The sequence below is a fragment of the Chlamydotis macqueenii genome, chromosome 1 (genome assembly GCF_036417535.1).
Source record: "Chlamydotis macqueenii isolate bChlMac1 chromosome 1, bChlMac1.mat, whole genome shotgun sequence".
NCBI classification, from domain to species: Eukaryota; Metazoa; Chordata; class Aves; order Otidiformes; family Otididae; genus Chlamydotis; species Chlamydotis macqueenii.
The window spans coordinates 158850710-158983755 of record NC_141556.1 but is presented as its reverse complement, the minus strand read 5'-3'; the positions used below and the strand labels follow the sequence as shown (position 1 = coordinate 158983755).

Sequence of the window (133046 nt, the reverse complement as noted above, 5' to 3'; positions counted from 1 at the left end):
CATAAAACAGAATGCTGAAATTATCATGACTAGTACAGAACAAAAGGGAAAAAAGTCAAAGATCTTTCCAAGAAATAAAGGTAAATACTTCATATCAATCCTAGACAATAGGACAGACTTGGAAATTTATAACCTCATGCAATATTACCTAAAAGCAACATCTCCTAATCAAAATAATAACTCAGATAAGTATTTGAGTTATTATTGAGTTATTTCAAATGTGACAAATGGCCAGTATGACTTAGGATAAAACTCAGTTTTCTTAGAAGGGCAATAGGAATGTGCTTAGCTACTAAGCACAACAGTCTTGGAGGAGGAGCCCTGTGCATGAATCAATACAGACCGGCTCAAGATGCCTACTGTCTCCTATTTTCCTATGAAACATGATGAATGGAAGCTCATGAGCATTTGTCAGCTTTCCTTTGCAAGGACAAAGGAAAATGGTCATTTTAGACTTTATTTCCTAGGTTTTTGTGATGTGCTATTTAGTATGTATTTATGTTGTTTAAAAAAAAAAATTACACAAAAAGAAATTTACATTCAGGACTGGTCTTGCTTGCTACAGAGGATTTACATCGCTTAAATTTTACTCTTCTGTCTTCCAAAAACTACCAAACAGTCCTTACACTTAATTTTAATTGCATATGTGAACAAAATAAGTCGTCAATAAAATGATGGGGTGGTTATCTATTTGCAAGCTACAGCTACCTTGTTCTGTGTAGTATTATCTGTAGCAACCGTAACATCTAAAAGACTTCCAGAAGTCTTATTAAGCAATGTGACTAACATGTTTTTTTTTCTCATGGAAAAAAGCATGTCTCCTGGAATGTTTTGAATGTTTGTTAATAATACATATTCCATCCATTCATCCATCCACATATTATTATCTTTTTTTTTCTGTTAGACAAGAAGAAATCACAGAAAGAAGCCTTCAAAGCCTGTGGTGTACAGTGTGGAAGTAATTGCAGGACATCCCTGGGAGGCTCTGTCTCCTCCATTGGAAGTCTTTTCTCTGTAGAAGAGTCTCACGTGTCAGAAGATGAAGTAGCCAAACACAGATTTATTTTGGAGTCATGTTGTCCTTAGGTTCTCTCCTAAACACCCCACAGCTGTCCTCTAAATTGCTAAATCCTTCAGAAGCCTACATGGCTTATAGGCCAAATGTAAAAGCAGCTGTAAGGAGATGCGGTGCTACAGGTTTACTGGCACATTCCAGTGGCTGCAGCAGTGACAAATTGTCTGTAAACCTCACATTTGCTGTACAAACAGCCATATAAACATATATATTATTTTTTATATTTATATTTTACATATATAGTAAGTTTCTTCTGATGCAAATTTTCTTTCAATTTCTCAGCATCATTGCTCATTCCTATGATAACAGTGGATAAAATCCAACTAGATACAAATGCTACTGCTTTCACAAGCTTTGCATTTATTTTGCAAAGAAATCCATAATATGTTGGTCAGTTAAAAATAGGTCTTCATTGCTTATCGTCTTTCAGATCTGTGTTCAAATAACAGACAGATAGAATCAAACAAACTGTCCTCCGTCCCTTTGGCTCGATCAGCCAGCATTCCAGCCTTGTCCTTCCTCACTTTGTCACTTTCTCAGGGTCATCTCCTTGCATCTTAATTTCAAGAAAAGGGGTCATCTGAGTTTGCAGAGCCAGAATCTGTTTGGGATACCATTTGTCTTGCAGTATCATGCCTAGGTTAGTTCTTTGCTGAGCCTTATTAAATCATGTTTCCATTTCTTTCTTCAGGTTTTATATTATCCTCTAGTTAGCTTCACTTATTGTTTCTCACTGTCTAAATTATTTTTTTTAAGGAAAAGTCCCCATGTCTGTCTTCAAACTGAATCCACCCATTACCTTCTTTCCTTTTCTTCCATTCATTTATGAAGTCTGTTTCAGTTTTGTTCCTCAGAGCAAACACTGTTTTTATTGTTCTTATCACAGACTTTCCTGCTTACATTTTTCTTTGGCTTGCTAACCATGTAATTAGGAAGCCTGGAAAGGAGTACAAAAAATATCTTTAACCTGTTTTAAAGATTGGGCATATGCCTAGTAAATTTAAAGGGGTGAGTCCTGTAACTTGGAAAGGTTGTTAGAAAATGCTGCTCTAGGTAGATATTCCAGTATAAGGTAAAAGAACCAGACCAAAGAACAAATAATTAGAGATTAGGATAAAAAAGGGAAAATCACAGAAATACCAAAACAATGTAACAGAAAAAGAAAAGAAACAAAGTATTTCAGCCAGCTCATTAAGTGATGCCCAGTTAGGACTAAGCATAAGGGGAATGGTGTAAAGGAAATTCTGACTTCCAGTTAACAATTCTGCTGCTGCAGTTTGGACTTCTTGTAATTGTAACCTAAGAGTTTCCTGGAAACTCCTAGCACGGAAACACATTCAGCCTACTGAAAGGCATGTTTTGCAAGCCAAACATTTTACTTGCTGCTAAAAAGAACTTGAAATCTGAATTTAGTCCATTTTTTAAAGTATATTATGCTGGGTTTTATAAAGCTGAAGTGAACCAAGGTAAATAGTTATAGTGCCTATAACTATAAGCTTAAAAAAGATCAAATTCATCAAACAGGAAAAAAAGAATATAATTTTGTTTGAGATCAGGCCGGCAAAAAACTACTGTCCTATGTCACCTTTTCCTTCAAAAATTAAATATTCCTTTATCCACAAACCTATATCAGTTTAGACTGAAAAGAGCAAATAACTCTGATTTAATGAGCAGAGTAAGCGAGTGACCTAGAAAGCTGAGACTCTGCCTTTCCACTCAGAAGAGTATTTTGTTCCAGCACCAGAGGACCTAACGAAACCTAGCAGTCAGCTCCCTGACCACAAGTGTGAGAAGTGATACAGAGCTGCCCTGCAACAACATTGCCACCAGCTGTCCTTGGCCACCAGCTGCCATCACAGCATGTCATTTCCAGCCAGATCTCCAGCACCTGTAGCCTTTCTGTAGACCAAGCTTCTCTTAAGCCGTATTCGTATCAGCTCCAGGTGTGCCAACAGTGGTGTAAGCTCTAGCGTGGAAAAGTTGATGAGGTCTGCAGCACCCCATGGAAGAGGCAGTGGGCTGTGCCAGATGTGGTATATTGGTGTAATACGTTAAGGAGAAGCCTACTGTAATGACTGGATGCTGCAAAATCGGAACTCCAGATACTGGCTTCTACCACAGCCGATGTGAGCTGCCTTCATACAAATGAGCAACAAAGCCCCTTATACCTGCGATTTTTATTATCACAAGAATATCTTTGGGTGGCATAGAGTTAGCGGAATGGCCTCATCGTGCCCCTTCAGAATACTCTAAGACAGCAGCAGAGACCACTTTGGCTGCAGCAGCAGCCGGGAGGTACACGCCAGAGCGGGTGTCAGGTTTTGGGGCTTTACAATGAGTCCTGGAGAGATACCACCGGGGTCTTGGAGAAGCTGCAAATCTCCAGTAATCTTGGGATGCCATCAAAGGCTTTGCATGTGACTCCCACATGGTGAAGGTCTAAATGGCTTAAATGGCTCAGTTCTGTTTTCAAAACAACATAGACATTGAATTTGGGGTGCATCTCACTGCCTAAATAGTTGCCTAAAGCCTGATATATAGATAAAGGACAGCAAAAGTATCTCCAGAGGGCAATTCGTTTGATCTACTTCAGCCATTTACCTTAGTGAGATGAATTGCTCTCTGGAGGTGTCTCTTTCCGACCATCAGCGCTAAAGGAAGCATAATGCAACCAGTATAGATACGGATATCCATCTTTTAGATACCCAACTTTCCTCCTTACAGCGATCTTGCCTGAGATTCTCTCCCAAGCTGCAGCCTGAAGGAGGACGAAAGTGTAAAAGTGGAACTTTCACAAGGATACTGATGGGATATGTTTGCACCGTACAATCAAAATTAATTGTAAAATCACAGGATAGCTCCTCTACTCGATATGGTTGTGTCAATGAGGTTAGGACAGTGCACATATCCTGTGCCCCTTACAAGACAAACACGGGATTTGATCTGAACTTTTCCCGAGTATTAATTTCCTTTGGCACTTCAAAATGTATTTGATTGGACTTTTCATTTGGAGATGCAGAATGGAATAAACCTTCTTCTGTTTTATGCTCAGAAATACACATGAGCAAAAGTCCCTCACCATGTAGACTTTGTTTGGGCTTCCTTAGATCAGGTGTCTATAATTCATTTACTTTTAAAAAGAATGTAAAAAAAAAAAGGAAGATAAATTACCCATGGTAGTGTTTGCATTAATAGAATTCTGTGGATTGCTAACAGATTTTGCACAATTTAGTAACATTAGACTCTGAAGTACATTACACATACTTCAATTATTTGACTGGTAAAATGCAGCTTGAGGGTCTATGTAATACAGTTTCTTGCAGATAAGCTTTCAGTGGAAGTGTCAAAGAATGACTTATCCCAATTCATAATTAGTCTGGCTCTAATAAATACATCAAAGACTTAGCAGAATTTAAACTTACAGTTTTGAACATAACATGTAAAAATAACTCCTGTAAGTTATTGCATATATAGATCAAACATCATATAACATTCAGAAAAATCTAGCAAATTCAGTGATTTGTTAACCATTAAAGTCTACCTTAAAAGCATTGCCAGTTCTACTCACACTAAGAAGCATCTTGCTGCCAGAAAAGTCCCCTTGAAATGAAAATATTTGTTGGAAAATACAGAAATAATCCTAAAGAGATGTAAAGTTAGGGTATTAGAATTGCTAGCAGAATCAGACTTGACTTAACGATAGTATATCTGCAAATATAAAATTAATTAACCGTTCAGGCAGTATTTTACCTACAGATGATGTGCTATGGGTATCAGTCACATATAAATACACAACAACAGACAAAAACGTGTTTTATTTAATCGTTCTGGATATCAAAAGCCCTATGATTTTATAAAAGGAACTGTTTTTCCGTAGACAGGTTGATTTACCTGCAATGGATGCTGACACAAAATTTCAGAGAACATCTGCTGCGGTAAGAACAGCTACTGCTTGTACTGGGAAACTGTTTAAGGTAAGCTAAGTTGTATAAGAAGTCCAGTTAAGTATGTGCTTAACTGTGTGAAGATAATTTCTTTTAGGCTGACTGCGTCTTTGCTTATTCCTTTAAATCTAGTTTTAATCATGATTTTCTAACCTTGCCCTTCTCAATAACATTCTTCCTTTCAGAAGTCTACATCACCCATAATGTACTTTTCACTTCTCATTGATTCAACCGCTGTTAGGGTTGCCATAACTGTGGCAGTTCAATTACTTTACTTCTGCCTACCATTTCCTTTTCTCATTAAAGCTGAACGTGCAGCTTTGAAAAGGAGATTTTGCAGCACACTCTAGGTACGATGCTACTCAGAGGTATGAATGAAATAGCTGACAATGGTGATAGTCCTTGTGAAAGCTTTGCATTGATGCTTGAAAGGCTGCAGTGGTTTCCTATTTGTCACTATTTGTATATCGGTGTGTTACAACTGGATCTGTAAAGTGCTATGTGGTCTGGATTCTATCTATTTACAATGCCACTTCCGTCCCAGTGACAGCTGATATAATCACATCTGCTTTGGTTTGCAGCTCAGATACTATTAGGTGACCAAAATAGTAAAAAGAGAAAAAAAAAAAAAAAAGAAAAAAAAAGCCAGAAAGCCCACCTCCAGGCTGGTGTCAGGTCCTTGACTCTGTCAGCAGTTGATCCAACAGAGTTCAAGGGCATGTCACAGAAATGAAAATAACTGTGGTTTAAAATGTTTGTTATCATACTTGTGATAGCACGAGTTTAGACTGGGCTTTGTGGGACAAATAGTTTTGTTTCAGGCAACACTAGGACAACCCAGGGCTGACCACATCCACATTCACATCCAGAAGTGGTCAGGGAAAAAAAAAGTTATTTTGTTTTTCTTGTGATAACTGTGGGTCTTAGAAAAGCTCTCCCCACAGATTCTGGTGCATGTGAACTCACCAGGGGTGTCAGCAGGGGCTTGCGCTCCCACTCTGAACAATATGAGTACACAGAGAAGACTGAATCATCATTTGGCTTCCCCTACATTAAAGGATCCCATAGCTGCAGGAATGTGTGTCACTCGGAAAGAAACGGGGGTTTTCAACTTCGTGTGAGTGTCACTTCTCAAAACGTTACCACTACTTTTTTCTCCATTAAGAAGAAATGTTAACAGAAATGTTCTGTTCCTGGAGGTAACACACAGTTGTCTAATGGCTTGTCGCCTGCGTAAAGACTGCAAGATGTTCCCAAAGCAGCACTGGCTTCTGACACGAGAGGCTTTGCTAAGGAGTAATGTCTGATAAGCGGATGTCAAAAGTCGTCCTACCTGCTTGGCAAACGCAGGCTGGTGGCAGAGCTTGGACACAGAGTTCTACCTGCGCTCCAGGAAGATGAGCTGAGGCTCAGGAATGAAATGCCTCAGCTGAGCATCAGGTTATCACAGATAACCTCTTAAAGCTTCCCCTTCTCTCCTCCTGGGAATAGTACTGGCATAGCCTTGAGTGATTTATCTTCTGTCTCAACTGAAGACCCTTATAACGTGTATTTGAAGTCTTACTTTTCTGGAGTGAGGCAAAGTTTAGGAAAGTAAGTCAAGATGTGGAAGGGAGTGATTTTCATGGAGCTTCAAGACAGCTGGGAATGGTGATGAGCAGGATTGACTGTGAAATACTGCATACTTAAACCCTGTCATGAGACCCTGTGTCTTCTCTATCTTCCAAGGCGATATAATGGTTACCAGCAAGGCAGCCTTCATTGAAATTAAGAGCTGACTCTTCTAGTAGCATACTTTAGGCCCAAAAAGAAAAGTCCAGAACTAGTGAAAGGAGACATGATGTGGGCTGAGTGGCATTTGTTGTGTTTTCACAGCCCCTCACAGTACTACACTTCCCAATGGGCAAGCCTTGGCTTTCCTTCACTGGAAAGTGAAAGTTCCAGAACTGGATGAAAACCTCTTATTTTTTCACCACCATGACCACGGTGTGAGCTGAGCTTTGTACTCAAGGGTTTCGTCAAGATTTTGTCAGCATAGTGAAGGCCTCTACTCTGACTTCTAGCGTATGTGGATTGCCTACACAGCATGGGTGAAGATTAAGTCTGGTCAACCGAGTGCCGTGGGATGGAGAGCCATTCTGTGTGGCCATAGTGCAGCTCCTGCATGGGTCAGATACACAGTGCACACACACAAGGTCGGCTGAATGCAGTATTGGAGATATGGCGTGTGTACAGTTTATCCATTGAAGAGCAGAGGCTGCTTACTGATGGTCCCTGAGAGTGGCCAACTGCTATGAAAATACAGGAAAAGCCACATCTTGTGTAGAGCAATGCCTGAGGTCCTGTAAAGTCCGCAGCAATCCTAGCCTGGGCTGATAAGTCTCACACTGAGGGCCTAGGCCCGCCACTCTTTCTGTGGCCTCACCAACCTTGACAAAAGCACTTTTCTCATGGCAAGTTTTTCTGTATTCCCCTCTTGCAAGAGGTAATCCTGTAGTTTTACCCTTTTTTAAATTCAGTCCCTGGATGCCAGCTGTCTTGCTCACCCTCGGCTTTGCAGATGCTTGCAAGGGCACCTGCAGCCGGTAGTGGTAAATACTTCTCCCTAGGGACCTGTGACCAGAGTCTCACTAAGGTGATTCTGAACATTTCCCTTCAACTAGCTTGGCTCCCAGTTCACCTAGAGATAGAGCGAACAGCAAAAATCAAGACATTCCAGTAGGCTCCTGCCTGAAGCATTTCAGTGTTTGCGGTCCTTGTTGCTCAGATAGGGACTTCAGAGTCCCTGCAGCCGTTCCATAGTCCTGCCTCAGTCTCTGCCAGGTCAATCTCCTTAAGGTAGTGCACCTCTGTTACTGACTATCAGCTAGCCAGAGTGAGAACAGATTTTTGTCTCCTGCTGGCCTTTTACTGGTGTAGATTTTCCCCTGTACCAGGGTCACGGCCTTTGGCATCACGTTGGCTTGCACACCTGAGCGCAAATATCCCATTTGTTCTCCGAACAATGCTTCCTTCTTTCCTCCCTTGCTCCGCTCGCTCGTTCGTTCCCCTGGCGCGCTGTACAGCCGATGCCTGCACAAAGCATTCCTCTGAGCTGGTGGGGCTGCTGTCATCCCGCAGAGCTTGCAGTGCACAACCTGCTACCGCTGGCAAGCTCTTGCAGAGTGATGTAATCCTGTGCGGATCTTATACCACTATCCCCATGCCAGACATTGTGTTGGCTCATGTTGTTTGTGACAATGTGTATAGCTCCTTAATTTATTCTTCTTTTTTTTTTTTTTTTTCCAAAGGATTTGAAATTTGATCCATGCTTGTCTTTCTGCTTCTGGGCTTTTCTGTTGGAGAACTCTGAAATCTCTGTGTTGGCATCTGTGCGAGGCTATTGTCCTTCCTCTTGTACGTTCCAGCTGGGCTAGGTAACGTCCTCTGTTTCAGAAATTCTAGCTGTTGTGTTAACAGTTAACCAAAGTCTTCCAGCTTTCTAGCTCTGAATCTTATGTTCCAGATCCAAATAGTGTTGTCTCATCCGAGTCAACTATTCAAAAGAGTCAGCCCTAGGTCAATCAACCTTCTCCAATGCTTTACCTCTTTACCTGCCTTCTAATGAAAACAGCTTTCTTACATACTTCAATTCACTTTTACATTTTCACATTCCATAATACTCTTTCATAATTCATCTGCCTGGTTTCATGAAACACGATCAAAGGTATTAAGTGCTTCATCTTCTTGCCAGAAACAAAACCATGACCTGGGTGGTTTCTATTTTGCTGCGGTTGTAGTATTGTTATAGTTATTATCTTCCAAGCACCCAGGCAAAATATCTTTTGTAACAAAAAGGCAAAACACCTTTCATTAGCCTGACTTTTTACTGGCACCTCTCTGATTTCTCCTCCCAGATGACGGTCAAAACCGTCCCCACTTATCTTCTACGTTTCCTGACGTTTTCAGCACTAGTGGACCAACGTGCAGCTCCACTGTCCCGCTCGGACCTTTTCTTAGCTTCTTTTCTTCACAATAGTGTTTGTTTGCTCAGCGATGACTCAGAACAGAAAAGTATGAAAGAGGTCAATCTATTTGTTTCTCAGCCTTATAAGGGTGCAGTTATCCACCTCAACAGGAAATTCAAGATTTCTTTGTGAATGGGTGTTACAGAGGTATAGAAGCAAGAAAAACCACGGTGCCATGGTCTAGCATGTATGTGAGGTGACTTGGCCTAAATTAATTAAAGTAATTGAGTGAAGGTAAGAATCTTTCTCAAATTAAATACACTGAAAAGAGAAAGGATTTACAGACTATGCTAGGAGGAACCTGAAAAGGGTTTCCTCCTCTTCCTGTGCCCTAAAAGCCCACGCACTGGTGGCAATAGCCTGGGAGGAACTCACGCAGGAATCCTCTTACCAGACCCACGGCTAAACCCTAACAAGTTAGTAAGGTGATTTGCTCAGAGTCAAGATGGGTAAATAACTTCAAATGTACAGCTTATATGTTACTAAATGAGACAATATAAACAAGCTAGTATTACAGTTTGGCAGTCGCTGTATAACATGGGAAAACACAAATGTTCCATCTGTCCTTGTAAGACACCTCACACACAGGAGGGCCTGAATATTGAGGAACAGCATGGAGATGACTGGAATCTCCCTCATCTCTCTAAATGCATCTGGATCTGAATCAGCAAACCTCACTGGAGCAGATGTGTGTATTTCAGGATTTTACATCTGCCCCCTGATTGCAAGGTTACAGTGTTGACTCAACCTCCAGTTTACTTCCTCTCGGATTTCCCCATCTTCAGATTTCTTTTCCTCTGTCTATTGTAGGAGTGAGATGTTACAAAATAGGAACTGAGATCCTTTAATAAACATTGCTTTTGAGTAAATTTCTGGATTAACGTGGAGTTATAACATCAAATTTATCGGTTATTAATTGACAATAACTGAGAATTTTTTTTGTTTGTTTGTTTAGGATTGACACTGATTTCTTGTTCCTGACTGAAGGAGACACAAAATCTTGATTCTGTGCTGCCCTTTGGCAGCACTCTCTTCAGGATCATGCACCTTACTGTGATAATTCCCTTCTAGCAATCTGCTTTCTAATCCATTAGTTTAAAGTAAATAAAATCAGATTTGGTTAACTTTCAAGGAGCAACCACTGAGAAGTGATGAGTCTCTGTTTCCTCACTTCTGAACGGGATACGGAGAATGGTGCAAGAAAATTCTAATTTGGGACAATATCTGTTCCATGTAATATTCACAAGTACGTAAATCACACTTTAGGTGTTTCAGGTGCTTTGTCTATTCTATTAATGAATCCTTACGTGACTCTCATTGAGTGACTACCTTTTGGGGAAAGAGAAACAAGGCAACTTTGCTACAGCAGCATGAGTGGAATGAGGATTATGACACAGGATTTCCTGCCTCCCAGGTCTCTTCTGGTTCTTCCAGATCAGGCTGCCTCCCAAGCAGGTAATTATATACATATCAGTCACACCTCTTATAATTTTCTTATCTTTATTTATGAGCTGTGATTCTCCTACTTAACTCAGTTGTACTTCACTGTATTAATTAGCTGTGCTTTACAAAACAACTCAGAGAAGTTTTTCATTTGTGTGTTCATTAAGTTAGCTCCAAGAAAGGTGTTAATTTAGCTTTTAACAAGGCTAGACAAAAAAAAAAACCCAAAGCCCAATTGCTATGTAAAAGTGCTTACCTCTCTGCCAACCAAATATGGCAAAGCCATTTAATCGCCCACAGCTATGAGGGCAAATTAGTCACAAAAAAAAAAAATTATAGCTGCATATGTTGTGTTCAGGCAAGAGAACTGCATGCTTAAACAAGATGAACTTTAACACAGCTGAAAGAAACTCATACATTTTGTAAGTGAGATCCTTCTGTATAAAATGGCAAGAGGAAGCTGTACCTGTACTCATTTGTGGAGGAGGAAGCAGACAGATCCTCAACTGCAACAAACTGCTTTTTGTTCAAGGGAATGAATGGATGGACTTAATCTATCTAAAAAACTGCATCAAATTTTCTTATAACCACAAAACTTGTGAGATTTTCAACTCTGATATTCATCTTGACAGAGGGAGAGAGAATGGCTGTGTGGAAAGCAATCTTGCTTACACTTTAAGGAAACTGTTGGCCAGTTTTGTTATATTTGTTGTATTGTTTCATTCTCCGTGTCATTGAACAATTCTGCTGTCCATTCCAGTCATGCAATATTTTATCATCTGGGGTTGGTAGGTTTGTTTAAAAAGACCTCATCCTTTTGACATTTTATCCAACTCTAATTGCTTCATTGTTTACGAAGAGCTCTTGCCTCTCTATCTCCGTCAAAGAATGGGCAAATAGCAATAGGGATGTCAGCTGTGCACACCAAGAGAATGGCTAGATGATACTCCCCAGAATAGCTAGAGATGTGAACATAAAGTCTAAGCAGAGAGTTTCTGTATGCTTTCAACTATTTTCAGTGTATACAGGCACAATCCATTTCTTAAAATCAGTTACTTTCTGTCCTGCTGCCTCTGACCCCTTCGGATCTCCCCAAAGAAGAGCCATGCTGGCTAGCTGAGTTTTAAGATGACTGGTAGGTTTGCCCAAGAAGTTCAAGAAAACACAACAGTGCCGTTGCTCTATCCTTTGCATAGCTGGTCTGGACCAGAGAGCAGAGCATATCACAAAATAAAGAGTCATAATGCTTTATAATTGGGGTTTTTTGGTACACAATACTGCAAACTGCATTTCCCAATACACATGAGTCACCGCCCCTGAATAATAAAGTGTCCTTCATTATTTTTGTTGCTTTCCCTCTGAATCTCTGTGGCAAACTTGCATCAAAGTTTTTAGATCTTTCTTTGCAATGTCAACACCTCAAAGCTTTTCCTTTGGAAAAATCAAAGCAGAGATTCTCAGGAAATCTCTGGATTTCAGTCTCTAGGGTTAAAAGAAGACCACAAAATATAGTCAGTCTCATAATAAAATTATAAGATGCTGTAATATATCTGGACTACTTTTTCATCTTGCAGCCTCTCCAGTGCTGAGGCCGAATGGTAAAGGCAGGTACTGAAACACACACTGCTGCCAGCCTGTTCGTACATGTACTCCTGAGAAATAATTCTGTGCTCCAGGGCTGTCAGTCATGATGAGCAAAATACATACATGTGTGTGTATATATATATATTTATATTAAAAAACTGAATCTGAATTCACCTGAATGTGAAAGGAGAATGAAACTTCTGCATTTACCTAATTTTTGAGTACTTATCTAAGCAAGGAAGGGTCAAAACAGAAAAGGAAATAAGTAGCGTCAGCACGTAACCTAGTCACGGGGTTTACAGACAAGGAGAAATTCCCATATAGCCATCTGAGCTGTTGACCCAGTATGCAGAAATAGCCCTTTCTGAGCACTGCATTCACAGGGCAGGGGGGTGTTCAGAGCTGCATGTGAGAGAGATGAACTAGCTGAGCAGTACAGCACCAGTGTCTCTCTCTGGGGTAAGGCCAGGCTTCTCATGGAGGTAGTATTGGTGAAGGTAACGATGGAGTAGGTGAGTGAGCGCTGTAGCCCCCTGAATCACCTGGACAAATCCCTACCTAAAGGAAAAGACATTTGATTCCCACTTGTAAACCTGCACTGGGGAGCAGCCTTTTTACCATCATTGCCTTGTTCCCATCATGTTCTTGTGACTAAAGCAGAGATGCCCCTCAGTTTCTTTTTATCACCTGTGGCTGCAAGATGGTACTGGCCATCACCCAGGTCTTCACACACCTCAGCTTTCCTTTTCTCCACAATTCTTGCAAATACCAACAGCACTATCTAGGAGCCAATGTGTCAGATAGCATAGTGCCCAGCTTATATCCATGTTAGCTTCCATTCCCCCTTCATACGGTGCATTTTTTCCTGGTGCTTGAGCTTTCAGAATTAAAAACCCCACTGTCTGGGGCTTGTCCACTCTTTCTCTTCTAAGGAAGAGTCTTTTAAAACAGTGAGCATTCTGGATCCCTTTTTCTTTGGTGAATACCAAATTCTTGGTTAATGTAAAACTTCAAAATGCTTCCTAAAATGGACATCTCAATCTTGATTCAGTCACTTTTGAGTTTATTGTTTCTTACTCACCATTTAAGTCCTCCTCTGTTTATGAGTGGTCTAGTGAGAGTATAAATCATTTGTTTGAGACTGCTCATCCACCGCTCCAGCATACATTCTAGTTAGGATTGATGACAAGTGTCTGAGAGAAATATATATTGCTGGCTGGTGAGCACAAGTTATGAAAAATTCCACCAAATGTGTTTACATGAAAGAAAAGCCTGAAACAAGTGCTAGACAGATGCTGTGAACCAAGTGATAGCATCAAGTTTCTTGCTGGTGTTTTGTGCGCAAAAGTTATCCTGTGTTGGATTACTCTAAACCTCAGGACAGCTTTTCTTGCAGAACAGGGAAGTCCATGCAAAGGGCACATATTAAATAGTTATTAAGCTCTAATTGTGTCTCATACCTATTGCACAAGACTTTCCACGTGGAGACAAGCCTTAAGAAAAGGTCACTTGACATAGGAAGAAGGTGGATGAGGCATTTGGCCCCTGGCACTTTTGTCACACAGCATATGAGGCCACACCTCCATTTACAGTCTTTTAAGACCGGTAATTGAATTAAATTCCTCTCTCACCATAAAGCAGCATGGCTGATTTAAAGAGTAGGTGTCTGTGCAAAGAAATTGTGAGAGCGCCATAATAGCAGCCAGGTCCCTCATGCTTGGGCAATGGGAATGTGCAGAGTCAATCCATCAAGTTCTCAATCCATGAGTACTCTCACAGCAAGGCAGAGACAAAATAATCCCTGCTGGGTCAGGAAACAGTTTGGTTATGAAAGCAGTACATCTGTCAGCAAATATCCCCAGGCATAGAAGTGATTTAGCAGATTGACTACCTGTATTTTTCTCATGTCGTGAATAAAAGACCAAACACCCATTTGTACACACTGTGATTTAAGGAGGTAGGGTTATTAAACCTTTGTAGGAGACAAGAACAGCTGTTTTTTAATAATCTCCTCAAATAGACAGGCCAAAATACAGAGTTCCTTACATTTTTTTTTGCTTGACTAAATTGTTATTTGTAAATACATTTGAATATCCTCCATTCCTCGGATCTGTGGGAAAGTCAGACGGGGTGCTGACAGAGGGATCACAATTGCTGCGGTCTAGCCATGTCAGTATTAGTACTTGGGTTTTGATGATACTGTCTGTTGGTTCCTCATGAATAGTGGCTTTCCTGCTGGATGTGACAGCCCAGGAAAAGAGAGAATACTGCACGCCTACTTTTACCTCTGTCTACTCTGGAAGACCACCAGATTTTTTTTTCCCCACTCTAATTAAATCCTTGAAGGTCTTCAACAGTGAGTAACATACTACCCATGTGGATCTCAGTTCTGTTCTTAAGGGTCTAAAACACTCTTATCTTGAATCCAGGCTGATGCCTTATTAATTATGGCTACGTCTGAGAAGATCATTTTGGTTGTTACTATATCAGCAAGACAAAATGAAGAGGCACAATAGGTGATGAAAGACACACACCCTTTATAATTTTCCATCTCGATAAAGTGTTTCTCAGGCCTCACCCTAAATTCTTACCGCAGGTGGTTACACAATGCCATTGGAATGAAGTGATCCACTTAATTGATTTTCTTCCTTGAGCTTCTTTCAGAGAAGGGAGAAGGTAGGTTGCATCCTCCCTGGCTTTAGAAAGTATTAGCCTTTTACTTGCAAAAAGAGGTTCAAAACTTCCTTAAGAGTGCTTGTAGTAATCACCAAAACACTGGTGAGTCATCAAATTTCAGTTCAAAGTCTTTATAATCGAGTGTTAAATTATATTAGGCTTTGTTCCATCATAGCACAATTAGATGTCTTCTCATTTGCTGCTCAGATCGGGTAAGGGTTCATTCTCTTAGGCTGAAACTGCTGATGGGGCTTTTTCTCATGTGTCATTGCTTTTGATTACTATGAAAGCAGCAATATTAGACAAAATGACTTTTTAAACTGCTAGAGCAGTACCCTGGCCCCTTTAGCTGGCCTCCCAGCACCTCCTTAGTTTAGCTCACAGATTATGGTTGCGTGTATTGTGGTTGCGTACGTGCAGGTACACGGAGTATTTATTGACAAGCAGTCCCCAAGAAAAGTTCCTTACCTGTACATTATTTGGAGGGTTGTGCTGTGTGTTGCCTACACACACACACTCAGAAGGTCCTGTAATGTTTAGATTTTGCAGAGGAAAGACACTTTTTGTGCCTCTGTTGTGCCCTGTACCTTAGGACATAGTTTAGTAGGCACAGTGGTGTTAGGCTGACAGTTGGACTTGATGATCTTGGAGGTCTCTTCCAACCTTAAGATTCTATGATTCTATGATTGTGTGGAACACGAGGGTGCTCAGGATACAGGACACCCTAGCGAGACAGTGCAGCTCAGAAACGCCTTTAGTTGCGTGAACTTACAGAAAAAAGAGACTCTACGGTTACAACATGCAAGGCAACCAGAATTCTTCAGGATAATTCAGCAACTCTTCTTTTACTATTTTTTCTTTATCTCATTTTCTCGTTCATATTTTCTCTCTTTTTTAAAGTGATCATTCCACCATGCACAGACCACCTGGCCTCCATCCCATTGGTGTTACCTTTCTTGTTAATTCCCATTGCCACATCTCCTCCTCAGAGCTTTTTATGGATTCCTCCTCTGCCAGTAGCAAGTTTAAGACCAGCCAAGTTGCATAACCCCAACTGTGCCTCTGTTTTTTTCCCCCGTCTCTTGCTCCACCCCGTGCTAATTCCGCACATTCCACCCAGCCTTCTCCTCGGACCGCTCCCTTCCTCCCTCTTTTTGTTCTCGCCTTAATACCTTCTTTCATGCCATCGCCATCCATGTGGAGCAAAGGCCGATGTTAGCTACGCATCCTCCCGCTCCCCTCTCAAAACAAAGCGGGAGCGCGGCAGAGCCCATCTGTTCCCTGAATCATCCCGGCTGTGACAGGCACTTTCCATCTGCCCCGGCTCGCTGCTGTACTGACTGCGGTTTGGGAGTTTAAAGTGCACCCATCTAAGCCAAACCCTGCTGAAAACACAACAGGACTCTTGCTGTTGAACTCAGGGCACTGTGAATCAGGCCATAAAATGTCTGGGGCAGACGTGTTCTTTTTTGTTGCTATTTTTTTCTTTCCTATTTGACAGTGTAACGTACTGACCCATCGCAAGTGCTACATCGAACGCGGGTATTTAAGTTCAAAATCGGTGATTTTTCTGGAAATTGTGTCTATCTTTTTACACCATAAAAACCTTCAGATGAAAACAGCTTACCTACAAGTAAGCAGAATTTCTGGGGTTTGTATGACATCAAAATGCAGCCTAGGATACAAAGGCTTAATTTTTGCTTCCAAATGTACGTGTTGCCAGCAAGATCACTGATGTTGAATTCAGCCTGCAACCTGCTTCTCCTGTATATACAAACTTATCAGTTCTCACTCACATCGACTGGATAATACGTTCAAATCACTTATTATTGAGACTCCAACCATGCTGTTGTGGAAGGACTAACCGCACTGAAATCTGGAATCAAAGCTGTAGGAAAATGGCTGAAAATACTTTATTCTCAATATCCATTCACATATAAAATTAATCAACAGTAATGTTCTGTCCGGTGTTCATGGATTAAGCCAATGTTTGCACTAATGCTCTTTTGTCGCCTGTGTGACGTGACTTGTGCTGTAAATACATACTTACCAGTACATAAACTCAGAGACCAAATATGTACTTAAGGAACAAATGTTGCAGCAAATGCATGTTTTATGTGTACAAATGAGCTTATTGACTTTGGTGGTTTATTTTTCTCCCACTTGAAAACTCCCGCTTGCTAACTTAGGTTACAGTAGGGACAAAACAATCAACTTGAGTTTTAGTATGAGCTGATTTAGTATTCGATTGTTATTTCTTGACATGATTAACACGCCAAAAATGGTCTTAAAGCAACCTTTACTGCAACTGCCAGATGAGCAGGTAAGACACCACCGAAGTCTAGCCACCCAGCCTGGCTGGTTGCCTGTGTCCTCACAGGAGTCTGTGGCAAGAGCTGCAGCACATGCCTGTAGTAATAGAAAAGATTAATGTTGTGTTTTACACCCCTTCAAATAAGGCCTTCCAGGTCCTCCTATTCCAATAAATTCCTACTTGCTGTCTCATTTCCCCCGGGCGCAGGCGCATTTGCTGGAGAGGAGCCACCGAGCCACCCGAGAGCATGAGGGCATGGAGTTCAGGCTGGTCGGGTAGGTTGAAAGCAGCATGCAAAGATTTCCTGGAAGCTTCAGCTTCAGTTTTGGGGTTTACTTCAAAAATTACGATGGTAGAAAATGTCGATGCTCATTTCTCTGGTTTAACACTCCGGTCAAGCCTGTGCTGGGAGCTCAGTGGAAAAACACCCTCGCCGTTGTGCCAGCTGAACAGAAAATGGCACCATCCCACCTCCTAGGTGGTGAGAGGAAGAGCCCAAAATGGCAGCTGAGTGCAAGTCCAGAACATCATCTTCGTGCCAGGAAAGATTTCTTTGCTGTGGGTGCTGCTTTCTGCTATGACCGGCCCCACGTACATGGATTTTTATAGTGGCCCTGACCCCAATTTATAAGGTACTCTAGATATTTTAAAAAATATTGAAGTATAGTAAATTGCATTCAGGAAGAAAAACAAGAAATACTTCCTACGTGCAGAGAAGGGAACTAAAGGAACAGTAAGAACGCTGGCTTTTGCATTTAATTAGTTTTATATTTCAGTTTTAGACTAGATCTAATCCTCAGTTTTAGAAACTTCCCTAGTGTAACAGTGCTTGTAGCAGCAAACACAAAATGGCCCATGCTGGAAGAAGTATTGTGTAGGATCAAGGACAATTGTAATAAACTATCTGTTTTGTTTTTCTAATAGCTGTGCTGTATTTAAATGTGATTCATTGATACAGTGACTTTTTTTTTACAACAGTTTATCCTTCTGGTAATGAAGAGCAGATTAGTTTTCTGATTGCAATTTAAAGGCCACAGCTGGGCAAAATTTTACACTTTCGATGATAAAGATTTTTGGTGCCTAACTTTGCCATTACCAACTTTTTAAGAGGAAAAAAGAAACCCTGGGAATGCTTATTTCCTGGAAGCCTACATACTTCTATTGCAAATACCATGCAAGTACTTTTCCGGGGTGAACATCCTTTAACTTTGTACAAGTTCTTTTGAGGGATCGTCGCATTTCAATAAAATGGTAAGAACACAAACATCCTTTGGTAAGGCTAGAGCTAGGGGAAAAAAAGACAAGACGATTCCCTCATGCTCAAACATAAATAAATCAAACACAAATAAGGTAACGACATCTGGGGAGAAGAACTGCTTGAAGCTTTATAATTTTTTTACTCTTTTAGCAGTGTTACGCTACAGGCCCGATAACATCATGATGTAGGTGGCCACGTATTCCCTTAAACACAGATTTGCCTCAAGAGTGTAAACACGGGCGTTTAATAACCTTTGCACTGTATGGAGACACACAGATAGGACTACAATACGGATATGAGGCAAGAGGAGGAGGATATCTGAGAAATATGGAGAGGTATCAGGGAGAAAAAATCCTTTGTATACCCCTATAAATATCTTCTAAAATCTAATTTTCAGAACAGGCAGTTTCAGCACAGCCATATCTATATGGAACAGTGCAGCTCATTTTCTGCATTTTAAAGGCTTACAATTTTTGCTACTGCTGATAGTTATCATGGGTAATTTAGCATATACTCCAGATCACAAAGGTACTCTTTGACATAAATTCAGTCTGAAATAGATGGCGACTGCTTGATCTCTAGTATGCATAAAAGAGTACAGATATGCAAAGTATGTTGCGTTATGCAGCGCTATACATAATATTTTGCCGTCCTAATGGTTTCCTTAATTGGGTCTTCTGTGCACTATGCTTAAATCTCATCGCTTTATTGATGCTTACTGATGTTTTGCAATTTACCTTGTAGTAAATTAATGCCCTTCAGATGAGCGATCTAAAATCTAGTGACAGCTGCTCAGCCAAAGGTAGCTGAACCAGTATATTTTTAGGACTCAGAAGAATGAGGTCTCACCTAAGTCAAATGGAATATGAACATAGAACATTAAACATAAAAAGTGAGATCAAAATTCAGAAATACCAGAATTAATTTGTCTGTCTTAAACTTGTTTTCCTAATATGTTTGCATTAGGATCTAGTTCCTGGTTATGCTACCATATGGTCTTGTTTTTCACAGGATCCCAGCCTTCATTGAAATACATAGCCTGGCTTTTGTGACAGAGAATTTAAGGAGGACGACTTTGAGGGAGTGTTTTACTGATGTGTTAGAGACAAAGCTGCTGATCAAGTGCTTGGTGCTGCCCCTGAGCACAGAGATGCCAACATCTAGGTGTACGTGGTGTCAGTGCTTAGGATCACGTGGTTGACTGTTAAAAGGGAAGCGATGGTTAAGATTTTCAGTGTAAAACTGTGGGTGTGCAAGTTCAGTCCACAAATATACAATGCGAAGACGAAAGCAAGGATGCCTCCAGAGGTCCAGGCAAGCATTTTTTTTTCTCGTGCTTCCTTCATGCATCTCCGCAGGATGCACTGCACCGTTGTTATCCTTTCACCCCCATTTGAGGGACACGGCATGAATCCAGAAGGTGGCAGATGCAGCACGTTTCTGGTGACTTGCTGGGACAAAATAGAGACTGTTGTTGGACGGTGGTTAAGGCTGAGAGTGATCCGGCAATGAAACAGGCATCAAAAGGCCCTGGCTGGGGACAGAGGTGAGCAATGCAAAGAGAGGGAGCTTGTAGCTGCTGGTGGCCACCAGCTGGTGACTTAGCTCAAATCCAGATAAGCCACACCCTTAAACACTCTGTACTGTGATTGCCTCCCATTCTGGGGTTCTAGCTGAAAAACAAGACAGTGCTGTTTGAATTACATTTGAGTTACTGAAGCAATAGTTACTCACATATTTGTATTACTAGACACTGATAAGGAGCTCAGGTTTAATATGGTGTTCAAAGTTTTGAAAAAAAACTCATTGAAATGGCTAGAAAGGAAAACTTTTGAGTAGTCTTTACATTTTTTATAATAGTATGATGTAAAATCAATTGCAAAAAAATCCAGATAAAAATAAATATTCTTGCCATTTTTTTCCACTGGATGCCTGCCTTTGCATAATTCTTTAGAACTTAAGAAACATTGAAAAGTTCCTTCTTTAGCCACTCTGAGGCTCCTCAGATTATCTGTAGGCTTACCAGCTCTACATGGAAAGAACTAATTTGGAAAATGTTCTGTATCTTCCAGCTATAGTAAAAAAACCAAAAATCCCTGTAAGAAAATGAACGCACTACAGTTTAAGAGGACGGCAGGTCTGCTGCGGTGCAAAGCTTTATTCACTTCTGAGGGAATGAGAGAAATTCTCGCATTTTGGAAAGGCACAGGACCAATCAGTCTGATTTACACCCAGTGAATCTCTACCTTCTGCCCTTCCTCCTGTTTCCACGCAAGATGTTAGCAGCAGGCGGTGCTTCCACGGAAGTCTCCTCTGTAGGGTATGTATGGTGCACAGCTTACTTCTTTACAGTCTTCTGTAACAGAAGACAAGGGTTGAAACAGTAGGGAGAAGTTATTGAAATCATTAAATTTAACATTAACCTCTTTTCAGGTATCTGCTAATATTTCAGGTAATTGTAGTAACTGCAGGTGCTACTATGAATGCCACGGAAACCCCAGACATCAAGGAGACGTAGACTACCTGCCACTAACCTACAGAATCAGTAACCTGCACTGAGTTAAGACAGAAAATTCCTGAGCGAGGTGTTACATTTCCACCCTGTTTTACTCTGCTGCTATCCTTCACTCTATAAGATAGGGGAGCATCTGACTGTTAGAGATTAATTAGTAATTAAGAATTGGTTTAAAAACATCACAAATTCAGAGAAGAAAGCAACCTAATCATGTTAGAAAATAGTTAGAAATATAAATTTCAGTCTCCTGGGATTTTCTCTTGAGCAGGAAATGTAACATACCAAATGACCCCACTAACTAGAACATACCAAATTGACCCCACTAACTAGATGTAATAAACAAATGGAGATATTTAAGCTGACATTTGAGCAGTGTCAAAGCCTTCTAAGCTTGTTCTGAGTAGATTAGTAGATAAGTGCTCGCCTTCCTATTCTGGGATATGTTCCAAGGCAAGCGTGAGGACTGATGATTTCATTTAACTCCAAAGTGGACAGCACTGTATATTTAAATAATACAAATCATTTGTGTAATCCTTATGACAAGCTACCAGCTGACACTGACTGTGTTGGGATAAAAAACCTCTCTGCTTGGCACTGTATCTGAGGGCAAAAGCTACATCTCCTCTACCGTTCAATCAGTACGCAAAACTACTATTATTAGCACAGGGTATGTAGTTTTTTCAGAAAGTCGTACTGGATCTCATCTGATCTAATCCCAGAAAAAAATGACTTAATAAATCTTTTTTGAAACCAGGGATATCACTAGATTTTTCAGAGACTCCGTAGTATATTTGTAGGCTTAACTAAGATAGTGACAAATAAATTTAGGGCCAGCTCCCTGTATCTCAGCAGTATTGACAAATCTGTGAATATTTTAATATGTTCTTGGGAGAGGTTTGCCAACTATCACTACTCATTCAGTTTTGCTCTATCTGTCAGTGATAACAAGTCCACAGAACTGCTTTCAAACTAATTCTTAAATATTTGCCCCAGTGCATCCTTCTTCAGCAAAACACACGCGTAAGTCTCTAGTACGTTCAATGATTCCGTCTTCAATCCAATTCCAGCACTCAATGTGGCAGAGAAGAATCCCTCTAATATGATTACCTCGTAGGTCATCAATCTAGCGAAATCTTAAAAACTGAGCTTCTAAAACAGAAGAACCCTAGCTCTTGGCTATTGGGACTGTAAACCTTTGAAGTAATGATTGTTCTGTCACTCTATTCTGTGTGACTGTGCAAAGAAATAAAAGCAAGCTTTATCTTCAGCACTACAACCGCAATCCTAAGCCTATTACACAGGCAATGCTGTAAAAGTTTTCAGGTTTTATCCTCACCTATATGAAAGCCAGATCCACAAAAAGGCTTAATTACTTTAAGTGGAGGTTAGTAAAAAATGGTGATTAATTAATCCACGAGTACCTCATTAGATGCCTAAAGCTTCCCAAGCTTTTCCCAGGGAGGTTTCACACTGGAACTATCACAAGCTTTGCTGGCTTTGCACCCCATTATTTACCTTCGCTTTCCTTAGAAATGAGGGCTGCCAGTGATTTATGTACAATTATGCGCATTCAGCATCATACTGGCATGAAAGAGTTTGCGTATGTAACATACAGCAGCCAGAGCCATTTGCATTTGAAAGAAAGAAGGAGAATCTCTGTAGCAAATCACATCTTCCAGCTGTGCTTTAACAGCAAAAAGTAAGCCAGTTGTCTGTAGCCAAAGACGCAATGTACCTGATGGGTTTCGTGCTGTGAATCCAGTTCAGATTCTTTACTGAGGAAAGACCTCAGCCTGGGAGAGAGTCAGGATTTTTGATGCACCATCGTTTTGGTTCGTCCTTCTGACTAGTTTAGACATAGCTCCTGCCCTGTGAGCTGAGTGGGAATCCCATTCCTGACTGCAGGCCCTGTACAGAGAGGACAAGTGAAACAGAGAAATCTGAAACTAGTGCTGGGAGCTGGACATTTTAAAATTACATACTGATATGCTGAACTTTGCTTAAGTCTGTGGATCCAAGAATAAGGTCTTTTTTTATGTCCCCTTGGCAGTGTTAAGAGATTTTGTTTACAAAGATTCAGGATCTTCACATTTACAAGTGATATTTAATAGTTGCATTTGAATGTAATTATTAAAAGGCATATTCATGTTTGGTGGTATGTAAGAAAAGTTTATGGAATCCAAAAAGTTTTTGACCTAAAAAGCTTCTACTACTTATTACCTGTTTAAAAGTTGTTACCTAGCTGACAAGTCACATTTTCCAGTTCCTGAGTGACATATGTTCTCAGTCTTGTACTGCGGGATGCTAAATGTGACTTCAAGGCCCTCAGTTCTGCCGAGTCCACAAACACACAGTACACAAACCTTGTTCTGTTTTTTCCTGACATTCATATCTGTGATGCAGAGCAGAGCATCACCACCTTTTAAATGCCTAGCACGACTGACTTCAGTAACCTCTGATTTCCACGTGGACTTAAAAATGTCACTGAAATTTGGTGCCTGAGTAATTTCAGCCTTATTATACCACATCTGTATGGAATTAGGAATTTGGCTTACTTTATATTAGGTGTCTGCCATGCTGGTGGGCACATTCTGGAGTCCCCAACATAAGAAGGACATGGACCAGTTGGAGAAGGTCCAGAGGAGGGCCACAGAGATGATAAAAGGGCTGGAGCACCTCTCCTGTGACGACAGGCTGAGAGAGCTGGGGCTGTTCAGCCTGGAGAAGAGAAGGCTCCAGGGAGACCTTATAGCGGTCTTCCAGTACCTCAATGGGGCCTACAGGAAAGATGGGGAGAAACTCTTCAGTAGGGCCTGTTGTGACAGGGCAAGAGGTAATGGTTTTAAAATAGAGGGAGGTAGATTTAGATTAGATATTAGGAAAAATTATTTACACTGAGGGTGATGGAACACTGGAACAGGTTGCCCAGAAAGGTGGTAGATGCCCCATCCTTGGAGACATTCAAGGCCAGGTTGGACGGGGCTTTGAGCAACCTGATCTGGTTGGAGATGTCCCTGCTCCTTGCAGGGGGGTTGGGACTGGATGGCCTTTAAAGGTCCCTTCCAACCCTAACTATTCTATGATTCTATGATGTAAGAGCTTGGTGTCTAACTTAGCCTCACAGCTAGCAGTGATCTGTTGGATACAGTCAACGGAGCCCAGGGAGCAATTAATTAAGTAAACACCTTCATTTGATCGTCTGGAAAGCTCTCGAACTGACTGCCTACATCTCCGATAGCTGTAACGAGAGCTTACCCCCAATAAAGCAGGCACTTCCCTTGCGGCCTCCCAAAACCAGGGTGAGCCTCAGGTGCTGCCGTTTCCCGAAGAGTGAGGAGTCAGGCTTTCCCAAGGCACCTACACATTTCAAATTTAAATGATATTTATGAAGATAGAGGCAATCATATGTAATAAAAGCAGACTAACCTATGGTTTACCCCTGCCCTAGCTACACCCCAGCTGGGAAGCGCCCTTCCCTGCCGCCTCGGGGCCCTGCGAGCAGCGATGGCGCCCTCCGGCAGCAGCCGTTAACCAGAGCTGCCCCAGTCTATAGGGGCTCGTATAGCGTAGGCCTAGGGCGAGTTGGTGGCGACCCCGCTTCCCGGCAGCTAGCCCGCCGGGTGGGGGGGGGGTGGGGAGGCGAGGAGGGGGGGCGGCGGGGCCCCGCCGCCCCCCCTCCTCGCCTCCCCGCCCCCCCCCCACCCGGCGGGCCCAGCAGGGGGCGCCCCGCGCTCGGCTGACGGCGGCGTTTGACCCATCGCGGCCGCCGTCCCCGGGGCCGCCGCGGTTCCTCGGGGTCTGCCCGGCCTCTGGGGTTGTGAAGGGGCGGGCGGGGGGGGGGTGTTGGGGGGGGGGGTTGGTGGTGGTTCCGGCAGCGGCGCCCGCCGCGGCTGAGGCCGGGCCGGCGCCATGTTTACTAGCACCGGCTCCAACGGGCTCTGTGAGTACCGGTCCCGGGGTGGGGTGCGGAGGGAGGGAGGGAGAGAGGGAGGAAGGGAGTGTGTGAGGCCGCTCCCGCCGCCTCCCCCTTCCCCGCACAGGCGGCCTGGTCTCGGCTTGACTTTTAAACTCGGGCTTTACCGCCTCTCCCGTTACGTGACTGCGGGCGAGGAGCCGCGCCCCAGAGGTACCGGAGCGGGAGGAGCCGTTGCTCTGGGGAGGGGGTGGGTGGAGGGGGCTCCCGCTTCACGGGGCTCCAGTTCACCGGTTTGGGTGCGTGCTGCGGCCGGCGCCGGGGGGTTGTGCCTGGGCGAGCGGCCCTGTCCCGTAACGGCTGTCCCGGGGCCGTCTCCCCGGCTCTGTGTATGTGTATATATGTATCTACATACATACATAGAGATCTACATGCCTAGATATGTATCAGAGAAGAGAAATACTCTTTTTTTTTTTTAATGTGAAAAGTTATTCTTTAAACCAGTTTATTGCTAAGATAAATTTAAGGACTGATGCGCTCCCAGCTCTGCTTAACTTTATTTTTACATACACCATCTGTAAACCATTTCATATCCCAGTGCTTTCTGAGCAGGCTTCACCAGGTGCTGAGGGTTGCTTCGGAGCTTGTTTACAGGACAAACAATCTGCTGCCTTAAGAAACAACGGTGAAGAGCTGAACTGGCTGTGGTGTGGACTTTGGCACTACAGGCTTCAGAGCAGGCTGGGACAATGATAGTCAAATCTTTGCTGACTAACTTGTGCTTCACACAAAATCCAAATCTGAGTGTGAAAGCACCCTCCAGCTACGGAGGAATAAGTCTGGCATTTAAGAAGGAGTGTTCGTTGTAGCTGCATTCTGTTTGAGGCATCCAAATGAGGAGGGGACTATTTTTGCAGATGGATGTGATAACACTACACTTGATTTGCAGCTCCTGATTTTTAAATTTTTTTCCCCCTGGTGATAGGTACTGTAGAAAACCAACCTTTTAGTGGTGTGTGCCTGTGTATAATCTAGTGGCATGTGCCTTCTGTGAGAAAGAAGGTGGGTTGAAAAGTTTCCTTGTTTGGCTGAATGGGTGGAAAGTCATGGTTGGTATTTAAAAGTTTTTCTAAGATAGGTCCATCGGAAGGATGAGTGGAAAATTGTAGTAATAAGAAACATATTTGTGCTAGGATAAAAAGCTAGAGAAGGTGCCATTCTACAAAAAGTAAATGTTTTACCTTTTTAAAATTTTTTTCTCCCGAGAAACTGGTAAAACATACACTCCTACTGAACTCACCTGTTGACCTAAAGTAATTTTTCGCAGTAATGCTTGGCTGATACAGGTTCACTTGCAAACTCTAGTAGAGGCAGGGATTTAGGTGGCAGTGGGCGTATGCTCACCTAGTGCGCATCTGTGGCAGTTTAAGATGTCCCTGTGCCCTCAGACTTTTGCTGCCCTTGCAGCAGAAGCGTTTGCTACAGTAGCAGCGTGTATGTAGGATTCAGTCACTGATGTGCAAAATCTGATGTTTTAGGCAGTTAATGCCTAAACCAGCAAACCCAGCTGCCTGATGCTGCATGAGGGAAGTGTAGGTGTGCGTCCGTATTGTGTTCTGCCATGGGGTCTTGGGAGCATTAACCTCTGACAGAAGGGCAGTGACAAACAGTTGTTGGGGTGCAGATGGTGGATAAAGGTGGACCTGTGTCAGACACCTGAGAGAAAATAACCGGACCCTTGATTCAACAGCGATAACGGTCATTGTGCCAAGTCAGACTGAAGGCTCCTGTAGCCTGGTGTACCGTTTCTGTCAGACTTCTTAATGTCCATAAAGTCCACACGGTTCAACCCATATCACAATACCACTTGGTAAAACTTAATCATACTAGGCTCTTTTTAGCCATGTGCATCAGCTTATTTTTAAAAGTGACCCAGTTGTTGATTATATTTCTAGTAGATAAGGCTTTTAGCATCTTCAGGCATCGATGCAGTAATAAGAATGTCAGAGGTTACTGTATTCTTTTTGCCTTGTTTTCACTGCTGCCTTGTTTTCACTCCTTTTTGCAGAATTCCCCTCTTTAGCAATGGCAAAACAAACAAACAAGAAATTATCCCAGAGCTCTACTAGATTTTGGTAATGTGATTTTTACTGGGCTGCTTATGTGTTTAAACAGAGACACTCTTGTGCCTCGTTTTCTAGAAGCAAGTCTGAGTTTGGCCTACTCACCTTTTTAAAAAACTAATTTTTGATTGTGAAACTTAAGAAGTTTCAGAAGAACCTAAGTAATTAACTCATTTGGAACAGGTTGCCCAGAGAGGTGGTGGAGGCCCCATCCCTGGAAACGTTCAAGGCCAGGCTGGACAGGGCTCTGAGCAACCCGATCTGGTTGGAGATGTCCCTGCTCCTTGCAGGGGGGTTGGACTAGGTGACCTTTGAAGATCCTTTCCAACTCTAACCATTCTATGATTCTATGATTTTGGTTCTTGTAAATTCTTTGGGTTAGTTAATTTTTGAAATTGCATTTAATTCTTTTCTGAAAGAGATAAGAGAGTAACCAGTGGCTCTCATGGCAGCTGTTGCAGTTGGTTATAAACTTTTTGCTCCATCACGTAATGTTAACCTAATGAGGGGTGATAGGTGATTGGAGGAGGAGATTATTGTTCATGTTCTTTGAATTCTTTTGCTCATTTTAGAATAAACTAAAATAAATAACAGTGGACTATATAATATCATTCCAACAGATTGTGGAAACTTTAAAAGATTAATTTAATAGTCTGTATTGTCATTAGAGGGCTAAATGAGAGAAATAACTCAAGAATCCTTGTATTTTATTTGATGCAGTACATAGGCTTTGTAGGACATTGATTATTAATTTGATATATCTCTTTTTGACTGATTCTTCATTAATTCCTTTTCCTCTTCTTGCGTCCTGCCTTCTCAATGTTTCTAGGCTGCGTTTCCCATCTCTTGATGAAAACAAAATTCTTTTTTAAACTATAGGGAGACTGGCCTGATTAGGATATTTTCAAGCTGTTTGCTAAATATGCATTTTAAATTGGTCTTTGACCCTCATTGTGTAGAATAATTTAATTAGGATATTAAGTTTGAGGCATTTTTCATTGTACGTTATTCCTCTTGCTGTAAAAACTCACGGAACTTTGATTGACCCTATTATCAATTCTATCTTATGTTATGTCCCAGATGTGTATATGCTTAAGAGAAGACAGCTTATAATTCAAATTAAAAGCCTGTGTGCTTGTTAAAATCAAGTTAGTGTTTAATATTCCAAATATTTAATATGACAAAATGGGGCAGAAGAGATGACAACTTTGGTAGACCAATGCCATTTAGCAGTATACTGATGTACTCTTTCTAGGAAACATGAGAGGAAGACACTGTGGCTTCCTTTTAGCACAACTTTTTAATAACATTTATTTGGGAAAATCTTTGGCTGCATGCATGAACAGAATTTTGAGTGCTAGTGTGTAAATGAAAAACTTGAGTATTTTACTTTCATCAATAAAAGGAGTTCAGCTATGTTTCTGTTTGTGCAGATTACTGAGTAGCCGCATTTCCAGATTTCTACACCAAGAATACTGTCGGGTTTGTTTAATCTGAATGCATTTTAGTTTTGTATTAAAGGGAGGCCCCGACATACTGCTACTGGCTTAACAGAGTAAGTTTAGCTCAGCTAAACTTTTCTGAAGTCAACTTACATACCGTAGCTGTCCTGATTGTTACTATTCTTCATTCAGGGTAAGCTTGTTGTTGCATTATTTAGATCTAGACATAGAGCCTTTGGCTCTTTTTGGTACTTGGATCTTTGCTTGGTTGATGGCCAAATTTTATTTCTGCTAATAAACTCCTACTCTGCTGAGCAAACAATATTTTTCGAAGTTATTAGCAAGCAGAAAGTATTTCTGTATTACTTACCTCGAGCAAACTTTATGGATCATCTCTGTACTGTGGGTGTCAGTAGATGCTATACGATGATACCTGGCTACACAGAAAAGTTTGCATATTCTGGCTCTGTAGTTCAGTGAGGTGAATATTATCTTCATCCAAGGAATATTCAAAACTTACCAGTTCTTTACCACAGATTCAACTTCAGGCATTCTTTGTAAGTTTGACTGCTTCTGTTGAAGTTAGACTTTCTCGTAAATAATGTTTGAGTAGCTGGGCCTGCGTAGTGAAGTCCTTGACCTTGTCCATGTGTCTTTTAAGGAGATGTCTCATGACTTTGAGCACTGCAGTTGAGTTCTTACATAAACTAGGATACAAAATATTAAAGAAACACTTTAAGAGGTTCCTGGTATAAATCTTCCCTTCTGCTTCTCCTGTTCAGTACTCTTTTAAAAAATCACATGCATAGGCAGAGAGGTTCTTGAAAAGTCACGTTATAAGAAGCAGATGTATGAAAGCAAACCTCTCCAGCAAACTAACAGGCCAACTCTGCGTGCATGTGAGCCAGTTCAGACAAGTAGGTCCTTTGCTAGCAGTGATATGCTGAATTCCTAACAGGCAGTATCAGGTGTAGCAGTGATGATGCTGTTGGGAACCGATAACGCACCTACTCAGTGCATGACACACATGATTTTGGATGAGGAGGTGGAAAAATAAACATACCTGGTACATCTGACAACTATGAGATATGGAAGTCAGGAAGGGAGGAAGAACACCGTTTAAAAAGACAAAGACAGTTTGCCCTTGTAACTGTTTCTGTTATCCGGAATAATCGAAGAGCTGGTATGCCCTGGGGAAAAAAAAAAGCCAATTATTCTGGATAGTAGGAAGCACAGCATGGGTGTACTCAAGTGGTGTGGCAAAATGCTAACCCAGTTGAGCTGACTTGTAAGACAGCATTGCAGTGTGCTCAGGCAGCGTGCTGCACCACCTGGCTTTCAGGAAGCGCGTGAGAGGTGGGCTTTGGTGGTGGGCCCAGACTGGTTTCTTGTGTTGCAGTCTGCCAGCAACTGCAGTCCCGTGAAGAATGCTGCTGGAACACTTCAGTGGCTCTGCCAAGGCTAGCATGAGAGCTTGAAGACTGACACTGGGCTGGCTGCTTGATTTACTGTAGTGCTGCTTAGCTGTGTTTGCTGCTTATTCTCCAACATGCTGCATCCCAGGAGCAAAGCAGGATACGCAGAAAGCTTTCCATAAGACACCAAGGCCTTTCCAAGAACTTATACCTGTAAGACCAACACGAAACTTTTCTGCAGACATTGTAGTAGCCCCCTCCCAATATTCTTTATGCTGTGTGCAATAGTGCATATGAGTGTAGTAGGAAAGCCTACTAGAGCTAGTCTTTATTAAGGTCAAATGTGAGTCCGTGTTTTAGAGCCTATCTACTTGCTACATTTGGAAAATATTTGACTACTTTGCCTACTACACACAAGCTACTTCATGTAGTAGTAGAGAGTAGAGTTCTTTGAACTTGCGTGCAAGCATTTCTACTAATGCAACTTAGGCTTTTACCTCTCTGTGAACCTTGTCGTGCAATGCTAGCAATTTGTTAAAAATCCCCAGGGCAAGAAGGGAAGGCTGGGCTCCTCTGCCTGCATAACCTGCAAGACTGAACTGTATTGTGCATGGGCGTCAGGAAAATAATAAAGGAATGTAAGCTGATGCTTTGTTGTACGACTGAAAGAAAAATGAAGTATGTATTGAATGTATCAGAATTCTGTGCATAACAGTATTACACAGTACGGTACTATATGGGGAAACAAATTAGCTTGTGCACCAGCATGCTACAGTGCAACCTGGTTCAAAGTACTAGCTTGAGTCCTGGGAGCAGCATAGCCACATGAGTTCGATTAGCTGTGCATTGAATGCCACAAATATGTGGCTACTCTGCTGCTGCCGCTGCAGAGCTAGCCCATTTCAGGCTCGTGTGGGTGTCTCCACGTGGTGTTGTGGTGTAGCCATACCTGATATTTCTGACAGTGTCTACTCATAGTAATACGGTAATATGCTCTGTGGTTGGGAGGAAGAGGAGGCTGCTCGACAAGGTGCGCATTTTTGTTAACTTCAACCTATTTCATTTTCTGTTTCCTTTCAAATGTTCTTCCTTTTTTTTTTTCTTTCCCCTTTTGTAGCTCCTCATTCTATTATAGTTCGTGACCTAGGCTAAAACCAGCAGTTTTCTAAACAGTAAATACCTATAGGTAACTGGTTTGATTACAGTTTTACCAGTGCCTGTTAAAAATAGGTTTAAAACATGATCACAGTTGGTTTCTTTATTAACCTTCTTAGTATATATACTAATGTTATTCACCTCTCAGCTTCTACACTGAGTTTATAAGAATTTGATGAAAAACTGTTCCTGCAGTGATACTCTTGTCACTGTGTTCACTTGCAGGGGTCACGATGATTAACTACCAGAGTACGCTGTGAAGTGACAGTCTGAACACAGGATCCCCTTCCTGTGTCCGTGCTCTGTGGTTGGACCAGGGGCAAGAGCTGCTTCCCTGACCCAGGATACTTTCATTCAGTCATGTAACACTTTCAGGCGGCAGCAACTTCGCTGCGTTTGTAGTGCTCTCTGGTATTGCATATTTTTTTTTTCAAAGAATGAAATACTTACACTGCATTGAACAAGCTCTAAAAAATCATCATATGGTTAAATGTCATCCTGCCAGTCAGCACGCAGTCTCCTGGTGTGTTCCAGATTCTTCAGCCAGTATTACAGATGTCCATGTGTCTTGCCATCCTCCGCCCGTGGTGTGCTCTCATTTGTTCTCGCCTGCTGTTCAGGACTCAGTGCGTAGTTATAATAAAGACAAGCTTTTACTCTTCAGATCTAGTAGGATTGCTCCAGTCTCCCAAAGGCACACATTGTTGTCTAGGAAGCACTTAAAAATTACTTTTCAGATTTGAATATCTGACAGTGAATTTCATCAACCTTTACAATAAATGACAAGCAAGGTTTTCCAGCATCCAGCATTACATTCGTGCTGTAAATGCTATTTCTGTCTGATGTGTAACAAACTTGCGTCTGAAGGGAAAATAGTAGGCAAGAGTCCTTGAAAACTCTGACCATTTTGAAATGTCACTTTCAGCCAATGAACCTGCTGCAGGTCCTTGGCTAGATTTTGGAATATAATAGATGAATATCTGCATGATAACTTAGTGCAGGAATAACAAACCCACGCAAAATGCAGTGGCATTCAATACTCAGTGCTTGAGTCTTGGGCCCAGAATAGCAGTCCAGGGTGTGAAGTTGTTCCCCAGAAAGTCCTTCTGAAACAGCAGCTTAGTCTGGCTGCCTGTTTTGACATGCTCATTTGCTCTCTCTCTTCACCTGTGAGTGGTGAGCAGGCAGAGAACAGGAAGCAATTTAAAAAACTGTAGCTGTTACTGAAAGCTGCTACCACAACTTTCATAATGGCTTCTAAAGCTGTAGCTGCCTGAGCAGTTGTGACATAAACCTCTCCCTCTGTTTGTGACAGATGGACACATCTGTCACATCTATTCCTTAGCTCTGTGTACTCTGAAAGTGGCACCGGCAGCCAAAAAAGTGGTAGGTTGTAGAAGAGGGTGATTAATGGGCTTTGCAATGAGTGTAGTGTTGAAATGTGGAGACTTAGAGGTGATTTTCTTGTTCATGTTGTGTTTTAGGATCACCCTTGCATTGCACAGTGGTAGCACAAAGGTTGGAACATTTGCTTGTGAGATTATGAGGGTAGTTTTGGGGAGAACTTCTCCATTGCACCAGAGGGAAGCAAAGATCTGTAGCAAAAGCTCGTTCTTTGCTCTTCGTCATAGCATGGGCACGTTTTGCTGGTTATTACAAAATTACTCCATTCACTTAGGTGGAAGTTCAGTATGTATGTTGCGACACAATGCTATTACTGCATGTTGTTTGAAAGAATTGCCACTTAAGGAGTACTTCAAGACTGCAAATTTATTCCAAGGTCTTTGGAGATACTATTTTGTTTTTTAGCTCTTCAGGGTCAAAATGAGAGTTTATCCTTTCATTCTACTTTCTTTACATGGTATAGAGGCACTGTGTTTTTCTACTCCATGTGCACATTTACATTAGTGCTGCTAGTAGACACTGCTACCCTGCGTAGGTTGGAAGTACATGTTTCCATCTTGCACACAGTTGCAAATCCATTGGATTAGAATTTTGCTTTCTAAATTTTACCTTTACATGCTAAGTAAGGAATTTGACTTGGATGTCAGAATGCCTGATTGTGCAGTATCTGGGATCATTAGTCATTTTTGGCCTTGCTGGTTGAGACATTCCACAGCAGTGGGAGGGTTGCTTCTTCACAGGTCACCTCACAGCAGTCCTTGATAAGGGTCTATGTGCTATTGAGGAGTAAAGCAAGCTACCACGTTGTACAGTGAAACACTTGGAAAAAAACATTTCAGGAGATGCGTTATTTATCTGGAAGAGTTTATCTTTCTCAGGTTTACTGGACAAGAATAAACTCATCAACCATGATGACGTTTTGAGAAGCTTGAGAGTAGAAGTTTCCATTACTCAATTCCCTGTGGGCAACTCTCACATTAGTGGCTTAGTTACTTCTGTGGTTTTTCACTTGGTGAGATGCTTAAAAATAAGTATTTTGCCTCTGTAACAAGGTTGAAAGTGTCTAAGCTCAAAGCTGAAATGGGGCTTAAAATAAAAATGTGTGTTCACGCTTTTGGAGAAAACAGATAAGGCTCTGTCGGTTGGTTATTTTTGAATGCATTCAAATTAGGAATGAGCTTGATAGGATAAAGTACTTCAAGTATGCATTGCCTGTAATGTAAAAGTGATCTAATTATATGAAAATTACTGTAAAATATAAATGTTAAACCTGTATAGAAATATATAGTCGTGTTGGGAAATTTAGTGACTTACTTGTCACATTTTTTGGGGTAACATGATCCTTATGTAAAAATTATTGTAGAATTAATGAGTTCTTGTAAAAAAATGTACTTAAACTCATGAAATAATGTAAATATATTTGATAGTAAAATAGCAAGTTTTATAAAACTTTGGTTCAGAAATGTTTACTGTTGTGACAACTACTACTACTATTGTTCTGATTTAGGCTATACTTTCAAATATCTGTTGTAACCTGGTTATAAAATTGACCTTTTTACATTAAGAAATGTTAATTTAATTAAGTTAACTAAAGGAGCATTGACTGAGGTTTCAAGTAAATATGTATGTGTTGTGTGCACAGTAACTTTCAGGCAGCTCCAGCTTCTTTTTCTCCCCATGTGTTCCACAGTACTCTGATGGCTTCAGACTTTTTTGAAGCATCCAGCTGAATCAGAGGAATGAATAATTTTGAAAAATGGACATCTAAAGACTATAGACCTTATTTTTGGAGAGGAAAAAAAATCTAAAGAAAGATATTAAATTGAAAGGTGGATAGTTTTCTTGCATTCAAAGGGCTTTCTGCCCTCCTGATATGTCTCACAGAGAAAACCTAATCAGAAAAGTAGAGGTGATGGTTAGCAGAGTAACATCCACCTGTGTCAGTCCAAGTCACTGCCTAATTTCCATAAAAGGATAGTTCTACAAGACATTAATTGCTTAAATGGAGTAAGGAAAGTGAGTCTGTAAATAATGAAGCCAAAGGTATAGATTGTCGACTGAAAGGAGTTTTAAGTGCAAGTTTACATTACGATACGCGTAGGAAGAGATGTTTTCTTCCCATGGTGAACATCAGAAGACTGCAGAATTCAAGGTAGGGTGAACTGACAACAGCTAACAGTGCCCAACAAAGCTGTTCTTGATTTAAGCATGATCCTCATCAGTTAGTACCTGGATGAGGATCATGCTTAAATTATGTAGTAAGAACCGTATTTTTGATGGTAGTGGGATTGTGCCATGATTAAAATCTTGGCTTTGGTGCCTATTACCCGCTTCCTTTTCTAGCAGGTCACCCTTCTAGTGTGCAGCAGATGTTGACAGAATCGTTTATGGTAGCCAGTTTATCTAAATGTTTCCTATATTTAGCTTTTAAAATGCCATTTTGTTCTTCTTGTGCTCCTGCTCTTTACTTCCCGTTGGTACTTTTAAAGTAGTTTTATAGCTCCTTTTGTTATGTAAGAATAATGACAACAGATCTACAGATTTCATAATACCCTGCAAAAAGCCGTTGTTTGAAAATCCGTAGGTTCCGTGCTATAACTGGGATGTTTGGGAAGGAAGTAAATAGGATTAAAGTTGCATGTGTGAGAAGGGGAAAAGTCATAGAAGAAATGAGGTTTTAGAGTTTCTGTATTGGCTTGAATTGTTGGGCAAGAGTTTGTGTTTTGTTGCATCAGCTACACCGACAGCTTAGGCTGAATTGCTGGGTATATCCCTGCTCGATGTTCCACTTGACAGTTTTTCGTAAATGTGTATTGCAGAGTTCTCTGTTCTCTGCTTGATTTCTTCTGAAAGTCATGCTACTGGAGGGAAAGACGTTCTGATTTCACAAATGTCCTGATTTTGTTAATTTCTTTATTAATGATTGTAATAATTGAATGGAAGGAAGATTAATGCCATGTAAATTAACTCAAGAATAGGATTCCTTGAACAGTGGATCTAAGTGTGGTGAAAAGAAATTGATTATATTCAGGACATCTGTTTAGGTGGTTCTTGCTTCATAGCTTCTAAAAAAAAAAAAGCTAATTTATCGCCTAATGCAAAGGAAACAAAGGTATTTATTTTAACTAGATGTGTATTTATATTTTGCTAGCAAGAAAGAGTGATTGTTTTATTTCCTGAAATGTGGTTGAGCCTTCGGAGAAGTGCATAGGAGGGCATGACTTCTGTAAGGGGAGAGAGCTTAGGTTTAGTTATAGCCAAACAATTAATTTCATGACAGAATGTTGAAAACAAAATGTCTGATTAATATTTAACTGCCATTGGAGACTTTCTTTGGTTGATATATTTTTCATATTTATGTGCAAGTTGTTGAGAACTTGGGAAGTTGTTGAGATAAAACGTGAAGATGGTGCCACTGCTGTTGTGTTTCCCCATCACATGTTGAAATGTGTCACTTTTAAAATGTGAGACTTCTCTAAAATGACTTTTTTTGTTTGTTTGTTTTTTTGTCTTTAAGATAAGGCACCTTTGTCAAAGAGTCTGTTACTAGTCCCAAGTGCCATCTCGATTCTATTGACTCTGCTCTTCCAACATTATCAGAAGTTCTTTGCATATAACCTACAAGCTATAAAGGATGATTTTCAGGTAAGAGTCAATTTACGCCATGTGGAAAGAGACTGCACTCTTCTATGTGATTATTTTTTTCCAGTCTTTTTCTGCTCTAGTTCTTTCCCTTTGTTTACTGTTGTAGACCAGCTTATTTGTACTTTTTTTTTGTGTCACCCCGGTACATCGCTTTTTGGAAAAAGTGAGAAAAACTGATCTGAAACGATCAACATAACTTTTCACTTCTTTCTTTTGTCTGGGAAGTGATAGGGTTTGTATCATTTTTCCTTCCAGCCACTGGCATTTGGAAGCTTGCTGTGAATGAAGTGTGATTTGACCCGTGTAATAATAGAAGTATTTTGATACGAATGTCAGTATCTTAATGTGCTTAGTTTTTGACACTGAATAGGGCTATTGTGATGAGGTACTGTGATTATATGTCATTTATTTTAACAACAGAGGCCGTAACTTTCACTCTGCAACTTCTATTGTTGTTAGTTGTGGGAAACTAAAATTTGCCTGTTGAATAGAACTGCTGCTTGAAGATAATGTGAAGATTCTAAGCGATGGGGGAGTTTGTCATGCTCCTCAGTAATCTGCTGAATTGGTTAATTATCTTACTAGACATTTCTTTTTCATTCCCAGTTGAAACTGAGATACTTGTATTTTAGATATTGTATCTTGTAAGGTTTTGTTCTCAGCTTAATTGAGAATCCTCTAGTATCCGTTGTAATAGTTGAAATAATGCACTTAAAAGTGATTAGATAAGTTTTGTGTATATTTGGGGTTTTTTTTTTTTCATTTTTTGGAAGTTGCAAACTACTGCTCAACAGAGAAGGGTGAGCAAATACCTCTGTAATTATCTTACCTCACATGTTTTACAGTTACATCAACAAAAAGCGTATAGTCAACTTAATGTCTTTGAGGCTGCTGACTGTAGCCTATAAGCCTTAAAAGATTATTAGACCTGGCTAGTGCTACTCTGTGCTGTTGCACTGTGTGTGATCTTTCTTGTCAAAAACAAGAGCTTTATTGTAATAATGTAGATTAGAACTCTGCAAGAGGACTACTCATATTTTCCAAGTGTCTTGGTAATGCTGTGCAGCAAAAATACGTAAATTAATGTCTGCCTTTAAAAAATGTTACAACCCAGTGTTTGGGGAGGAGGAGGAGAAAGTTTGAGAAACTGTCCAGTTTTAAATGGAATCTTAGTGGGTTTGGGGTTTGTTTGCTTATTTGTTTGTTTTGCAGTTTGTCTTTAGAAAGTCTTCTCTTTCCATTCATTTGATCTGCTGAAAAACTGTAGTAGCTGTGTTTTATTCAAAAAAACCATCTTTACTGTATCTTAAGCATAAACATTTGCAAGTATCTGTGGAAGCTGTGATGCTTTTCTTGTGGTGCTTTGGGGAATTTGTGGGTTTGGGTTTTTTTCTTTCCTGAAATTGTTGTTTCATTTATTGTCATAGCCTTTGGAGTAAGCTATATACTATGTAATTGTGTACCTCTGAGATCAGGGAGAGCAGATCGTTTAACTCCTGTCTGATGTTAAATTCAAATGAGAACACTTAAAATAAATTTTTTAGAGTGAATTCATCTGCGGGGATGGGTTTAATGGAATGGAATTTTTTCAGGGACTGAACAGACATTTTGGTTGTTGGATATTAACACTTCTTAAAGCTGGTAGAGAGCATAGGAAATAAAGCATGCAGTTGAAGAAGAGTACATTTGATTTGGAAGGCAAAATATGTACTGTCCAAAACTAAGAGATCTTTATCTCCAAAAAGGGGACCCTGAAGAGCAGTTGAAGATGCTGTGTGTAAAATGAAGATCTTGATTACATTAGATGTATGTATTTTTTAAGCTGGCTAAAGTAAAAAGCAATTAGTCTTAGAAGCCTTCTGTAGTCTGTGTGAGGTCTGTTCCATTAATGTGGATCATGAAACGTTCAGCTGCTTGGCCACAGCCTGCCAGTTTGAACTTCAGGTGGGGTGGTGCTCGTGCTACCCGATAGGTTTTAACATTGGGCATGTTGACATGGGACAGCTAGAATGGTGAGGTCCCAGTTCTTTCTTCTTATTCAGTCCTTTGGTATGCTGGGAAAGTTAGAGGCAGAAGCATCAGTTGAAGCCTAGAGACCTTGAGAAATGTAAGGCTCAGGCAGTGTGTTGGCGCTTGTACTTCCACAAAGAGGAGAATGCCTAGCAGGCTGTGGCTTAGGAAAGGGAGCAGGGAGAGCCAAAGCTGAGCTGGAAAACTGTGAAGGAGATGAACAGAAGCAAGGAAGGTTTCTGTAAGTACATGTGCAGCAAAAGAAAGGCTTAAAGAGAGTGTGGGCCCAGTCCTCATTGTGGCGGGGGACCTAGTGACAAGGGATATGCAAAAGGCTGATATATTCAGGCAGATATATTTATTAGTTTGTAGTAACATGTTTTGCCTTCAGGTCTCCCAAGGTGCCTAGACCTCCTAGCAGAGTCTTTAAGAGTGAAGCAGTATCCACTGTTGAGAAAAAAAGAACTAGGGATCACTTACCCCAACTATACACACATAAGTTAAGGGGACCAGATGAGTTACCTCTAAGGATGCCAGCGGCGCTGGAAATGTAACTGTGAGACCTTTCACTAGTGTCTTTGAAAGGTCATGGCAATTGGTGGAGGTACCCAATGACTGGAGAAATGTGAACATCATACTCATCTTCAGGAAGGGCAGAAAGGAGGGTCCAAGTACCATCAGGCCATTCAGCCTTACCTTGGTCCCTAGGAAGGTCATGCAGCAAATCGTTTTAGAAGCAGTTCTTAATATGTGCAGGACACAAAGATGACTAGGAGCAGCCAACCAAGGTGAAGTGGACAGATCCTGTAGGTCACAATTGGTTGCACAGATGGTGTTGGGAAAAGTTTTTTGGGTTTTGTACTCATGGGACCCTCTCTGAGGACTAAGGACTACTGGGAAGAATGGGATCCACCTGACCAAATAGGACAAAAGCATCTTTGCTAACAGGGAGGCCAGCCTGGTGAGAACTTTAAGACAGGAACAACACAAGAGGGAGATGACAACCCACAGTCAAGTGAGAAGGCAGTGGACTGGGTTAGCCAGCCTGGGTACAAGATGATGTGAACAGAATAGATCTCGTAATCAACAACACAACACTGAAAAGGACATACTTCAAGTGTATGCACAAAAATAAGGAAGTGCCTGTGGATCAGCATTATGTGGAACACTCCCTTACATTTTCTGGGAAATCAGCGTGACTGAGTGCCTCTCTGAAGTGTCCGTATGCTAATGCGTGCTACACAGGGAACAGATAAGAGGAATTAAAGTTCACATGCCATTACAGGGCTACAGTCTCATTGAGGTCACGGAGATGAGGTGGGTTAGCTCACATGATAGGAGTGCTGCAACAGGCAGATACAAGCTCTTTATGAAGGACAAGCAGATGTGAAAGAGCAGAGCTCTGCACAGAGCTTTGTCCTGGGACATAAGGAAGTTGTGAGTTTATGGATCAGGATTAGAGGGCAGACCAGCACAGCCAGCTTTAGTGATGGTGTTTGTTACAGGCCACCTGATCATGAAGAAGTAGATGAGGAGGCCTTCTTCAGACACCTGGAAGAAGCCTCACGATTTCAGGTCCTGGCCCTCATGGAGGGCTTTAACCATCCTGATAAGTGCTGGGAGAGCAACACAGCAGGGCACAAGCAGTCCAGGAGGTTTCTGGAGTGCATTAATAGCAACTTCCTAACACAGGTAATTGAGGAGCTAAGGAGGGGAGATGCTGTGTCTGGACCTCATACTTGCAAACACGGAAGAAGATCTTTTTGAGCATGTGAAGACTGAGGGCAGTCTTGGTTGCAGTGGTTATGTGATGGTGAAGTACAGGGTCCTGAGAGGAGGGGAAAAGGCAAGTTGCAGGATTGCAACCCTGGACTTCAGGAGAGCAGACTTTGGCCTGTTCAGAGATATGCTCAGAAGACTCCTATCGGATACAGTTCCTGAAAAAAGAGTATACCAGCAGATCTGACTGGTTTTCAAGGATCGTATAATAGAATGGTTAGGGTTGGAAGGGACCTTCAAAGGTCATCTAGTCCAACCCTCCATGTCCTCCAAGCTTAATAATAGCTTGTGCTATCCGGTGTGCATAAGTCAAGCAAAGATGTCAGGAGCCCTGCGTGGATGAACAAGGAGCCCCTGACTAAACTCAAACATAAAAATGAAACACGCAAGACGTGGAAGCAGATCAGGTGACCTGGGAGGAATGTGGAGACACTGTCTGAGCATATAGGGATGGATTAGGAAAGCCCACCTGGAGCTGATTCTGACAAAGAACGTGAAGGACAAGAAGCACTTCTACAGGAATATCAGCCAAAGGAAAACTAAGGAAAAAGTGGGCCTGCTGCTGCATGGGAATGGGGACCTGGAGACAGAAGACATGGAAAAAGCTGAGATACCAGTGCTTGCATTGCCTCGGTCCTTTATTAGTAAGACTTGTCTTCAGCAGTCCCATGCTGCTGAGATCAGGGCAAAATTCTGTAACAATGAAGGCTTAAACTCAGTGAAGGGAACTCAAGCTAACTAACTGGACATACGCAGGTCCATGGGACCTGATAATATACACCCACAAGTTTTGAAGGAGTTGGCTCGTGTCATTGTGAGGCCACTCTGGATTATCTCTGAGAGATCATTGCAATCAAGGAAGGTTCCTGAGGACTGGAAGAAAGCAAATGTCATTCCTGTTTTCAGGAAAGGCAGGAAAGGAGATTGGGGAACTACAGGCCAGTCAACGTCATTTGGATCTCTGGGAAGGTCTTGGAACAAGTTCTCCTAGAAATGACTTTCAGACATACAGGGAACGATAATGTGACTGGGGGTAGTCAGCACAAATTGATGAAGTGGAAATCACGACTAACCTGATAGCCTTCAATGATGAGGTAGATGGCTGTCTTGGTGGGTGAGGGGAGAGAAGTTGATGTGGTTTGTTCTGACCTTAGTAAAGCTTTTTACACTGTCTCATCCTCGGACAAACTGATGAGATAAGTGGGCAGTGAAGTGGGTTGAAACGTGGCTGAACTGACAGGCTCACAAGGTTGTAATCAGTGGCACAGAGTCCAGCTGGAGGCCAGTCATTAGTGGTGTACACCAGGGATGAATATGATTTAGTGTCTTCCTTCATTACCTGGACAGCAGGACAGAGTGTGCCCTCAATAAGCCTGTGGATGATGTAGAACTTGGATGAGTAGTTACTACACCAGTTAACTCTGTTGCCATTCAGAGGGGAGAAGAGGGTCAACAGGAACCTCATTAAGTTCAGTAAAGGCAAAAGCGAAGTCCTTCACCTGGAGAGGAGTAACCTCATGCAGCTGTACAAGCTGGGGGCTGACCAGCCAGAAATGAACTTTACAGAAAAGGCCCTGGAGGTCATAGTGGAGACTAAGTTGAACATGAGCCAACCATGAAGCATTGTGGCTAAAGTGCCAACAGCATCCTGGCTGCACTAGGAAGAGCCTCACAAGGAGGTTTGGTGGGGCAATCCTTCCTCTCTACTCAGCCTTGATGAGACCACATCTGGAGTGCTGTCCCTTGTGCTGGTCTCCTAAGCACAAGACAGACCTTGACATACTGCACAGGGTCCAGTGGAGGGCCACCACTATGGTGTGGGGCTGGAGCATTTGGCATATGAGGAGAGGCTGAGAGAGCTGGGATTGTTTAGCCTGGAGGCTTAGGGTGGATCTTACCAGTGTGTGTAAATACCTGATGGGAGAGAGCAAAGAAGAGGGAGCCAGGCCCAGTGAAAGGACGTGAGTGGCACAAATTGAAATACAAGAAATTCAGTTTAAAGAAAAAAACTTTTTCTCTGTAAGAGCAATGGAACAGAGTAACAGTTTCTCCAGAGAAATTGTGTAATCTCCATCCTTGCACACAGTCAAAACCAGACTGGACATGGTCAGTTAACAGCCCGCTCTAGTTGAGTTTGTTTTGAGTGAGGATGTCAGATCAGATGATCTCCAGAGGTCCCCCAGTGTGGCTGACCAACTGGTTGCTTTCTTCCATGAGGCAAGTGGTGCTGTGAACAAGGGGGAATACCTTGACTTCAGCAGGGCCTTTAACCCAGTCTCCTGTTGCATTCTTGAGGCTAAATTGGTGAGGTATGTACTGAATAACTGGATAACAAGACAGGTAATAAATTGTCTGGGCTCTCAATGGAGTTATGGTCATTAGTATGAAGTCCACTTAGCAGGTATTACTTAGAGGAGGGCTCCTCAGAGATCAGTACTGGGACCAGTACTGTTTAATGTCTTCATTAGTGACCTGGATGATGGGATGGAGTGCACCTTAAGCAAGTTTGTGGGTGATCTAGAATTGGTGGAAATGTTCAATATGCTGCAAGGCAGGGCTACTGTTCAGAGAGACCTAGGCAAGCTCAAGAAATGGACTGACAGGAACTTCCTAAATTGGAAAGTCCTGTTTCTGGGATAGAATAACCCCAGGCTGCAACGGTGCAGACTGGAACAGGGTCAAGTGCTTGGGAAGTAGTTCTGCAGAGAAGGAACTGTGAATCTTGGTGGACAACAGACATCAACAGTGCACTCTTGCAGCCAAGGTGGCCAGCCATCTCCTAGACTGTGTTAGTGAGAGTGTGGCCAGTAGGTCAGCCCAAGTGACCCTGCTCCTCTAGTTGACGCAGTGCTCCAGATATGGTCTGGAGATCGCTTCAAAAATATTTTTTTTGTCTGTAATTCTACAGTTTACTAGGGTTGTGGTTTCCATTTTTATTTGTAAATGTGAACTAGGGACATAAAAATGTATTTTGCTTCATTTCAATTGGAGATCTATTTTAACAGGTAGAAAATATTTCATTTTTAAACAGGCTTATTGAACTCTCCATAACATTCTGTGCTCTGTGTTTCCCTCCTTAAATGTACTGCATTTCTGTTCTCTGACTTCGGTATTATATTCACTCTGAGCACAACTTGTGTGAAGAACTTCTTTGGAGGACGAGAGACTTAACATTATGATTGTTTACCTTCTAGATTTGGAGACTTGTGTGTGGGAGAACAATATGTCTTGATTTGAAAGACACATTCTGCAGCAGTCTGCTTATTTACAACTTTAGAATATTTGAAAGAAGATATGGCAGCAGAAAATTTTCAGTAAGTTCAAGTTACTTTTTTTTTTTTTAACAGAAACTGTTTTCTATGCTGTTTAGAATCCTGTAGTCTTGGATTAATGTTACAGTTTTATTACTAACATTTTGTATTGAAATAAATATTAAAGGGTTTTCAAGATACTTTGGTTTCCCTAAGTATAAATTTATATTGATAATATCTTGCCGTCAGTGGATTATCCTAATGAAAATTTGCAGCGATATAGTTGAAAGGTATCAGACCCATAACATTTAATAACAAATCTAACTCTTCATTCTTCAGTATCTAGACGTGTAGATCTGGAATTATGTTGTGCTAAAGATTTTATTTGTTGTAATTCAACTAGTACAGTGGTTTTCTTGTTTTTTCTTTTATTTAAAGATACATTAAATCCTTACTTTTAAACTGTTGAATTAATTAAAATTAAACTTTTTCTTTCCAGTCCTTTTTATTGGGTGCTTGGATGCTCTCAGCTTTGTTTGATCTTCTCCTTGTAGAAATCGCTCAGTATCTGTTTGGTATCACCATCAACAGCTTGCCTTCTGGTTTGTAAGTAGCTCCTAATGGATTGGTTATTTTAGATATAGATTCAAGGGATTATTTTGTGCATTTTAAAAACTTTAAAAGCTTTTAAAACCTTTTATTTTAAACTTTCTTCATGTAATCTTTCAAATGAAATTTAATCCTCTTTTGAACTACAGTGCAAAGGTTCTTGAAACAATTGTTATCTTTTCAAGCATTCATTTCCTAGTTGTGTTCTGTGGTTACTGAATTTATAATTTATCCATAGAATAATTACTTTCCATTCTGTTAGTCCCATTTCCACTGTCAGCCTGATCGGAACATGGCTTGCAGTGCGCAAATTATTGCCGTATTTGCTTTTGTTCAGTTTGGTAAATCTGAAAACTGAATTCAGATTGGTGCTGATTTTTTCTTAAATTGCAAAGACAGTTCAGCTGTAATTCATATCTGCGTGTTCACTTTTAAATGCATACACACTTATATGTATTTTATACTGGTATTTCATATGGTTGTGTTTCAAAAATTGAGTACTGAAGCATGTTATTCCGTTTGGTGCTTGCATCTGAAGTTCTTAAAGCTTTAAGGTATTTAGTGATTCAGTTTTGCGTAACCTGTGTTGGAGATTTTTGCACTTGAGAGATGTGCGTGTTACCGTAGAACCTGAGAGGTTGCAGAGCCTTGTGGTTAAGCTTCTCATAAGTGAGATCAGCCTCATACAGACTTGAGTTTCCATGTGTCGCACACTCTTGAGGTAGTAATAAAAGCTCTCTGAGTGAGGTTTTTAATATTAAACACTATATTAGGCTTTTTTAATTTCTACTTTTATAGTGTGTCTCTTGAAAGTCACTAAAGGCTGATTTAATAAGGAAGAAAAAGGATTATAAACATTAAGGATTATGACATTATAAATAATTTTTTTTGGTAGTGTGTGAGTATTCAAAAGGAGTTGAAAGCTTGAGTAGTGCTGCAGTTACTCATCGTGTTTGTGACCTTGAAGTTTGTTGCTGGGACATAGGCTCCTAGAGTGTCTGGACAAATTCAGTATTTCCGACTGTGTAAAGAGATACTTTGTGCAAGGGTAGGGTGTACTTATGTGCACATCATACCCACAGGCAATTAATGAACAGTTTGACTATTATACCTTTTGATGGTATTTTTATCTATGGCTGCAGACTGTTGTTAGTTACAAAGAAATCTGCATCAAAGAAGTTTATAGTTGAATGAAATGTAAATATTACCTGCATATGCTTTCTCTTTAAGTCATGCTAACATTGATCTTGAGAGAAAGAAGCTAATTTTAGAATTGTGGGAAATACAGTAGTTTCAGGAGCATTTGGTGGTGCATATACAAAAAATTAATATGTATGTTGCATCATAATTCTTCAGTGTTGTCTGCTTTATTATACTAATAGTCACTTTTTGATGTCTGACAATATTCACAATCTTTCGAGATTATAAAAGCATTGGAAATTTTAACACTGATACTAGGTTTTAGTTCATTTAGATTCACAAAAGCTGTTGAGCAAATATAAAGAGGTGCAATTATTATTCTGCTTCTCTCATATTTACAGTGCAACAAATATATCTATTACTTCTGGCTATAGAACATTCTTGAGTGTGGTCAAAATGCTAAAATCGAGAAAAAGAATCACTTGTTTACGTTATAAAAGTCCCTTGACTTTTTAAAAATCTTTTTATATCATTTCACTGTTCATATTAGTGAGTGATCTTACACTTCCAGTTCGAAAACTTTTCCTGCGCACGCTTCGAAGGTAGTTGCGATAAAGGATTACGCTGATGACTCTCGCCTGAAATTGTTTAGAAACAATATAGTACAGTATAACATCCAAGCATGTACTGAGATTCATGAGAAAGGTGGTAAAGGCTGCCCAGGGATTGTAAGTTGTAGTTTCATCTTGCAACATGAGGAAGGCGAAGCAAACGTGGAAGGGTACAAAGCAGATGAGTACTTGAGCAATCAGAGTAACTATAATTCTTATGGATCGCTCCTTGGCCTTAGGCTTCAGTTTGGAAGTCTTGCCATGGATGAAATTGTAAATAATGACTATGTAACACCCCATCATGATAAACAAGGGAATCAAAAAGAAAAAAATCAAGCGCGAAAAGTTCAGTGTATTTACTTCCTTTAAATGGATGATATCAAGCATTTTCATGCAGGTGGTGAAATTTGAGGCTTTGTCTGGATCAGATTGTAAAAACAGCAATGGGGATGTTGTTGCGAGGGTCATTACCCAGATTCCAGTGCAAGCCAGCACAGCTTTTTTTGTGTTTTTTAGTTCTTTGACATGTTTGGGCTGGACAATAGCCATAAATCTGTCTACGCTTATAAAAGTGAGCAACCACAGAGCAATAGCTGGATAAAATATAGTGAAAGCACTGATAATCCGACAGAATGTATCTCCGAAAGGCCACATTTCTTTCCCATGGTAGATTATCCGAAAAGGCAAGGAAAATATAAAAATTATGTCAAGTAATGCCACATTCATCATATATACAGTTATAGTTGTTCTCTTCTTGGTAGTACAGCTGAAAACCCATAGTGCAGTGGCGTTCACCAGCAATCCCACTGCGAATACAAAACTATAGAAGACCAGTGATGCAATCCTGTATTCTTCAGGGTGGTGATTTCCAGGCATCATATTTTAATTGAATTAAATATAGTTATTGCACTCCATCAATACCCTAAAAGGCAAATAAAATGTGAAAAGTTATTCTCAGTCAAATAAAAACTTTGTTTAAAAACAAACAAAAAGATTGTTGTAGGATGGGGGTTAGTGATGAGATTTTATTGTTTAACTGTGAAAATGTTAGCTTTTTTGCTTTTTCTGATTATAAATACAGTATTGTGCTCTGAAGGAAGTCCCTGTACTGTCAGACTTGTGAGAAATTGTATTTATAAGCTAGTTGTAATTAGATATTTTTAATTACTTAAGATAAGGAATCAAAAAGTCAGGATTGACCAGGTACTTTGAGTGTGCTTCAGCAGCTGATAATTAGATTGAAGCAGCTGTAATTGAGGTAAGAGAGCTATTTTCTAAAGAATATATTTCTTCAAGTCTTCCCTGTTGAAAAAATGGTGACTAAAACTGGCTATGAAAGTAAATAAGTGAGCGTGGCATGTAGTGACATTTGGATATGTTACCACATATATGTCACTACAGTATCTGTGTGGGACCTACTTGGCTCCCAAAGTAACAATAGGTGCATGCTGTTGCTCATGAAAAACACAAAAAAGCTATCTTAATAGCTACGTAGCTTCTAATACAATATTTCATCCCAGGGCGTCAGAACCAGCCACCTGACATGTGAACGAGATTAATAGATTGATAGGCTTCATATTTAAAAAACAGAAAAAGCTGGGAAGCAGCGCTATCTCTGACCAGGGCCTGTGTGAACAGTATTTTTGGGGGGAAGAGTTGCTGACTGGTAGCCAGCTGTTCCAGAGCGCAGTTGTGTTGCTTCTCTCAGCTTCTTGGTCATAGGAGTTGGTCATCTGAAATGTCATTACTCAGACTTAGGTGATGAGAGCTGAAAAAGATTACCCCCTAGTTTACTCCGGAGCCATTTGAGGGTGACAGACCTTACCCGGTGTTTGCATGGGTGCTTTGGTTAACCTGTACCCCATGCTTTCCTGGCTCTTGCTGTGGTCACAGTTTCATGACTTTGCATGGGAGGGTTCCTCTTGTTTGGCCTTTTACCCAGCCCTGAGACAGCTTTGTGAAGAGGAGGAGGAGGAAAGAGTTAGTTGTTGGTCTGATTTTCACACTTGTGAAAGGCAGACAAGTAACTTCTATAGTATCAGTTAGGCACCAAACTGTTCTCAATAGCAGAAGAGTGCATAGTTCCTGTGTGTTTTATCTCCAGAAGTGGAGAATGCATTTTAAAAAAAGCTTATTGTTGCTGCTTGTGTAGTTTATGCTTTCACTGTACTGTTACCAGGTACTTTTTTTCTGTGGTGTAGGAGTATGGAGTGGATTGAACCAGTGTTTATTAATCTAGCATCATGGTTTGACACTGGTAAATATCATCTGCTGTTGAGAGGAGTATCCATGGAGTAATTAACTAGTATGATTTATTAAATCTTTCTTCAGGTTAGTGTCTACCTTGAAATATGAAGGGTGGACTTCTGTTTTTCTTATGATTCTCCAGTTTACAGATATGAAAAAAATTATGCATACAAATATGTAGCCTTAAACTTCTGTCTCAAAGATTATTTTTTTTTCAGCTGTACAAACAGGTGTGTGTTCTGATCAGATGCGGTAATCAGAACATGTAACAGAATTTATGGTTTTTTTTTTATGGGAAAAGCTATGCGTATAATACTGACAAAAAAAAAAAGAGAGGCTTGGAGAGCATCTGTATGAATGCCTCTAAAGTACCTCGTTGTGTGATGAACATTAAAAGTAAAAAAAATTAAAGAGTGATAGCAGACCTTACTGAAAAGTAGATGGCATATGCTTGAAAGATATTTTTTGTAGCACATGCTTGTAGTACAGTTGAAATATTATCTGGCATACCGTCCCACTTTCATTACTATTGCATAACATTGTCCAAATACTGCTTAACACACCCTGCCCTTGCACATTTTAAGTGTTTTTTTTTCTCTTTTGTTCTGTTTTTTTTTTTTTCTCTCTTGCTGCATGGCTACCTACCTCCAGATCCTGGCTGGTTTAGCAGGTGAATTGAGTAGTAATGTATCAGATAGATAGAAGAATTCACTTTTTATAGATGAATGTTCATAAACAGCATGGGTTTTAGTTTTGGTTTTGCTCTTTTCTCCTTCAGACTTGCTGTGACTGTAATAGTTTCTGGTCAGCTCCTGTTTCTGAAATAACCAGCAAGCTGATGTTGATGGGAAGAGAGGAAGCTGAATCTGGCATGAGCTTCTATCAGGAAAACCTATGGTTCCATGCCTTGTTTGCCGGTTATTTCAAGTTTATACCAGTTTTGAGATATAACAAAGAATGGACCTACTGTAACAGAAAGGGGTCTTTTTTTTTGGTCTAGTTGTTGAAGACACTGTTTCCAAGCTTTGTGGGTTTAAATGCTTGTCAGTGTTGAAATTAGGTATTTCTCTTAAATTTAATTTTTAAGAATCTAAAATTTAACATTTATGTAGTTAAAAAAAATGAGATTTTTTCAATAAGTATGTAGTTACCTATCTGCATTTATACATGAATGCAGATGTTCTGCTTTTTCATCAGTATTTGTCTTTATGGAGTTCAGGTTGGTATCTCCCAGGTCAGCTCAAGTAGATCTTCGGGTGTCTTTGGGTAGATGGTTTTGCCCTAGTTACCAATTTTCATAATAAGAACACTTAACTTACTGGTATTGATTAAAGCGCTTGCTGAAGAGCCCCTGGAGTCAGTGGTTTCTGGATGTCTGTCTGTGTTAATTTTAAATGATTACGCTGATGTTGGTCTGTATGTTTTATCGATCTGTTTTAGTTTTTTAAAGATAGCTGAGGTCCTGAATGTCTAATATGAATTGTGAAACTCATCTAGGTGCTGCGTATGAGAACAAAGACTTCCAGAACAAAACCAGAATTAAATCTTTTCCTCCAGACTCTTACTATGGGTTAGGCAACAGTGACTCTGTTTAAAGCATTGTGTGTGTATCTCTTTTCCCTATCCCATTTTTTTACTTTGGCTGTCCCTTACATTTGCTTACATTTTCCTGAGGAGGACATGGTTTTCAGTGAAGCACAGAGAGACCAAGCAACAAGATCTTCCCCTGGTTTTAGTTTAATGAAAACAAACATTTTTCCTTTAGTGATAACATACTTACCAATGCTTTTAGTTATTGCATATTTTAAAATTTATTGTTAAAATCCTAAACAACAGTATTTATAGAATCATAGAATGGTTTGAGTTGGAAGGGACCTTTAAAGGCCATCCAGTCCAACCCCCCTGCAAGGAGCAGGGACATCTCCAACCAGATCAGGTTGCTCAGAGCCGCCTCCAACCTGGCCTTGAATGTTTCCAAGGATAGGGCATCCACCACCTCTCTGGGCAACCTGTCCCAGTGTTCCACAACCCTCATTGTGAAAAAATTACTTCTTATATCTAATCTGAATCTACCTCCCTCTATTCTAAAACCATTACCCCTTGTCCTATCGCTGCAGGCCCTGCTGAAGAGTTTCTCCCCATCTTTCTTACAAGCCCCCTTTAGGTACTGGAAGGCTGCTATAAGGTCTTCCTGGAGCCTCCTCTTCACCAGGCTGTACAGCCCCAACTCTCAGCCTGTCAGAAGTCTATCTTAGCAACATACATAAACATGCAAGTTACTTTGTTAGCATAGTGTAATGGATTGTTACTCACCTTTTGTGCACTACAAGGTTTCTTCAGAGATGCTCCTTTCATAGCCTCAAATCTGTAGAAGGTTTAGACTTCCTCTTCTCTGCTCAGCCTCTTTTAGCTAAAATTACTCCTTTTCGCAGGCAGGAAACAGTGACGCAGTCTAGCGAGTTCTGAGCTTTTATTGGTCATACTTAAAAGGATCTTGCTAATATTTCATGTACATGTGGTGTCTGTGAACTGGTATTTCTAGTACCTTTGAACAGGCAGGCTTTGCGATATTTCCAGTGTGGTCAGACTGGGCTGTTGTACTATGTATCTTTTAAAAATATATTTTTAAATGTTTGTGGTATAATGAAAGCATGGTTTTGGTTAATGTTTACATGCGGAAGTGTCTGCAGGAATACACATCTTGGTTATGCAGAAGTTTCTAATAAGTGCAATGTAAATGTATTTTCTGTAAAGCATAGTGTGCTTTTTATGGAAATCCCCGTTTTATTTATGTTCCCTTGAATAGTAGTCAGTCTGAAAGTGATAGAAAGTTGCTACATTTGAAATGAGAAGTTTGGTTCACTTGAATACACATCTTCATTTATGCCTGTACTTAGCATATTTTACTAACATAACAGCAATGTTTCTATATTTTGTTTGCTGTCTAAAATAATAACATGCCTATTTAAGAGCTTTGCAGAAAAATGCTGTATGAAGAGAGGTTTTACCTTTTGTTAAAATGAGTCAAAACTCTAAACTATGTCACTGCAACAGACGTCTTTGGTGCGATGAGAGTATTCACAAAGGCTAATTTCTCTTTGTCAAATTGGAAAAAAAATCCAACCTTTCAAAGAGCCATTCAGAGAAGGGGATCATTCCAAATTCTGTGTAGGGTGCTCACTAGCTCCAGGTCTCTGACCATCAGTCTTTGGGACATTGAAGCACACTACGGAGAGTTTGTGGCCTCTTGGGGCCTTCATTTTTTCCCCCCAAATGAAGCAAAAATAGCATTGAGGAAGGGAACAGTAATATTTCGGTCTCCTCCTGGCAGGTAGTCAAGAGTTTGCCAGGATGTGCATGTGCTGCCAGAAGCAACAAAGTGCTGCAGTTAGCATGAAGCCAGAACCAGGTTTGTTTCTGGTGAAATCTTTCTTCACTAACTGTAGAAGTAATGTAGGTAGATGATCCTCACTTAGTGCTAAAGATAACTTCTGTGAAAAATACCCTTTCTGCTGGAGTCATGTAATTTATCTCAGCTGAATAGGTTTGTGGTAGCGCGTAGGTATTTGCATAGGTCAGTGTGATGGGTGAAGTAATCACAGGGAGGGACCCGGGTATGGTTTTCAGTGTATAGGTTAATAATATCTTTAAGTATTTAGTCCTTCCTGTGTGAATGAACTAATACCAAACCGTATTTTTGTGATCATTCCAAAGACCTCTTAAATGCAATGAGCTGCAAATCCTACCCAGACCATCCTATAAAAATATAAATCTATTAAAAAGTGCTTGGTATTTTAGGATTAGGGAGTATCTTAAGAGGACTAACTGGTGTTGAAAACTCTTCACTGGCTTTATTGTTATAAAAACAACTCTGGAACATGCTCCAGCAGGATGAGTCACTCATACTGTTCAAGTTTTGCAAAAGTTCATGGAAATTTGGTGACATATGTATTAAGGGTTTGAAAAAGAGTATGTGGCTCCTGGAAGAGAATAACTAGGCTTTTGAACTCTCCTAGGCAGGAGTACTTTATTTTTAGCAAAATAACGTACAGAAGTCCTTAGGTCCCTTCCAACCTGAATTGCGCTATCAATGTACTGAAACAAGCAAGTGGATAGACAGTGTCCCCCTTGGCTGACGGTGGAGTACAAAAGTAATTCTGGATTTAGGTGTGTTCTGGTTTTGTTTAGTGAGGAGGGGCTACGGTGGTAGCTTCTCTAGGAAACTGCTAGAAGTTTCCTCTTTGTTCAGTGGACTCGGCCGGGCCTAGGGCGGACCTGCTGCTGGCCAAGGCCAAGCCAATTGGTAGCAGAATGTTCTGTGATAACGCCTCTGCGATAATGTATTTAAGAAGGGGAAAACAGAAAAAAAAAGAGAGAAGAGAAGATGTGAAGGAGTTGAGCAGGGACATAGAGGGCGAGACGTGGGCCTTGCAGGCCTCACCCTCTGGTCTCCTGCTGAGCCGCCAACTGGGCCCAACTCGGCCCGGCCCAGCTGCAAGAACTGGAGATGAGATGAGATGAGATGTGAATGAGATGTAAAGAGATCCTGAGAGGCATCTGCCAGCCTGTTGTGAAGAATTTTTCTTGTGAGAGGAGCGGCTGCAGATGCCAAGGTCAGTTCAGAAGGAGGGGGAGGAGTAATGCGGCTCCTGGCCAAGATTCCCCTGCAGCCTGTGGTGATGACCATGGTGAGGCAGGTTGTCCCCCTGCAGCCCATGGAGGTCCATGGAGGAGCAGAGATCCACCTGCAGCCCGTGGAGGACCCCACGCTGGGGCAGGCGGATGCCTGAAGGAGGCTGTGGCCTGTGGAGGGCCTGTGCTGGGGCAGCCATTCTGGAGAGACTGCACCCCGTGGAAGAGATGACCCACGCCAGAGCAGTTTCACGTGGGACCCCATGAAGGAGCAGGGGAGGAATGTGAGGAATTCTTTCCCCGACAATGAAGCAGCGGTGTAGAACAACATGTGACGGACTGACCGCAACCCCCATTCCCTCTTCCCCCCTGTGCCGCTCAGAGAGGTGAAGGTAGTGGAGGTAATGTTAAGCCTGGGAAGAGGGAGGGGTGGAGGGAGGTTATCTTGTTCTCTGTCTCATTATCCTGCTGGTTTTAGTAATAAATTGAATAGTTTTCCCCAAGTCGAGTCTGTTTGCCCATAACGGTAACTTTAAGGATTTTCTCCCTGTCCTTATCTTGAACCTTAAGCCTTTTCCTTATATTACCTCTCCCTATTCTCTCAGAGGGTGAGGGGAGTGAGAGAGAGACTGCGTAGTCTGGCCCCGACTGAGGATGAACTACGACAGGGTGGAAGCCAGGTGGATGTTGAAACTGGGATCAGAAGAGGTGTATGGAGTGAACTGCCTCTCGGCTTGCTGTCGACATTCTTGGGAGAGGGTTGGAAGGGTGACATTTTAGAGCTGTGTCTCTTTTTGTCTGAAGAGGCTGGCTGGTGTCTTGACTTGACAGGGGAGGTCATACCTTGTGAGGGCAGCTGGAATAAAGTCACACTTCTAAGTTAGCGTTTTACACAGGTGGATAACAGCAGCCCAGTTGAGTTTAAGGAGACGTTAGCCGTCCAGCTGGCTTGCTATAGCATATACATCTCAGTCTGTGTTCTGCTTTCACTCAGGCTTTTCACAACCTGCCTGGTGAAGAGGCAGCCAAACTGCTCTGCTGCTGACAGACTGGAAGGCCTTCCCCCTGAGTGTGAGGGGGCAGCTCTGTCTGGCAGTGGTGTGCTGGAAAGAGGTGCTTGCACTGCCAGCAAGCATGTTCTCATTCTTGTCTAGATGCTAAGGCTCGCTGCAGCTGCAGGGTGATAAACATTTGGACATGAGCACCCCAGTGAAAAGTTGCACTAATTGTGGTTTGCGAGAGGCAGTGGGCTGCTCTGCTGTGCTGCATTCCCCATGCGCTTTGGTTTCTGTTGTAGGAAGCACCTGACTCTATTTTTGTTTTCTTCTCCTTTTCGACTGTTTTGTCAACTAGAGATGAGAGTCTTGCACTGTTTTCCCTCAGACGGGTGAGTACTTCCACTGCTCCACCTTTTACTGAAATAAATGCTGAGTTCCCTCCAGGGTCTTTTTTTGCTATACATAAGTTTGGGGATTAAAGAAGATCATTTTAGTTGTGTTATGTTCTGTTTAAGCTGGTTTTGAGTAGTTAAAAGCTAAACCAATGTACTTCGTGTCTGAGGATAAGGCAGAGTGCATATGTGGTCTGATACTGTGCCTTCACGAACTGGTGGTAAGCCTTAGAAGAAATAAACTTGCAACAATGTGAAAGTGCAACACTGAAGGGATGGTCTTCACACTGTTGTTTTTGTGTGAGTAATCTACTGCTGGGTGTCTCCTTTTCATGGTACAGAAAAGTTATGTTTTGCCGATCCACTTACCATGTAATGTAAGCTTTGTCCAGCTGATGCAGAGAAGTTTGCGTGCAGAGGGGCAGAAGGATCACCCTCTGCTTCAGTTTGGTAGGGAGTAGGATTGTGTTTGTGTTCTCCTCTCCTTCTGAACTTTACATCATTTGGAACTCTTGAAAAGAAAGAGCTGAACCTTCTTGCAGAGTCCAGTGCACTGGTGGTTCAGGAAGCAACTCTCCCATGTGTCAGTTTATTAACTTACCAACGTGCTGTCATGGGTCAGTTCACGTGCAGTTTTGGGTTACTGTTCTCAACCTTGATGAAACTGTGCTTCATTTTTTATTCCCATATTGTGTTGTACCAGAGTGAAGGTTTAAGAATAGACTACTGGTTAAAAGTTGTCATGCCAACAAATGCATAAACTTATTGCAGTTGTTTCCAGTTTTGCCATATGCATGTTACTCAGAGGCTGCATCGTGGTGCAGCTGTGCATCCTCTCCCACTCCTCAATCTACAAGTGAGTATACATTCTGTGGGCAGCAGAGCTGAAGGAATGAGAAACAGAGCAGCTTAAGAGGTCTGCAGCCTAGTTAGCTGTACCTCGCATGTCCTAATTACTGTCACATTTTGCTTTCTCTTCTGTGTTTTGCTAGAATTTGGTATGGTTTGAGGAAGGAGTTCCTGCTATTTTTTCCTTTAAAAAAAATCAATAATGAAATTGACATTTTGTGTTTCTCCTGGGTTGTTTTTTTTTTTCCCCTCCTTCTTTTGTACAGCCAGGACACACCCTGTGTCATTAATGTAACCGGTTCGTAGGATTCCTATGCACAAAGATCACCCAGCATATGATATTTAAAAGCACAATGGTATTTATTGCTCTATTATAGCCTTGCATAAGCAGGTACCAGCATAAGCAGTTACAGTTCCTAGCATAAGCAGTTACCAGCGTATTGTTTTCCCTTTGTGAGAGTCTTACCAACCCGACTAAGCCGGAGACACCGCTGAGCAGGAGGATGATGATCAGCGGGGTCAGAGCAGAGAAGGGAGGTAGCTGCAGCACCCTCAGGGCGTCCCCTGTTGTTCATAGAGTGAGCTCTGGGTCCTTTCTCTCTCCCTCTGCTCTGAGCCACCTCTGTTTATACCCTCAGCAGATTCAGTGGCAGAGTACTGACCAGGTGTTGATGTGAGTGGCCAGCGCATGCAGCAAGGCCTGACCAGTACGTGCCGTGCTGGCTAACGGTGGTTCCCGGACAGCAGCAACATCCTGCTCAGTAACAACCCTCTGAGCTCCCCTCTCTGAGATAACAACTCTCCTAGCTCCCCTCTCCAAGGTCGCGTTCTCACAGCTGTGTGCAGCTTGTAATTTCCCACAGTGGCCCTACACGGACCATCACTGAAATCCCTCACGCAACTGAACACCCTAAAAATATACAGTGCTTCTGGCCTGCAGTTCATCTGTTCAGCAGCATTGGCCTTTTAAAGAAGCAATACTTCAAGAAATAGTTACACTGAAATTTGTACCTCTAAGCTGTCTGCAGCAGCAATCTTGGAGTGTACATAGTCCAATACTAGCTCATGGCAAATACCAATGCAACTCCATGCTTGTTGAAGAACCCACATTGCCTTCGGCAAACTTCTTAAAATGTTCTGTCTGTGTTCTTCTTGCCACCTGTGTTCTTTTGTGGCAGCTTTTTTTTTTTCTCTTTTTTTTTTTTCCAAAAAGTACAGATTTCTCCTGACAAGTATTTCGTAGTTATTTAAAACCTGCATGAATACTCAGCTTTTTTATTTTCTCTTTAAAATCTGTATGTATTGTCAGGAGTTAGTTGTTCCAGTGTGGAAGTGTCTAGGAGAGCTTTTTCAAATACTCTTTCCTTACTACGTATATGATATGTGATATTTTTACTATTAAACTACTCTTAAAAGTCTCAGTTGCGTAGGAGTACTGTTCTGAACCTTGATATGCATCCTAAGGATAGAGTTAATGTTTCAAGAGAAATGTCTTTATTGGGAGCTGCTTATACTCAGATTCTTTTGATGAAGTCTAGTGCAGAAGCAGGGAAAATGATTTTGACTCCCTCAGAGTTCAGGAGCTTGGATAAGCTCGGCTCAATTACTCGAAGTATATGTAATTGGAAATTAAATAATTAAAAATTGCTACATATGTTTTAGCGTGCCAGTGAAGTGTTTAATCGGAAGTACTTGAAGTGAGAGTGGCTGTGCAAGTATCTGACTTAGAATAAGCACTGTCCTTTAAATTCAAGGATGCCTTGCTGTGTGTCACATGCCTCTCTGTGGTTTCCAGCCCTGGCAGGTAGCTTGCTTTGATGAAGTGACAGTCTCTTGATGTTGTTCTGCCTGTGCTACCCATCTCTGGCACAGAATAACAAACACAGTAGTGTGTTGAGGTTGTGAAGCTTGATGTGCTGCGGTGGAGCTGAGCCACTCGAGAGGGAGCATTCAAGATGGTAAAGGGGCTGGAATACTCCAGACCAGGCTAAAGCTGTTCAATTCCTGCCACCTAGCAGTGAATCTGGTTAGTTAGAATCTCTGCAGGGCAGGGTTGCTTGGTGTGTAGGCTTAGCACTGTCCTTGGAGGGAAATGGAGGAGAAGTTGAACGTGAGTATGCTCGGTGCACGTGAACACTGGGATGAGGCCAGCTAATGCTGTGAGCTGGCACAGGAAGACAGCCGAGCTGGCTGCAAGCAGGTGAGTTCAGAGAAGTTGCTGCCTTTGCAGGCGGAGAGCTGGGTCCTGTCAGATGACTCTATACTTGCTGACCAGTTATTCAACTACAAAATTACATATCTATTTTACACAAATATATTCACTTTAAAGGGAAGGATCTGAAAATCCTGAATTTTATTATGACAAGAAGCCTGGCAGAATAAAGCAGGGCATAGATTTGAAGTTCAGTAATTGAAGCAGCAGTCTTCCTAACATAGACATTGTGTTGGTAAAGATGGCTTTAAAAGAGGATGGACCAGTGAAGCTGAACTGGGACTTGTGTAGCTTGTGTTCTCTGCCACTTTCATCCTTTGCCTCCAAATCATACTGCCTGTCAATGCATTTTTATTTTTGTCCTAGAACATCTGGGACATCACTGTCATTTGCTTGTAATTGAGCTCTCTGCTGTGTGTTGATATGGGTCACCAAAACCATACAATAGAAAAGAGACGGAGTGCAAAGCTTGTTTTGAACGAGGTACAGTAGAGCAAGAAAGGGTAGTAAAGGTGGTGTGTGCCTGGCCATCTCTGTATTCCATCTTCTTTTTATTTTGGCAGCATATGGAGATAATCATAAGAACTATACCAGCAGCCCATGGTTCACAGTGCTCATTACTGTCTAGATGATGTAGTTTATCTCCAAGATAATGGGGCCTAAACTGTCACAGTTACTGGGTGAGTGCTTGACATGGTATCTCTTAGTAGTGATCCTGGATCTGGCATCTCTTTACTGCCAGCGAGTTCCTGGCCCAGTGCTTATACTGCTTGGTACTAAGATCTCTGACATTTGAAAATGGAGCTTAGCCTCGGGGTAAGAAACAGTTTTGTGAAACGTGTTTTGACCTCTGCCGTGTTGAAGATTAATTGCTGCAGCAATGCTGCCATCTACGGATCTTTAGCTAGCATAGCAACAGATCTTTGGACAGTAGAAAACAAGTATAACGGGGTCATTCTTTTATGTACCTGCACTGCTTAGACAGTTGTGCAGGAAAACTGATTGTGAAGACGGAAAACCACTTTGACTCCCTCATGGAAGGGAGGTACTGCATGGTGTGGAAGCTTTGATTGTTCCTGTAATTGTAGAACTGCACATTCTGTTGTTACTTTTTTTTTTTTTTTTTGAAAGCAAGTTTCATTTCATCCAGTTCTCCCACTTGCATTTCTTTCTGAACAATAAGATAGAATTCCGAGAATGTATTCTGAGAATGAGTTGTAAGCAAAGACTTCCTCACTGTGTGTAGTCTGGATTTACTCTGGGAAAGTGAGGCACTAGAAGACACCTAGTGGAGGAAAGAGGACTGGAAACAGCATCTTCTGCCTTTATTATATAATGCCAGGGTAAAAAATAAAATTAAAAATCAAGCAGCCTTATGTTTGTAAAGCCACTCACCTTCTGATTTTGTTGTGTTTTGTTTGTCAGATACATCTCTATCAAAATAAGACACAATAGCAACCACTTTCTTACCATAGCACTTAATTTTTTTTTTTTAAGGAGTGAGTGTTTGTGTTCTAAATGTTTTATGATTAAATTATTTCATGAAAATAAACGATACCTTCTTTCCTATGTGGGAATAGGGGCTTTCCTTTTTAGCTTAATAGTTGACCCTTGAAGAATGTTTTCAGTCTACACAGAGATGATCAACCCTTAAGAAAATGAGCCTTTCTTTCTGTCTTTACTGACAGCATGTGGGTTTTTTTTATCCCCCTTCTCTTCCTCTTTCGGGAAGTAGCAACACCTTGTTTGTTCCTCATGTTCAACCATAGTAAAGGAATACAGGGATGTGGAAGTCCCTTTGGAATTTAAAAGGAAATCCTGCATCTAATTGTAGATGTCTGTGCCAAACAATTCTGTACAAATGATAATTTTGGCTATTGTTTGCAAATTGGCTTGCTGTCGTAGTGCCCCATGTCACTTAATCTGAAGGAAAACAGTCCTGAAGTAGTCATTACATCCTAGAAACACCAATTCTCTCCTATCTGTACAAGTTCTGCTATGAGCATGGATTGCTACAACATTTTTGTTTTAAGGATCTGGTATCCTTTCATACAAGGGATAAAACACCCTCCTCTGTCACGGAATGAACTGCCTCCATTCCAGTGATGGTTTACGTATCTCTCTTCCCTCTCTTCATATTTATAGCACAGCTAATTATTTGATTGGTGTGGGGGGAAAAAGGAAGAAAAATGGACTAATAATTCTTAAAAGCAGTTAGTATGAGGAGATACTGTGTCTGTCGTGTCTTTTGCAAAATAAAGAGTGTATGATTGCTCTCTTAGGACAAAAGAGGAGAGTAATTGAGTACCCTCACAAAGGAGATCTTTCAGTGACTGATGCTTTAAAGAAACTCCTCTTGATTTACCAAAGTAAGTGAACAGAAGTTGATTCAGCATGTTCGGTGGTCTTCTGAGAAGGAACAGTTGTATGGTTGAGACTTTAAAAAACAAATAGACATGAGACAGAAAACAATGGATATAGTTAGTAAGAAAACAAACACAGTTACTTCACTAAAGAATTAAGACATAAGAATGTCTCTTTTTCAGAGTTAAAGGACTTTGCAGACTTTATCTATAAATAACAAGATTTTTTGTATGGCTTTCTTTTAAAATTTCCTCTTTGCTTTTATTTTATGCTTACCGAATACTCTCCTTTTGTTTAGTCATCACTTTGCTTCAGACACCTTGGTTTGTAGTTGTGAAAAAGGATTATATGGTGGTCTTAATGGGGAAGTATTTTTTGCAAAGAAAACAGTTCTCTGCTACAGCTTTTCTATTTTGTTTCTGTTTTGTCATGAACAAGCTAAACAATTTCCTGCCAGAAACTTGGGCCTTAGAATATTTCCAAAGCTGTCTTTGGAAAAAGAAAAGATGAGCTACGGCCATGGATCAAAAGAAGGTATGAATGGTGTCATAACAAAAAAAAAAAAACCAAAAGCATGGGAAATGCTTTTATTTTCAAGTATTGTGAAGTAAGCCAAACTGCGTCCTTTAGCCTTTAAAGACATGTTATGATGTCCATGTAAGTTATGAGAAGATATTTGGGGTTTTAAATATTTTTTTTTTAACAAGAATTCAAAAGTAATTTTAAAAATGGCTGAGCCAAAAAATAATGAATAATATTTATGGTAGAAGAAGTCTGAGGGGTAGCCAATTACTAGAATGTTCTAAAGAATTGCACTCAAAATCTCGAGCAGCAGATACATGAGTCACATTTCGGTAGTTAGGTCCAGTTTATTGTCTCTGCCATGAAAATAGGTCATAATAAATGAGGCAAAAATAGCTTTTGTGCTTTGCAACGTAGGTCATAATAAATTGCCATCCTTTGGCTCTGCTGTGCCCAAGCTTTATGCTAAATACAGATCCTGCTGAAAGATCATTGTTTAGTGCTTAAATCAGTGGGGAGCTGGGGGTGAGGATCCTCTTCAGCCCATCATGTAATGGGGTGTGCCCTTGGGTTGCTTAGGTGTTGACTGGATGATGTGCGTGGTATGGGATCAGGAGGATGGAGAGAAGCGGGGTTTGTGTGCTGGAACGTGGGAACTCATCGTGTGGTGGGGGATCAGATGTCAGAAGCTGGTAGGAAAGGCTGAAGCCCTTATTCGCTTGTGGTGCCCACCTCTCCATCCCCAGCACGGACAGTTGTCATGTAGTCAAACTTGTCCATGCAAATGATTCTGGGAGGCTGATGCTACCCTGTGCCTCTCTCTGCACTTCCTTTATGCCATAGAAATAAAGCAGGTGAAGTTATGGGAGCTGTAAGTTCAAGTAGGACTTGCACGCTTTGAAAATAAAATATGTTTCACATGAAGTGAGAATGGCTGTGAAACTAATGGCATTCAAAGGCAAATGAAATCGTAACTCTTTGAATTCAGACATGTAACATACCAGGGTGCCAGATCACTACTGATCAAATGTATATTCTCTAAGGCAAGAAGTTTGCAGAATGAAAATGTTTATGCTAGATAGAGTTAAAAGCCAATCCCCATGACAAGTTGGACCATTCCCAGTATAAGGTTCCACTTTTGAGGTTATATGTGTCTCAAGGGCCTCTTGAAATAAGTGCCTACCTTAAATGCAGTTGCCCTCTCTTCTCGGTTCAGTAGAGTGGCTCATAAATGGTAGCTTACCAGAATAAGTGCCACGATCCTTAACAACGGCTAGACAGCTCTCTACTCTTTTGATTCATAAAGATTGTAAAAGGCTAAGCTGACCCTCACAGAAACATGAGTTTGATTGCTTCCAGGCTATACCTGTCCAGACCTGGAGGGCACTTTACTGAGACTGGGATGTGTACCCCCATGCCCCTCTGGACTTGTGTAGCGTCAGTGAGTCACTTGGCAGTGTGTCCATACACAGTGCTTTGCCCATTGCTCGCTTTGCACATAGGCGTCGTTAGAGTGTGCAGTGGTGGTAACACACACACCCACAGGATTTTAGATTTTGTCTTCAACCGTTATCAGGTATATGGTCATAGATTACTATAACCTAAACCAGGAACCTTCTCTGATATCTCTGGAGAGACAGAGACCTTCTGTCTTGAGTTTCCCTGTCTGTGTACCAGAAATACAAGAGCTTCAGACTAGGTGGGCTGGGTGAGTTTTTTTTGTCCGTTAAGGTTGAACTTATCCCAACAGCACTAGCTGATACTACCATGGTCTGTTACACAGATGTGAAGACATATCACCCTCTTGCTTTTGTTAGGGATGTCAATCATTTGGTGGACCTTACTTTACTTATTCCCAAATTATTGAATGGGATTTTGAGCGCTTAAGTCAGGTGTGTCACAAGCAGGAAATCTGAGATTATTTCCTAGAGCTATTTTAAAAAATGTTTTCCTCTCTTCTGGAGCCAGTCAGACATGAGGCCACCCTTTCCAGTTTTCTGACAATACGGAGAGATTGGGCAGGATGCAGATGAGTTAGTTGTGATGGCACACTCCATCTGAGAGGCCGCTGTTGCTCAAGACTGTCTCAGCTAACAATGCGTTCACTCCACATCTGCTTTTTTGCTTTTTGTCATTGCTTTCCGGCCTGGGGATAGCTTTTGGGATTGGTAAAGCATGTCCACTAAACCCTGGTAAGAAACAGTCAAGCAAGAGGAAGCACTTTTCTTGTAGTTCTTAAATGAGTTGATTTTCCCTGTGGTGTGAGACAAATACCTTTTTGTGTTTTAAAACTTTGTTGAGTTTTTTAACGTTTTTACTTATGTGTCTTGTACACTTAATTAAATAGTTTCCGTTAAAGGGATACTCAGCAGTAATCTCTGTGCTTTTCTGTGGAAAGCTTTTCTGTCACTTGTCACCATGAGTTTTTTTCAAGGCCTTGATGAGGGAGGTGGTTTTGTTTGTTTATTTTGCCTTCGTGTATTGATCCTTTTCCATAAAGGGATGTTAATTTGACACTGTCTTTCCTCACACCCTTTGAGCTTGTGATCACCAGCTCTTTTCACCTTTTGATGAAGATACTGTTTTGGTAGCTGTGTGCTCTGCCAGAGGTGTGAAAGATCACATCTCTGTGGCTGAAGCAGTGTAACAGCCTGTGCTTTCCCTCTTTCTTTTTTAATATTCTCCGCAGAATTCATCCCGGATTCCTACATCACTTGCCAGAAAATCAGCCTGCTGGTGTTTCATCTAAACTCTCATGTTTCTAGAACCGAGGCATCTTTGTACCTCCTGGGCATCAAACATAGTTTCTTTCTTTTATATTTATAAAGGTCGTTCAGGAGCATTTCTTGCTTCTTCAGTGCAATGGCTGTCTCTGTACAGACTGTCATAGTGAATAGCAGACTGAGAGGACAAGGGAGCTAGGGGTAAACACTAGGCATGAACCTGGAACACTTCCCCTCCAGAAATAAAAACTGGAGTTTTATTTACACCTTAGTGAAACTGGTGCTTTGGCTACGGGCCTGATACAGCATTTGCGTTAGCTTTTGTGCAGTCCGATCTCTCACCCTGAGCACTACATTCTTTCTTCAAGTAACTTCTTTGGGCTGTGGTTAAGAGAGGTGAGTGTTTGCACTAATCGCAGTGAATGTTCATACAAGTATTCATTCAAAGGAAAAGAAGGATTACTTGTTTATAACTGGAGGTTGGGATGTGTTATCTATAGGCATACTTCCTTCTTCTCATCTGCTTCTGAACCCTTTCTTTGTGTTGGAAGTGTGAGATGGGAAAAAAAGACAGGGGATGCTTGCCTCCTTCCACACTATGTTCAGCCAACAAGGGAAGCAGGCAGTCAGGAGTCCACCTTACTGCTATTCTTAAGCTAAAAGTCTTTGCTCTTAAGTGCCTAAGTTATACACTTCCAGACTATACTGACCAAAAAAAAAACTTGTGTCAAATATATGCACCAGTAAACTCAAGTAAAGTAATTTCTGCCTAATATAGTAGTGATTGTGAAAAGAAATTAAAGAGTAAGGGGACAGGATCAGAAAATGAGACCTAGTGTGTTTAGGCTCTTGAGGGAGCTATGAAGACCTTAATACATGGGGCAGGAGAGACAGAATAATAGTGGACAAACAAATGCACAGTGACAATCAGTGTAAGGGAACTCGGGGCACCCATGCTCTGAACCAAAGACTCTGACTTGTGTTTGACTGATGGAAAGAGCTGCGCTTGTTCAGAACATAAACATGGCTTCCCCAGCCGTGTTCTCCACTCCTCTGCCCCAGCCTGGTAAAGGAGGCAGCAAGAACAAATGTGTTGCTTTGCTTCAGACGCTGAAGGTGCAGTTTTACAGCAGAGCTGAGCCACTTGAAGCACAGGCTGCCATGTACGGAGGAAGTGCTTGGCCCCAGCCTGTACTTTGCTACCTAACACTTGCAGTGCAAGTCATCTGACTTCCTGCAGGCACTGATTGCAGGGAGATAAAATAATGTTTAAAACGTATGTACACATATATTTTTGCAGGGATTGTTTCCCACGGGCTTCAGTTTCTAAACCTGCTCACTTCTGGGTGGATGAATGCCAGTGCCAGAGTGAGGAAAGCAATGGGAACAGGTAGCTGGAAGGCAGAATGGGAATTTTGTCCTTCTGTTACTCTGTACCAGAAGTTCACAGTTGGTTGCTTCAGGCCAGGTTTGGGTGCTTGAGGTTAAGGTGTCCACTGGTGTAGAGTCAGTAACCTCTGCCAGAGGAAGGGCACAGATGAGGCAGAAGACTGTAATTTCTGAACTGAGGTTCCCCACAGTTTCATAGAATTCATAGAATCACATGGTTGGATGGGACCTATAAGATATAAGATCATCTAGTCCAATCGTCTTCTCACTACCATTGCTGCCACAGCTGCTAAACCATATCTTGTAGCTCTTCATCAAGCCGCCTCTTGAACACTGCCAGGGACGGCAACTCCACCACCTCCCTGGGCAGGCCATTCCAGTGCCTGACCACTCTTTGGGAGAAAAAGTTTTTCCTCATGTCCAATCTAAACCTCCTCTGGTACAACTTGTGGCCATTTCCTCGGGTTTATCATATCACCTCTGATTTTAATAACTGTGAGAAGAGACTAAAAAGTTATTATAAGCCAAAAGCTCTGCCCTATACAAAGCTGTGCCATCTGAGGTATCAGACTGTAATAACAAATGGATAGTCAGCTGTTTATCAGCCGGTGTCAGGATTTGCTGAGGATTTTGAGGGTGTTCTTGAAATGGGGCAATGCTCCATTTTCACAATAAATAGGATACTTACCTCTGCATTGCAGTTGGGATGTGAAGTCTACTATTGCAGCTCTCAGATAGGCACACATGTGTGCACACAAAATACACAGTGGGGTAACATTACTTGAATTTAGTCGTGGCAGTCTGGTGAGGTCCCCGATGACTGGAAGAGAGGGAACATAACCCCCCTTTTTAAAAAGGGGAACAAGGAGGATCCGGGCAACTACAGGCCGGTCAGCCTCACCTCTGTGCCTGGCAAGGTCATGGAACAGATTCTCCTGGAAACCATGCTAAGGCTTATGGAGAGCAAGGAGGTGGTTGGTGACAGCTAACATGGCTTCACCAAGGACAGATCGTGCCTGACCAATTTGGTGGCCTTCTATGACGGGGTGACAGCAATGGTGGACAAGAGACGAGCAATGGATATCATCTACCTGGACTTGTGCAAAGCTTTTGACGCTGTCCCGCATGACATCCTTCTCTCTAAACTAGAAAGACATGGGTTTGATGGACGGACCACTCGGTGGATAAGGAGTTGGCTGATGGCCGCACTCAGAGAGTGGTGGTCAATGGCTCAATGTCCAAGTGGAGACCGGTCACGAGTGGCATCTCTCAGGGGTCCGTGTTGGGCCCGGCCCTGTTCAACATCTTTGTTGGTGACATGGACAGTGGGATAGAGTGCACCCTCAGCGAGTTCGCCGATGACACCGAGCTGTGTGGTGCTGTCAACATGCTGGAAGGGAGGGATGTCATCCAGAGGGACCTTGACAGGCTGGAGAGGTGGGCCCGTGCCAACCTCATGAAGTTCAACCAGGCCAAGTTGCACCTGGGTTGTGGCAATCCCAGGCACAAATACAGGCTGGGTGGAGAATGGATTGAGAGCAGCCCTGAGGAGAAGGACTTGGGAGTGCTGGTGGATGAGAAGCTCAACATGAGCCGGCAATGCGCCCTTGCGGCCCAGAAGGCCAACCACATCCTGGGCTGCATCAAGAGCGGTGTGGCCAGCAGGTCGAGGGAGGTGATTCTCCCCCTCTACTCTGCCCTGGTGAGACCCCAATCTGGAGTACTGTGTCCAGTTCTGGGGCCCCCAACATCAGAAGGACATGGACCAGTTGGAGAAGGTCCAGAGAAGGGCCACAAAGATGATCAGAGGGCTGGAGCACCTTTCCTATGAGGACAGGCTGAGAGAGTTGGGGCTGTTCAGCCTGGAGAAGAGGAGGCTCTGGGGAGACCTGATAGTGATCTTCCAGTACCTCAAGGGGGCCTACAAGAAAGATGGGGAGAGGCTGTTCAGTAGGGCCTGTTGTGACAGGACACAGGGTAATGGTTTCAAAATAGAGGGGGGTAGATTTAGATTGGATATTAGGAAAAAATTTTTTACAATGTGAGTTGTAGAACACTGGCACAGGTTGCCCAGAGAGGTGGTGGATGCCCCATCCCTGGAAACATTCAAGGCCAGGTTGGATGAAGCTCAGAGCAACCTGATCTGGTTGGAGATGTCCCTGCTTCTTGCAGGGGGTTGGACTAGAAGACCTTTGAAGGTCCCTTCCAACCCAAGCTATTGTATGATTCTGTGATTCTACTTAAGAGGACAAAAGCAGTGGGAGGTAATTTGACAAAAAGTGTTACCCGTGATTCAATGTATCTGGAAGCAAGATGGTACACCTTTGAAAGGGCTTCCCTGAGGTGGGCTGCTCCTTTCAAGTTCAGAAAGTCCTAAGTGGCATTTGTAATTGCAGGCCATCACCACTTTCACATTTACCTTTTATAATTGCTTTTATTAAATGGAAAGTACCAAGCATGTCGTTATTAGAGATCTGTGAACTAAGTGTAATTATTCAGGTTGGAAATGTGTTTTTATTTAAAGGGAGGGAAACTGGTGTGCCCTGCAGCAGGTTTAATCTCTGCAGTCCTTATTCTGTAACCAGCTTATGGAGGTAAACATTACATGTCTTTGCCAGCTTGGCTAAATATTGCCAGCTGTCTTCATCCTTTTCAAAGACAGATGAGCTGTAATTGGATTTCTGCAACGGATAATTTTAAACAAGTAGTAGAAGAAGCAGAAATTGTTATGAAGCAACTGCACAGTAGGCATGTATTACAAGGCGTTGCATCTCTCTGAGTGATTTAGTAGTTGTCTACTGGAATCAGAGAAGCAGGTTAGAGAGAAACATGGTTTGTGGCGATTCCTGTTATTCTTATTATGTGTGAAGAAACAATTAATAATGTTTGGGTTGATTTGGTACGGAGGGAAGTGGTGCTACTGAGGGTTACTTTGTACCAATATTATGAACTTTTTAAAATTGAATTGAAAGGAGAGGAAAGGTGAATTGATTCCTATCTTTTCTATTGCTACAAAACTTTAAAAAATAAAACAGACACTACTTTTGTCTGCAGTAATATACTCTTTAAAAATAAAATAACATTTCAATGAGAAATTGTTTCTCTGTACAGCTAGTTTCTCTAGGAGGGAGGCAGATATTAAGAATGGAAAACTTGTTCATTTCAATAGAATTTTAGCCACTCTGTTGGTAACCTTTGCTTCATGTCAGTTGCAAAATATGAAAAAGTTAAAACTGAAGCCAAATGAGGAGAGCAAATTGTGATGTTGCCCACAATATTTCATTTGCTTGGTGTTGTTACCAAAGGTCATCAAGTGTTTTTGGGGAAGCACAGATGAGAGTACTCAAGTAGTAAATTCTAAGTTTTCAAATTAATGGATATTTTTATTTCACCAGTTTGTTTTGAACAAATAAAACATACGTTTATTTAGCTTCTGAGGTATTTGTGGTTCAGAGGCAGACACCTCAATTAGTGGTTATGTGAATCACTAACTTTTCACAGAATAGTCATCCACTGCTGGCTACTGCAGTAGATAAACAAATCATTATTGGTAAGGTTACTTCTGCAATTGCGAACATTTTGATTCAGAGTACTGCTGATTTTCTCATTTCTTATGGATCAAAGAAGTATTGCTGTTCTGAGCAAAGGTAACTAAAGTAAAATTTTCTTTATAGTTATGAGGTGCTCTGCAGTTCTTGGTGTGTCTTGCTGATACACCCTGACATTCCTCCTCTCCCACTTGGCCAGTGCTGTGATCATCCTGTGTGTGGAAGAGTCCTGTTGTGAGCAGCTGGGTTATGTTATATTGTCAGAATAGATGGACTATAAATCATAGTTCTTACTTGCTTAGACCTTTTTCTAAGATGCTGACGAAGTTGCATAAAACTGTGAAAAGTGAGTAGCAAAAGCTTCAACCACAGTGTCTGTGGCCAGTGAGGTGCACTTGTTTCCTGTTTTTGTTTGTGACTAGGAAGTAGCACCTTGTGAAAGAGCATTAGAATCTGATTTCTGAGAAGTAACCTCAGTATTCAGACTCCATCTTTAAGCCTTTCTGATTATAGCTATTTTGACAGAGAACATAAATGAACCAATACAGATTGCTCAGTCTTAGAAGAACTGATTAAAACATTAAAGACAAATACCGCTCTTTTTTTTTTACCCTCTATTTAAGTTGTGAAGACCTTAGCTAGGTCATATGACACTGAGACTTCATCTGTAGTGAAAATACGTTATGATACTAACTCTTTATTGATATGTGTTACAAAAATCTTTTTGTGGACATTTAAAAATTACAATTCTTATCATTAATCATTTAATTTCAGCAGGAATTTGCAAGTTGCAGCGCAAGAAGCATTGCAAACAGATATATGATGGCAGTGGTACTTGGCTGCTTGAGTGTAGGTGCTGAGCTCTACAGTAAGTGCCTCCGCAGCACCAGCAACCACACTGTTAGGCAGGACCATAACTAGGGGAGTTAAATCTTTCAAGTTCAGCTTCTGCACACAGTGGAGGAAATGTAAAGGGACCTTTTATGAAGGAGGAAATGTAAAGGGACCTTTTATGAAGGCAGTAAAATTAGTTCAGACAACAGGAGGCATTTCCCTGACCCTAGGCCACCATCTATGGTGGTCCTCAGCTAGTTGCTCAGCCATGAGCTTGGCCTCTGTAGGTTTGCCTAGCTGTGGACAGCTCTGCCTGTGCTCCTGTGTATGGAGACTCTCCTCATGGCCAAGGGCATATGATGTGGATGCTAGCTGAATGGCTGGAACTGTGCAGGAGAAAAGTAGGGAGGGGCAAAGAGATGGCTTGGCTGCGCCCAGGCTTGTGAGCTGCTTGTTTTGCAGTTATCCCTGGTCACTAGTTCTGCTTGCCAGTGGTGGTATCCAAGCATGCTAGATTTAGAGCTTCTGCTCTAGCTGGTGGGTTAAGAGGAGTTAAAGAGGAAAGATCCTTCATTTAAGGGAATTAATACAACGTAATCTGTTACATCAGAAATTTCAGAGGGCTTGATCATTATTTTTTTTTCTCTCTGCAGAACTGAGATGCTTTCTTCCAGGTCACATTTTTAATAGTGACATACAATGTGTTATCTTCTTGCGGACCTCTTTCTAGATCTCCTGTCTGATCATTTATGTTAGTTTCTGTCTAAATAAAGGCACTAGGAGAGATAATGAGATTTTTTAAATGTTGGGGATATGAGCGTGAAGTTTTGCCCTCTATCCCTCTTTTTGCATAAATAATATTATTATGTATCTATCCTAGTAGCTAGGCCTGACACACTTAAACTAGTTGGTTTGTCCCATCTGAGTGGATGAAGGAGCAAGGTTCTGATGGGTGTTTGGGCTGTTTCAAATAGCTGGCATTGTGAGTACACTGTATTTATCTTTAAAGGACAAAAAAAAATTGTCCTGGAGTTGCCTTTGTAGTCTGATAACTTCTCAGGAGTCTTCAGTTGCCTCTTTTTGTCAAAAATGCATCACATATGCAGCTGGCAGGGGTGCTTCATCTCTTCCTGTCCAACGGGGGACAATGATCTGTCATTGTTACTTCTAGACAGAATTGCTGGAACTTTCCATACTTAAAGTTGTGCTATTAAGGTTTTATCAAGCCCCTTAGTATCAGCAACGGCTGATAGAACACTGTCTGGCTGCTTTGTCGGCTAGTAAGTTGAGAATAATCAGTTTTCAGCATCTCTATATTTAAAGTATGCTGCCTCAGAGTGCCTTCTGCTAACTAACCACAACTTCCCTCGAAAGTTAGATGCCACAGGAAGGATGAAACTGCTAAGTTGAGCTTAGTGGGAGGAACATAGCTCTCCTTGTGCATGCTATAAGACAATGTATACTTCTCTGAAGGGGACAGGACAACCACAAATGTTGCTGCCTTCAGAACAGGTGCAAAACTTGCTTTTTTAGTTTATCCCTTTGCACAACATCTGTCACAACTGAGGAAAAGAAAAGAGGAAGAGCAAAAACTCATATTTTTGCACTGAGGAATGCAACTTTTTGGAAATAAATCTAGGCCATGTCTTGACCTTTCTTTATTTTAGGAGGATGCTAATGACAGCATTTTGATAAGGGCTTTAATAGAGGACATGGTTTAGTGGACATGGTGGTGTTATTTTGATGGTTGGACTTGATGATCCAACCTTAAGGATTCTATGATTTTGAAGTTATCATTTGCTAGTTTTACTGCAAGACAATTGTGTTTCTTGTTGTTTTCTTGTCTAACTTAAAGTTTTGACCAAATTTGTTAGTTGTAGAAGGATGCAGGTTGAAAGAAGCCTCTGGAGATCATATTGTCCAACCCTGATAGTGCCAATTTAATCAGGGCTGTGTCTGGTCAAGTTTTGAGTATCTCTTAAGGGTAGAGATTTCACAGACTTTCTGTGCAACCTTTCCCAATGTTTAATTAACTTCATGATGATAAAATGCTTCCTAATGTTTAACTGTTCCTTGCTGCAACTTGTGCCTCTTACTGGGTGTTGCCATCTTTTCTGTACCCCTCCTCATTAGGCAGTTGGACACAGCTATAACATCTCCGCTCAGTCTTCCCTCTCCATCTCAGCTCTCTCAGCCTCTCCTCCAATAGCACGTGCTGTGCAGCCCCTTCATCAGGTGGCCCCCTGCTGTACTTGTTCCAGTATGTGAGTATCTTTCTGGTACTGGGAAGCCCAAAGCTGGGTACAGGACTCCAGTTATGATCTCACAAGTACTGAATGGATGGGAAAAGCGGCTTCCCTTCATGTTTTTTCAAACATGGTCCTGTACATGTTTGGCCAAGAGGTCACACTACTGACTCCTCTTTAAAATGTCCACCAGGAGCCCAGACTCTTTTTGCCAACCTGCTTTCTAACCAGGTGGTGCCCAGCCTGCCCTGCTGGGGTTATTCCATTGCAGGTGCAGGACTTTGCATTTGACTTGCTGAACTTCACAAGGTTCCTGTGAGCTCATTTTCCCAATCCATTGAGGCCCTGTTCTTCTTTCTTTAATGCGTCTGAGCAAGGTTATCCAAATTTGGCAGTCATGAGGCAAGATCCTAATTTTGATACTGTTATGGTTTGGCCCTAGTCACCACATAGTTTCTCACTCACCCTTCCTCTCCCCTGTGGGATGGGGGAGAGAATTGATAAGAAAACTCATAGGTTGAGATGAGGACAGTTTACTAGAATGGCAAAGGAAATTACAATAATAGCAGAATATAAGGATATTAAAATATACAAAATGAACAATGCACGATTTCTCACCACCCAGTGTCCCGATGACCAATACAGCCCGTCCCAAGCAGCGATCACAGACACGAAAGCGAGCAGCAAGCAAAGGAGCGAAAGAGAGCCAAAGATTGATGCCTCCCACCCCAGGCAGCCCGCACTTATGTACTGAGCATGACATTTATGGCATGGAATACTCTCTTTGGTCAGTTTAGGTCCACTATTCTGGCTATGTCACTCCCAGCTTCCTGTACCTGCATGTTAGCGAGACCTGGAAAGCGGGACAGTGTCCTTGGTCTAATTAGCAGCAACTCATATCATCAGGGTGTTTATCAACATTCTTCACATATGAAATCCAAAACATTTCAACTACTGAGAGGAAAATTAACTCCATCCCTGCTGCAACCAGGACAGAGACTTACTTGTATGCTACTGTGGTAGGAAAAGTAGATCAGTACACTGTTGATCTCCCTGTGTATATGTCGTAGTTCAGCCCCGATTGGAACCAGACTACGCAGTCTCTCTCTCACTCCCCCCACCCTCAGAGAAAATAGGGAGAGATAATATAAGGAAAAACGGCTCGAGGTTTGAGATAAAGACAGGGAGAAAATCCTTAAAGTTACTGTCATGGGCAAAACAGACTCGACTTGGGGAAAACTATTCATTTATTACTACAAACAGCAGGAGAATGAGACAGAGAACAAGATAACCTCCCTCCACCCCTCCCTCTTCCCGAGCTTAACATTATATTTACTACTTTCCCCCCTCCGAGCGGCACAGGGCGGGAAGAGGGAAAGGGGGTTGTGGTCAGTTCATCACACGATGTTTTACGCCGCTGCTTCATCGTCGGGGGAAGAACTACTCACATTCCTCCCCTGCTCTGTTGTGGGGTCCCACCCATACGCCACAGTCCTTTGTGAAACTGCTCCGGCGTGGGTCATCTCTTCCACGGGGTGCAGTCTCTCCAGAACGGCTGTCCCAGTGGGCCCTCCACGCGCCACAGCCGCCTTCAGGCATCCACCTCCCCCAATGTGGGGTCCTTCATGGGCTGCAGGTGGATCTCTGCTCCTCTGTGGACCTCCATGGGCTGCAGGGGGACAGCCGGCCTCACCATGGGCTCCACCACAGGCTGCAGGGGAATCTTGGCCAGGAGCCGCATTGCTCCTCCCCCTCCTTCTGAACTGACCTTGGCGTCTGCAGCCGTTCCTCTCACAAGACAAGTTCTTCACAACAGGCTGGCAGACGCCTCTCAGAATCTCTTCACATCATCCATCTCATCTCCTCTCCACTTCTTGCAGCTGGGCCGGGCCAAGTCGGGCCCAGTCGGCCGCCTGGCGAGAGGCCAGAGGGTGAGGCCTGCAAGGCCCATGAGGCCTGCGCCTCCCCCTCTGTGCCTCTGCCCCCGCTCAGCTTCTTCACATCTTCTTTTCTCTTTTTTTTTTTTTTTTTTTTTTTTCCTGTTTTCCCCTTCTTAAATACGTTATCGCAGAGGCGTTATCACGGAACATTCTGCTACCAATTGGCTCGGCCTTGGCCAGCAGCGGGTCCGCCCTAGGCATGGCCGAGTCCACTGAACAAAGGGGAGCGACTTCTAGCAGTTTCCTGCAGAAGCTACCACCTTAGGCCCCCCTCACTAAACAAAACCACAACAGTATAGTGATCCTCTGTTCTCTTCTGCCACCCAGCTTGAACACAGTTGGATTTACATTTTTTCTTTGCACTTGCCTTCACTACTTCATCCGAATTACAGAGGAAGAAAAGAACAGCTTTGACTTGACTGTTCATAGGAGAAGAGACTAGATGACTTGAAGGAAGGGGATTTGATGCAGGTCTGTGAAATCGTGAGTAATGTGATTTTGGGTGAACAGGGAGTCGCTGTGTTCACTCATTTCTGGTACAAGAGCAGGAGACTTCAAATGAAACTAACAGGTGTCACAAGCAAAAGAAAATGGCTCCAGACACCACGGGTAGTTAGTCTGTGGAACTTCTTGCTGCAAGATGCTGCAGACACAGACATTTTATTTGAGTTCAGAAAGGGACCTGACAGGCTGACAGAAGAAAAATTGATTGAAGGCTGTCATATGCAAAGAGGAGTCACTTGCCTCAGGAAGTTCAAAGTCAGATATTGCAGGAAGCCAAGAAAGTAATCTGAGGGGAAAAAAAAAATAGAAGAAATACGTTTGAGCGTTTACTACACAAACAGCAATTCCCCTGTTTTTCTTCAGAAAAGGGTTGCAGCTTGGTTCATTTGGTACCATAGCCTTATTCTGCAGGCTGCAGCTTAGCCAAGACTGTATTAGGAAATATTTAACTCAGTTGTATTTGATGTTTTTCTAGTAATACTTGGTGTCCATTGATCTTGTCTGTATTGAGCGAGCACAGTGGGATACTGCTAAGATAGAAACCTTAGCTTGTTTTGAGTTCTTCCCCTGCTCTGTAGCACAGATGTGGATATAGAGTCAGAGTACGTTGCTGCTTTTCAGTTCCTCCAAAACTGGTCATGTAAGGCAAAGCTTCTCTTCTCCTTCTCTTCAGCTGCACCCTATTTTTCTTATATTGCAGGCTGTTTCATTGTTTTCTCGGAATCTGTTAATTCCTTGCTTACCTGAAAGCTTTTGGGTTTCAGAAAAATGTTAGTCTTTAATGCAACATCTGTTTAAAAAAAAAGCACAAAACACAAAACCCTCCACTTTTTTCGAATGAGCTTGCTAATTTAAGAGGAGTGAGTCATTAACTGCCTTCAGGAATTGTGTTATTTCTGATGGCATATTTACCACTTTGGACAGTTGCTGTTACTGTCTTTTGCTAGGAGATGTTGCTGACAGGTTCCTCATCTGCATAGCTTTCAGGGCCACAGCCAAAAGAGTCAGGCAGTGATGCTTTGGGGAATACCTGTCCTCTTCTGCTTGGACTGTAAGCCTCAGGAGATTGCGTTCTTTGTCTCCACACTTTCAGTTAGGCTTCAATATCTTTGAGCCTAAGGCAGCTGAGGGAATCCATCTGAGCACTGGCAGTAGTCCTTAGTTTTGCATTCTCAGTAAAAGAAAAGGTGAAGGCACTAAACGCTCTTCTGCTGAAAATGCATGTGTTTTGCATGGGATTTTTCACATGATGCACCTTGACTTGGTCATGTGTTCAACAAGTGTCTATACAACTTTATTTTCTGCACTTGGATAGTGACAGCCAAAAGGTACCATTTGACCCCCATCATGATTATTATTTCTACATGGCCCATCACACTCCCTACCAGGTAAGATCTGAGGGAGATGTCAGCAGTGGACACATAATCTAGTTGGAGTCCTCTTAGCAGCTGCCCTAGCCCTACACTCTAAAGCGTAAAGTTAAAAGATATTCTATCATTTTGTCAGGAACACAGATTTGAAGATCCTAACTGGACTTCACCCTCTAGAGACCTCATTTCTCTGAAGAACTTCAGTTGGATCCTTGTAATGAGCAAGCCACTTGAACCTGCTGCTACTTGTCACCTGCTTTATTTATATGTGAAAAGGGTGAGTGAGCTCCAGGCCTGTATGACCATTTCCCAGCCTTTGGCACAGAAGGGGACATTTCCTAGAATGTATCAAAAACTTTTGCCAAAGGAAAAGCTCATTTTCTTTTGCAAAGCTCATACGGCTTCAGCCACATGTTGCATGGCGTGGCGTGCTCGTGTCTTTTAACACAGACACATTTGTATGTGCTCCGTTTTGGAGGGGAAAAGAGATACCAGATACAGATTTACCCTCTTTATTCACGTCTGTGTGGCATGCAGGAGGATAGAGACCTGCGGTGTGCCACTACAGGTAACTGCTAACATAAAAATACTCAAAAAAAACAGTACTGGGAGAGGAGTACCAGCAGGATGAATGGATAAGAGCATCTTGAAGGAAACCGGTTGTTTAAGAGAACAGCTGGAAGTTTCCAGTATTACTGCTCTCACTTGCTCCCATGCAGCAGCTTGTTACCATCTCTCTGGTGGTGGCTACCAGCCCCACACCAGAGCTGGCAGAGGAAGTAGGACAGATGCTCTCTGAACAACTTCAAGGCAGTGTTCCAGGCCAACTGAAACCACCACTGCTACTTTTGGAAATTTCAGATAAGCGCATAGAGAAGAGGCTCCTCATTGATACAAGTGTGCATGAGCTGTCAGCGCGTGCTGACGAGTCGTGAGGGGAAGCTGTGGCATCATCTACCACAGCTATAAATTGTCACTGTCTGTCTGTGTGTCTGTGCCTTTAGGACTCTTGTCAGGAAGCTGAGCTCGTCTTAGCTCTTAAAGTTTTTTATTTTATTGGTTTCTTCAGCATTGGAGAAATATTAAAACAAGGAGAAAAAAAATAGCTTTTCTCAAACCTGTATCTAACTAGACCAACACTCTTAAGACTTATTAGAGCAAAAGCGGTACTTTGATGTAAAGTTAGCTGTTTGAAAGTATTGAAAATAACAGAATTGCTGACATGAGAAAACAGGCATAGAGAAAGATTTTCAATACACATCTTCACTTTGTTTCCACTTGGAAGAGAATAGATATCTGCATTATGTGGTGCTGTAATATATATTTGAGTTATATTTTACAGACAAAGACAAAAAGACTTCTTGCCTTTAAGCTTTTGTAATCACGGTTAGATTAAACATATACAAAAAAATTTAAAAAACAGACATTGGTAGAATAAAATGAGCTTGTATTGGTGTGATGTTAATAATACATATATTTTATTTCTACAACTTCTAGTTATTCATGAGGGGTCTGTCTGTGGTTTTATCAGGTTATGATTTGCTTACTCCAATAGGAACAAATTCTTAAATAATATTTTAAAATAGTTTATTAAAAAAGCTGACAAGAACAGAACAGCTATAGCATACAGAATTAAGCAGAACTTCTCCTGTTAAAATTTATTTTTCTTCTTCCATTTTCCTATAGCTGCATAGTGTCTTTTGTAATTAGAAACTTAGTTTTGACAATCTAAGTGGTATGAAATATAGAGTCTTTTGCATTTTCTTGCCCATAAGAAAGTAATTGTTAATTTAATGTTTCCATACTGCTGCTGTTCAGATATGACCCTTCCATGTTTGCAGGTAGATGAAGGTCAACATGTGAGGAAGGAAGGAATTGCAAAGATGACAGATGTAACTCTGTGTTTGACTTCCAGTACAACCTCAATGCTAGAGAGATACAGCTGCAATAAATAACATTTATTCTGACCTCTGGCATAGCTTTTACCAGTAATTATCAGGCACTCTATAATTTTCCTTTTCCATTGCAGCCTCATGGTGCAATTACCAAGTTGTGTTGGCAGGTTAAGGAATATTAATAAGACAGAAGACAAAAGAGAAGACATTGGGGCCCGGAATAAAATAGGGAAGGAAACTGACACATGACGGAAGGGCACGATAGCAGGAACCCAGGACTTGCATCCTGGATATTCAGCTGGTATTGAGCCGGTTCCAGCAGGATGTGTTTAAGTCATTTGGTCTCTTTAGTGACCCAATTTCAGTGTGCCCAAAGGGATCCCAGATATGCTGTGTGAAGATGTTATAGGAAAGCTTGTTCTTTCCCACCCAATTCTGCTGTTCTTATTTATTGATCTCTCAGGTAAACAGTGCCTAAAAAGAGATGGCCATCTCACACAATCAGAATTAACCCATTAAATTAATTTTTGGTGACTTCAACTGTGAACACTTATTCTTGTTTATGAAACATTTGTCTTGTGTCCATTTCTGACTTCAGCAGAAGTTCTGAAGAACCCTGTATCACTGTTCTTTTAACTGAAACAGTGCAGTTTTCATGCAGTCGATGCAGTCTCTTGCATCAACTTATTTTTTGCTTTTATAAATAATTTATATACAAGTAGAGTATGGACTCATACAATACACACTAGAAAGACAAGTTCTCCCTTAGGAAAGGGAGTAAAGGGGTAATACACCTTGCAAAGATGAATGATTTAACATAAGGGAGATATTCAGTGTTAGGGAGAACAAAACAGTTCATTAACTTTTAATCTGTTACATTTGACAGTGTCCAATAAGACATCCGTGCTCCAAATACTATAAAATACAGTTTCACCTCAAAGGACTATAAGCTAGGCATTTGTGATGGTAAAACTTGCACAGAAATTGTCCATTTTATCTCAGAGTTTGATTCCCTTGCTTGTGTGACTTGGCTAACAAAACCATTGCTGCAATTGGAGCTCAGCTTGAGGTCATGCAGCTTGCAGATGTTCTGGTCGTAGTCCGTGTGAACTGTAAGCTATTTTTGTTTAATCCTTTATCAGACACCCAGTTAAACTGAATCAAGTCTTTGCCTGAGTTAATAACTTCCAGGCATATGTGTGTGCAGTATGGAATTTGAACATTCACAGTGATGCATATTTCCTGGAAAAAATAACGAGATCAGTCAAAACGATACAGCTAGGAAATTGTAATGCTGTTTTTTCCTGCTGTCCTATGACAATTCTTTTTCAGTCCAACATTACTCCTTGATTTCCTGACATCCTGAGAAACAGAACTTTATTTGAGCTGTTATACAGGGAGCAGTTAAGAGTTGGTACTGTAGACCCTGGATTTTTAAGCTTGCTTCACTGGGGCATACTACAGACTTTGTTTTTCGGGTAGCTTTCCATTGGAAGATTTTGCAAGTACCATCATTTGCGTTTCTCCCGCTTCACGTGAGCTTTCTTCATGATGTGACCTGACAGCACTTGAAATTGATACACTCACTTGTCGTCTCAGTATTTTCATTACAGTTCTCTTGTATCCTTTGCATGCAAAGAAATAGATGAAGGGATCTAGGCAGCAGTTAAAATTCATCAGAAACACAGTATAATGGAGTGACTTCTGGAAAACTTTCTTTTCAAGGCACAAGGGTTCATTCTGAAGCTTCTTAATCATGTGTTGTATGATTGCAACATGGTAAGGAGTAAAGCAGATGATGAACACTATAATTACAAATATGATTGTGTTGATGGCTTTTTTGTTTATCCCTGATTTTTCGGTCAGTGGATTTTCCTTAGCCGTTTGAAAAAGTTTGCAGCTAATTTGAGAGTAACAAAATAGTATAATCCCCAGGGGAATAAGATACCCTACTAAACAGGCAGCAAGAAGTATAAATGGTAGATGTGCTATTTTTTCGAAGTTTGGATATTCCATACACGTAGTCCTTTCTTTTTCTTCCTGTGACATGGACTGTATAAGTAATGGGAAAGTTTGACTAAATACAAGAAACCAGACAAAGACACAAATGCCCTTGGCGTATTTAATCCTTCTGATCTTGTATCGGAAGGGGTGGACAACAGCGAAAAACCTGTCAATGCTCAAACAGGTCATGAAGTTTACACCCGCGTAGGTGTTGATGTAGAACAAGAGAGCAGTTACTCGACATAATGCTTCTCCAAATGGCCAGTGAAATCCCAGGGCGTAATAGGCTATCCTTGTAGGCAAGGCGATACAGAACAGGAGATCGGAGAAGACGAGGTTTGTTGAATAGAGGGTAGTGGAGTTGATCTTCTTTCTGTTTTTAAAAATGACGGTGAGGGCAATGGTGTTCCCAAGCACCCCAAGAATTAAGATGGAGCTGTAGAAGACAGACAGTAGTATCCTTGCTGTATCTTTGTGCTCGTATAAGTCGCAGGTGGAACTGTTGGTCTGAGAAGCTGTGAAAGTGTCCATTTCTGTAACCACTGGTGTCACTGGAAGCTCAGTAGACCTAACATGGAAAAAAATAAAGGGAACATCTTGTAATGAATGTAGATAAACTTCTTCTGCATAACAACAGCCAACCTCTATTGCAAAAGGAAAGATTGTAAAAAACTGAAATGAAACTTCAGTGTGGTGAAGTACTTTTTAAGCCTCCTTTGGAAAACAAATAAACAGAAATATGACCCTTTTCGGTTTTTCTATTTTTATCCCAATTCCTTCTCTCCTGAAAAAATTCAGACGGGGCAAAATCATAAACTGGAGATACAATGTGTTTGGAAAGTGAAGCTTATAGATGGTCAGGAGGTGGGAGACTGTTTAAAGCAATCTGAGAGGAAAAAGGGATCTGAAGAAACTGCATGATAAAGGATCATGTGAAGTCCCCAAGGGTCAGAGAAGCAGACAAAATCTTTTACATGTGTTTCAGTTAATTTTTAGGGAGTTTTTGTTTCTAATGATTCACTTTGTCATGGCTTACCTTGTTTAGAGAAACTAAATTTTTTCAGCGTTCTTATATCGACATTGTAATAATTCAGCTTGTTTAGTACTAGTTTTAAGAGTTGGCTTTTGGAATCTAATTAAAATATTGTTACATACATCAGTTCTTAAGACTACTACTTTAGTTGCTGTTTAGTGGTGCTGCAGAAGGGAGATGACCCAGCTGAAATATTTTACATGTTGTCAATTTAGTAAATTTTAGAAATTGTTTAACCTGCGCGGTCAGAAGTAGCATGGAAGAGCTGCAAAGTGGCAGTGATTTGGGGGACTTAAAAATATAAAAAACGATCCAGCAGAATTTCAGAAATTGAAAAGACACCATCCTGTTGATATTGCTTCCAGTGCAAAATATTTCTTAGGTGTGTTGTTACCTGGCAGTTGCATAGCGTAAGCATAAATTTCAGAAAGGATGGGACATCCGGTGTACTCCTTGAGCAGCTGTTCTGCAAAATGGTGCCTCTTATGGCACCATTGCCATATGGCTCTTATACGGATTAAAACAGCAGCCAAAACAAGTTTGCCACTGCTTTAATGCACAGTACTACCTGGAGATAAAAGCTGTTGTAACCTGAGTTTTAAGTCCATCTGGTACCTTTAATTAAAATGTCGAGGTTATTTCTGAGGATTCCCCTTTCAACACACCATATTTACAAACAACTGTAGCCTGTAGTACCTTAAAGAAGTCTTTCTGGAAAATACCTCTCCGTTTTAAGGTGTTTAAGCTACACATTTTAGAAAGTATTCATTATCATTTTATTAACTTGTGAAAGCTTTAAAAGGCTAGTATCTTCTTTCATGTTTTGAGGAGGTTGTCCTCCTCATTGCAGGTTGTTCACAATTAATGTACCTGCAACACATACCTGTATTATAAGCCAGTCTGATTAGACTTCTGGCTAGCTTAGTAGGGATGCATAAAGTTCTCTGTAAACAGTAAACCTGCAGATAGTGGGTGATGTACATTAAAATACATAAATGAATTATATGTTTAAGGAAGAAATTTAGCATCTAGATAGTCTGTTAAGTCTGCATTTGCTGTGTTGCATAGGCAGTAGCAAAGACACGTGAGTGATTTCTGACTGATAGATCTACAGTGTTCTGATTCTTAGATACCTGTGAAATATGTACCGTGTGTCAGGAGGTGGGAATACTGCGTTCAGGGTTGGAAGTCAGATCTGAAGTGGGAGTTCTGTGGTTTGAATAAGGGAATTAAACTGGTAAATAGCAACTCCAACTGTATCGCAGATTTAATTTTATATTAGTTAATTCTGCATTGTTCACGGTATCTTGGTGTCAGTGTGTTTGATGTAGGATGGTTCTTGTTTTACCTAAGTGTAACAGACTGCTTCTTGCAGAAAATGATGTGGGTTTGTGTAGGTACCTGGGTAAGAGTCAGTGAGATATTTTGGTTTGTTTCTCTTATTTAAGTGCTTCTGATTACTTGTTCACACTCCCAGCATGATATCTATTGTCTACTCATCTCTTCCTTGAAATTTAGGTAAAATTATTTCTTAAACATGCATAAGGAATAATAATCTAATATTTATGATAAACAATTCCAAGGCCAGGCTGGACAGGGCTCTGAGCAACCTGATCCAGTTGAAGATGTCCCTGCTTCTTGCAGGGGGGTTGGACTAGATGAGCTTTGAAGGTCCCTTCCAACCCTAACCATTCTGTGATTCTATTAACTCCATAATTTTATTTTCACTGTAAAGTTGTAATAGTTTCAGTTCATAAGTAACATGCATAATTGTGACAACCACTCATTTGTCTTTGTATAAATGTTTGTAAAACATAGAATATCTGTTATACAAACACGTTTAACTGTAATTTAGGAAAAATTCTGTAGTTTTCAGTGAAATATATATATTTTTTACATCAAGATTTGAATTTCATGAAATGCATACTATCTAATTTTGTGTTATGAAGTTGGGTCTTTAATGTAATAAGTTAATCTAGAACTTGTTGCTCAAAATAGGTTGTTTACCCTTGCATAAAAGCATGACTGTATTGAGAAGGAGTCCTAGCTGAGAAAGAGTCTCTGTCTATCCATAGTGCTAGCATGGATATACATGGGGAGCAGTTCTGTGGCAGGACAAACTGGCCACAAATACATGATAGGAATGCTGGAGGACCACAGCTCATGAGCTTTCCAGGGCAGCGTACATGTCAGCTAAGCTGTGCTCCTTGACAGAGGATCTCAGCAGGCTCTTCTGCCTGCTATGAGAGTCAGCCCTGGGTGGGGAATGTGTTCTTTTGGATCCTCTGTTATTCCCAAAATATTTTGACTGTTAATGCAGGGAGCACATTTTACAATACGGTAGATAAGTATTAGTATTTTTTCTATATGTAGGTACGTAAGGGTATTTTTGAGCAGTCACCATGGTGTTGAGGTGCTATATTACCTGAATATATTTAATTTGTTTAAAAAAACCCTCTGATACTGTATCTATTTTGGGGCCCAAATGGATGATAAAGTTGCTACCATCTGGCAACCTAATGTACACCACCAGAGCTATACATCTGAGCCCTCGTTGTTGTTGGATGAACTCCATTGACCTGAGCAGGTTATTTCACCTTTTCTTGTCAATCTTGAACAGGGCTGCATTTAAAAAAAAATACTTCCTTCCTAAAAGGTGTCAGGCTGAAATGCAGAGCGTCACATTACCCAAGAGCTGAAGTTATGAGATACAAAGATTCAATGCCTTTGCCTTCTTGAAGTGATTCAGTTTTCTCCATATCCCATATTCTAGCAGAGCACTTGTCTTTCTGTGGTGGCTGAGACTCTCCCATTCTATAAAAGTTATTCCAAACCAGACCTTTTTCTTTTTTTTTGAGTCCTATTTTGAGTTGCTGTTTATTTCTTGGCAGCATCTTAGTGATCAACCTATTATACTTACAGAACATATGCCACTCTCCACAGAATGTATCTGAAAAAAACAACAGCAGGCTCATTTATGTGTACTTTTTGTCTTTTGCATTCTTGGAGCAAAAATGGAGAATGTTACCTCGTTACTGCTGCAAATCTCAAACTAGGTGGACATTATTCTTACTGATTTTAGTGAGCTGTGTGCCTGAATATCTTATGAGAACATGGCCATTTAATGTTATGGATCCAGATGCACCATTGAAGCTACCCTGTAAATCACTACCAGAATGTTTGCTCTTCTAGGTTGTTGGATTCAGTACCCCTCCCCAGTGGCCTTCTGAGTTCATTAACGATAGTATTTTGAAGTATATATAGAGGGAAAAAAATGACATTAATTTACTTTACCAATGTTATAATTTTAGAAAACATTGCCACAATTTTTGTGGCGTGGAGGTACATGCAAACTTTTAAGGCATAAAGTAAATTTCTGTCTCTATATTGGTACTGTGAAGAAGGTTGTTCAGGTTTTTACTTTTTCCTGAGTCTGCAGACACACAATGATCAGTAGCACAGACGTGTAAAGTTGTAGTGCAAAGAGACCACTTATTTAATGGGACCGCCCGTATAATCTACATTATGTTATTATTTTAGTTATTGGTGTGTGGATTCACTATATTTTCATTTAAAGCCTATTTTCAAAAATGCTATTTGTTCTTCATTTGGAGAATGGAAGAGAAAGCAAGTTAGCCATTTGTACTGTAGGTTTTGGTCAATCAGCCTCACTGCTAAAAAATGTGAGTATTTCTTATGTAAATTTCTGTAAAATTAATTTGCAGTTACTGTTTTTGTTGAGCCTTTCCCCTTTATACAATAAAGGCAATTCAGGGTGAACTTCTCAAATGTCTCACCACAAGGCAAAATGGTCCTGTGACGTCTGTTCTAACCCCGGCTTAGTCCCACACAGGAACTGGAGTTCCAGATGCCTCTTGGTGTACTTGGAAGCGTACTCACCACTACATCCCTGCTTTTTCTGCCCGGTTGATTAGGTTTCCAAGGTAGAGTTGTGTATCATTGCACTAGGAGCTTGTGAAGTTAGTTCACTGTGATCCTGGAGTACTTCTCAGATTCTCTTTGTCCTAGGATATCTCCAGTCTAAGGGCATGGCCATTGCTCTCTGCTTCTACCTGAGAGGACTTTACAACTGGGAGAGTTTAGAATTAGTTTTGATATTATGCCCAGGTTTGCAAAGAGTGCAGTTCATTCTTTATTGTTCTCTCACTTGCCATTTTCAAGTCTTAGCATTGTATTTGCTTTCTGATCATCAATGGAAAAAGGTTTTCTTTAGCCAGTTACTTTGAGGTTTGTTAGCTAGACAGCTTTTAGTCTGTTCCATGTGCTTTCTTGATGTTTCATAGCAATAGTACCCACTTGGGGAAAAAAAATAACAGTACCATGTCAAGCTACCTACACTATCTAGCATATCTGAAATCTGTGCAGGTGCCTTTCTAAGCCAATTTTGTAATCTCGTCGAAGAAGGAAAGTAAGTTGGTTTAGGAGATTGGTTTTTAGTGGTAACATTTGACTGGCTTTATCTATTTGTTTTACATTTATAGTGCAGTACACAAGTGCCCAGCTCAGAGTGCCCACTGCAAAAGGTATTTAATGAACAGAATGGTGGCTCCAAACTGGAAGTACTACGTAATCCAAAGCCCTGGTTCAGAGAGATGTTCGTGTATGATGAGCTTTATATATAGTATTGCAGTGTTACATATATTTAACTATTAACAAGCATAGGCTTAAGCTATCAGCCAGCAATAGCTGTGTTGCAGCCTTAGATTACCTGGGTTGGTATTATGTGCAAGCAGTGATACAAAGCTGTCTCTCTCTCTGTATGCTACATGAGTTTTCTTCTTGTTCCCATCTCCTGCTTTTGCTGAAGGAGCACCATCTGTCTTTTCAGCAGAACAGGAAACATGTAACTGTGTATTGTAATCTAATGTGTGATTTGTCTCTCTCTCTTAGTAATTTTCATTCTTTGGAGATGAATCCCTGGTCCCGCTGTCCAGTAGCTAATTTGAAAGGGATACCAATGAAGTTCTAGAAAAGGCAGGGCACATCATTAGAAAGATCTCTCCCGGCTCTGTACATAGTATGGTTTAGTTACTTAGAGATGGATGAACAATAGTTCTTTAACAAACAGTATTGGAAAATAATGTTGTTTATGTATGCGTAAAGAATATAAATGAGTTAAAAGGAATGTCTAGGAAGGAAACTCCTCTTTCCCTGCAATGCCTGACCTGAGGGTTTACTGAGCTCACAGTCCTCTGTAGGTGTAAGCTATGTAAGTCTGACAGAGTTTAAAAACAGTAGAAGATGGGAAATATGCAGTGCTCTAGTTGTGTAGGTTTACACTTTCCTTAATCTCTAAAATTAATTGCTTTCTTTTGAGCAGTCATATTTACTGTTTGAATTTCTAGTTTACCACACAGGTGATCTTCATTGTAGAGTGTTTTCCTTGTTTGAGAAAAGGGCTTGATTCAGCTAAGAGGTGTGTGCTAAAATGTGTGCATGCTAAGTTATGTAGTCGAAGGCTTTGTTAGTATAGAAAGAACATATACCTACAGTGCATGTGTATTGGCAGCTTGGGAGCTACACGTGGCTTAATAAAGGCACGTCCTAAAGCTTCCAATTCCTTTCTCATACTTTAATACTTGTGCACTTCTAGTGTGTTATGCTGATTGGCGATTTTTCAAAGCTTTGAGTTTCGTGTCCTAAGTTACAACGAGTAGGCCCGATGAGCTGAAGACTGAATTCTTAAGTTGCAACCCATGGCTAATTTTGGTGTGAGAGTTTCTAGGCTACTGCTTTTATTCTTCCTTAGTACAGACCCAAATTTGTTGGAGTACTAAAGCCAAATTTGTAAGCCACACTTCAGAGAATCTAAAGTGTGCATTTCATTAATGAGATTCCCTTAATGGTAGTTATGAAGAATTTGAATATTCTTTAAATGCTTAACAGAATTTGCAGATGCATGCACCATAGGATCTTTATGATCCTGCTTTTATCTATTACTGTGTGCGTTGCAAAGTTGTATAACAGTTACATTTGGTGCTCTAAAATAATAGAAGTTACAATAAGCAAGATGGAAATACAGAAGTTGAGTTGAAATGCTGCATAACCAGTTAAAGAAAAAGTGGAAGTAATTTCAAGTGTGCATGTCTCAGTCTAATCTGTTGTCTCTCTATTTCCAAATGTGGTCGGTCCGTCCTATGAAGTGTGTGAGAACTATCTAACATAGATCTCATCTGCCAAAGATGCATGTTAATGTGAAGAGCCACGCTGATGCTGAGATTATTAACCTCCCTTCAGTTTACTTGCCTTCATATATTAAATGTAAAAAGCAGAGAGACTGAAATAAAGCAAATAAACAAACAAAAGAAAAACCTGAGCCACTGACAGTGGCATTCCTGCTAGCTGAAGAAAAAAAAAGTTCAAATAAGAATTTGTATCTTACTACTAGGAAAAAACTGCACACCTTTTATATGTTTGGTTTTTGGTTTTTTTTTTTTTTTTTTTTTTCTGGATGATATGGAACCTCTACAGGTACAGTCTGTAATTTCAGGGATTACAGTTTCATAACTTTAGCTTAAATTTATTATTCATTATGTGTATACATACTCCTCAGTCTTTCAAGCAGAAAGGGATGAGATTTGAGCTCTTAAAAGACTAATTGACAGGTAAGTTTTCAGTCACCTCTCTTCAGGAGGAGCAATGAAAACGTTAGATAGACTTTTTGTATTCTGTGCTCAAAGGCATGCATGTCATCTCTATATTTTTAAGATAAATTATAGGTGAGTTCTTGTCTGTTGAACAATCCATGCTTTTTTTGCCAGTACAATATGAAAACCAGATCCTTTTCCATGGGGAAGATGTATATAAATCGTATCACGTGTAATATTTCTTTAGCTTTGTTTAGTGATTGCAATTCAGGAAAAGAATTCCTTCTAAAAACTTCTAAAGAAATGCGTGTCAGAAGATAAAAAATGAATTAGGTCATAAATTTTTGAATTCTTAAAATATTCTGTTGCAGTATTTAGACATGGGAAGAGTGACTGGGGAGCTCTTGAGTTAATAATAAAAGCTATTTCATAGACAAGGAGCGTGTGTGATCGAGCAAGCTGTGTATTCCCAACCATAGTACAGATTTGTTTTAAGGCTCTCTCCTACTATTAAAGTATTCTGCAAGGTTCCGTGGATGACTTTAAGAATTGCAGTGCTTCACTTAACTACTTGTCCAGTAGTTATTTTGGCATTAGAGTAGTTTAAAATACTATTGCTAAAAAAAATTGTCTAAGCTAATGCAGTATCAAACATTTCCCTGTGGTTGTCAAAAGGCTGTATTATAAAAAAGGACTTGAAATAATTTCAAATAACTTGTTGAAGCTGTGGGTCAGCAAATCGTTTAAATAAAAATCAACATCAACATAAAATATCACAGAATTTCTTCCATCAGCTTTATCTCTCCCATCCAAAGATAATTTATCCTTCCTACCACATGAAAATATTCAGTACAATACAAAAAATAAATAATCTTTCTGGAATTGTTTGCTTCTGTTCAGTTAAAAAAGAAATTTAAAAGTTAATTCTTTTCTGTACTTACATGTCTGTAGCTTCTTGGATCCTCTGAGCAGTTCAGGTCATCAGCAGGATGGCTTGACTGCGAAAGTTTACCCTTGCACATTGTTTTCAAGAGTGATTACGTGCGTCGTTTGTGGGAGGGGTAGGTTTTTTTCAAGTGCCTAAAAAATCCCTTCTGTGTATGCTGGTCTTGATTTGCTACCTACTGTTTTATGGGATGTGAAAGTATCTATTTTTAATCCTTTTACAATTAGTCTGTTCACAGAGAGTAATTAGAAACAACCCTCCCGCCCTCCCCCTGAAGTCACACGTTACTGACTTTCATAGAAGGGACTTTACCCAGAGGTTTACTTGACTAATTGTTGACCAGCTAAAATATCTTGAGTGAAAAACTTTGTTTATACGCTATTTGCATTTAAAAATAACTTAAATTTCGTTTGTGGCACAGAGCGGTATGATCGGTACACGCTGTAAAACTGCTGCTCGCTGATCAGATCTGACACGGCACAAGAAAACCTCAGAACTGAAGCATACTGAGATGCTGCGTAAAAACAGCCGTCTCACCGGCCCACGTACATTCCCAGCACTGTTTTAGTATCGTAATGATGGGGCTTTACAGAAGTGCCCTTTGAAAATGCATGAGGGAGCTGAAGAACTCTGGTGGTTTGAGAGATTAATGAGGATGTGTGCCTTTGTAAGCTGTTTAATGCATTTTAAGCAAGGATAATAATAATTACCTTACACGTGTAAGGTAAATACATGGAAGATAAAAAGCTTTTAAAACACAAATCTGATTCCCCTGAAATGATACTGATAAGAGTGGATGGAGTAGGAATAGGGAATAGGAAAGGAATGGGATGTCAAATTGTGAAGTGGCCCATTGTTACTTCGAATAACCTTGTTTCTGGGCCAAGAACGTTGATCTAAGAGTTAAATTATGTGTTTATTAAGAGAGTTCTGGAGATTAGAGATAGATGGAAAATCCTGTCATTTGCTGTTAGAGGTTGTGGTTGATAGGTACCTGGGATTTTCCCCAAAAACTCATTCTGATCATCATGACTGCAAAGGACTATTTATCTTTAAAGTGGCCTCATTTAGTGGCCTGATTTTAAAGAACCAGCAAGTGGGCATAATAATGCTATTTTTGGCGGGTCCAACCTGTGCAGAGGATGGAATGCCTCTTTGCGAACGTCAGGGCTGTGTTCACGGCACAAGCGTTTGCTGGCGTTGCAGTGTTGGAGGTGTGCAGAGATAGAATCTCGACTAACATGTCCATCTTGTCAGAGAGCCCAAAGTAAATGCAGATCTAATGACAAAGTTAAACTTTACTAAGCGTACCTTATCTTATGGGAAATGTTTTTGCTATAGCAGAGTGAAGTAGAGCCTTGTGAGCTACTTCTGTCCATACTTGCAGCATTTAGTTGGCACTATACACTGATTTTTCTGGTGCTGAACTCCTAGGGCAGATGTGGTTTGATTCCCTTTAGATGCCAGGGAGCTGAAGGGCTCAATCTAGGGCTTTCAGCTCCTCAGTTTGTATGGGGCATTTCTCTTCTAACACCAGATTCAGAAAGTCTTTGAGAGAACTCCCTGATCTTGTTCTAGGTTTTTTCCTTTCTTGTGTTTGAATTATTTTTAATTATTCGGCTTCATCACAGAGCAAAATCTCTTTAAATGAAGTAATGAGAATTAAAGACTGTTTAAAGGGAAATTGCACAGGGAACTTGCTTCATACGTACACAAAGTAATACTGCAATGTAGTTCCCTATCCAGCAGCAAAAATGTGTAGTTGAAATGGGGAATTTTGAGATACACAGGCATGCAGTAGTCTTTGCTAAAGGGCTGACATTAGTTACACCGTTTCATATTAAAGGAAATGTTTATTTCAAAATAGTCCTACCATTATAAAGTAATACCAATATGTGTTTCCTGCTCCAATCTGATAAAATATTGCCTTCCTTTGATTAAGATACATTATTAGATTGTACCCTTTGAGTCACACTGATGTATTAGCTACCAATCCAGCCTAGCGTGATGGGATGTTAATTGCTTGAATTAAATGATACAGGTTGCATCTTTCACTCACTATTTATCCTTCCGGCTATTTGTTTTCTGTTCTTATACAGCTGCTGTTTTTCCAGTGTTTGTTTGGCTGTCCCTTGAACATTTAAACCAAGAAATGGCATGTATCAAAAAGTGTGAGATATGCTTGGGTTTACCATTTGTGTGCAAAAGCTTATTATTTTGCTGTTGGCATGCAAGGAGAGTAACATGTAAATTAATATACTAATTTGTTACTTTCAGAGATGGTGACATCAAAGCAGTGCAGTTAATATTTTGACCATTATGTTATGATGCCTGTGATTATTTACTTTCTGTCTGCTTACTTAGTTCCTACTGTATTTGAGCAGTTCACAAATGGTACTAGATGTAGCTTTAGAGTTCCATATCTAAAGAGTTACTACCCAAGGCAAGAAATTACTTCTCAGTTACACAGGGTGTTTATGAACCCAGCCAGCCATTAACTGCAAAACTGCCTTTCCTTCCTAAACGAAATCCTTTTGTTTTAAGGGAGACAGGTCAGGTGTCTAGAACTAATCTGTAGCTGAATCCTGTCATTTTGCGGACAAACATGATTTCTCAAGTGACTCGAATTAGAGGAACAGTAAATGATGACTCACCAGCGAGTCATGGTAATTCTGCAAAGGCCAAATAAAATGTGTGAGGTTAATCTAGAAGAAAAAAATGAAATTAAGCACTCGAGCTCAGATGAACTTGGGACACTAAAAATTGCAATGCAGCTGTTGAACTGTACCTCCTCAACAAAATATTCCGCCATCTAAGTCCCTTCAATGTTTCCTCATGCCTCCATATGTCTTCTGCCTAGCTCCAGTGTCTGTGCCGGCCTTAGCCAAGTATGGAATTCACTGGGAGCCCCTGCCTTTTAAAAAGGTGCAACCTCCTCCCTCTTCCTGAACTCAAACTCTGGTTTGGTTAATACGATCCATCATGAAAGCAAAGCTACCTGGGTAACTGTCACCGTCAATCACTTGCTGCAGACATCTGATGCAGAACAGCAACTGTCAGTAGATAAGAATGGGTAACTAACTCTGTGACACCTAGTTGGCATAGAAAACTTATTAGTTAAGGATAAATAGTTGTCCTTGTGATACTCTACTCAATTGGGGCACAGGGTTTGATCAGCCATTCCTATACCACTCCCTCAGTTTCATCTATTCCTCCATGCTTTTGGCCTTCATATGAATGGCAGCATGCTAATCATATATTAAATAAAGGACAGGGGCCTTAATAAAAAAAAAAACCAAACCAAAAACCCAACCAAAAGTAAACCCACAAAAAAAAAAAAACCCAAACCAAACAACCCAAACTTCATAGTGCTATAAGCTGAATAATTCTTTGATGGTCTGCAGTAACTGCTTGCCTGAGGGCAGTACATTGTGAATGCCTAACTGAATAAATTTTATGTTGTATATTGCAGCACGCCGGTAGACTAAAAAATGGTCAGGTACTGTAAGTCAGCTTTGCACAACAAAGGTTTAGGTGAGATAGGATTAACTGATCTTTTTAGAGAAAGCTGAAGAATAATGTTTACATATGTTAGCAGCTTATTAATTATGAATAAATTCAAACAGAAATTGGAGGAAAGGTTCTAGCCAGCAGAAGAGGAAAGGTCTGGATTAGCTCACCAATGGGAAGGGAAAGCAACTCGAAACTGGTAAACTGGTTTACAATGCAGCTGAGCAGTTTATGGAATGAATTATTGGGTAGTCTTCACTTTAAAAACGAAAGCTTTTTTAGGAGAGGTAGGTGTCTGGCTTCTCTCTTCATGAGGGGATTGTGAAGTGTTTGATTGTTTGGTCTCATATTTTAATGAACCCAAAGTTGCAGTGATTCTGCTGAGATATCCACGGACAGGAGGAACCTTCCTTTTCCCCTCAAGATGCACAATCAAGTTTTGTCTTGGTTTTTTTTTTGGTTTTTTTTTTTTTTTTTCCTTGCTTTGTTCCTGCGTTCCTGTGAAATATTGATGGTTAGATACGTGAGTACAGGGTAAGGTACCCTATGGCTTTTGCTGGTACAGGGAGACCTGCACTGGGGTGTCCTGCTCATGTGTTGCAAAAGGGTTGGGTGTAATAGATGGTTGCTTTGAGTCCTGGCCACCATCAGGCAGAGGATCCCAGCTGTCAAGTGTGGTCATATTCCAGGGAGTTACCTAATTTTAAGGAATTTTATTGAGAATGTTTAACATTCTCAGAATAAAGGCTGTCATGTTAAGTGTAATACAGCAGTATCTGGACAGCCTGTAGGAACGCAGAGCACTGAAGTAACTTAGTAACTTGAACTACAAGCACACTGTTTGCATGCTCTGTATTATCCGCAGCTGCATTTATAACTTATATTTTTAGCCCCACCAAAAATATGTGGTTATGAATTTGTCAGGTTACAGATTTTATGAAGAACTTAAATGAAGAAAAATACAGCACCGCAGTTAGTAAGTGTAGTGAGTCATTCTGAATAAAATAACAGGTTATTTCTGCAAGTTTAATCCCGCAGAACTTCCATTGACAACAGCAGATATTTTTGCAGAAGTTAACATTTAGCTTTCTGCCTGTTTGCTCATACATTTTCTAACCATTTCTTCTGTATTTTGTGCATATGTTTACTAATGTTAAAATGTTTTATTTTAATCTGCATGTAATATTCACTTTTAAACTTTAAGTAGAGTATTTCTCTTATGAGAAGTACTTACCCCTGATTCTTTCTTCTCTGACAGTAGTTTCTACATGTCTGGTTTACTTTTTTCAAAGTTATTGTTTCTTCAAGTTCTTTTTTTCTCTGTGCAAAACCGATCTCATCACTTCATATGATGCAGAATGTTCCCATCTGATCTGCTGTATTTCTTACTCACTGCAAGTGTTGAAATTCAACATGCTCTTAAAAATCAGGATATAATAGTTGTAGAGCCTGCTTGTAGAGCACCTTTGGGATGGATATGGTGTCCATATAGAGTATTCAAATTCTAGAATTTAATCTTTCAGGTTTTAGAGTTTTCTGTTTTGTTTGAAAATTTTGTTTTCTAACATGCATGACTGAAATTAACTTCCTAAACATGAAGTGGGCATAAACTCAATTTAAAGTCAGCATGTATTTCTGTCTGTGGCCCTTCTTTGCATACAGACATCTCAAGTTTCTAGTAGAAGTTAATCATGACACTTGAAAGGATGTTCCTGATATTCTCATAGTATAATGAACAAAGGGCTGGGACGAAGGTCTCTGGAAAAGGAGAAAAAGTAGAGGAAAGCATATTTAAAAGGATTAAGGGAAAAGTAAAAATCAGAGGGAAAGAGAGAAGTGAAGGAAAACAGAATTCAAGTAGTCCTTCAGTAAGTATGTTTTCTACTTGTAGATGTTGAATCTGACTATATGTTACCAAACAATTAATTAACATAATTTTAAAAGTTAAGATCCAGTCCTTTTATTTATGGTGCGTGGATGGATGTTTGTACCCGTCTAGTGAAATACAGGAACAGAAATCCCTCCAGTGATTATGAGCTTCAGGAACAAAGCTTTGATCATTTACAGAATAATAGAGTAGCTTAGGTTTGACAGAATCTCTGGCAACCCTGGGTTCAAAGCCTGTCCAACAAGAACAGTTTACTTAGGGCTGTGTATCCAGACTGTATCTCTGAGGATGTAGATTCTAGCTCTGGGCAATCTGGTATGGTACTGGACCATCATTACCCCCAGCTGGACTTGCTCCAGTATATCAGTGCCTTTCTCAAAGTGAGGAGCCCAAAAGTGGACATAATGATTCACGTTCAGGCTCAGAAGTGCTAAACGATCACTTCTCTTGGCCTGGTGACTCTGCTGTTGATAATGCGGCCCTGTATGTGATTGGCCTTTCCTGCAAGGGCAAACTGCTGATTGACATTCAAAGGATTCTCCAGCTCCTTGTCTGCCAATCTCTTTTCTAACCAGTCTATAGCATTGCACAGGGTTATTCCAACACAGGTGGAAGACTCTGCAGTTGCTTTTGTTGAACTCTGTAAGGTTCCCGTCAGCCCCTTTCTCCAGCCCATCAAGGAGTATCTGAATGCAGCCCTGCTCCCCAAGTATTGGCTGCTCCCTCCCTCTTGCTGAGAGTGCACTCTGTCCTGTCATCCAGGTCATTAATAAAGACAATAAATAGTGTTGGCCCTTGTTGTGGATCCCCGAGGGAAGCTACCAGTAATTGGCTGCCGCTTGGACTTTGTACTGCTGGTCGGAACCCTTTGAGTTCCAGCAGTGTAGCCAGTTTCCCTCAACTCTGCTTATCCAGTCCATATCTCCTCAGTTTTTCTTCAATGACACAAGAGGAGCCTGAGTCAAAGGCCATCCTAGACTCAAGAGCATACAACATTTGCTGCCTTTCCCTTCCTTGTCCACAGTGCCAGAATCACCCTTGGTAAATCCATATGGGATATTAGCAATGGCCTTGTCCATCATGTGGCTGGCAGTGGCTTCAGGGAGATTTGCTCTGTAACTTTCCCAGGGACAGAGGTGAAGCTTGCAGCCACCTGAATCGTCGTCTTGCCCTCCTTGAAGATGGGTGTGACATTTGTATTTTTCCAGTCATTGGGAACCTGCCCTGATCACCACGATGTTTCAATGATAGTAACATTGGTCATCTTCCCTCAGTGCCCTGAGGTGCAGCCTATCTGGTCCCATTAACTGATCCCGTATGGCCAGTTGGGCTCGAGAGCTTCCTAACTGTCTTCCTTTACAGCAGGTGTTGCTCCAGTCCCACAGGAGGCTCAGGGTCCTGGGAGGCCTGAGAGCAAAACTAACCAGTGAAAATTGAGGCAAAAAAGACATCGAGTACCTTGGCTTTTTTTCACATCCTTTGTCACTAGGTCCCTTTTTCCATTAAGCAGTGGGCTTATGTTTTCCTTAGCCATCTTTTTGTTGTCCCTTATTATGTCAGTCACATTCTAGTGTTGTTACATAGATAACTTCTCTGACAGACCCACTGTAGATGAGCAGCATCTCCATATAGATATTCTAAAACAAGGCATGAGTAATGTTTGGAAGTTTCTAAAGGCAACAGAAGAGATTAATTTAAATTTTCAAAGTAAAAATACCGAATTATGTCATGAAAGTTGAGGGTGAAAGTTTAAAATTAATCTGAATAAATTTTCACACTATGGAATCACCTGCACAAATGAGTTTCACAAAATATTTTGAAGGGCACTAGTTTTGACATTTAAAAAAAAAAGATACCTGAATGGATTTTTGTGTAATACCTGTTTATACTAGATGTGAACTCTGTCTAAAAAACAAAAACTGGCAAAGGTCTGTGGTGCCTGTGAACTTAAGTGTTTTAGGAGAAAAAGTCCATGACTAGGTTTCTTCTAGATGGTCAGGTACTGGGCAGTGTCAGACTAGAATTACATGAATCACTACCCTGGACGGGGGCTATGCTTTCTGTGGTCTCTGTTGACATTAGTGATGAATATTAACATTTAAGGAACCTTACAACATTCTCTAATCTCTTTTTAATACACGGTTGTAGTCATGGGAAGTTCCTTTTTGTACTTTCCCATCTTAGGATTGAGCACACTCTTGCATGTGAAATCTCTGAGTCAGTTTATCACAGGAGGAATAAAACCTGAAAAGCATGCCACAGTTGTGGTACTCCCGCATGTCATTTGGTAAGAGTAGAAAGAAATAATTTAAAATTACTTTTCTAAGAAGAGAAAATATCTTTTTTTTTCTTTATTTTTCTTCTCTTCACTCGTCAGACCTGATTTACTTCAGTAAATAGTGTCTGTAATGCAAGCATTTATGATGAAGAATTATTTTTGTATGTGGCACCTTTTTAACTGTGCCTATCAACTCCTACAACTTAAATTATTTGAATTTATTTTAGGAAAGTGTTGTGTGTGTTTATACAGGTGGGTTTTGTTTATGTAAAAAGGATTATATGCAAAATTTAACATTTTTCAATAGTTCCTGAGTTGGTATTATCTATACATTCAAGTGCATTTGTCTGTGTGTTAAATGGATGGTACTAAAAATGTTTCTGTAATTAAACTGTATTTGAGTCCTCAGAGAGGAAGCTTTTCAGCAAGCTGGACTTCAGATATAACAAGTGAAATGATAACAAAATGCTCTTAAGCTACAGCCTATTAAATGAGTAAAAATAATATTTGAAGGGTTTTGTTTTTTTTTTTTTTACAGCTGTGGGTGTTGCATTTGGCAGTTATTCAGGAAATGTAAGTTTTAGTATTCAGACCACCATTTCACATGGTATTACTCCTATCAGTAGCTCCTGCGGAAGGGAAATGTATTTTTGAGTGAACACTTCAAGTTATTTGAGTCCTGGTTTGTGCTGTTTGCAGAATTCCCTCTGAGTAATTCCCTTTTGTGTAAAGGCCTGTGGAAACTGCAACTCTTCAAAGCTTTGATAAGCTGGTGAGCAGTGAAAAATAATCTTGTGCAGCATCCCACGCCTGTCAAACACAAGGCAGCATAGGAGCACGGGCGAGGATTCAGCTGGGAGAGACGTGCACTTTGCAGATAGCTTGCCCTGGCCTGTAGCTTGCTGCCTGCAGGTCACTACCACGGCAGCTCCACCAGTGCAGCAGGTTGTGCCTACCTGAAGTGACCTTTTTTTCCTCCCTTCTCCATCCTAGGAAGTATATTTCTTCTAGAATCTCCCATATCCGTGCTTTTGGCATTGGCTCTTCTGTGGTTCCTCCTGTTGTTTTTAATATATGGTTTAGTTTTCTGGATGTTTTATCATGAGGAACATGGGGTTTGTCTCAGGACGTACAAAATGCACTGGTTATGTTCCCAAGCTCAATCTAGGTATCTGGTCATTGTAAAAGGTGCCTGAGTTTTAAATTCTACAAAGCTGCTTCCAGCGAGGGTTTAGAAACTTAATAAACACCTTGTGCTGTGATTAAGGTGAGGACCCTAAAGAAAGTTAGTTATTTGTAGGTCTGTGGAAGTCACTGGCAAAGGGAAGTTGAATCAAATTGTCAGTATTCCCATCTTAGATACTGCAGTCTATTGGTAATTCTCTAGCACCTTAAACCTGGGTCAATATGAAGTATAACTTCATAAGTGAAGTGGTTTCTGTGACATTTTGGGATATAGATAATCCTTACCGTTTGTCCACTTGGATCAAAGAAGTTCTGTTCTGATGCAAGAGACTACTGCTGTTCTTGTGTGCTGTATTTTATAGAAACAGTGTGCTATTAGACTAAATGTGTTGCTTTGTCTGCTGCCTCTGGTCCTAAACATCTGGAAATAACATACTTTTTCTCACCTGTTTATTCTTTGCAAGGGTATTTGTCAAATACTAGTGGTTCATTATTTGTTATTGGATCTATTATCCTGAACACCACAAGTTACCTAACTGTTGCTTCCCAAAAAAGGCTTTTCCTTGCAAGGTGGTATTACATTTTGATTGTTATGTACTTAGGTTTAACCACTTTTGATTGTTTTGCACTGCTGTTGCTACTATCATTCTCATTAACCATCTCTATCTTTCTTTTTGCAGCTTGGGTCCTGTATTTGCTCTATTTGTACCATTTTATTCCTCCATTCCAAGAGTGCAGGTGACACAAGTATTAGGCTACTTTTCTATCACAAACAAGACACTGGTCTATATACTGGGTTTACAGGTATGGTATGTACTTGCTTGTTCATCTTTTAATGAATTACTGATGTAGAAGTTAGTTCTTCTGTATGTTCGTCTGTGAATTTTGATGCTTCCACGTGTATAATTCCATGTGTTTAGCTAGTGATTGTCCCATCAACTAAAATATTGAAAAACATGTGTTGCTAGTATGCATTTCTATATGCTGAAGTGGTGGGCAAGTGACCTCTTCTTCCATTGTCTTCTGTCTTGATGTCTTGCTCAGGAAAATATAATAGACAATTCTATAATTATTTTATTTTTTGTCAATTAAATGAACTAGATGAAAGTAGATGAAAACAGAACCTGATGTTAAGGCATATGATTCTTTCATCTTTCGAATTTGCTTATACTCTTGGTTTTGTTTATTTTCCCCTTATCCATTAGAGCTTCACCAAAGCTGTAGAATACAGTATTTTTCTATGGTAAGCCTGTCAGTAAATAATCAAGGTTTTGGCTGAATTCCACTTTTATATAAATTAATATTATTTGTATATCAAGCATTACTATGTGACAGGTAATTTAAGAATAGTGTAACACAGAGCACAGCAATATCATGTAGTATTATGTTAAATATGAGTGGAAAAATATAGGTACTTGGTACAGAAAGGCAGTAGTTGTTCAAAAAAACAACAACAACAAACCCTAGCAACCTAGAAATGAATGGACATTTATGTCACAATCTGAATTATGAAACAGGAGACATGCAAACTTATGAGAAATTGTACTCATTTTTATATATTCCAAGGACTCAAAAATAGCTCTAGCACGAGCAACGGAAAGCACCATGGTTATGTGAAGTGTGGTCGAGAGTATTTTAGAATGAATGGTCAGTTTCAGAATGTTGACTGGTGCTCCACATGAACATTTCATTCATCTGTTTTGCTGTTCAGCCTTTAGATTCCTTCAGTTTCTACTCCAGCACCTTATGTTCTTGATCTTACAGAAATCTTGTTTCCTGCCTTCCAAAGCCATCAATACCACTATTACTCGAGTCTTTGGGAAAGCCATGATATTGTCTGAGCTCTTTTCCATTGTGTCCTTTGCCTTTTGCTTTCATACACACACCACCTCCGATACAGATCACTGCTGTTACTCATCACTGTGTCTTCACTGGATCTTTGCTGCGTACAGAACGGTTGCTGCCATCACGCAGAGGCTGAGGGAAAAATCATTTGCTTTCTCCTCATTTGTAAACTCTGCCCTTCTCTCAAGTCACTCTTTCTGTAGAGAGAAGTCTAGAGGGAAGGTGTTCTCATGATTCAGTCAGCATCATGCGGAACTATTTTAGTAACCAGATCAGTCTAATGTTCAACCCATTTTTCCAGTTGGTAATAACCTTCTCCAGGTGATTAATAACATACTTTACAAGATAAACAGTGGGCTGCCCTGTTGGCTTATCAGTTGTGTTTTTTTTTTTAAATCCACTCTGACCTGTTTCTATGATTTTGTGTCAACAAATATGCCACTGAGTGAGAACTTTATTTCTTTAATTCTGATTCTCACACTTAGTGTCTCCATGACTGCAGGTCACTTGCACTGCCTGCCCTGCTTGGAACTCTTCTCCTGTTGCTGCTGAGTCATTTCCTGTGCTTCAGTCTATCTTTTAGTCTTGTTTTTCTGTGCAGCCCATAACTGACATCCTGTTAATACTTAGTATGCTATATGAAAATAAAATGTATTGTTCTGTAGAAGGAGAACAATTGTTGGATCTCTATTTTTTTCCACTTCTGCTACTTCTGGAATACGTCTTTTTTTTTTTAATGTTAAACTGCATTTTCAGAGAAATAAATGTCTGACTTCTCTCTTTGTCATGACAAGTACATAGCCTATATAATAGTGCAATGTAGTAGCTCAGACAGCAACAACTGTATAAAATTAAAATTTTTAATCACTGCTTTTGTCTTCTAGCTCTTAACCTCTGGCTCCTACATCTGGATTTTAGCTTTAAGTGGATTGGTAAGTCTTACTATTTTAAAAATTGTGTGTTGCTTAAACCTCTCTATTATATATACAATCAGTGCAGTATATTTGGACTCAAAAATAACAGAAATTACTGACTAGTGTTTTTATTTGTAATGGTAAGTAGAGAGTTTTCATCTTTAACTTCCAAAGGCATAAAGCACTGGCTGGCTGGTGATAAATGGACAGACAACAAAAGTCCTGGTTAATATTTGCAGGCTGCCACTGCTCTCTGACCCCTAAAATTAATTTTACTGCCATGGGTGTAGCTGTAGACCCACAACTATAAATGAGACTATTGAGGCAATGATAGAAATATGTGCCCTATTTTTTTTTCCGGTTTTCAGCAACCCTCAAGGTTTTAATCCAGGAAGCAGCTCTTAACAACTTTGCTGTGAGGATTTTTCATGTTTTGCTGTTCTCCTAAGACATCTGTAGTGTAGCCGTTTCTCACTATGGTAACAGCAGTAAGGGTGCAAAATCACATCAGTCAGATAAAGTTGGTGTGATCTGTCTTTCCTTTCCGACTCTGTTCTTAGTATTAAGGCACTTAGTGCTAAACCAGATTGTACTGCATCTTCCGGATTGTTAGATACTGATAAGCTTCATTTAAAATTTTACAAACTTAGAAATTAGGAGCTCAAACTCTGATTTCTTGGCCCAAAATACTGTCTGCTTTTCAAACAGTGAAAGTGCCACCTCTTAGAAAGAAGCTCTTTATTAAGTTGATTAAATCTTAAGAAGAACTTAAATTGTACCATTGTTATTTAGAACCTTTGTATTTATGATGAGCTGAGGGCGAAATGCCTGTGAACACTTCACATATTGCTGCTGTAACTCTGTAGTTTGGTCTCTTACCATTTGCATTGCATTGACTGTTCCAAAATATTCTGTGAGTTGGCAGGATAACTAACTGGAGTGATGGAGTAGTGAATAGTGGAGTCTGTTCAGCAATTTGTTCTCACCATAAATATCAATGAAAACAGTGCAACTAACAAACCAGAATTTCTCTGTCCTGGAGATCAGCCCAAGCCTCTGTGCCCGCCTGAGGATCTGTAGCTTCCTCCAAACACAGTACCCTTCCTGTTACTCTTCTGGCTCTTTTAATAGCCCTTCCTTTTGAACAGGTGTTCATTAGAGAGGGAAGGAAAGGAGAGGAAAGAAAAGGAAAGGCATTTTAACTCCTTCTTTCCTGGTGGCAGGAACTGTATGTATATTTGGTTATAAGTATGTGTGTGTATACGTATATACACACACACACTTACTTTGTACTTTATATGTATAAAACTTACCAAAAGTGGCTTTTTTTCATAATATATTATGCAGTTCTTATTTTAATTGCCTTTTAATGTACAGTTTTATTCACCTTTATAATGAAGCTTTTTTAGGATTCTTTTTTTCATAGATGACCTTTTTTTAACTGCAGGTTGACAGTATGTTTTACATAGGTGTAAGTTTATAGGAATAAACTGAGCTTTCTCTGTGTTCAGGAAAGCTTAAAAAAGATCATTTGAGGTTTTTGTATTGCTTCAGCCAGCTTGAATTAAGTCATCATTAATGATGATGTGTTTTCAGTCTCAATTCTTTCTGCAGCAAGTGGAGAGCTGAACTCTACTGTTTTGTTGTAAGTGCTACCATTTGGAAAGAAGTTCATGTTATGAATTTCAGCCATTTTTTGCACAGCATATCTGCCACACTTCCATGAATAAGGAATCTCTTTTTCTCCTCTCTTAGAAATGATAATTTGACATCTTTTTTAAGAAAACTTGGTTAAACAGTAAAGTTTCACAGTATATTAAGTAATCTGAAGAAGGATGTGAAACTCTGTAAAGGCATCTTTTAGCACTATGAGTGTAAATACTTGCTTAACATACGTACATGTACAATTACAGAATACATAGGTTGCCAAATCAATGTTAAGTCATTCCAACAACCTATGTATTTTTGTAATTCTTACTACTCTTGACATTTTCTAACATACTATATCTTTGTTGAATCAAATTTTCTTGTATTTGTACAAAAAGGCATAGTAAACGCATGAACTCCAAGTCAGCTAGGTGTGATATTTAGTCACTAGATCATTGCCTGCTAGACACTTCACTGCCTGTATTTTTAGCTGTGAAGATCACTTGGACGCTCATATGACTATATATGAAGCTGTTCTGCAATTTAGCTTTTGTTGTACTTCTGCTTATGTGGAATATTAAAATGGATGGTGCCAGCATGATTTTTGAATTATTGTCAGTTTCCATTTTCTGTTCACCATGTTCCCAGTTCAGGTTTATTTAAATTCTCACAAGTGATATTTTAACATGTAATGAACACTCTTAGACTAAACAGGATCTGACTTTCCAGGTACAAGGTGTGGCACTGGAGATTGGTTTCTGTGTTCATCCTTGCTAATGCTGTTAGACTTCCCTGTGAATTCCAGGCAAGGTGTAGAGCAACTGGGAATTGTACCATCTGGAGTTCTTGTTTTCTTGGTTTTGAGCAATGCCATCATTACAAAAATGTGCTTGCGTGTATGAGTCTGTGTATGCAGGTAGGCATTGATGTAATGTGCCTGGTGATAGGGAATTTTAGACAATCTGTAGTTTTACACTGGATTATTCTCAGTTACGGAGATCACAGCATGTGTTTTGTTATTGGAATACAAAAGGTCCACTGTTTCTGTCTTTGCCATAAGGTATCTTCCTAGATCTCTAATTTTGAATCAATGTAGGAATACATTCTTAAAGGCAGCTTCTTTACTCTCCAGATGAAGCTGGAGTACCTCTCAGTTATCCTTCTTTTGGTATGTCAGTACCAGGCCTGGTAATTTCAGTAGCCTGGTATGTTGTGTAATACATGCTGTTTAAATACCTGATGCTTATTTACAAAAAAAAAGGGAGAATTTCAGCATTAGACTGTAAACAATTTCACAAATCTGATGTAATCATTAATCTGTAATGTTATTCTTATAATTTATGGAACTAATTTAGGGGTTTTTTGTGATTTGTTTCACCAGGAATATACCATACTTGGTACCTACAGTCTGGAATTGTTTCTTATCATAGGGGAGGCTTTATGTCATAAGACTAAGAAACTTCATATTAGAGATGCAGATGTTTCACGAGTCATACAACCTATTTCCATTTGACTTTAAGCCAGAAATTCTTTAAATAGTTGTTTACAGAAGTGCTTCCATATAATGCATATCACTCAGTTTAGTGAAGGCTAGAAGCAGTTTCCCTACTATTTTTTTTTAAAACAGTCAAAACACCTTAGAAAATTATGTCTACTTGAATGTTTCATTGGATGCATACATATCAACTCATCTTCTCCCACCGCCCCCCCTCCTCCCCCCGTTTAAATCTCATGGGGTCTTAGCTTACATTTCTCATTGCTGTACTCTTGGAGGATTGAAATTTGAGGGGCATGTCAAGGCTCACTCAATCATAGCTACAGCATACCTGCCTCAAAAAGTAAGCTCAGGTTGGCACCAGTAGATGAGATATGCCTGCTGGGACATGCAGTTCCCTCCACTCATTAGTGTAATGTTGTCATCATACAGATCACATGCCAGGGTTTCTGCTAACTATGTAGCTAGGACTGTGTTTCACTGAGGAAAAGTATTTTTCAGGCCCCTTCTGTGATTTTAGTGCTGTAGACTCTTTCTTCTTGTCTAGTGTAATTTGGGTTTATTTGTTTGCAAGGTGACCTGCATTGCATAAAGTTCAAAATTGCGACTGCCCCAAGTTGTCTGTGAGCTGCCTTGATTTTGTGTAGAGTTCAGTTCAAACCTTAAGAAATTGATATAGTCTTAACCTTACAAATGCTGAAGTTTCTAAAACTCTGTTTACTTTGCAGATTTCACTAAGCCAAATGCAACACCCTTCTGCATTGTCCCTGTGCTATACTATTATTTACTTTTCTCAGGTTGTATGAAAAGTTGTGCTTTTTATACTTTAGATATTGGAAAACTCTAGAGAATCTGTTAAGATGGAAAATTCAGACAGTGTTGAGTGCTTGGTTTTAATTTCAGTTCTGATTGGTTTTAGTGCTTTAGTTCTTATTCGTAATTTTGAAGTTGCTTAGTTGGTTTTACATAGACTACAGCTATCTGTTGTTAAATGCTCCCGAGCATACTTTGGATTGTTTTGAGTTCTGTTTGTTAAGAACTTTGTTCATCCTTTCTGTTTGTTATTCATTGTTCTTTAGGATCAGCATTTATAGGATGAGATGTGATTGGACTGGGGAGCAAAATATTTAAACTAGACTTCCATTTTTTTTAGTTCTTGTCTTAAAAATAACATTATGTAGTTCATGTCTGATCAGACCTAAGAATCATTGATTTTCTTGTGGTTCTTCCTCTTCCAGATCTTTCTTAAATGATCTTGAACAATCTGTACTGAATTATTTTTGTTGTTTTAAAAAATGTTTTGAAGGGAATGCAGAAGCATTTGTGTTACCCCATAGTGCAGTATTCACGCTTAAAATATCATGCCTTAGAATTAGTATTAAGTATGTCCTGACTTGCTTGAAGAGAATCCTTGATCAGAGCCTGATAACATAGCATGCAGTTACCTCCACGTTCATGTCCTGCCATGTGTCCTTTATCCTCCAGTTAGTCTGGACATCCTCCAATCATCCATGTTTAGTCCTATAGAGATCTTTTGTCAATGTCAAAGTATGATAATCCTTGAATTCTTTGTAGTTGTGTCATTATAAATGGTGATTCAGGTAAGTCTTCTTACATATAGTTAAATGTCTTGTGGTAGTACTTTGATGACACAGAAGAGAGTCAGTTTGCATAGGAGCTAGGTGCAGTGGGCCAAAACATAATTTTCAGCTGATTACCCATTGTCATTGACCACACCATCAAGAAATCCGATTAAACACCTCACAGGTGTTGCTCTGGATGTACACTGGGCTGCTCTGTATAGAGCTGTGCTTGCTATGCCTCCTTCATGATCTGGACTTTCTAGCTCAGGCTTGAGCACCACACTAGGGCAGTTGCATTTTGCCTGTCAGCAAAGGTCCTGTTACACACCTGCCCATGTAACAAAGTGCTATAGAGGTCTGTCGTGGTTTTGTTAGTGAGGGGGGGCCTAAGGTGGTAGCTTCTGTAGGAAACTGCTAGAAGTCGCTCCCCTTTGTTCAGTGGACTCGGCCGGTTCTAGGGCGGACCTGCTGCTGGCCAAGGCCGAGCCAATTGGTAGCAGAATGTCCCGTGATAACGCCTCTGCGATAACGTATTTAAGAAGGGGAAAACAGAAAAAAAAAGAGAGAGAAGAGAAGATGTGAAGAAGCTGAGCGGGGGCAGAGGTGCAGAGCGGGAGGCGCAGGCCTCATGGGCCTTGCAGGCCTCACCCTCTGGCCTCTCGCCAGGCGGCTGACTGGGCCCGACTCAGTCCAGCCCTGCTGCAAGAAGTGGAGAGGAGATGAGAAGTGAATAAGATGATGTAAAAAAAGATCCTGAGAGACATCTACCAGCCTGTTGTGAGGAACGGCTGCAGACGCCAAGGTCAGTTCAGAAGGAGGGGGAGGAGTAATGCGGCTCCTGGCCAAGATTCCCCTGCAGCCTGTGGTGACGACCATGGTGGAGCAGGTTGTCCCCCTGCAGCCCATGGAGGTCCACGGAGGAGCAGAGATCCACTTGGAGCCCGTGAAGGACCCCACACTGGGGGAGGTGGATGCCTGAAGGCAGCTGTGGCCCGTGGAGGGCCCGCTGGGACAGCTGTTCTAGAGGGACTGCACCCGTGGAAGAGATGACCCACGCCGGAGCAGTTCCACGAAGGACTGTGGCGTATGGGTGGGACCCCACAACGGAGCAGGGGAGGAACGTGAGGAGTTCTTCCCCTGACCATGAAGCAGCGGCGTGAAACAACATGTGATGAACTGACTGCAACCCCCATTCCCTCTTCCCCCTTGTGCCGCTCGGGAGGGGAAGGTAGTAGAGATAATGTTAAGCTCAGGAAGAGGGAGGGGTGGGAGGAGGTTATCTTCTTCTCTGTCTCATTATCCTGCTGTTTGTAGTAATAAATGAATAGTTTTCCCCAAGTCGAGTCTGTTTTGCCCGTGACGGTAACTTTAAGGATTTCTCCCTGTCCTTATCTCAAACCTCGAGCCGTTTTTCCTTATATTTTCTCTCCCTGTTCTCTCTGAGGGTGGGGGGAGTGAGAGAGAGACTGCATAGTCTGGTCCGATCGGGGCTGAACTACGACAAGGTCTGTACTCTGCAGCTAGATCATATGGCACGTTACTGGGGATTATGTTCTAAGAACGGCAGCAAAAGGTTTTGTTGTATAAAAGATGTGAATAAAAGTATTGACCAGGATACAATTTCAAGACCTGACATTCAGATTACAGCACCAGTCCTTTTTGGATTATATGGATAACCGCAGCTCTTTGTCAAGAAAGTTTGTAAAGATGCAGAAAGTATTACCAACACTTTTTATTTGTTTTCTTTTTTCTTTTTTTTTCTTGTCAATGTTTCTTGAAGTCCTAGCTCAAGGAGTAAGTAGTTTTGGGGGAATGTTAGCTTTTTTTTTTTTTTAATAAGCTTTTAATTCTTGTGCAAGCTACCACTTCAAAATCCAAAAGAATATCTGAAAGGCTTAGAAATCATAAATGAAACTTTAAAAACAAACAAACCAACAAGTTGAGAATAGATGCACTGTGCTGAAATAGCAGTACACTCATGCTTGCACATACACAAAGAAAGACTGAGATCTGACCAGTGAAGATAGCATTGAAGGACTCTGAAGAAAAAAAAAATCAAAGTATCTGGAAAATTTATGAGCTCAGTCAGCTGAGAAGGAAATTGAAGAGAATTTGTTTTTTATTAGTCGTCTTTTTCTGTGAATGTAAGTATTGCAAAAGGCTATTAGACTCATAGTAACTATTTCCGCAAAGAAAACCCAAACAAAATAATCTGTTGTGTTACAGTTGCATTCCAGGTTATAACTACAAGTTGAAAATACATGTGTGGTGGTTTTCACAGACTTTTGGTTTGATAAATGTGTTTCTCTAATCAAGTGTCATAGTTCAGCCCCGATGGGGACCAGACTACGCAGTCTCTCTCTCACTCCCCATACCCTCCGAGAGAACAGGGGGAGATAATATAAGAAAAACGGCTCGAGGTTTGAGGTAAGGACAGGGGGAAAATTCTTAAAGTCATTGTTATGGGCAAAACAGACTTGACTTGGGGAAAACTATTCATTTATTGCTAAAAACAGCAGGATAATGAGACAGGGAACAAGATAACCTCCCCCCACCCCTCGCTGTTCCTGAGCTTATCATTATCTCTACCACCTCCCCCCCCCCGCCCCCGCCCCAAGCGGCACAAGGGGGAAGAGGGAATGGGGGTTGTGGTCAGTTCATCACACATTGTTTCATGCCGCTGCTTCATGGTCGGGGGAAGAACTCCTCACATTCCTCCCCTGCTTCGTTGTGGGGTCCCACCCATACGCCACAGTCCTTCCTGAAACTGCTCTGGCGTGGGTCATCTCTTCCACGGGGTGCAGTCTCTCCAGAATGGTTGTCCCAGTCGGCCCTCCATGGGCCACAGCCACCTTCAGGCATCCACCTCCCCCAGTGTGGGGTCCTTCACAGGCTGCAGGTGGATGTCTGCTCCTCCATGGGCTGCAGGGGGACAACCTCCTCCACCATGGTCGTCGCCACAGGCTGCAGGGGAATCTTGGCCAGGAGCCGCATTGCTCCTCCCCCTCCTTCTGAACTGACCTTGGCATCTGCAGCCGTTCCTCTCACAAGACAAGTTCTTCACAACAGGCTGGCAGATGCCTCTCAGAATCTCTTCACATCATCCATTTCATCTCCTCTCCACTTCTTGCAGCAGGGCTGGGCCGAGTCAGGCCCAGTCGGACGCCTGGCGAGAGGCCAGAGGGTGAGGCCTGCAAGGCCCATGAGGCCTGCGCCTCCCCCTCTGCACCTCTGCCCCCGCTCAGCTTCTTCACATCTTCTCTTCTCTCTCTTTTTTTTTTCTGTTTTCCTGTTCTTAAATACGTCATTGCAGAGGTGTTATCACAGAACATTCTGCTACCAATTGGCTCAGCCTTGGCCAGCAGCGGGTCTGCCCTAGAACCGGCCGAGTCCACTGAACAGAGGGGAGCAACTTCGAGCAGTTTCCTACAGAAGCTGCCGCCTTAGGCCCCCCTTCACTAAACAAAACCGCAACATCAAGGTAGATTAGAGATCTTAATCAAGGCAGAATCTTGACACAAACTTTAACACCTCGTTTTGATTCTAGTTGTAAAGAATTCAGAACATACTAAGGGTAAAGCAGATAAAATAGGTCAGATAGCAGATAAAATAGGTCAGATAAAAGTGTCACTTCACCTTAAGAATACTGCTATTTGCTTTCAATTTGTTGACATTTGAAAACAGCAAAGTCTTGAATACATACAATTAATATAGTTAAATTATTCAGAACGACATAATGGAGTATTTACTGTCAAGTTCTCACTATTAGGCAAAATAATGTTCTACACCAATATGCCTACTGTTTTTTCCATGTGATGTCATTTTTTAAGGTTAATCAGATACAGTAATTTTAATATCTCAGTGGTGGAACATATGTATCTTTTCACGTAAAACATTGGAGAGCTTCCATGTTTGGTTTACCTAATGTAAAAGAAAACTACAGCTACTTCCTTTTTCTAAAAAGTGTACAACTTTGGAGGGACATGAGGGAAGGGGAGGGGAAGTTGGGCTTTCTACAGGGGTGAGAAGAGGTTAGGAAATTCCGTGTGAAGGACCAGTAGTAAGCCATTATGTTAAGAAACTGAAAAAATATAAACACACTTTTTTCTGCAGCGTGCCAAACAATTTCCAGCATACTCAATTTCCTCTGGGTAACATTGTTCCTCATATGATATGGTGGAGGAGGTTGTAGATTATGATGGTGAAAACAACTAAGATGCATTTTATGTTGCCAGTGAAAAATTCACTATCCTAACAATGTGAATTTAACTGCAACATCTTTCCATGGTGAGTTTTTAGAGCCTAAAATACTCTGGATCCTCATCTGTTTGGGGAAAGTAGCCCTTTAACCTGATGTACAGTGTTGAAATTGGGATGTAGTGAGATCATCTTATCTTCGTTGAATAAACAAAGTTGGTTTACTTTTTTTAAACGCTATAAATTCACTACATGTCTGTAACAAAAATAGTGTGAAAAGTTACTTTATACTTTGTGAAAGCTTGTGTTTTTTTTCTAAATGGTACATATCAAGTTCTGCATATGAACCAGCTAAAGAGGAAGTTCTTTGGAAATACTTGACATTAAGTTGAGTGTATGACACTAAACGAGACTGAATCACGAGACCTGTTAACTACAAATGTCTCCATTCTGGGTTTATTGGAAAGGTACAAATAGCGATCTCTTCCTCACTAGATGAAACTTCTTGAAAATTTGTAAAAACTGAGGACAGCATACATTTATAATTTGAGTAATAAGTCAAGGGAGAGAGGAAGGGGAGTGGTACTGAAATCCTAACAGATGTGGAGGTAACAAGGTGGATTGCTGGTGTACACTTGGTGATGTTCACAGCTGAGTCTGTCCTTCCATCTGCTTATACTTGTGAAGAACTGCAGTCTCACACGTTTGCTCTGAACATATACTGGTCCACAGTAAGTTTCCTGGCAACTATATGTAGAAGATATACTCCTCTTCTGCTAGTCCCGCACAGTTTTTTCTTGTTCCTTCACCAGGTGCTTTTTATTTTAGGTTTTACTATGAAGTTTATATTGTCAGACTTCTCATCTTCTTGCTGTATGAGCACAGAAGTCCCCATGTTTGCGTTATGCAATGAGTTTCTGTTTAAGGTAGGACAGGGAGAGGCCAAGACACTAGTCTGCTGTTGAGAAGAAAGTCCACTGCAACTGGTGCATTGGGTATAGACCAGGCATGCCACTCCCATGAGCTCAGTAAAGCTAGGAAGGCAGGTAGGAGCCATGCGTATGTCTCTCACACAGTGCTAAGTGCCATTCTCCATTTTAGCAGTGTCCATAAACTTTTAGCGTTATAAATCCTTTTCTTCTGATTAAATGCTCTGGGATGGCTTGCTGTCTACAGCTGCCTGAAAGGAGGTTGTAACGAGGCGGATGTTAACCTCTTTTTCCCAAATAGTACAAGAGGAAACAGCCTCAAGTTGTACTAGGGGAGGTTTAGACTGGATATTAGGAAAAAATTTTCACCAAAAGGGTTATTGACCACTGGAACAGGCTGCCTATAGAAGAGCTTGAGTTACCATCCATGGAGGGATTTAAAAGATGTGTAGACATGGCGCTTAGAGACATGGTTTAGAGGTGGAATTGGCAGTGTTACATTAATGCTTGTACTCGATGATCTTAAGAGTCTTTTCCAACCTAAAAGATTCTATAATTCTGTGACTGGCTGTATCTACTTAGAAAAATGTGAGAATGCTTTTACCAATGCAGCTACTAGTTGGTGCTTGCAGTGCACTTTCCCTTCTGAGACAAACAAGTCCCAAAGTACTGACACTAAAGACATGCTGCTATCTCTTTGCTGTATTTTCTGTCTTGAGTTGATAAGATAATGATTCTGTTTGTGGTTAATGTGTTCAAACACGTGCCAAGATTTGTCATACATTCAGGAAGATGTAGATTTTCCTATCACCACTTGGTTTGTTTTGTTCTTGTGACTTTTTGAACCCTTTCGACATTTAGGGTGCCCTGAAAACAGTAGATTTTAACAAAGAACTGTAGGTGGTAAGACTGAGGCGAGATCAGTAGCTGCGAGGAACATTTGGAAGAAGTGAAGGAATGCTGGTGTGACGTTGGACAAAGTATTTTGAGTGGGAGCACTTTCCCTGCCTGGTGACACCTGTGCAGCCAGGAATGCAGAATCCCTGGGACTAAAGAGGGGACGTGGCTCCATAGCCTGATGATACGAGGTGGGAGGAAGGAAGATAAATTTGTAGATTCCAGTGTGCGCTTTGTGTCTAAAATAATGAAATTAAATGTATACATAATATTTGCAAGCTGGTTCAGTAATACTTGTTCCCAGAAAAGTGACCTTACTGGTAGCCCTACAATCTGGGTTTTCTTGAGTGAGGAGCCTATCAACCTAACTCTGGGACCAGGTGGTTAGCTTCTGAGGGACCTTCTTGCTAGGTAGGCACTTCAAGTACTACATACCAAAAACAGATGAATTGCAGAAGTGATATGAATTTTCTGCTACGTATTCTTTGGCAGTTATTTTTCTATCTTAGTTTCCAGTTGATGTGCACAAGTTTTGGTCATGAGCTTACAGTTACCTGGAACAGTTTCACTAAAGCTGAGTAAAGAATTTCTGAGGTCATGGAGAAGCTTCTGTTCCAGTACCCTGTCATTCCTGGAGTCCAGTCAGGACATTTCTGGTCCTGAATACAGAATTTTTTTGTTAAAGGCAGCCTTCACTACGATGCCGGAGATTATGGCCTTCCTCTAATCCCATCCCGTTTACTTCCTTCCTCATAGCACAGAAAGCTTGAAGGGGTTATAGGTAATTTAAACCTGCTCTTTCTCATTTTAGAATGGCAGACGGTGTTTGGCCTTACATCCAACCCTGAGAGCAGTCACAAAATGAAAGCAGAATAAACTGAAAATAAGTGTTTCTCAAAACGGAATGTATTTTTGCTAAAGGTCTCATTATCTCACTGGATAATTAACAATAATCTTGTAAATAATCTGAAAAATATCTCCCTCCCAAAGAACATTGCATTTTCCTATGCCATCTGCCTTTGCATATGCAGCAGGGCATTCGGTGTGTTTATACGAATGTCAGTGAAATAAAATAAATATCCCCAAGTAAATAGCCCAGATGTGGTGTTTCTACATTGCTTCTAGTGTCATTGCATTGTTTGGGTATGTTAACAGATTTTTTTTTTTTTTTTTTTTTTTTGGTTCATACCTCTTCCTGTTCATTTCACTCTGTTGTCATAGCGTAATTCCTGTGGCATAACAGACAATAAATACTCACGAATACCAAAATGTGACATAAAGCGCAATGCAGACTCGGAGTTTGTTCAGGAACGTTGGCCTTCCCACTGGACCACTTTGGGCTCAAGTGCTAGAGCTTCCTAATGGGATTTAAATTGATGGTTGAGTGATGACTGTAGATCATTTATGGGAAACATGGATTTCTGTTGCTTCTCCTGAATCTGAAATGAAATCAAGCCCCAAGGCAAGCAGGAGTGTGAATGGAGGGAATGGGTTTTTTTCCTATAGCTGGGAGAAGGGCATCACAAAGGCTGGCTTTTTCAATACCACAGTTTTCAACAAACTCATTTTTTAAACTTTGTTTTCTCTTCTAGAAGGTAGATGGAAACCTTTTGGAATAAATCCGTGCATACTCTTAGATTTTGCTTCAAATCAGCTGGTTTGCTTTTGTTTTTTCTACAAGGAGAGACTTGGGTGGTGGGGGGCAGAAGCCTTAAGGGGGTTGTGTTTTTTTAAGGAGTGTTTACAATGGTTCAGCATCCTCAAGGGCAGCCTTAATGTTCTCAGGTCAGCATGCAGCAAACCCTGACCAGTTCCTTTACTGGAAATGAAAATTTTGTTTGAATTTCAGCCTGTTTCAGAGATAGTCAGTTGATATAGGCTCAAATTCTGAAACAAACAAAAAACCCCAAGCAGCTTTCTGAGTCATAGGCAATGCAGTACACAGATATTAGAAAGTAATTTTCTGTAGTTGTGGGGAAGTTGGAGGTAAAGAAATCCCCTATTCTTTTTCTGATTCTTGAGTGAGAACTCTGGGTAAACACAAAAAGTGCTTTAAAAAACAGAAGGACCAACTGCTATCTGCAGCTAAATACCAAGTAAATTTGGTGTATTTAAGTTTTTTTATTTGGGTTTTTTTTTAACATTTCATTTTTTTATTTTAGGTTTCTGGGATTTGCTACAATAGCAGTATATTAAAAGTTCATCGAATTCTTTGTGTACCCAGCTGGGTAGCAAAGATATTTTCTTGGACTCTTGAACCAATCTTCTCATCTGCGGAACCAACGAACGAAGTTCGAGTAGGAATGGGAGCAACAGTTGACATCCAGAGGCAGCAGAGAATGGAATTACTGGATCGTCAAATCATGATGTCTCAGGTTGCCCAAATGAGGCGGCAAAGGCAGCAGCAGGTATTGATATGTGTTCTGTTAGGATTATATTAAGTTATGGGAAAAATACATTTTTGGTTCATATATCTTTCGCGGTTCCTGTTTCTTAAAAATATGTATTTCTTTATTCTTCTCAGTCAGTCTTTCATACATTGTTATGCTGCTAATAGCCATGTAGGCATTTATATAGGTTTGTATGTTAAAACTGCCTCACAAGATGTAAGCAGAACGTCAGAGAATCCTGTAAGGATAACTTAGACCATTCTTTCACCAAAAATGAGAGTGAAAGGTGAAGTGATTGCCTCTCAATGGTCTTTAGTAAGAGCCATTGTTGAAAGTTAGGACGTCAAAATGCTCCTGACCTTTCTGAGAATTTGTATTGTTGGCATCCTTTTCAGAGAGGTGGAAAGATCCTAATCTGCTTTTCTCTATTCCCATTAGAACATTAGTCAACTTTAACATAAGAACTGAACTAGAAATTACTCAATTCTTGAACGTTGCTGTTGTAGTAGAAAATTAATTGAAAGTGCCTGTTGGGCTACAAGCTGCTGGGGAGAGTGCAGCCAGGTGTCTTCAGATAGGAGGAAGAAGCCATTTCCAGTTATGAAGGACAATCTTTATAACATATCTTTAATTGCAAAAGTGGTAAATAAGTTCAGAATGGTAAATGATAAAAGAAGAGTTGATAACATTTTCTTCTCATCTTCTCCGTTGAAGTGGGGAAAATGTCTTTTCATGTTTGGCTTCAAATAGAGTGCTTTAGAAAGGTGGAGGGGTTTAAGTAAAATAAATGAACATTGTCTGAACATCAGTAAGATGCTTCCCTTTATGAGTTGCTGAAACACTTTCAAGTTACTTTCATGTTTGGCCTTTAACTTGTGCGCACCATTTAGCTAACTGACAGTGCTAGTCAGTGAAACCAGCGCTCGGGAGGTGATGTTTCAGAGAGGTTCTTCAGAAAAGGTGCGTCATGAAAACTTTTGACCAGCCTTTATTTTTTTTTAATAACTCACTGAATTTACTGGCCACCAACTAAATCACAAAAAGCATCATTCGCAGATGTTGAGATGTTATGGTAAAGATGAAAGCAGACTAACTTCAATCTCAGAATAGTATTTTAAAAGTTGAAAACCATTTTCTGGATTGCTGTACTTGGGCAACTCTTTTGCTTTTCGAGGCTTGGAAAGGTACAATTTGGAGACAGAGGAATTGAACAGATTATGTGACAGGTGGAATTTTAATGATAATTTTACCTGTGGGAGTGAAGCTGACGAAGAATGCAGATCAGTTTCTTAGGGAGTTTTTTTGTGAAACTGAAAATAATAAAAGCTGTGGAGTATATATATCAGTCATCAAATATGGCCCTGAATTATATTTTAGTAGAATGTTTTGCAGATTTCTGGAGTTTCAGTGTGCTGTCTGTAGGTAATATGCCATAGGTGAGATAAATTATCATTTTCTCTCCTGCTTTCTGTTTTGTTTGGCGAGGGAAGTGAGCTTTACTCCTCTGTGTGCCATGGTGCAACAGTTTTGTTTAGCTGCCCCTTGAGAAGGTGCTCTGCTCGTTCCTCCTACTCCTTTACTCTTCAGTTCATGTGTTTGAGTAAAGAGACCACGCAGTTTCCCTGTGTATTGGCAGTGTGTAGAAGAACAAAAAAAACATGATAGGTGGTTTTAATTGTGCTCCATTGTCTGTGCAATGTGGCAAACTCTGTTCTGGCCATAAGGATGTTTTCTTAAATAGACACTTTTTGTAGTAAGCTTTTTTTCCAAGTCTTTGCAGGAAATTTTGAAGAATGTGAGCCTGACAAGTTAGACAAGCTGACACAAAAGGAGTAAAAGTTTTTTTAAAATACCAAAAGAAAAAGTGAGAGAGAAACTGTGGAAAAAAACATTTCTCATAAGCTGTTTTACTGTACCTCTAGGGTACTGGAATGTAAATAATTTTATCTTTTTTTCCCCTACTATTCACTGAGTTCTTTTATCCAAAGCAGAATTCACTTTCAATGCTTTCTACAGGAAAAAAAAAAATCAATCACCCCAGAGTTTCTTTGTTGATAACTCTTTGAGCTTTACCTTTCCCAGTCTGTCTCTAGCTGAAATGTTCTGATCTGGAGGAGCCTGAAGCAGAGAGCTGTGCGTGTGAGAGCTGGGTTGTCAAACATCCATAACTTTGAGAAGTAGATTGAGTATGTGGTAGAATTTGAACATAAATCACCAACTTCTTTACCTAATATACATCATTTTATGTATTAAATGTTCAGTGGTTCTGTGTCTGAATATCTTGTTAGAAACTGAAAAAATTATCTCTACGTTGCTAGTTCCTCAGGGGAGTGTGGTTACACGGTCACTGATTTTTGTCTTGGTTTCTAGTTGCTGTGGATACAGCCCTTAAACAGATGGTAGTGTGTATATTGAAAACTTTCTGTTCTTTTTTTTCTTCCATGGATAATCCTGAGAAATTATGAACTTGTTACAAATGGAGATTTACTGAGCATCACCTCCATGCACCTTTTGAGGCAGTAAAATAAAATGTATGCCATATGTCTTCATTCCCTCAAAAAATACCAACTTGCTATTTTCTTACTACTTTTAAAACTTTAGTTATTTAGTTCTTTTCTTTTCCACTCTTTTGTCTATCTTCTTTTGTAATTTAAATAATTTATCCTATTTTCATTTCTTCCCTATTAATCTGATCTCTTTTTCCCCTTCACATCACTTTCATGTTTTAATCCCTGCTATGCCATTTTCCTCCCACATTTTCATCATCTCTTCCCCTTCCTCTCCGTTGTTTCCCATACTTTGTGTTTGCTCCTGTACAACACCCTTCTTCACTTTGGGGAATGTTCTCTCCCCTTGTGTCTCACCATCAGTAATTAGATGCTGATGTGTCATGAAGCTTGTAGGACTTGAGGGACAGTTGCTTCTTTATCTCATTCAGACAGGATGTAGTTGAAGTCTTTGGGCACTATTTTATCCTTTTGATACTGTAATATCCATGAACATTTTGGTCTTCCTCTCCTGACTTTTCTATTTCTTGATCTCTTTCATTTCCCAGCATTTTTCTAAAGTTTATCTTTCTGTAACCCAAATGAAAGCCCTGGTGGGAAAAGGGAAGCAACTGCTGCATCTGTGCACCAGTGTGGCAGCGGAGAGTCAACTGGACTTTCACTTCCCATTGAGAAACTTGGAGGGAGGCTGGCAGAGAACCAAATTGCGAATGCATAAGGGAGGAGGCCGTGCCTAGGTATTACTGACAACACCGTAATCACTAAAGACAGATGTGTGGAAGGTGCTGGAAAGTTGCAGAAAAGGTGGTCAGCGCCTTCTGTTCGCAACTAGATACCACCTCTCCTTTGAGTGCTCATCCCTGTGCCCATTCAGGGAGAACTGTGTATGAAGCTCAGTCCCCTTCATCTTGGAAAAAAGCTTTTTGTATCCACAGAGCATTTATTCCTTCATTCGTGCTGAGCCTGTTAAAGACCCATTTTTATGCCTGCTTCTTGGTTTGTCTTAAGTTTCTTGGCTCAGAAAAGAGCTTCACCAGGTTACTGCAGACTGTATGATAAGCCTACAGCCATATGTGAAAACCTTCATTTCATTACCTCTTTTCTGCCCCATCCTCCACTTCAAGCTTATTTTGTCCTTTCCCTCTTGTCTTTTTGTTCTTCTATTCCAACTGCCATTACTTTTCAGTGTGCCCAGACTCTCCTTTGATTCACATCACACAGCATCTCTGTTTGAGATTCTTCTGCTTGCAAAGACCAGAGTTCTATAACAATGTGACTTCCTCTAATTGTTCATTCGTTAGATGTCTGTCTCCTGGGGCACTGGAGAGATGCTCTGTGGGTAGGCACACCGAGTGTCTTTATTGTTATGAGGAGTCTCATATCCTGAGAAATGTGCAAGTTTCACATTTTGTCAACTAAGGACTGTGAGGCTAGATTGCTGAATTATGAAATTCTGTCTGACTGGATTTTTGAGCTATAACCTTTGAATTTGGTTTAATATCTGTAATCGATTTCCCTAGAGAAGCAGTGATTGATATAGTGGTTGGACAACCTCCTAAAGCAAAATACTGTTTTATATCAAAGCAAATTTTATTTTTGAGAAAGATAATATATGTATTCTCCTATGTGATTGTTCTCTATTCTCTTCTTCTGTCAATTTAACTTGAAGCAGTTCCCCATAAGAAAGCTCCTGGCCTACAAATCTCTCCAGGCATTTCCAGAGTATTTAATTCTCTGTTGCCTGATCTATTCCTTTTACAGAAGACAAGTTTATTTTCAGCTGTATCTGTCCCTTCATTTCTAGCTTTGACCATGGGGTAAATAAGGCATCCAGTTAAGGGGCTGGTTGATTATTGGATCCCAGGGCTGCTTCTGTGGTCCTTGCAGTCTGCACTGAGAGATTCTTGATGGGAGGCCATTTCTTGTTCCTCGTGTCATCTTCCATAGCAGGTAGTAAACAAGAAGCTTGTAGTTCAGATAGCAGATCTTAGAATTCAGGTTTTCTGATTAGAACTCTGATATTAGCACGTAGCAACTGCAGACTGGTTTCACCAATTGTTCCTTAATATGCTATCTTAATTGTATCTTAATGCGGTAAAAGGCACAACAGATAACGAAAGTTTCACCAGTGTTGCAAGTATGACACCTTGTATGTTGACTCTGGGATATCAACAAATGGAAGCTCCTCCTATTTGCAGCCTAAGACAGAACTTGAATCTTTACATTCCAAAATGGGATGCTAATCAGGTTGTTTTTTTTTTTCCCCCTACGTCATCAAAGATTAGCCCTTTATATACTCGATTATGTGTTTATGCTAGTATGTTGGAGAATTTGGGTTTGAGTTTTCTTTGTGCCCAGCATTTATTATCTCAGCTTGTCAAATCAAAACAATTTTGAAATTCTGATTTTTCACTTTTTTCAGCCTCTACTTATTCCCTTTTGCAAAGGTTTGTGCACAGGAGGTGAATGAAGGATTATCTCTCTGACTATCATGCTTTAATAACAGTCCACTGTTGCCAGTTAACATCCAAAGAGATGTGTAATAAGGGGTAGAACTGTCTCTGTTTCGTGTAAAATGTCTAAAATGGAGCTAACGTTACTTCCTCAAGCACAAACTCAGTGTTCATTCTGGTGGACCTGCCTTCAGCATTTGGCACACTGGACCCCCCCGACCCGATCATCTCGTTCAGCAAGCATTGAATGCCCAACATAAAATGGCTCCAAATCATGTAATTCCATTAAAATTCAAGTGGTGATGATGATTGACAGCTTCACCTCTCAGGAGGCACTTACTTACAAAGATTCATTTTTAATAATGGGAAATTACTTTTCAGTGTATACCTGAGATTTCTGTGGGGAAAAAAGTTACAAGCCCCACTACCAATAGCATGACATTGATGCATGTTTTCAACCGATGTAGCAGTGACTATATCTGTGATGTCACAACACCAGCAACAGCCCAGTCTGAATGAAGAGCAAGAGTGAAGCTGGAAAGTCTGGAAAAGGAAATGCTTTGAAAAGGTGGTTGAAGACCTGCCTCTGCTGTCTAGGGAAGATCCAAATCCCCATTTATGAGTGCAAACAAAGTCTGAGAATCCTGATCCACACTTCCCTAATGTTAGACGAGTTCATAACATCAGTTCACAAAAATGCCATCTTTCAACTTCCTCTTGATACGAAATATCTTCTTTCTTCCTGGCACAGTGATCCATCACTTTCTGGCTGATTTATTGCATCACGGCAGTTCTGAAAACAGAATGTTACCATGATGCACAGTTTGGTACAGAGTAGGTATTTGCCCTTACTCTAACAAGCTACAAGCAGAGTAGGTTCACTCTTTCAGTGCTCTGAGCTAACTGCCAGTTTTTGAAAACCTACACAGCTCTCCACTTAAAGCCAGTGTTGTGTGTCTGAGTCAAATAATGGCACCCCTTCCTGTCGCGTGTGACACACCGCGGCCTACCAGGCCAAGTACTTGGGCATGCACAAGTACGCAAGGAAGTATTCACAACTCTCAGCACCTCTCTTGAATGCGGTAGCAGAAGCAGCCATTCCCACCTTGCCTCCAAGGAGCAGATATGCCTGCCCGTTGGCCTTTCTGGCTTCTGCTCCTATGAAGGCATCCTGTGCTGAAATCCCTTCCATTGTCTCTCATGCAACTTCAGAGGCCAGATTAAGGTGTTCCTCCTAGATTTCAAAGGAAATAGCTGATCAGGCTTCAGAAAAGACCACATGTGGATTTCTGAACTTCTGTAACACGTGAGCCCCTCTGGGAGAATGTGAGCATCAAAGTTCAGGATGCAGCGACTAAGGGATGGAGACAGAGCCTCTTGGCTAAAGAGGCTTATCTGCAGATTAAATTTCCAGAGGAAATTGGAGTGTCATTAGAAATTGCTGGAGTGCTTTCCTTGGTGAAAAATTCTTTCCATCATTAAGAACGATGCTCACAACATTAATACTGTTACATTCCTACTCTGTTTCAAAAAAAGGAAGTTATTAAGTTAAAAAAAAACCCCACAACACAAAACAAAAAAAACCCAAGCAAAAATCCAGAACATTTCTGTCCTCACAAAAAGAGGAAGGCTAGATATTTGAATAAGTCTGCTGGAAATTTCACCATTGCCATTGATCTTTCTTACACAGTGTGCAGATACTGGGGCAGCAGGTATCATTGTGTCATTCATGACTATGTTTTTTCTTTGTTTGTATCATCAGTATGTGTACTTTTGAGGCAACAATTTGTAGAAAAATTTATGTCTGAAAAGCAAATAAGAGTTTCTTGCTTTCAGTACATAAGATTTTTTTTTTTAAATGAAGCTTTCTATGAAAGAAGTAAAACAATATCTGTATCAGTACCAAGTAATGGCTCCTATGCAGAGTAGCAAACTTTAAAAATATTACTTTAAAAGATAAAATGCAAAGCAGTTTCCTTTCTTTTTTTCTTTCGCTGTGGTTGTTATGTTAAGAAAAGGTGAACAGGACAGATATCAGGAGGTGCTTCCTGTTTGTGCAAACAGATGGCGAGTTGGCATTAACCATATACATGAGATAGCGTTATCAAAATATCTTAACCACATGCATCATTTTCAAAAGGATTTTTGTAAAGCATTCTCTTGCCTTTATTTTTCTATTAATGTAATTAAAGTAGGTGCAGATGTGACAGCTACTTAACTGGATGTTTGTTAATTGTCCATAATACAACATTCTAAACTGTCGAGCTTTGGATAAGAAGTGCTTTTACGAAAGATGCTATGGCATAAGGATGTATATGGGAAACAGGTAGAGCCGCCTTTTCAGAAAGAGAGGAAGGAGATTACGTGAAAAGAAATGGCATAACTGTGGTTTGAGCAAGCTGTACAATCAGAGACATTTGCTAGCTCTAGACTGGTATGAATATCTCTTCCTTATTCTGTAGGAAAGGAGGATACTCCTTTCCTTGTAAACAGTATTGTCCCAGACACCATTAAAAAACCCAAAAAAAAAACCATTAAAAAAAAGACATCAAGGATGTGACCTCATAAGGCACAACTTAAGTACGTAAAGCCCTGGCAGCTGTCCAAGAGTAAGTCAACAATATGGCATTTCCTTACAACCTTTTCTGTGAGGAAGATGTGCCATTTTCCCATTCCCTTAATCCAGTCTGTTCTTAAATCTCATTCTTTGGTCATCTAAACTTGTGAGTGGTTTGTTGTCTTCTTGTAACGGAAGTTCCAGCTGTTCTCCTGATGCACTTCTAGTAGCAATTTATCAGAGACCATTAAAACGGTCTCCTTGGTATGTTTATCTCCTATCAGGCAGTAACAAAGAATTTACATTCAACCAATTCACCCAGTCTTTCTACTGCTAAAACCAAAGGAAACTGAATTTTTCTTTTGTTAAAAAATTACAGATTTAGGAGTAAGAGAGGGGAAAAGGCTTATAGGCCTTTGTTCTGGTTTTGTTTAGTGAGAGCGGGCTGCAGTGGTAGCTTCTGTAGGAAACTGCTAGAAGTCGCTCCCCTTTGTTCAGTGGACTTGGCCGGGCCTAGGGTGGAACCCGCTGCTGGTCAAGGCCAAGCCAATTGGTAGCAGAATGTCCCGGGATAACACCTCTGTGATAACGTATTTAAGAAGGGGAAAGCAGAAAAAAAAAAAAAAAAAAGGCAGAAGATGTGAAGAAGCTGAGCGGGGGGCGGAGAGGGGGACCCTTGAGCCTTGTGGGCCTTGCAGGCCTCACCCTCTGGCCTCCTGCCAGGCAGCCGACTGGGCCCAACTCGGCCCAGCTGCAAGAAGTGGAGAGGAGATGAGATGTGAATGAGATGTAAAGAGATTCTGAGAGGCATCTGCCAGCCTGTTGTGAAGAATTTTTCTTGTGAGAGGAACGGCTGCAGATGCCAAGGTCAGTGAAGGAGGGGGAGGAGCAATGCAGCTCCTGGCAGAGGTTCCCCTGCAGCCGTGGTGCAGCCCATGGTGAGGTAGGCTGTCCCCCTGCAGCCCATGGAGGAGCAGAGATCCACCTGCAGCTTGTGGAGGTCCCCACATTGGGGGAGGTGGATGCCTGAAGGAGGCTGTGGCCTGTGGAGGGCCTGTGCTGGGGCAGCCATTCTGGAAACATTCAAGGCCAGGTTGGATGAAGCTCTGAGCAACCTGATCTAGTGGGGGATGTCCCTGCTTCTTGCAGGGAGGTTGGACTAGATGACCTTTGAAGGTCCCTTCCAACCCTAACCATTCTATGATTCTATGACTGCACCTTGTGGAAAAAATAACCCACACTGGAGCAGTTTCACAAAGGACTGTGGCGCGTGGGTGGGACCCCACAATGGAGCAGGGGAGGAATGTGAGGAGTTCTTCCCCCCACGACTAATTAGTGGTGTAAAACAATGTGTGATGGACTGACCATAACCCCCATTCCCTCTTTCCCCCTGTGCCACTCGGTAGGGGAAGATAGTAGAGATAATGTTAAGCTTGGGAAGAGGGAGGGGTGGGGGGAGAATATCTTGTTCTCTGTCTCATTCTCCTGCTACAAGGGAAGGAAATGGGTGTTGAGATTTGTTGTAAGCCATTGCACTGTATTTGGTTTCCATCACTGTTTTGTTTTCTTCTGTTATCGCTCTTAAATTTATTTTTTGTTTCATCTCAACCCACGTGTTTTTGCTGCCTTTTGTTTACCAGTTCTCCCTTCTGTCCCACTGGAGGATGGGGGGGAGTGAGAGAGAGACTGTGTAGTCTGGTCCCGATGAGGGCTGAACTACGAGAGCCTTTCTTACGTGTGTCCATCATCCTTCTAGTCAACTAATCAATGAAGCAGTCTTTTTGTCAAGTGTTTCTCCTGATGACACGGGGAAGACTGTCTTGCAGACAGAAATAAGGGCCCAGTCATCAATTTATACGAAGTATTTTTATTAATGATAGTCTGTAGACTGAATTCTTCAGTGCTTGTGTCTCATAGCGCAGCAGTCAGGACTTCTGAAACAGAGTTCTTGTTTAACACCATGAAAATTAGTATAACAGCTGGCAATAGAGACTAGAAGTTCTTCATAGCATCCTACGGCAGGGACTGGAACCAGTACATGTGAGTTGATGGGAACCTTCTGCCTCTTGACTACAGTTGGCTTGGTGCTGTTTTCACACCATAAGCAGAGAATGCCTCCTCGAGCCTCTCATCCTGCAGTACAAACAAAGCAGTGGGGAAATTAAATATATATATTTAAAATCCTTTTGCTTTAGTAAATCTTGCAGCATTCGACAGTTGGACATAGAAAATTTGGACTACGAAAGCAGATTTGAACAAGAAATCTTACCTTGGCATAGATAACATGACGTGGTTGCTGTGCAGAGCACTACTGAATGGGAGAAGGAGCTGGTGGTTTATGTCGTGTCCCCGAGCGCACCAGCAGGCTCTCTGTGCCGAGGGCCAGCTCTGGTACAGTAGAGCTCTTCAGCCTTGGAGCAGACTTGGGCGAGAAGGAGCTGTGTCGCAGATGAAATATTTCACACAGTTATGATTTAGCAACAATTTAAGATTTATTGATGGTGTGAGGTAAATCAAAGGTTAAATTTAGCAGCACTTAATCATTAACTGATTTAAAGATTCAGAAGGTAATTCAATGAAGTATATTATGGTTCAAACACCGACTTGATTACAGATTTGAGAATGACAAGATTCACACTAACTTACTACAGGGTATCCTAAATCAACATATATGCATAAACACAAAACACACAAACACAGAGAGAGATATTTGGATCCAATGAAATACCTATGTAGAGGGGATTAGCCTACAGTTTAAAGTTTCCTCTTTTTTTTCTATATAGGTAGAGAGGTGAATAGAGGAGACCAGCCTATAGCTGAAAGTACCCTCTTCCTTCTTGAGTTTAGACAATGCGTCGGCATTCCTCAATGGGCAATGATTAAGCCTCGAGAAGTCGAACTTCACCACGGCTTTTCGTTGACTTTGCCGGCAGATGGTCCTTAAGCCTCTCTGGTCTAAGGAGGCTGTGCCTGAGAGGCGTCGCAGCTCAGGGGAGATGCTGGTCACAGCCTGCTGTGATCCAGCAGAGCTCAATGGGTCTCACTTAGGGTCACTGTTTATAGGATGCGAGACAATTGACTTTTGTCAGGTCCTTTTCCATTTCAGCCCAAATCGGATGATGAAATATTCTCGTGCTTTCCACTAGTTGTTTCTGGTATCACACACCTGAGTTTCAACTTGGGCTAAGATGTGCTAGGTTGCTGGGAGAAATTGACTCTTATTATTTTCATTGTTTAAAATAGGAGCCAGGTGCATCAAGGGCGTGCCTTAACGCTCTGTTTCACTGTATTCACGGTCTGTTCCTGGCTTACCCTAGGTTGGTATCAGGCGCAGGGAGGAATCACACCAAGTACCGAGTGGCTCAGGACGAGGAAGGTTGCACCATCGCACACTACAGTTAGGAATATCTGTGAGAAGCTTTGTTGGGGCTTCACCCACTTTGCCTGGGAGTTGCTTTTACTTTCAGGTCCTTGCCCTTGGTCCTTGCTGAACTTCTTTGTGGATAAATGTGTGTCAAGCTGCATATCTCCTTCCCTAGTCTTGACCCACTGACTTGACTTCTAGGCTTGATCTTACACCTGCCTCAAGGCTGGATTTGCTTGCTGATCTGGACTTTTGTCTGACTGTGGTTATTGTCACTGGACCTGCTCTTCTCACTTTGATTCTGTAGAAACACACCACGTTTCAGGGAGTGCTTCCTCCACTTGCCTTGTCACCCTTGGCCCTCAGCTTGCCTTTCCTCTTGGAGCAGCATCTGCACTTGCTGCTCCCCGACACCTGAGATTCAGGACAAAGAAGATGTCACCTGAGATGATCTCGGTGCAAGATCGCCTGAGACTGTCAGCTGTTAAAATGGGCTCTGGGTTAATGCATCCTCCTTACCTAATCCTGAGACATGTTAAGTCCCAGTCCCCAAACCATTTAGTGTTAAACTTAGTTCTTTTTATAACAAACCAACAAAGCAGAATCACAGAAGAACTGCCTGGATTTCATTTAATGGATTAGACTGGCAGGCACTTGTCACTGAAGGTGCTTCAGACGAAAGGAGCTTACATACTGGACCCTTCATCATCCTGACTGCTTAATTATTGGCTCCTTTTCTGCCTCTATTTTGGATCACTCTGGAGAGCTTTGTTACCCAAGTCAAGGCTCCTGTGGAGGCTAAGGAGATGGGTATGAGCTCATCTGTGCTGGTGGTGCTGGTGCCAAGGTTCGAGTATATTTTAAAATGCATAAATATTGTTTGCTGATTCTCTGGTAGGGACACTCAGGTGGTTTAGAAGCATAAGTTCATCACATTGGATATCTTCATGTGAAATCTTCCTGACTTCTCACAGAGTAGGTGTGTTAGCACAGTCAAAACCCACTGTAATACAGAAATCGTCATAAAATTATGAAGGGGAAGTCTGCAAAATAGTTTCTGTGAGACAATGCAGAGTACTGGTCTGGAAAGCTCCCCCTGCACATTTTTAGCTGGAATTTGCAATGTTTACTTAATTTAAGAAATTTTTTTGCTGTTTGCTTTGAGTCAAATTAAAATTCACAGATCTTCATGTATTTCTGCTGTGACAGTTCAAGGTTCTATGAAGTCTTTATACAGTCATCATCCACACTGGAAATCTGTGGCCTTGATCTCCATCTTGTGTGCATCCAAGACATTAGCTGCACTTCCTAATTTTTCCTTACCTTTACACTATGGGATTGGCCCCACCACCAGTCCCATAGTTCCTGCTGCAGTTCCCTGAATCTCTGTTCTTTTGAGCCTAACTTTGTGCATGTCCATCATGTAATTAGAGGCAAGTCCGTGAGGGGAAACGATTTTCTTGGAGTCAAGGATCGAGAAGTATAATGTGCATGGTTTTGTTGCAGTTTGCAAAGTCACACACAGGTGAGAAATCAACCATGATGATGGGATTAATCCTAAACATCAGTGTTCACATAGCATTAAGAGTTTCAGCCTGTAATACTTGCTTTTGTTGTATTTTTTAATATTCTTACATCATTAATATCGTTGAAAAGTGATGGGTTATGTTTGTTACAATTTCCAAAGGTAATTGAAGTATTCTGAGGGCAACTGAAAAAGATCTTTTCACAACTGTTTTGATCTAATTTGTCTAATTGTTATTTCTGGGAAGGGATTAATAGTCTCCACATGGAACTCTTCTGAATACGTCAGTCTATCTCTACAGTTTATCAAGATATCTGCTGTAAACCTTCAAAACAAAATAGTTAACTTAGTAAGGAATCTGGACTTTTTTTACTGAAAGTAATGAATTCTGTATGCGTTAATTTAAAATGCATTGTAAGTTTAGGGTGAGGAGGTAGACAAATCCCTTTGTAGTGTTATGTGACAGCGCATAGGACAGAGAAGATGCAAAACCAAACTGGAATAGGCAGCTCGGTAGTGAAGCTGAGGGCACAGCTGGAAAGGTACGTTTATTTCAGTCTTCAGATACACTGGAACACTGCTAAATCATTTATTGTAGATTTTCTGTTTTATACACATTGTTCTGTATGACTTGTGACAAAGAAATGTGTCATAGTCCTGTTGGCATTTTTCAATTCACCGGTTTAATGTGAATGAACCTTGGGAGCATTATTTTCTCCCTCCCAGGTCTTTTCAAAATAATAGAAACAGGCAAAGCAGCATTAGTGCAGCGTTCTTGCTGAAGTATAGAGCTTAGTAGACTTTTGTAAAATCAAAGTTAATTAATTAAAACTCAACATAATTCTGAGTTGGGGGAAATTATAGATGGGGAAGTACAGGACATGTGATTTTCCAAGACCATGGGGTAGTGCAAGTGGTGTCAGTAGAAGGTCTGAGATCCCTCTGAGTTTAAACTGCAAACCAGTTTGGCTAACACAAGGCTTATACAGGATCCTTTCGTTAAAACCTCAGGACTTTTAAGCAAATGTTTTATACAGTATGAAAAATAGAATTTAGATATGTAATCACTTTTTAAATTCAAAATCACTAACAGTGGAAATGATGTCTTGAAAACCGGTGATGACTCCTAACTATTGCACATCTTCATATGGAAAAATGCACTGTAGTATTTAAGGGACTGAAATGTTTTATAAGCTAGCATTTCACATCTCATTACTCCCCAAATCCTTTAAGTGTGTTGTTGCACTGTCCCCTGTGGTGCCTGGGCTTGTTGGGTCTCCTCTGGAAAGAAAGGAAGAAAACAAAGGAAAGGGCAGGAAAACTAAATAAACTTTTTTCTTTTCTTTTTTTTTTTTTTTGGTCTAGGAGCAGGTTTAGTTGCTGCTGATCTGGTTGAGCAGAGAGCGTTTAATGCTCTAGGGGTACATAAAGACAGGAAGAGCCTACGCTGAGAGAGAAAAGAAAAAACTCTATTAAGAGGAAGGTCTTCTGAGAAACGACATTATAGAACTAAAATAGAGCAACTAGAGGAAGGAAGTCCATGTCCTATATGTACAGAAAGGGAGGAGGATCTTCTCCATAGTAACAGAGGGAGCAGGGGAGGAGGAAAAGGACGACACAAACTGCAAAAGATGTTTTAACAAATTGTATAGATTTGGAGCTTGCTCTTCTTCCTCGCTTGCAGGGCCTATGGTTTTGGTGTGGTACAAAATCCCTTAAAAATGTTTAAGCTAATAAATGAGGATTGATTATTTCTGGGCTATTATAAAGCTTGTACTTTATATTCTAAACATCTTGCTATTACAAGACTTGAAGCTTGGTTGTTAAAAGTAAGTTTCAGTTCTGTGATTTACACAACACGTAAGTTACTGCTGTATTTGTATTATTACTATGCAGTTACAAAATGTTTTGGCACTGGGCTACGGCCAGTTTTTGCAGTGGTATTTAATATGGGGGCGTTAGGTGAGATGGTCGGTGTGTCTGGAACAGTCGCACTGGCGTCACAGAAGTAATCATTTGCGTGTAAATCACAGGTATTCTGAAGTCTGGCCTTGTTCTGAGTTTCCTGATGTGGTTTTGCTAGGGCACTGAGAAGCCATTTTTGCTTCCCCCCACCTCCCCACTTATTTCTTGCACTGGTTTTCCCTGGTTAACTCCAGCAGCAGTCTTGCAAAGCACGTGCAGGACCCGCTGTTGCAGCTCTTGCCAGGCAAAATCCCTGTCGGCAAAGAGCGCAGCGCCTCCAGCCTCAGAAATATAGTACTGTAGTAAACCACGTCTTTCCCAATGGATGTGAAACATCCTTTCCTCCTTCTGTTAGCACTCTTCCTTAATTTACAGTGATTACTTCTAGTAACTAGTAAAGCAATAACCAGTCCCAATTTTTATTTCATAAGAGACTGCAGCATTTTTTGTTGTTGATAAAATAAATATTTTACTCAAACGTTTGCCTGTCATATTATGTGGGATGGATGATCTTTTTGCTTAAAAATATCTGTAGTTCTTTTTGCAAAGACTGACAGCAGTGTCTGGTTTCAGGGTGGGATGATTAACTGGAATAGACTGTTTCCTCCTTTACGTCATAGACATAATGCGAATTATCAAGATCATCGCCCGTCTGAACAAGACACACCTCCACCTACCGAGGTTTCTGAAGAGCAGGTAAACAGCATTTTTCTATTTTGAAATGCCATTTAAAAACCAGTTAGAAATTGCCTCTACTAATGTTTTTATCATCTGTTGACACAATTTCTCTATAGCAACACAAATTAGAATATCAGATAACGGTCACAACACAGAGACAGCAAATTTTCTTTACCATCTAAATGAGAGTTGTGAATCAATTTGGGAGTTTCTGCTTTTATGTGTAACTGCCTTTTGTATTGAAAGATGAGATAGTTTCACTAGTGGGGGCTATTCAAATCGTTTTCTGGTTTTGATTCACTGTTAGATTATGTTCAAAATGTTCAAAACTTTAACTGCACTGGTGGTTTTGACTGCAAACCTGCTGGGCTACAGTCGAAAAGACAAAAAAAACCCAAACCAAACAACAACAAAAAAAACATAAAAACCAAAAAAAAAAAAAAAAGAAAAAAAAAACCCTACACCAAAGAACACCTTCTGAGACAAACCCCAGAAATTTAGTTTTGGCTGGCCTGAAAGCCTACTCAGTGCCAGGTATGGGGTGGACCAAAAGATTTCCCTGCTGGGTTGGTTTGTTTATTTGTTTTGTTGACAAATTCTGCTTATAGGAACTTTTATCGTTGGGCTGGAACTAATGAAATCGTTATTAGTCTGAGTTACGCTAGCTTCTTACCCAAAGCCTTTAGGCCCAGATTTATGAAAGCAATACATGCTTTTATTTTCTCATGCATTGAAGTTGTAGAGCTCACCTGATTACTGTCATTTGCAATGCTGTCTCATTACCCCGCAAAGAAAAAAGTAATCTAAGCACCTTTGATTTCTCAGGACTGTGCTAACTGCACAAATTGTTTGAGAATGGCAGAAATGCAAGGTTTTCTTCTGTTGTTCAGATGAAAATTTGCAAGCATTTGCAATGCTTTTAGTACAAAAATCTCTGCATTTCTTGTGGGTTTTTTAGCACCTTAAATTACCGTTAGCAGTACACATCTCTCTGTTTCCTGGAGCTGGATTCAGTTCCTGTGGTTAAAATATACTCAGATTAAAAGAGCTTTTTGTTGTTACAATCTATTCCCTGTGATACTCGCTGGATATTTCTGTAAATGGGACCATTGCAATTCCATCCACCACTTCTTAAGGCTAGAATTCATGGCAGCTATGGTAGAAACCTTTCTTCTGAAATGTATTTCTGTGGTTAGCTTTTGTTCCACTGCCTGCCCTTTTCCTCGAAAAAACACAATCTTAGCTGAAAAATCACAGAGGGGAAACTTTAGAAAGTTACGGGTTATGAAATCCAGTTTGAAGCGACACTATTTTGGCAGAGATGTCGAAAGTAACAATTCATTTCTCTCTCTCCAAGAAGGTGAGAAACTGACATTGGGTTGTAAGGGGGGGAAAGAGGGAAATGCGCAAAAATTATCAGTACCATGTTTAATATCATGACAGCCAAGGTAGCTGTTTTCTAACATTTTGTAACGGTGTATTTAGATTCAAAGAGTGAGGACACCCACCTCTGGGCATACTCGGCGGTAGTGAATTTTTCAGTAAGCCGCCAAAGCAGACAAGATTAAAAATACTGAAAGTTCTGGAGGTGTCTTAGAGGAAGAGGAGGTTGCTTTTAATGGCACCTTTCTTAAAAAAGGCATTTAAAGTACCTTCAATAGTAGTGCACATTGCTTTTGCACCCTAGGAAGAGTCCTCCTGAGATGTAAACAGCCTCTGCTGCGTTCCTGCTCCGCTGCCTTCTGCTGCTGCAGACTCTGTACAAGCAGAGGACGAGCAGCGGTAGCTCCCAGGCAGCTCCTGTAGCCCAGAACTTCCAGGTTCAGGACTTGCGGTGTCTGCTCACAGGCTGTTTTGAGCAGGATGGGGAATGCTTTATGCTGCCAGTGACGACAGTTAGTTTTACATGCTGCTCGCTGCCCCCACCCTGCCCTTGTTCTTTTCCCCCCTCTGAAAGATCAACTGTCAAAGTGAATGAGTTATATGGTGACTTTCAGTCATATGTAATTGAGAATTGTAGATGTTAAATGTACTTTAGATTGGAATTTAAGCGTAAATTAAATTTGCTTATACCTACATTGCTTTTTGCATGTGGTAATTGAAATATCTGTTAGCACAGAGCAAAAAGATTGGGTATAGAGTGTGTGATAGTGTAGAGAGAGATGGTCAAGTGGTTCTTGATTACTGAAATCACTATCTTAATATGCCTTTTTCCAGGTAATTCTTCCACCAAATGTCATTGAGTCATGCTGTTTTGAGAATATTTAGATTGTAGTTGTCATGTGTGGTGCCACACTCTCTATTTTACTCTTTTTTCAAAACTAGAATAGCTAGGAAAGTACAGGTGTGACATTTTCAGCAAACGGTAGGTTTTGAATAAACTGTCAGGTCTGAAAGCAGTAATCTCTGCATGCTGTCCCAGATACATCTCTGTGACAGTGCATAGCCATACTTGCTTACTCTCTGGAAAGGTAAGCTTTTGAACAGCCTGATCAGTGGAAAAGTGATCTCTGACACTATTAACATGACTAACGAGCACACAGTACGAATAAAACTCTGGTTTTAAAGCGGTGTGATGTTATTTCTTTTCCAGGTTGCACGACTTATGGAAATGGGATTTTCCAGGGGAGATGCTCTAGAAGCTCTGAGGGCTTCAAATAATGACTTAAACGTAGCCACTAATTTTCTACTGCAGCACTGATGGGTTCTGTGTGAAGGAACGTCACCTGATGGGTTTGTACACGTCTGGACGGGGATCCAAGCCACCTGCTGGACAGACTCACGAAGGTCATCCCGCAAGAGCGTCAGAAAAGAGAAACTGGCTCCGCGTGACTGGTGATTCAAAGTGGTGTTAACGAATGACGTGAACTGTTCCCAAGCCTTCACATCGCTCGGTGGTTTCTAGTCTGGTTTTCCTTTTCAGAGTAACTTTAGTTTCTACTTATTACTGGATATCACCTATATTTATTTTTAAAATAAAGTAGGTGATTTTTTTTTCTTGTAAATCCTTGTTAGACATGTTATCAGACTTACTGACTAGGAAAAGAAGCTCCAACAAATATGACAACTAGGTTTACCTGTCAAGAAAAAATATATTTTCTTCATTTACCTGTCTAATTTCTCTAGCTTACGTGTTATTTTACAGTACTTGATCTTTGATTACAGTAATAAGAGGTTTGAAGATCACTTCATTTTCAGCTCAGTAAAGGGTTATGGGACTATTATGTCATTCTTTGGAAAGTTTTATTAATGCCTGTAATATTTTATTTCTTGAATTCCTTTTAAAATAAAAGTTGTCATTCAGCACATAGTACACAGACAGGATGTGAGAAAATTCACGTGCGTATTGCAAGCAATTTTAAGTGACCACTGCACATTTAAATTTTACAAACTGTGCAAATTGCTGTTCAGACACAGGTCATGAAGATATTCACTGGAAGCAACAAAGGTGAATTGAATGGTACAGCAAGATCAGAACTGAAATTGTTTGAACCACTTCCCTGTCTAATTCAGACAGACTTCTGTAACGATGGATGTATGCTCAGTGTCCTATGTGCTGGTTTCATTTTTTGAGCTGGCTACATACTGTCTTAAAAGACAATTATAAAAAAACTAACTTTTCTATATATAGTTCTAGTTTTCTATTGTCAAAGATGTTTGATGACCCTGCATTTGCTGAATCCTCACTGTCTGAAGCAACTTACTGTTGATCACAGACTGGAATATTAACCTCAAGGGTGATTCAGGCTAACACAGGAGGTAACAGGACACTAATGCCAAGGCAGTACAATATTAATTTTGAAGTTTAGATTGATAAACTTAAGTGGCTTGACTCTCAGAAGTGCTTGGTATTAGCACCTTAGGAGTTTCAGGAGGTGGAATGGAGAGAGGTGGACATCTCTGTAAAACCAAGCTGAAGTAATACAAGATTCCAAACTGTGACTCCGTGAAACCAATCTACACATGTATCTCAAGCATTTAATGTATGTTTCTCTATGTACTTTTGTTTGTACATTGTGTCTATGTATGTGTCTATTTATATACACGCAGGCATATTTAATACATACATACATACATACATAAAGAATAAGATCATCAGAAGCATAACAAAGACAATAGTAGGTGCAAAGGGGAGGAGGTGGAAGAATACAGGAGAGCATACAGAAGGGTGTTTTGAACATCCAAATGAACATGTGTGTACCAAAGTACAGACCTGCACAGTCTCACTTGGCCTGGAAATTATGCTGGGAAATTACAGGACAAGATTTAGGGAGAGGGAGAAACCTTTCTTTTTATTTCTTTTTTTTTTTTTTTTTTTTTTTTTTTACGTTGACTGGTGAAACAGAAAAACGTCCTTCAGGCATACAAGTCCTTATCCAGAAATGACATCAAATTTGTGCAGCTTTCAGCACATGATGCAATTTTTAATAAAGTCAATGTCCTGTATGTATTTTTTAGTATTTTCCAGTGGGTGAAATAAGGGGTTTTTGGAATGACCATGTGTTTTCCTGGGCTTTGATCAACCTCCTTCGGGGTTTGGCTTGCTGCGATGATCACATTATTTAGGCAGGGTCTGCTTTTTAATTGAAGGGTTTTGTTTGTGTGAAGCTGAGTGGCTCTCTGTGTGTAGGCTAGGGATGTTTCTGTACCCAGAGAACTTTGGAAACCTACTGTCTTGCAAAGGAAAGGGCGAATGTAAGAAAAAAAGGCCTACAATAATTTGTATATGGAAACTAGTTAAATGTTTTGAGACAAGTACAGGTTTTAATTTTGAAACATGCAGATTCTTCCTTCAGAAATATTTTATCAGAGGTAGCAATAAAGACTAGTGAATTGCTTCAGAAGTCAAATTTTGTCCATAGGAAATAAAGGTCCACCTAGCCCAGGGTAAATTAAATACAACCTGTGCCCTTTCAGACATTGCCCTGCTCTAAGGACAAGCACAAAGAGCATTTATTCCTTGGAATTTTAAAACATTTTGTGTGGGACGTGTAAGTGGATGTTCTCCAAATCTAAATCCTTTCTTACTATTAGCTGTAAAAAGGGTATCCAAAGGTCAGAGCTGTTTGGGAAACCCCATTTTGCTGGGCATTTTGCAAAAGGTGGTTGAACATAAGAGGTGAAATTCAGGTCTTGGTGATGTCAGCTGAAAACTCCCCTTGACATCTGTGAGAAGAGTTTGTGCTCAAAATGCTTCCAGGGTTGTGATTTCCAATTAAAAAAAAAAAAAAAAAAAAAAAGAAGTGGTAAAAGATGGCTCTCGAATGCCGTTGAACACAGTTCCTGTTTCGTGTGAGAGCCATAGAAGAAAGAGTCACACGTTAGAGCTGGAAAAGAACCGAGTTTCTTCTTGATGGTGGAAACTTTCATGGACCATTTCTGGGAATGCGAGGACCGTGTTCTTTACAGCCTACACGGTGTTTGTCCAGTACTGTTTTTAATATCACCCGGTTTCTGTTTTGTGTGTGATCCAATGTTATCTTTTAGGCAGCAAGAGAAAGCAGAACACTTTTCTACAGAGAGGATTTTAAGTCCCTAGGAAATTCACGCTGGTTTTGGTAAAGCCCAGATTCGGTGTTTTGAAATAAAAGTCGTTGCTGCTGTTAAAATTTCTCTGCTAGACTGGGAATGTTGTCTTTTGAGACAGCATTGGAGTCATTTATTGGGGACTTTCCTAGATGGTTATGGGATACTTTGAAATACACCCACAGTGAGGTTTGTATTTATGGACATCTGCCTGATAAGCCGCCAGGCTCTCAAGCCTTAACTTTTTGCTGAGATGAAGGATGATTGGGCTCTGTACCTACCAAAACCATTTTCCTCTCCCAAAAGAAGTGTTAAAAGGTTGCCCGCTACTTACGCGAGCAAACAAACTCTCACGGGTGGTTCAGGTACCGACCTGTGCTGTCTAGCGCTTGTCAGCGCCTTTGTGAACGTGTGATGGAGAAGAGGTCTTGTTATTTTTGTCTGAAACAAAAGAACAAGCAAGCAAAAGGTACTGCAAGGTGCTGGGCAGAGGGCAATGTTTTTGGCTCTCCTGTTTGTGTATGAGTATATAAACACATCTATGTGTATACATATGTGTATACATGCAGAGAGTGAGTGAGAATATTTATGTACTGGTTTGATGAATTTAACTGGAACTAAGAGTTTGTTGAAGAAAATTAAAAGTCTGTATTCAAAGACTCCCGTCTCTCAAAGACGCGTGTATTTCGAGTGTACGTGCAGTCGCAAAGGCACCCCAAGTTGAAAACACTGAGAACCAGAGCACTCATGTTGCAGGGGAACTGCGTGGTATTCGTTTGAACTACAGAGTTTTTTGATACATAAGTGGAATTAATTTCCTGTGCGTGTTCTTCCACAAGAAAATCCTGCATGAGATCAGCTTTAACTGGGTTGCCATAGTAATAAGCATTTTGTGTAAATTAGTATAAATACTGTCTTATGAGGAGAATCACGTGAGCACACAAACACTATATGTGTTTATATAGATGCACATATATCCGCATATTTTACATCTATACGTGTGCTTACTTCAAACATACCAGGTTTCATTTAATTTTCAGTAGGATTACATTTCTGCTGTTTCCATATATAAAAGGATGCTTTGACCATGGAGAGTCCACTCTTAATTGAAAATAAGACAGCGTACGTGCCACCGATAGTTTTC

At 40.7% G+C, this 133046-nt stretch overlaps 3 protein-coding genes across 3 annotated transcripts; 1 reads left to right on the top strand and 2 right to left on the bottom strand.

Moving 5' to 3' along the window:
- The first annotated feature begins 24638 nt into the window (after window positions 1-24638).
- UBAC2 (UBA domain containing 2) lies at window positions 24639-132562 on the top strand. Its single transcript, XM_086771085.1, has 9 exons — window positions 24639-24756; window positions 35786-35913; window positions 42897-43016; window positions 43453-43559; window positions 96111-96234; window positions 98160-98207; window positions 111100-111345; window positions 126272-126394; window positions 128970-132562. The coding sequence occupies exons 1-9, from the start codon at window positions 24726-24728 to the stop codon at window positions 129075-129077; spliced, it is 1035 nt and encodes a 344-aa protein (XP_086627211.1). The 5' UTR covers window positions 24639-24725; the 3' UTR covers window positions 129078-132562.
- On the bottom strand, window positions 45006-47235 carry GPR18 (G protein-coupled receptor 18). The gene is made up of 2 exons (XM_086741356.1): window positions 47139-47235; window positions 45006-46235 (listed from the first exon to the last, which is right to left on the bottom strand). The coding sequence occupies exon 2, from the start codon at window positions 46190-46192 to the stop codon at window positions 45227-45229; it is 966 nt and encodes a 321-aa protein (XP_086597482.1). The 5' UTR covers window positions 46193-46235; window positions 47139-47235; the 3' UTR covers window positions 45006-45226.
- On the bottom strand, window positions 75186-86662 carry LOC104476291 (G protein-coupled receptor 183). The gene is made up of 2 exons (XM_010116030.2): window positions 86565-86662; window positions 75186-78550 (listed from the first exon to the last, which is right to left on the bottom strand). Coding segments are annotated over exons 1-2 (1116 nt in total). The 5' UTR covers window positions 86567-86662; the 3' UTR covers window positions 75186-77436.
- Window positions 132563-133046: the final 484 nt, after the last annotated feature.

Coding starts and splice junctions, on each gene's coding strand:
- UBAC2 (XM_086771085.1), top strand. CDS start 24,726: ATGTTTACTAGCACCGGCTCCAACGGGCTCT. Junction 35,914..42,896: donor CTATAAAGGATGATTTTCAG/GTAAGAGTCAAT, acceptor TTTACCTTCTAG/ATTTGGAGACTTGTGTGTGG. Junction 96,235..98,159: donor TCTATATACTGGGTTTACAG/GTATGGTATGTA, acceptor TTTGTCTTCTAG/CTCTTAACCTCTGGCTCCTA.
- GPR18 (XM_086741356.1), bottom strand. CDS start 46,192: ATGATGCCTGGAAATCACCACCCTGAAGAATACAGGATTGCATCACTG.